Source organism: Pieris brassicae, chromosome Z, assembly GCF_905147105.1.
Source record: "Pieris brassicae chromosome Z, ilPieBrab1.1, whole genome shotgun sequence".
Classification (NCBI taxonomy): Eukaryota; Metazoa; Arthropoda; class Insecta; order Lepidoptera; family Pieridae; genus Pieris; species Pieris brassicae.
This window is the reverse complement of record NC_059680.1, coordinates 52,126-178,245: the sequence shown is the minus strand read 5'-3', so window position 1 is coordinate 178,245 and position 126,120 is coordinate 52,126. Positions and strand designations below refer to the sequence as shown.

The 126,120-nt window shown below is 38.1% G+C and overlaps 7 protein-coding genes across 17 annotated transcripts in view; 3 read left to right on the top strand and 4 right to left on the bottom strand.

Moving 5' to 3' along the window:
* LOC123718830 (protein ERGIC-53) overlaps positions 1–2,800 on the bottom strand; it is an 11,447-nt gene extending 8,647 nt beyond the window's left edge. Inside the window, exon 1 of the mRNA XM_045675742.1 lies at positions 2,547–2,800. Within this exon, the coding sequence (XP_045531698.1) occupies positions 2,547–2,712 (166 nt within the window). The 5' untranslated portion in view covers positions 2,713–2,800. The remainder of the gene's footprint in view (positions 1–2,546) is intronic.
* Positions 2,801–5,173: 2,373 nt separating this feature from the next.
* On the top strand, positions 5,174–22,793 carry LOC123718606. Of its 2 annotated transcripts, none has more exons than XM_045675261.1 (8): positions 5,174–5,420; positions 5,958–6,031; positions 6,498–6,703; positions 7,133–7,226; positions 9,089–9,153; positions 21,456–21,549; positions 21,633–21,751; positions 21,895–22,793. In XM_045675261.1, the coding sequence occupies exons 1-8, from the start codon at positions 5,305–5,307 to the stop codon at positions 22,042–22,044; spliced, it is 918 nt and encodes a 305-aa protein (XP_045531217.1). In that variant the 5' UTR covers positions 5,174–5,304; the 3' UTR covers positions 22,045–22,793. The 2 variants fall into 2 exon arrangements, with proteins under 2 accessions (XP_045531217.1, XP_045531216.1); XM_045675260.1 differs by having other exon boundaries at positions 21,450–21,549.
* Positions 22,794–30,245: 7,452 nt separating this feature from the next.
* On the bottom strand, positions 30,246–44,725 carry LOC123718438 (polypeptide N-acetylgalactosaminyltransferase 1-like). 3 transcript variants are annotated; one of them, XM_045674924.1, is made up of 21 exons: positions 44,342–44,725; positions 43,683–43,883; positions 43,261–43,420; positions 41,213–41,420; positions 39,288–39,379; positions 38,769–38,896; positions 38,589–38,684; positions 38,188–38,267; positions 37,494–37,630; positions 36,821–36,991; positions 36,379–36,454; positions 35,631–35,796; positions 35,123–35,177; positions 34,699–34,924; positions 33,934–34,014; positions 33,466–33,651; positions 33,102–33,142; positions 32,570–32,646; positions 31,797–32,158; positions 31,286–31,386; positions 30,246–31,144 (listed from the first exon to the last, which is right to left on the bottom strand). In XM_045674924.1, exons 1-21 carry the CDS (start codon positions 44,652–44,654, stop codon positions 31,036–31,038), a joined length of 3,066 nt encoding a protein of 1,021 aa, XP_045530880.1. In that variant the 5' UTR covers positions 44,655–44,725; the 3' UTR covers positions 30,246–31,035. The 3 variants fall into 3 exon arrangements, with proteins under 3 accessions (XP_045530880.1, XP_045530878.1, XP_045530881.1); XM_045674922.1 differs by lacking the exon at positions 41,213–41,420 and adding an exon at positions 42,196–42,409 and having other exon boundaries at positions 44,342–44,724; XM_045674925.1 differs by lacking the exons at positions 41,213–41,420; positions 43,683–43,883; positions 44,342–44,725 and having other exon boundaries at positions 43,261–43,393.
* Positions 44,726–47,115: 2,390 nt separating this feature from the next.
* Positions 47,116–57,156, bottom strand: LOC123718783 (vacuolar protein sorting-associated protein 53 homolog). Its single transcript, XM_045675570.1, has 12 exons — positions 56,929–57,156; positions 53,379–53,585; positions 52,793–53,011; positions 52,135–52,258; positions 51,839–51,957; positions 51,341–51,508; positions 50,957–51,080; positions 50,709–50,773; positions 50,346–50,477; positions 49,370–49,508; positions 48,945–49,086; positions 47,116–48,724 (listed from the first exon to the last, which is right to left on the bottom strand). Exons 1-12 carry the CDS (start codon positions 57,052–57,054, stop codon positions 47,935–47,937), a joined length of 2,355 nt encoding a protein of 784 aa, XP_045531526.1. The 5' UTR covers positions 57,055–57,156; the 3' UTR covers positions 47,116–47,934.
* Positions 57,157–57,773: 617 nt separating this feature from the next.
* On the top strand, positions 57,774–73,661 carry LOC123718720 (cilia- and flagella-associated protein 410). 6 transcript variants are annotated; one of them, XM_045675453.1, is made up of 16 exons: positions 57,776–57,961; positions 58,332–58,710; positions 59,424–59,527; positions 60,181–60,359; positions 66,801–66,866; positions 68,936–69,103; positions 69,799–69,871; positions 70,111–70,176; positions 70,468–70,563; positions 70,986–71,042; positions 71,200–71,280; positions 71,365–71,430; positions 71,820–71,899; positions 72,122–72,254; positions 72,336–72,418; positions 72,589–73,661. In XM_045675453.1, exons 4-16 carry the CDS (start codon positions 60,280–60,282, stop codon positions 72,620–72,622), a joined length of 1,083 nt encoding a protein of 360 aa, XP_045531409.1. In that variant the 5' UTR covers positions 57,776–57,961; positions 58,332–58,710; positions 59,424–59,527; positions 60,181–60,279; the 3' UTR covers positions 72,623–73,661. The 6 variants fall into 6 exon arrangements, with proteins under 6 accessions (XP_045531413.1, XP_045531414.1, XP_045531412.1 ...); XM_045675457.1 differs by lacking the exon at positions 70,468–70,563 and having other exon boundaries at positions 57,774–57,961; XM_045675456.1 differs by lacking the exon at positions 70,986–71,042 and having other exon boundaries at positions 57,775–57,961.
* An 897-nt stretch (positions 73,662–74,558) lies between these two features.
* Positions 74,559–87,417, top strand: LOC123718573. Of its 3 annotated transcripts, none has more exons than XR_006755036.1 (12): positions 74,559–74,640; positions 75,147–75,241; positions 75,666–75,875; positions 77,237–77,403; positions 80,172–80,263; positions 81,442–81,582; positions 82,388–82,482; positions 83,609–83,675; positions 83,914–84,036; positions 84,891–85,066; positions 86,433–86,529; positions 87,157–87,417. XR_006755036.1 is itself a non-coding variant. In XM_045675198.1 (9 exons), exons 2-9 carry the CDS (start codon positions 75,147–75,149, stop codon positions 84,040–84,042), a joined length of 996 nt encoding a protein of 331 aa, XP_045531154.1. In that variant the 5' UTR covers positions 74,559–74,640; the 3' UTR covers positions 84,043–84,053. The 3 variants fall into 3 exon arrangements, 1 of the variants encoding a protein (XP_045531154.1); XR_006755035.1 differs by having other exon boundaries at positions 84,888–85,066; XM_045675198.1 differs by lacking the exons at positions 84,891–85,066; positions 86,433–86,529; positions 87,157–87,417 and having other exon boundaries at positions 83,914–84,053.
* A 2,365-nt stretch (positions 87,418–89,782) lies between these two features.
* LOC123718518 (40S ribosomal protein S21) lies at positions 89,783–97,502 on the bottom strand. The gene is made up of 4 exons (XM_045675104.1): positions 97,398–97,502; positions 97,262–97,320; positions 90,942–91,133; positions 89,783–89,935 (listed from the first exon to the last, which is right to left on the bottom strand). Exons 2-4 carry the CDS (start codon positions 97,309–97,311, stop codon positions 89,926–89,928), a joined length of 252 nt encoding a protein of 83 aa, XP_045531060.1. The 5' UTR covers positions 97,312–97,320; positions 97,398–97,502; the 3' UTR covers positions 89,783–89,925.
* Between the last annotated feature and the right edge of the window lie 28,618 nt (positions 97,503–126,120).

Genomic DNA, 126,120 nt, shown 5'->3' with positions numbered 1-126,120 from the left:
ATGACAGAGTTTCGGCTAAAGGGTATTATTATTTTACTACAAATAATGGAATAAATTTTACAGTGATTGAAAGTTTATTTTAATCTTCCAGGACATTATCCCAATCATTTTACAGATTAATTAATAATATAATAAAATTTTACAAGAAATAACCAGAATTAATATGAACTGTTAAAACATGAAGATAATACAATTGTGTAGGGAACCTAAAACATATACTATGTGTAGGGAACCTAAAACATATAAAATAATTCTAACTCATAAGCACTTTCCTTATGACATAAGCGCAGCTGAAAGTTGTTCTTTATACCTAACACAACACAATTTTTTTTTCATCTACCCTCATATTTTCTTATAAGTTGTTAGGTTGTATACATCAAAAGTCTAAGCAACAAAATAATACAGCTTAGCTGGAATTTGCCTGTATAGTCAAAATCTATTATAACATTCTAGGGGGGGTCTACTAATATTTGGTCATAAAAACTGATAGTCATAACAGTCAATGATGTTGATATTAAGTACTTAATATAATAGAACCTTTGATTTTGTTCAATATAACCAGTATGTTGTTCTAAATGGTTTTGACCATATTTATGTCCATTGCTTTTAAGTTTTCCTTTACTATATAATTTTTTATTGATGTAATCCATGTCCTAATATAATTTGTCTCTGTGTGTATAATTTGTAACATGATATTTTCTTGTATTTGTTATGCATGAATATGGTTTTAGAAATCATAAATAAATATCTGTGATTTGTATAAAACCTTTTAGATTCACCTTTCTATTGTTTTTATATAGATTCTGTTATTTAAACATTTATTAATGCAACAAGAAACTTTGTTTTAAAATTTAAGTTTTATGGATGATCGACAGCAATACGTGGAATACGCTGGGTGTAGGTCAGATGCTTAGTTTACGAGATCAGGCGTGACACAAGTTAGTCATTTGCGACTGTTGAAATTTCTGATAATGCTGAAAACCTACCGAAAGTTGTCAAGAATGTAAAGTACTTGCTCTTCGCTGATGATCTCAAACTGTACATGCCCATAGAGAGTATATATAATTGTACACGGCTGCAGGATGACATTTATCTAGTGGTTAATAGGCGAGCAGGAGAAATAGATTAGAGTTTAATTTGGCGAAATGCAAAGTCATATCTTTCTCGAGGTCATGATTGCTCACTTGATACAATTATACCATTAGTGGTCTAAGGTTGGCTAGAGTCTCAGATGTCAAAGATCTGGGAGTATATTTCAATGCAAATTTTGCACAATTTGGTTCTGCACACCATGTAGATAAGACATGCAAAAAGGCTTACAGAAATGTGCAATTAAAATTTTATACAATGCGCTAGAGAGAAGTCACTCAGAGTAGAACACAATGATAGTCTAATGTTAGAGCGAGTACAAAATAAATTCACTTGTTGCCTTTACAATAGACTGTATGGAGTGTATCCGCTTATGTACCTGACCCAATTTTTTCTGGGTATGGTGGGTTAAGACCAGCTATGTATATGAAGAGAGTTAGTTGTGTCATTGTATTTATTTAAGATATTTAAGGGTCAGTTTTATAATCTGGATATAATAGAGAGACTAGGCCTACTGGTACCAAGTAGAAACCTGAGGCTTCCATCAAAAATGTTGGATGTACCACATGCACATTCCAACTTGGTTAGCAAAGTGTCACTCACGCGAGCAATACAAGTAATTCACAAAATTTCTATTGAGGGAGACCTATTTGTTTATACACTGGCTGAGTTTATGAGAGTTGCTTGCTATATTGTTAGTTATAAGATTTAGGCTATAAATATAGATATAAATATATTTTTTTTAATGCTTTTTATGTAGGATAATCAGTGTGGGCATTAGTTTGTCGTTCTTTCGAATTAGTTGTAACTGTTAAGGTAGAATAATTATGTGGAATAAATAAATTAAAAATCGGAAGATTCTCGAACACTAGTCATTTAATAAAAAAATTTCGACATCTGGTATAATTCCATACGGTACGGTACGTGGCGGTTCTGTTATTTTTCATGGCTTATTTAAAATCGATTAACTATATTAAAACTAGTTTGACATAAAAATTAAATGTTTTAATAATCCTTAAATCAACATGCCAGTAATTTCGATTCGGTCAATTATACATCATATCGTCGAGTGTTGTTGCAAAAAAATGTTTTAAGTATGCAGATATGAACTCAAAAATGAGCATCCGTTCAATGGCATTTTAAATAAGGGGTAATAACATTTTAATTCATAAAAACCTTTACAAAAAACTTGAAACAAAACTTATTTTTGCTGTCGTGGAACGTAAAACAAGATTTGACAAGCCACCTCTCTCTCGCACTTAAGCAAAATCAAATTGTGCTATCACTTTCTCGTTTGACACATATCACTGACGTGTAACAACACGGCGTTAATTACCCGAATATTGAAATAACTACTTTAAATAACGAATTATTCAATGTAAATTTATTTATATATTATCCAATTTCATGTAAAATGAGAAGGCCAATGGCCAAAATATGGAGAAAACAATACTTACTTCCGCCATACTCCCAAAACGGCACCGATCCGTCTTTTTGTGCTAAGTACGGTGGTTTGAAAGAATATTTGTATTCGAAACGTCTGTGTACTGTTTGCTGTGTACTTGTATTCACTAAGATGCACAAAATTGAACACACTAACAAATTTATACGGAAAGAAATCATTTTAAACGCGGAGCGCTGGACATGGGCTTACAACTTACAACCTAATATGTCACGTCAAGCCTATGTCAACTTAGAGTGTAGACAAATCACAAAGCAACATCACAATTTTATCACAATAGTTGCCACTATTAGTAGCTAAGACAATGAATGACATTGACACTTATAATTTTTATAACCAAAGTTTAGTAAAGTATCCTAGATAAGGAAAGGTGTGCACATAATAAAATATTTGCATTATTAATAGAAAGTAATTAACGATTGTTTTCATTTCTAAGCATAACAAAGCGTAGAAACAACGCTCATCTGGACATGAGAGTTTCACCCCTTTGTTGTTGACACCCTACGGGTCCCCCTTGCCCCCTACCATCTTCCATAGACAGTTTAATATGGGTTCATTTAAGCGGCAGTTAAATAGGCTTGTAGGCCACTAGGGAAGTGGGAGTGCCATGCTGTTGCCTGCTGGCTTCAGCCAAACGGGCAGGCACGACCGGGGCAGTACCACTGTCTTTCAGAAAACCGGCGTAAAGTGATGCAAAAGGTTTGACTTCTTGTACTCGCGTTTCGTGCGGTGAGAAAGATTCCCGGAGCCCATCCCCCCCAACCCTCTACAAGAAATATAAAGGTGCAGAAGAATCAGAATCTACCCAGGTACCACACGTACCACAGGTACCACACGCGCTTGCGGTGGAGAATCCCCCTCTGGGCGTCCACCACCGGGACACTCAGCACCCGGTGGTGGACGCACAGGCTGCCCTTCGTATTCTGGGGGGGGGGGGCAATTCTGCGCTCTTTAAAAAAAAAATATCGGTCTCGGGCCAAACGGAGCAATCTAACAAAGGCACCCCTATCCAAACTCGCCGTGGACTTCACAAATATTAGGGGGCTCAACTCCAAGATCCACGCTGTCCACTATCATTTAGAAACTGCGAAGCCGGCCTTGCTCTTTCTTACCGAGACTCAGATTTCCTCCCCGGCTGATACTTCTTACCTCTCCTACCCAGGGTACAAATTAGAACAATTATTTGTGCCGCGGGCTGGATTTTGCGTGTACATCAGAGAAGACAATTCAGCCTCTAGGTCCTTCAAACGGGAAATCGCTAAGGCAAAGTCAGAGCATATTGCCAGGTTTGGTGAGAAATTGGCCCGCCTTCCTTCGGGAACTCGAGCCTTCTGGTCTCAAACTCAACTTTGGATGATCAAGGGAAGGAACCACCGACATTATTGCGGTGTGATACTACAATGCCTGAAGTTACATTCCGGCAACGTGCTATCCGTAAACATTTATATTCCCTGGACATCCAAGTCGAGTGGGCCTGATGGCATCCTCCCAATTGTGCTGCGTACTTGTACTCATGAGTTGGCTCCGGTCCTAACGCGTCTTTTCCGGTACCTGTACTACCTCAACACTGTTCCGAAGTGCTGGAAGGCAGCTTTGATACATCGGATCCCTAAAAAAGGCGATCGCTCTGATCCGTCCAACTATCGCCCAATCGCAATAACCTCATTGTTCTCCAAAATAATGGAAACCATTATTAACGGCCTGCTCTTGAGGTATCTAGAGGGCAACCAGCTGATTAGCGATTCTCAGTACGGCTTTCGTCGTGGTCGCTCATCTGGCGACCTCCTTGTATACCTTACACATAGGTGGGCAGAGGCAATTGAGTCCAAGGGGGAGGCGCTGGCGGTAAGTTTGGACATAGCGAACCCTTCGATCGGGTGTGGCACAGAGCACTGCTCTCGAAGCTTCCAGCCTATGGGCTCCCCGAGAAATTATGCAACTGGATTTCCAGCTTTCTCACTGATCGGAGCATTAAAGTCGTCATACGGCCTCACATGGAATACTGTTCTCACCTCTGGGCAGGGGCTCCCCAGTACCAGCTCTTTCCACTTGACCGTATCCAACGAAGAGCGGTTCGAATCGTCGATGACCAATCCCTCTCCGAGCGGCTCGATCCTTTGGCATTGCGTAGAGATGTGGGGTCACTCTGCATCGTCTACCGCATTTACCATGGAGAGTGTCCAGAGGAGTTGTTCGGATTAATACCTGCAGCTGAGTTTCATCATCGGACGTCTTAATAGTCTATGCAATCATTAATTTCTTCAAATTGTCGCTCTTAAGCGACAGCTGATGATTTCATTCTGTTTCCTTGACAATACCTGTTAGGATATCTATCGCCATGGTGTCTCTTTTGCTCCATACAACTTTTGAAATTCAAATTTACCGAGATCTATTTTTTTAAACTCATTGACAACGTCAACATTAAATTTTGCTGTCTCAGTTTTATATTTAATCGTAATAATATGTCATAAATGATGAGTCTTTGATTATATTATAAAAGGTCTAGTTAGGCATAAAGTTAAAAGTATTGCCATATAATTAAAAAAAATTATTAACAGTACACACACAAGTTTTTAATACATCTGTAGTTCACACTCATTGCACAGAGTATAGTATAAAACTTTGATCACGAAATTTCGAAATTGAAACTACAAATGCAAAGGTACTTACTATTTGGAAAACTAAAATACCCTAAACTTAATTGTCTTCAAATTATTTACGTGGTAATTACCTAGTTGTTTTTTTTTGTGAAAATGACCTCAAAATCACTTGATTCAGCAAAATTGACTGCGTTATATAGTCTTGACTTTTACAAAAACAAGAAAAATTGGATATTATCTGACCAAAAGAGAGATAAAAGTAATAAAAAGTAAGTACACATTTGTAATACCCTATTTATCGACTAGACGAACTGAATGAAATCATCAAAATTATAAATTTCTATAGGACCATACTTCGATATTGATACTTGTTCCAGATAAAATCTAATTAAACCGTTTCTTTAGCCTTAACAATTTATTCCTATATATTATGACTTATTGAAAATGGGTATTCTTTGTTATAACCAACATTTTGTTGGATCAGTAGTATAAAGGTTTACTATTTATATTAATGTCCAAACAATACAGGATTATTTAATATAATACCTTCAAACTATAAATTCTAATATATCTCTTGTTAGAAACTATCACATTACAGTGTTTCATATATTGTATAATGCCCATTATCTTGTCTTGGCCTCAAATCTCTGTATCAGTTATGCGATATATTTTTTTCTAATAAGCAAGTCTTAAGGGTCTCCTTCTGTGAATATTTAATAGGTTGAAAAGACCTTAGAGATGAATGTCGCACACCTATGTCAACACTGCTTGTGAAAGATTTCATTACAACATGCAATAAATTTCAGAAACAAACTAAACATGACTTTTGATGTGGAACAAGGGAAGAATTTAAATGATGAATTTATTCCGACATTCACTGGTAAGTATCTACTTTTTACATTACACTAAATAATTCCAGAGTATTTAAAATTGGCAGAATTTTCAGTGTAGATTCTACCTCTGTGATGAGAGTTTCCAACACCACTCTTTAATTAAACTAATATAAAAAGGAATGATTTGATTGTTTACTAACCTAACCTAACTACAGGATTGATTTTAAAAATCATTTAACCATTAGAACCCTACTATGCGCACAACAGACCAATTATGAGTATAAGTGCGCAAAATGAGTCCACCAACCAGAACCCTAAACAAAAAGTTTTATAGAAGACTTGAATCTACAAAAATGTCCATGGGAGACTGTATCATTCAACATGGCCCTTGAAGAAAAAGCGTACCAAATCTTAGTGGGCCCTCTGACCATCTGAGTGTCCATGGGTCTTATCAGTTAGCATCAGGTGAGCCTCTCGGAAGCACAATTTAGTTTCACAATACAATATTTTTAGATTCGGAAAAGGCGTCTAAAACAGATTCATCTCTCCGAGCATCGAACCTGTCCCAACAATGGCTGGGGAATATCGATATTTGGCCCGCTGACACTCAGAATACGCTGCAGCCGTTGTTAATGCGGCAGAGGGACAACGATGATATGATAAGTGGTAGAAAAGGACAGAGTGATGCTAAATCAGTGTTTACACTGCAAGATTTGAAGGTAGGGATGCGGCCTATTTATTTAAAAAATAAATGTTTATTATATTGCAAAATTGGTTCGAAACCACTGGACAGATTTGAATAATTCTTTCACACTTAGCTCCCTACGTTATCCCTGATGAATATATGATATAATATAGTTTCAAAAACTTACGGATCTTTACTTAAACTCCAATAATGAAAATTAAAAAGAACCTTATAACGCATGCGCTGTGGAAACTTGGCAATAGAGCGATGTACTACAGTTTTAAAGAAGATTTCTTCAGAATTAACATTCGCTCGAACGAAGAAGAACATCGCGAGGAATCGTGCCGTGGACCCAACACGACGGCGCTTGCTTGCTACTTGCTTTTAAGACAAACGATGATGAAACAGATACCGAAATCTGATTTATTTCTATTTCATTTTAAAGAATTATAATAATTTTCAGGCCGATACAATGCCCGCAGCATACCAAAGTCCATGCGGAATCGAATACTGTGGTTTTGACCATGGGGATAACTTGGAGTTTCGCAGTCATAGGGGTACGTTTGTTTATGAACGAGCGAATGAACATATATCAACATTAATCGTTTACGCTAATTTTTTATGGGACAGAAGGTCAACGAGTAGGCGGGTCACTGAAATAAACCGCCGCCCATGGGCAGCGAAGAGACTAGTGTCTCTAGTCTGTGGCAAATTTATGGCACGTGGTCATAGACAATTCACTTAAATATATTAATTAATGAATTTACCATATTAATACTTTTTAACTAAATGAAATGGTTGAGGTAAAATTTCGTAGGTTTATTTTGTACTTAGTGTTTGAAAGGTTGCACCTCGACGTCTCTTCCAGTCTTGAAGGTAGTTTATGGGCACCGGCACAATTCGACTCAGGGAATAGGGGCCCTATTCGAGAAAAGAGCGTACCAGTTCTTATAACTCTCGCATTTGGGGCGTCAATGGTGGGGGCACCTATTCTATACTAAGAAGAAGACCAAAATGCCTTGAAAAATGTTCGCATCTATAGTTTAGTGGGGCTGCCAGTTCATATAGATCTTGGGCTCAGATTGCACCGTTTCTTTGGTGATCAGCCTTCTATGCCTGACACATGTCTAAGGCATGCCTTACGATGTTTTCCTTCATACGAGCGAATGTTAAAGGCTCCTAGGAAGTCCATGGACTAGGTCAACGCTGTTATAATGATTATTTTTTACTTAGACACATTTATATTTCATCGTTTTCAAATATCGTCTTCCTATTTTGCGTATAATACTAATAAATTGTGCTCAGTTTAACGTATTTGCATGCACTGAAAGTAGAAATGTGTTTCCAGAAATACAATGGACGAATGATGTACATGTACATGATGTTTCACGGAAAGGAAACTAGGTGGAACATTATTTCGTTAGGAAACAGATCCTAATCCCTTCCTTAACAACATTTAGACACGCTTTCTTAGTTTTAGAAGTGTGGCGATTACCGAAATCGGAGTTATGCGAGGATACAGTTAGACGCAGGCACTTCTTCCGCATTTAGTTCATTAGAATGAATCTCTTCTTTTGTTACACGGGAGTGATAAAGCATCCCTTTGCCCCAGGGACCGGATTTTGTTCAGATTTCGCTTAAATTTTGACCAAATGCTGACACGGCTCACGTGGCAAACAATTTTATGTTTGTGTGAATATTGCTGGAAATCCCACCACCTCTCTGATCCTAATCGGCCTCCGTGTGTTGCCTTAGTTCCCATGCTTATTTATATGTCCACTATTTGTGTTAGGGTACATCTGTAGCTAGATGGGCTTAGGGATCTGAAGGGTTGTTAAGTTAGTTTTGAAGTGATAACTTCTTATGGGTGGGTTAGCTTCGTCACATAACGCGATACGGCGCTTGTCTGTCTGCCTTCGCTCTCTCACCCTAACCCGCAGCGCTAGCCGTATTTCGGAAAACAGACAGACATTTACACATTTTAGACATTTACTGTTGACAGTGAGCATACAAACTATTACCGTTTTTGAAAGTGTTTATAACAGATATGATGAATGAAGATTAGGTTACTTCTGCCGGGTGCACACATTTTTTTTTTTATTTTAGATTTCAGTTTGGTAATTGTATGTTTATTTATTTTGAGCTGCCAGGAGAAGATCGCTAGTTAGCGTTAACGTTAACGTTAAGCGTGTTAAAAGAGTGCGGAGAGTTTCTTGCCAGTTCATCTTGCCCGCCCTACGCCCTTGACTTGCGAACTGATAGTAAAGAATTTAGAATCAGTTTAAAATCTTTTCTGACGTTCATAACTGTACTTATTTACCTATAAGAGTAAAGTTATTTTGAGTTTTAGGACCTGCTTTTATCTGTAATATATCCAAGTTTTAATTAATAATTAATTATTTTCATCTTTGTCTCACAGCTGACTCTGGACATGAGAGTGAGTTACCGACTGATGTGTTGGCTTATTATGAACAATGTTTTGAGGCGAGTAAAAATTATCAGCCAGCCATCGTTAGTAGTAGTAGGGATTCCCGGCGACTGCCTCACGTCAAAGTTCCCCAAAAACGTAAAAATCATGGTTGGCCAAACCTAAAAAAAAAAAAGTTTGTACTCTACCCCCACTAAACAGGCAGTGTGGAGTCGAACCCTTGCTAATTACTTACTAATCACCACCTTATCAGCTACCATACCACCATCGTTATCTACTTTCCTACATTCACTAACTCGATCTATGGCTCTAAAAGAAAAATAGAATAAACTATGTCTAACCTAACCTAACCTACGGGTTTAAGCAAACAATAATAAATATACCTAACCTACATTAACACCATTATCTATAATAAAATTAGATGTAAGGGTTACATATTTAAATAAAACATTTTTATTCCAGGTATTATGCTTTTATTTATATGTCCATTATATTTCTATACAAATTTACTAGCACCGTATCATTGTTCTCTTGAGTCACACGTAAAATTTCTAAGGAAGTCTTCTAATCTCATCCCCCTGAACTTGTAATATATGTATACCAAACAGTACTCTCCGCACACCGCCGATAGGTAATCCTGAACCGTAAGGCTATTGTTTCTCCACATGCAACAATTCCTCCTTAAAAATCCTTCTATTGCTTCAATAGGTTTACGTCCAAACGAATCAAAGTATTCCCCAACTCTTTCAACGTTTATATGAATAGCCAATGAGACCCCGGCTGTGAATCAGGGTCAAGATTGCATATGATAAGTGCTGGCACCTGAGCATACATCGGCAATCGATTTGAAGGATATACGTTGCTCTGGAGGCTGGGATGTATTCTACGAAGACTCATTTGCACTTCTAGCGTTCTAGCTTTGCACTTCTTCTTCTTCTTCTTGCTGTTCATACTTTAATACGCGTTTACTCCCCTACTCTTTCACTCTTTTACTGACTACATTTATTACTATCAATTCATATTTGTAGCAATGTATTTAAACACACATAATATGATCTCAACATATGTAATGAGTCTCTTTGTAAAAAAGTAATGAAGGTTAATAAAAACCATGTCATATTCGATTACATTATATTTTATTATTCTTAATATCATAATAATTACATAAGTGATTGCTTAACTACTATAATCCACACATACATTGCTGTTCTTATCTATTTCTATAATATTTGAAAACTCTGCGTAAACTACACAGTTAATTGTTTCAGTCAATGCGCTCTCGAATCTTACTTCCATTCTTACACTACCATGGCGTACAAGATTCCAATGCACATTAGAGTTAGCCGACAAGTCAGGTGTTAAATCAAAAGCTAGTAAACAGTACCCATTTGAATATTGCTCCCTCGATATTCCATTACCTTCGTTAAGAAAATGTATACCGGTGCCTGAGTACAGGGTGTGGTATGCGCTAGTAAATACATCGTTTGGAAATGATGGTTGTAACGCTTTTGAAGGTATCTGTTGACCATCTATATATAGGCTAAATGAGCAAATACCAAAATTTTCAAAGTTGAAAGTTTACCATAACTACCGTTGAATGCTGTATTATTCACAAAAACTATAATACATCTCTTAGGAACCTGTCCTAAAATATACTTCAAAAGTAATGAAGGTTAATAAAAACCTGATAAGGTTATTCGTTTATATTTTCATATTCGTAAATATATTTTATTGTTCTTAATATTATAATAATTATACGTATGTGTGGTTGCTAAACTCTTAGATACACACATTTCTGTTCTTATCTATTTCAAAAATATTTTAAAAATGCAATGACTATTAAGATTGCAAAGGGTATTTAGAGTGCCCTTTGTATTTATTATCCACATTTTACTGATAGGTATGGATATTTGTTCAAACATGCAGTCGAGTTGAATATCGTAACTAGATAATGATATCCATTACCAGTCTATATAACCCGATATTTGTTGAAAGATTTAGTATTGTGCTCTAAGTTCGACAAAAGTGAAGTGGTTGAAAGTTTAAAATAATAAACAACAATGGAGGTAAGTTATTTATATTTTTTAAATTTGGTTTCAGTAAATTCTTTAATAATTCCTATTTATTTTTTGAAACGCATTTTGATTTGTTTATGTTATATTTCAGTCTTCATACAACCTGAATGATGTGGAAAAATGTTTCAGACCATATAATCATCATTTAGTTTCTTAATGCTTCAGATTTTAATACCATATGTTTATATAATTAAGTAATGTTTCAGTTTTCCACTAGTATAAATACTATGTTACATTGTACAAAGTCAATCATTGTGCTTTTTGTTGAAGACCTTTGCGCATTAAGGTAAAGTGTGAGACAAAAAACAGTTGTGAAACGAATACATATATACAATGTCTCAAGAATGTGTTAGTGTCTTTTTTTTTTTGATGAAATGGATCATGAATTTGAAAGCTTATCCATTGATACAATTGAACTTTTTAACGTTTGTGATGAAATAGAAAGAAATGATTTAAATCACCCATTTTATGATCAAAGAATGATGGTGCTATGTGATGAATTCGATGGGAAACTGTGAGTATATTTAATAATCATATTATCTATATATTTTTTTTTGATTTCTCTATTCGCATTTCTAACAGTTAAATATATTAAAATTTGTATTCGATAGGGTTGATCAAATGGGTCGTGGAACCAAAAGGAAAGCAGTTGTTGATATTAACTCTGCTGACATCAAAAGAATAAAATCTGGATCGAACATGCATCTTTTACGGTCTTCACAAGAGCAATCAACATCGAATGAAGGTAATAATTTTAACATGAAATTTTGCTGTATTTGTAATAGAAATGTTTCCAAAAAATATTTCGCTAATCATCTAAGGAGCAATGCACATAAAAATAATGTAAATAAAATACAACATTCAATAAAACCCAATGTGAAGATAATTGAGACTGCGTTCGGTAATAGAATAATAACCTATAGAGTAACTTCAGAAAATCAAAATGATTTACAGTTTGAGACACCAGAGTTATTTCTTGCATCAGTCAAAGATACAATATTTACAATAATAAATAAATCTATAGAAGATCATACAATTTTAAAAATAAATTTCATTTTATATGGTGACTTTGTTCAGGAGACAAAAAACATTAACAACACTTTTGATTTCCAATCAATGAATTTTATTGTTTGTATTAGTGATGATTTAAATATATTTTATACAACTCTCACGAAATCTCGCATGACGCATGTTTTAAGTGGGCACTGTTATCTGCTTTATTTCCAATTCATAAGAAATCGGATAGAGTATCATCATACACCAAATTCAGTCATAAATTAAAGTTCGGTAATATTAAATTTCCAGTTAAATTAAACGATATACACAAAATTGAAAGTCTTAATAATATAAGCATTAATGTTTTTGGGTTAGAATATAATGAACAAAGAAAAAAACATTGTATTGTTGGGCCATTGTATTTTACAAAGAATAAAATGCAGACTCATATAAATTTACTATATTTGACACAGGGTAAAATCGGTCATTATTGTTATATAAAAAATATGTCACGATTAATAAGTAGTCAAGTTTCGAAATCCAAGGAAGCTATATATCTATGTGACTTTTGTTTACAATATTTTTCAACATCTGAACGTTTAAATAACCATCAAATAAATCATTGCAGACATATTTGTACACAAATACCAAGCTTAGATAAAAATAAAAGAAATTGGTGGGGTGATATTGTTTCTGAATGTAAATTAAGTTTTGATAAATTTCAACGTAAATTGATGTTACCTTTTGTTATATATGCGGATTTTGAGGCTTTTTTAAGTCCCTTAGCATCATGTTCAAACGATCCTTCAAAATCACATACAATAAATGTACAAAAACATAATGTGTATAGTTTTGGATACTACATTAAATGCTCTTACGATGATAAATTGTCTAAATATGTAACATATACTGGTGAAAACTGTGCTTTAAAATTTATGGAAACACTGAAAAATAATTTGACAACAATTGTTAAAAAAATTGGTTTCCAAAAAGTTGCTAATAAAATATCACCAATACAGCAAGATATACTTAGCAAATCTAATCATTGTTATATTTGTGATAAAATTTTGTGTAGGAATTCAATGATTTACTACGATTGGTTTACTGGGGAATTTGTTGGGGTCATACATAAAGTTTGTTCAGAAAAAATTAGAGTACCTTACGCTATACCAGTCTTCTTGCACAATTTAAGTCATTATGATGCACATTTTATCGTACATGCCTTAAACTTTGATGAAGGTCAGGTAGAAGTTCTCCCACAAAATAAAGAAAAATACATATCATTTTCAAAGGTTCTTAAAATCAATAACAGTAATGTAACTTTAAGTTTTGTGGATTCCCTAAAATTTTTACCCAGCAGCTTAGATACTTTAGCAAAAAATTTAACAAAGAATAATTTTAATGAATTATAAAAATGCTTTCCCAATTCAGAAGACTTTAAACGGCTGACTAAAAAGGTGTATTTCCATATGAATTCATTAAAGATTTTGATCATGAACTCATGAAATCATGAACAACGCTGTTTTTGGTAAGACTATGGAAAATATTGAGAAACGAGTTATCGTTAAACTGTTAACCCACTGGGAAAATAGGGGCAGAGTATTGGGAGCTGGGGATCTAATTGCTCAACCACATTTTCACAGTGTTTCAATATTTTCTGATAGTCTTGTTGCAATTCAATTAAACAAAATGAAATTAATTTATAATAAACCTATTTATCTCGGATTTTGTATATTAGATATATCTAAAACGCTGATGTATGATTTCCACTATAATTACATGAAAGAGAAATTTACTTCAAATCTGAAACTACTGTATACAGATACTGACAGTCTCATTTATCAAATATTTACTAGTAACTTTTATAATGATATAAAGCCAGACATTTGTACACATTTCGATACATCAGATTATGATCCAAACAATGTTTTTAATTTTCCTCAAGTAAATAAGAAAAAATTAGGTTATTTTAAAGTTGAAAATTGTGGTAAAATCTTTACAGAATTTGTGGGTTTGCGATCAAAAATGTATGCATTACAGGTAGATGATAAAATTATTACTAAGGCGAAGGGTGTTCACAAATGTGTCACTAAAAATTAACGTTGGATAATTATAAGTCGTGTTTGTTTAATAAAAACGTACAGCATTGTAAAATGTATCGGTTTAGATCATTAAAACATACAATTTTTACACAGGAAATAAATAAGGTGTGTTTATCTTTTAATGACACTAAGCGGTACATTTTACGAAACAAAATCGATACGTTACCTATAGGTCATTACCAAATCAATAGTATGTAATTAAGTTAATCATTATTGTAAATATAACAAATTGTAAATTTTTATGTAAAATAAATTTGTTTTGTACATGTATAATGTATAAACGTGTACATTAATATTGTGATATAACACTTACATTTTTTGTATATTTCATTTAAATAAATTGTTTTTAAAATATCATCTTAGTTTTATTCCTTTCCCTGAAGAAGACAGAAGTCAAAAAATAATGATTCATTTTATTCATCCCTTTGCTGCCATCGTAGCAGGACCTAGTGGGTGTGGAAAATCTAACTTTGTTGTAAATTTCATTAAGCATAAAAGTAGTATATGTAATGAGATTTTTTTAGAAATAACATGGTGTTATGATGAAATGCAGCCGCTATATAATATACCCGGAGTAAATTACCACCAAGGACTACCGGAATTGCATATGTTTGATGGTAAAAATCCACATTTGATTATAATAGATGACTTAATGAGGGAATCTGATGGTCGAGTTGTTGATATAATTACAAAAGGTAGTCACCATAGAAATTTGAGTGTTTTTTACATAACCCAAAACTTATTTCATCAAGGAAGAGGACAGCGCGACATTTCACTTAATTCAAGTTATATTATTTATTTTAAAAATCCCCGTGACAAAACACACATACGATTTCTAGCTAGACAAGTTTCACCGGAAGATACCAAGTTTATTGAAGATTCATATACCGATGCTACTAAAGAAGCTCATGGTTATTTAATGATTTGAAACAAAACACTGATGATGCTCGCCGCATAAAATCTAAAATATTTGAATCTAGTAATTTTTGTAGAATATATGTTCCTATGAAAAGGTATAAGTATCTTTGTAAACAGCCACTCTAAGTCAGTAATGAGCCATGTATCAACGAATAACAACGCATAAGGAATTGTTATCAGCTTTACATAAATTAAAACCCAAACATCGTAGGAAGTTATTGAAGTCTTGTAATAATCAAGAAATTAACTGTCTATGTGAATGTATTCACAATGTTTTACAAGGAAAAGTACCTTTAAAAGAGAATACAAAAACAACATTAAAAAAAGTTAAAAATCTCTTACGTAATCTGATCAGTAAAGGAAAAAGTTTTGAATACAGGAAAAATATATTAATACAAAAAGGAGGGTCCTTTCTTCCAATAATTTTGGGTACAATTCTAAGCACCCTTGTAAGTTGTTTTAATAAATCACAATGAACACAAAAAAAATGCTTCTTGTTGAGCAAGACTTTATTGAAAAACTGAAACATCACAATGAAAATAAAGCAACACCGCAAAGTAGATTGGATTTAGAAATGGAAAAAATTATATCAACTAAAGTGGATGATCGCGAAAAATGGGCGCTTTATCTACAAATTTTACAAAGATACTTACATTACTCCATGGAAGAACGTCAACCTCAAGAAATAACAATAACTAAAAAGGTAATAAATGATAATACTAACGAAAACCGTAACATCAATAATATAACTACTAGTGAAAATGAAAAAATGCTAAATGTTAAACAACCCCCAACGGGTGAAGACATCGCATATGGGTTACAACCAAAAGAAATATTAAAATTAATTCCTAAAACTTGTATGAGGAGGGGTGAATTATTGATGGATACAATAGTAAATAAAACAGATCAATTGCAATGGAATAAAATTGGAACAGTTTTCATTAGTGGACAAGAGATACCAGGGAGTAATATTATAGATTTAGTGAATGACATCGTACGACCCTCGAAGATCCGATCCAATCGGTTGGGAAATATTTGCCAAGTTTTTAAATGATATAAATACACCGCTAACATACATTGGTAATCTGAAAAGAATCAAATATATATCTGACCTTAATAGTAAAGATAAAACATTGATTCAAGAATCACCAACTGAGGTTTCTTCAACTCCAACACAATCTAAACACATCAACAAATTGAGAAACAAAAGTCATTGGGAGAAATGGACCCCGTATTAGAGTTACATCGCATCTATTATGATATATCACATCCAGCCGGTTACAGCAGTGTCAATAAGTTAACAAAGGCAATGAATGGAAAAATCTCAAAAAGTGATGTTTCGAAATGGTTGCAGTCTCAAGAAACATATACATTACATAAACCGGTTATAAAAAAAATCCCGCGTAATAAATATATGTTGTCAAATATAAATGAATTGTGGCAAGCTGATTTAAGTGATTTAAGAACTTACATACAATATAATGATGGATATAAATATATTTTGTGTGTTATTGACGCCTTTAGTAAGTATGCTTATGTTAGAGCCATGAAAAAGAAGGATTCATGCACAATAAAAACGTGTTTTACTAGCATCTTTGATGAAGCTAAAACTGTTCCTAGACATATTCAATCAGATAAGGGTACGGAATTTGTATCTAAGGATGTCCAAACTTATTTAAAACGTAAAAATATAAATTATTACACTACAAATAATCCAGATATAAAGGCAAGTATAGTAGAACGATTTCAGAGAACATTGAAAATGAAAATGTGGCGTGCGAAATGAAAATATTTTACAAGATTTGGTTAGTTCTTATAATCACAGTGTGCACTCTAGTATCAAGATGAGACCATGTGATGATAAAATGGAAAACATTATGGAAGTTTGGCGGAATTTATATTATGATGAAAAGACTTATATTTCAAGTTTAAACAAAGTACCTAAGTTTAACGTTGGTGACTATGTAAGAATTACAAAATACAAACATGTTTTTCAAAAAGGTTATGAAAGTAATTGGAGTAATGAAATTTTTATCATTACTTCGATTATAGATCGTTCCCTGTGGGTTGTATACACTTTAAACGATTTAGAAAATGAATCAATAACAGGAACTTTTTATGAGAAAGAACTACAAAGAATAACTTTTTCCCCCACTTCCGAATATAAAATTGATAAAATCATCAGATCACGTAAAAGCGATATTAGAAAGGAAGTATTAGTTAAATGGAAAGGATATCCTAACAAATTTAATTCTTGGGTCTTACTGTCGAATATTAAAAATCTACAATGAAGGAAAGTTTCTATTTAACTTTACTCAGCAATAGTTCCACACAATATTTCCCGGGAAATATGACATCAAATTTTTCTACAAAACTACCTAAAGCCATTACATTAGAAGGAGAATGGATAGTAGGTATAGTTGAGTTTCAATATCCCTCTACTATGTTCTCCGTGCAAGATCATGAAAATATAATATACATAAGTAAAAAAACTACCATCAATAACGAAGAGACCACACTAATGTATAAGAACCATATACCAGCCACCAACTATGATAATATACAAAATATTTTTATTGCTTTAAATTCGAAAGAGAAAGTTAGTTTTCGCCAGGACACCGTGTCAAAGTTTGTCTCTGTTGCAGTAAAGGATCCATCAATAATTTCACCATCTCTATGACCTAATTTGAGCTTTCAACTTGGATTTGAGCCAGATACCAATTTAGTAAATCATAATATCGGTAAACGCCCTGCTAATCTACATTTAGGGTTACCATCACAATTATTTGTGTATTGCGATATTATAGAATCACAAATTGTTGGTGATGTCATGACACCCCTATTGAGAATTATACCCTTAGATCCTGCTAAATACATATATGGTTCAAATAAAATGCATATATTTTCACCACCACATTATTTACCGGTAATGAGAAGAGAATTTGATGTTATTGAGATAGATATAAGAACAACCACGAGAAATGCGGTACCATTTCAATACGGTACATCGTGTGTGAAACTTCATTTTAAAATTTTCACCTCAAGAAACTTTTATATGTCCTTATGAACATTATTATTCGCAACAAGCTGGGTCTGGTATAAATGTAATCTACAAAGGAGCCTTACATCAACGTGGTCATGGTATCGGAAGTTTTCTTGGGGGGTTATTTCGAAGTGTGCTACCTTTACTCACTAGTGGTGCTAAGGTGATTGGAAAAGAAGCACTTAACAGCGGTATTGGGCTTTTGTCAGATGTTGTAGCTAGTCGTCCTATTAAAGAATCCATTAAAAATCTATTGAAAGAGGCTAGTTCTAACCTTAAACGCAGAGTTGATACCAAAATTGATAAACTTATGACTGGATCGGGTGTTAATAAGAGACGAAAATATTGTAATGAGCTCATTCGAGTTTCACCCCTCAAAGTGAAAGGCGGTTCAAAGAAAACAAGGAACAAAAATATTAATATTTCCAAGGATATATTTTCAAACTAATCATAATGTCATTTATTCATAATCATTCATGTGAGTGCGTTAAATCTGAATTGGATCTGTTTGCTCTTCCTTCCACACAAACAAGTATCGAATATGGACACTGGATACATTACAAACCAATTTCTTCATTAAGTGATGATGGACCCATCGAATTCCAAGTACCTGGTACAGGAGATGATTACATAGACCTTTCTCATACACTACTCCATCTCAAGGCTCAAATTAAAAATCAAGACGGTTCTGCAGTTAATGCAGCTAATGTAGTGGCACCAGTCAATAATTGGTTACATTCTTTATTTAACCAATTGGATGTTTACATAAACCAAAAACTTGTGTCACCCCCAAATAATACTTATGCATATCGTGCTTTCATAGAAACTCTATTAAATTATTCATCATCCGCCAAACAATCACATTTGACATGTGGTTTGTGGTACGAGGATACAGCTGGTAAAATGTATGAAACTAATGAGGCAAACAAGGGCTTTTACAAAAGACAACAACTTTCAAAGGATGGTAAGGATGTTGAAATGATTGGGCATTTACATGGGGATATATTCAATCAAGATAAATTCCTCATTAACGGGGTCGAATTATCTATAAAATTAGTTAGATCGAGAGAAACATTTAACCTCATGTCACAGAATGCAGATAATAAGTACAAAGTCTGTATAACAGATGCAACTTTAATAATACGCAGAGCAAAAATTAATCCATCAATACTAATAGCTCATCAAAAAGTTCTTTCCACTACTACGGCTAAATATCCTATAACAAGAGGTGAAGTGAAAGTCCTGACCATACCATCTGGTGTGCAGGGTAAAACACTGGACAATATATTTTTAGGACAGGTTCCTAAGAGATGTATTATAGGTTTTGTGAATAATACAGCATTCAACGGTAGTTATGGTAAAAATCCTTTCAACTTTGAAAATTTTGGTATTTGCTCATTTAGCCTATATATAGATGGTCAACAGATACCTTCAAAAGCGTTACAACCATCATTTCCAAACGATGTATTTACTAGCGCATACCACACCCTGTACTCAGGCACCGGTATACATTTTCTTAACGAAGGTAATGGAATATCGAGGGAGCAATATTCAAATGGGTACTGTTTACTAGCTTTTGATTTAACACCTGACTTGTCGGCTAACTCTAATGTGCATTGGAATCTTGTACGCCATGGTAGTGTAAGAATGGAAGTAAGATTCGAGAGCGCATTGACTGAAACAATTAACTGTGTAGTTTACGCAGAGTTTTCAAATATTATAGAAATAGATAAGAACAGCAATGTATGTGTGGATTATAGTAGTTAAGCAATCACTTATGTAATTATTATGATATTAAGAATAATAAAATATAATGTAATCGAATATGACATGGTTTTTATTAACCTTCATTACTTTTTTACAAAGAGACTCATTACATATGTTGAGATCATATTATGTGTGTTTAAATACATTGGTACAAATATGAATTGATAGTAATAAATGTAGTCAGTAAAAGAGTGAAAGAGTAGGGGAGTAAACGCGTCTTAAAGTATGAACAGCAAGAAGAAGAAGAAGAAGTGCAAAGCTAGAACGCTAGAAGTGCAAATGAGTCTTCGTAGAATACATCCCAGCCTCCAGAGCAACGTATATCAGGTGCCTGCACTTATCATATGCAATCTTGACCCTGATTCACAGCCGGGGTCTCATTGGCTATTCATATAAACGTTGAAAGAGTTGGGGAATACTTTGATTCGTTTGGACGTAAACCTATTGAAGCAATAGAAGGATTTTTAAGGAGGAATTGTTGCATGTGGAGAAACAATAGCCTTACGGTTCAGGATTACCTATCGGCGGTGTGCGGAGAGTACTGTTTGGTATACATATATTACAAGTTCAGGGGGATGAGATTAGAAGACTTCCTTAGAAATTTTACGTGTGACTCAAGAGAACAATGATACGGTGCTAGTAAATTTGTATAGAAATATATTGGACATATAAATAAAAGCATAATACCTGGAATAAAAATGTTTTATTTAAATATGTAACCCTTACATCTAATTTTATTATAGATAATGGTGTTAATGTAGGTTAGGTATATTTATTATTGTTTGCTTAAACCCGTAGGTTAGGTTAGGTTAGACATAGTTTATTCTATTTTTCTTTTAGAGCCATAGATCGAGTTAGTGAATGTAGGAAAGTAGATAACGATGGTGGTATGGTAGCTGATAAGGTGGTGATTAGTAAGTAATTAGCAAGGGTTCGACTCCACACTGCCTGTTTAGTGGGGGTAGAGTACAAACTTTTTTTTTTTTAGGTTTGGCCAACCATGATTTTTACGTTTTTGGGGAACTTTGACGTGAGGCAGTCGCCGGGAATCCCTACTACTATCGTTACACCCAGCAAATGAATTAAAAATGCTGTTTTCAAATTATTTCCATTTAAATGCAATTTAATTTTACGCAGCCTGATGTTTTAGTTTAGTCCTTTTTAGGTCTAGTCCAGGCTAACAACTCTGTTTCATGATCATTTCTCTTATAGACGAGTGCCTGACACTCGCCGTCTTTTCGGGTCTAAGGCACAATTCCTCACGATGTTTTCCTTTTCGAGGTATACGCGTTAAATGTGAATTAAAAGTCCATCGAGGCAATGCCGAGGATCGAACCTACGACCTCAGGGTAGAGAGTCGCACGCTGAGGCCACTCGGCCAACACTGCTTTAATGATGTAATTTATGAAGCGTGTATAACGGTCATCTAGTTCATGTATTGAATTGTTTAGGAACAGAAATTATCAGTTTCCATGGACAGCTACAGCGCTTTCTGCCGCGGGGCAGATCTCAACCCCCACTGCTCGGAGATGGACTTGATCCTAAATGACTGTGAGTATATGCATGGGAAAGTAAATCCAAATATCTGGCACATTATTTATTATGCTGGTTATAACCAAATCGGTATGTTTCAGCGATGAAAGATCCAGATACAAATAAGATTGCTCGTATGTCGTCCGTTGAACTGAACAACTCGATACAAAGGCACGCGAAAGCCCTGGCCTCGTTGCTGAGAGAAAATAACGAAAGACAGGTAAGTTTTATACCATCATGATGAAGAGGATGCTCAGCCACTAATATAATCCAGCCGAGCGAAGCCGGGACTGGTCGCTAGTAAATTGTGTTTATACAGTGCTCTGATGAATATAATATTTATTGTTTCATGAATTGAAACAGAAGTTACGCCAATCCGGCGCCAATGTGTCCAACGAAGACACGGATGTCACCCGTGACCAGGCAGAATTCGTGGCCGGGTCGTTCCGCAACAGAGACTACTGCGTCTACATCGAGTACGGTCGACCCGTGAGGTTTCCAACGTGCTCTTAAGTAGTTTCTTCGAAATTGTTTCTTTTTTAATATTCTTGGAAATTGTTTAACTTCCCCTTTTTTGCCAAATGTTATAATATTTCGTTTTGTCACCTAAAGGCGAGTTAATGTTGTCTCTGTCTTTCGTTTAAGATAAGCTAGAGACGGTGTTCTATTTGGTGTCGTCTCTTTCTCTAGTATAGAATAAAAATGGGCAATGAGTTTTAAATCGTTGTCTCTCTCTCTCATATCGGATAATAATACTTATTACTTCGGTATATTCAATTGGATTTCGATTTTATATCCGGAAACAAAGTCGATTTTTGCAATTTACTAATTTGTTAGTATAAACTTTGAGACTGATTATGTGAAGGTACGGTCAGCATAAATGCTTTAGTGTTTTTTCGATAATCATTCTTTCATTTCGACGTATGTTTTGTTGCTATTTGCGGACTGTACATAAATTAAATTAACATTACATTTTAATTTACGTGTAAGTAACACGTGATTTCTGAACGAGCAAACAAAGTACTTGGATAAACGACCTCCAAATCTATGCAGATTTATATGCCGACCGTACATTAAAAACAAGTCTGATTTTTTATTAGAATGGTCGAATTTAATTTTGTACAATTCTTAAAGTCTACTCTACGAAATTATACATTATTTTGCTGACGGCACATTGTAAACACGTTGCCACGTTAAGTGTCGAAATGTCAAGTTGATCTCTAGTTAGAATAAGTTTTGATTTTTATAAAGTTTATTTTGGATAGTGTTGTTTTATTTATAAAAAAGAGATTTATATCTCATTCAACAACCTTTCTTATTTAATATTAAATTTTGCTCGGTAATAAGCCAGTTTTTAACATAAAATCACACTAGTTCGTCTAAATACCAATAGATGGCGCTATACGTCAAAGATAATTTAGTTAAACGCGTTTGCGAAATACGTTGTGTTATAACTGTTGTGATCTTATTCATTATTACACAACACGCAAGGGCATACGGTAAGGGTTACCGTATTTCTCCCGAGTCAGCTGACGAGTACCGGGTGATCCAGCGTTACCTCTCGGACCTGGAGAAGGAGGACCGCCGGGTCTCCTGGTTTTCGTACTCCATACCAGCAGAGAAAGACCTGAAGGTGGCGATCCGGGGAATCCCGGTCACCACTGACCCCGAAGAACTGGCCCAGGCACTACGAGCCCTCGGGTATGAGCCCGACTACATACGCCCCATTCGTGCCAGGAAGGGCCGACCCGGGTGCATCTTCCTCGCCGTACTGCGGCGCACACCAGACATCACCCCTGCCATCTACGGCATAACCGAGCTGCTGTACATGACGGGGGTTACGATCGAAGCCTGGCGCGGGAAGCAGGGCCCCGCGCAGTGTCACCGCTGCCAGTCGTTCAGGCACTCGTCTGTTAACTGCCACCGTCGGATGGCGTGCGTTCGCTGCGCGGGAGAGCATCGCGCGGCAGACTGCACGCGGCCTAGGGACGTGCCGGCGACTTGCGCTAACTGCGGGGGCTCCCACCCCGCCTGTCACTCGTCTTGCCCGGTCCGTAGGGAGGAGGAACAAAACAGGCGTGCAGGCACATTTGCCAGAACCGCGCCGTCTCGCCCTTTGCGCGGGCGCATCAAGCAACAAGACTCTGTTCCGCAGGCGACTATGGCCGCGACGCCTGCGGTCGCGCCCCCGACGTCCGGCGTCGCTCCTAAAGGCGACGAGGACGTTTTTACCACTGTGCGACGTCGCACGAGACGTGGTGGCCGCAAACGTCGCGCTCCACCCTCGCTGGCCGCTCAGGAAGCAAGCCGCGCTGCCGCAATTCACGCTGTCACCACCGACGTCGCCACCCGCGCCGCCGGAGCCACTCATCCCAGTCAAGCCGCTCAGGCCACTCATGCTGCACAACCGACTGCACCAGCGCCTGAACGTGCCGCCACCGCACCACCACCACCCCGCACGGCACCGCCTCCGCGCTCACGCACCAGGTCCCGTGCGCGTTGGCTTCAAATGGAGGAGGCGCTGTCTGCTGTCGCCAACATTCTCCAGGCCATGCAAGCCGGGGAAAATCCAGCCCCGCTCTTCAGGAGAGCGGCATCGGCCTTCAAAGGCCCAACCCGAGGTCGCAGTCGCAGATAATGGGGGGCCTACGGCTCCTACATTGGAACGCGCGTGGCCTCGCTGGTAAGGCCAACTACCTAAAACACCTTCTCCACTCCCAGGATATCGACGTCGCCCTCGTGAGCGAGACGTTCCTCGCTGAAACAACAAGATTGCGCCTCCCGGGATACGAAGTATATCGCCAACATCATGTCGACTCCAGCGGCCGAGCCTACCGTGGCCTAGCAGTCATGGTGAGGCGCCGCATCCCGCATCGGCTGTTACCTGAGGTGGCTGTCACCGAATGTGCGGCCCTGGGTGTGGAGCTGCAGCTCGCAGGTCGGCCCACGGGCTTCTTCGCGGTCTACGCCCCGCCAAAGAACCGATACAATTCCGCCGATATCCGCGCGCTCCTCACCGCCGCCCATCCCTGCGTCATGGCCGGTGACTGGAATGCGAAGCACCCGGCATGGAATTCGCGCGTAGAAAACCCACGGGGTAGACGCCTGCTACACGATGCCGAGACGCTGGATTTTTCAGTGTCCGGCCCGGACATGCCGACGCACTACCCTGACCAGGCCAACCACCGAGAGGACACCTTGGATATCGTGGTACACCAGGGACTGACGTGCCAGATGACACAGGACGTGATCGTTGACGAGTTCCTGTCCGATCACCTCCCCGTGGTGGTCACCCTACTGGACGCCGCGCCAAAAATGGCGCCACGAACGCCGCCTCGTCGGAGGTGCATCGACTGGAGGGTCTTCGAGTGGGCCCTCGACGACGCACCACAGCCGCGCCCACCTGACACCCCAGCGTCCATAAACGAATCCGCTACCTCTTTCACTGTATTGTTACAGAGCGCACTCGCAGCTGCTACCACCGAGCGCCCTCTACCGACGACGTACACACAGCTGCCGCCTCGTTTGCTGGCGCTCATCCGCCGCAAACGCGCACTACGAAGACGCTGGCAACTGACCCGCTGTCCGCGCATGCGCGCAGAATTGCGCGCCGTAGCCGAACGGGTCAAAACCGCGCTCAACGATCACGCCACCGAGTCATGGGAGCGTGGCCTAGACGAGGCCTCCACAGATTGGGTACGCCTGCACCTCCTTTGCAGGCGCCTCAATTGTGCAGCCGACCCCATTCGCCCGTTACGACACCCAGACGGCACACTGCGCTACGACGCCGAGGGCCGCGCCGAGCTGTTCGCGGACCACCTACAACGGCAGTTCTCCCCTAATCCCGCGGAGGACCCAGCACGCGCATTAGAGGTCGAGACTGCCGTCGCTGAGCAGCTTGGCGCCCCTCCTCCGGCAGACGAAGAGGTGCTGTTCTTCTCGCCGAGCGCCGTAAAGAAACACGCAGCGAGGCTCAAGCTCAGGAAGGCTCCCGGCCCGGACGGTATCACCAACGCAGCTCTGCGTCACCTGCCCCATCGTGCGGTGGTGACGCTTATGCGTCTCTATAATGCGATCCTCCGGACCGCACACTTTCCCGATCCCTGGAAAGAGGCTCAAGTCATCATGTTGCCCAAGAAGGGCAAGAGCGTCTTCGACCCGGCTAGCTATCGCCCAATTTCGCTACTCGCCACGCAGTCCAAGCTGTTCGAGGCCATGCTGCTGCCGACAATCAGGCGGCACTTTACACCCCGGCCCGAACAGTTTGGATTCCGTAGTGAACACTCCACCACCCTCCAGCTGTCGAGAGTACTACACGATATCACCGCCGCCCTTAACAAAAAAGAGGTGGCGGCTGCGATATTCCTCGACATGGAGAAAGCCTTTGACCGGGTCTGGCACGCGGGACTAGTGTGCAGGCTCCTCGACTCTGACATACCGCGGCGCGTGGTGGCAATTATTCGCTCCTTCCTCCTCAACCGGCGTTTCCACGTCTCAGTCGAGGGGGCGAAATCGAGTTGTCGTCCGATCGCCGCGGGTGTCCCCCAGGGCAGTTGCTTGTCGCCGAGCTTGTACTCAATTTACACTAATGATGTTCCAGTAGCAGCGGGGTGTGCGGTGTCACTGTTTGCGGACGACACTGCCTACGTCGCAACGTCTCTCAACGCGCGCCACGCAGCCGTCAAACTGCAGAGGTCGCTGGACGCCCTTCCCGCGTGGCTGGCAGAGCGGCGCTTAACCGCCAATGCCGCCAAGACACAGGCCATAGTCTTCGGCTGGCGACAACTCCCGCCGCCACTCCATCTACAAGGGGTCGAGGTCCAGTGGCGCCCCAAAGCGACCTACCTAGGCGTTACACTGGATCGAGGCCTCACAATGCGGCATCATATCGCTGCAGCTACGGGCCGCGCAAAGGCGGCTGCCGCCAGATTGCGCCCCGTACTTCAGTCATCACTACCAATAAAGCGGAAACTGGCGCTGTACAAACTCTATGTTCGTCCTCACCTTACGTACGCGGCGCCCGCGTGGTATGCGCTTGCGGCCGAGACGCATCGACGTCGGTTGCGGGCCGTGCAGAGCACCACACTACGGCGTATCGTCGACGCGCCGCGCTACGTAAGGAACTCCACAATCCATCGAGACCTAAAACAGGAGAGCCTGGACAGCTTCATCAAAGCGCTGGCGAGGCGAGTGTTTGAGCGTGCGGACGCCTCCGGCTTCCAGCACCTCCAGCATCTCGCCCCGCATCACACCAGGCCACCCGACCACCGCCGAGCCTTCCCGCGCGAGTTAGTGCGCGCGGAGGATATTGATACCGCTTGAAGGTCCAGTTTTCGACCCGAGTACATCTTAAAACAAATGGGCTGGGAACCTCCTGCCGGCAAATCGGCGCGCTCAATGGACTTCGTCCGCAGGTCCCTCGCTGGGCTTCCCTCGGGTTTACCGGGGGTCTCACCCGGTGTGGTCTGACCGCGAGCCGGCGCGCGCCGCACCCCCCATTACCACCGCCGCGGGGGCTTCCCAGCCCCACTGACAAACATCTACACCAGCGAGTGCTGCGTGAGCGAGGACGCTCCGCAGCACCTACGAGACCTAGTGCCGCTCCAGGCCCAACACAAAGACCGCCCCGTCGTTGAGCGGGGCGCGAACAGATACCCCCCGCAAGCTCTTGGGCGTAACGGGGCTCCCGTTGCCACCCGCGGGTGCAAGCGCGGAAGAAAGCAAAGAAAACACAACACGCAACCAGTTAAACTTCAAGAACAAGTCTCAATGTGAGATCGAGTTTAGGATATTGGGCTGGCAGGCCGCCTCAACTTGGTAACCTCCCAGAGTCTAGGTTGATAAAGAGAGCCACACCATCACCGTAGGCAACTTTCCTTCTCGGCAATAGTAAATACATTTTCAGTTAATTATGTTAACTAGGAAGGACCCATAATACCGCCTTGCGGCACTCCATATTTCCAAGAATCCATGAATTATAATTTAGCCCCTTGGAGTTTGGATATTGGAAGTGGAGAGATGTTTCATGAAGCTTCGAGAGCAAAGAGCTTACAACTTAATTAATATTCTTACTAAGCAATCACTATTTGGGGTTCCATACTAGCAGACTGAATTAAAGACTAAGAAGAAAATTGAAGTTAAAATTTTACAACAATTTTCTTTAATGAGTAGTTATGGCTTAAATTTGAATGCAAAGTAGTGTGAATGATTTTAAATATTGAGGGTACGTTGGTAATAAAACTCTTGCGATATTATTCGATATTTTATTAAAAAAACTGAACATAACTCCTTCTTCCATGAACTAAATTAAACTATTTGTCCTTTCGACTATTTAAAATTGGGTGCTAAGTACGAATATTGATAGACATGTTATATTTTTTTTAATAAACAAAACAAGCCTCTTCACAAACTGAAGCAATTATATTACTATATCATACTTGTGATCATGCTTCATATAAAAAAATACTATAGTTGGCTTAAAATTGACTCAAAAAATAGCGATATTCCCGCTTCACGTACTTTAGTTAGTATCGGAGATTCTGTTTTTTTTCTATTGAAACTTCTTGATCTTTATTTTGGCAACTTGGATCTACTTCCACAAATCTTAGGAGTGCGCTCGCAACTTTGGCACTACCGCGATCCGCAACATCTACAGTCCAGGTACATCATACGGCCTTTTCTTTGCATCACATCACAAACATGAACAGCCAGGTTGTGAAACCACAATTGACGCAAGTAAAATCAAAAGCAATCATTAGTTTTGGTAATGGCATAGTTTGTTGTAAATCCATCGTAACGTACACAATATCACCATCTCGGGTAAGTTTTCTTCGGTCACCTTGCATAGCTTCAACAGCTGAATAATAATTTGACTTACATTCCTTATTTGGGTGTCCAGCATCGCACGTAGCGCACGTATCTCTCTTTGGGTATCCAAACGACAGGTTGAATTGTGTGATAAAAACTTGGTTATATGAAGTTATAATATGAAGTTTTCTTGCCACGGTATTTGTGTGATAGGTACTCATTATGACATATTCCAATATTTCATATTTCCATATTCAGCAGGCAAACTTGAAATATAGGACATATTGATATACTACGTTTAACAACGTCATCGTCTATTTGTGAGGACGATTCTGATGTCTACCTCTCTGTTCTGGTTTTGGAGCTGCAAGTCTTTCCTTGATTCCTTTTATAATGAGATCATTTTTTTGCGACCAATCTGATAAATGCCGGACAAACCTTACTTGCTTTTTTACGTAATACTTGTAGGAAGCAGATTTATGCATTCTAGCATTACAGCGTTGTTGATGTTCAGGGAATAATAGCAGTTTCAAATAGGATGCCGATCTTCAATGGAAAAGTTATTTGAGCATTTAAGCCTGCAATTCTCGTGACACAAAATCCCTTCCTTGATATATTTCTTCGGAACTATCTCTACTTTGTAAGATACATGCTCCACTCCTTTTGCTCTAGCTGCATAATTTTTCTTCCAAGATTGTTCATTCCTCGGCCAATTTTGGATTTATTTTGTTTTAGTGGAAATACCTTGCGCTTTTTGGCATAATCTTTTCCTCTAAATCCATGCATGCTGTTCACTAGTGGAGAGAATAATGGGGCTTTCCTGCCGGTCAACATATTTATCGTCAGGTTCATGCTCACTAACGCCACAAAAGCTAGTGCTATCGGGGCTTTCAGGAATGTAAATTTTATAACTACCGGAAGAGAAATCTTCCTTTCAATTCTGCAATGGAGATACATCCTCCAAGACTTTGTATATCTTTTTGTTTCGAAAAGTAAATCCAAAGTAATCTATATCTTCTTCTAGGGAATTCTCTATTACATCGGAGATTTCATAATTTACAGAGACAGGAACTTTCGCAAGACGGCCAATATAATTTGTGCCTTGACCGCTAGTGGACGGTTCAGCGATTACATTACATATTGTCAATTATGTATTTTAAGCAATATTTTACACTGTATCCAACAGACACAAATCGATATTAACAGAAAGCGCGCAAAACTGCAACAAACGAACGCAATCACAACATCTGACTTCTTGAGTGAATGAAGGTGTTATGTTTGCGACTTGACACCTTCATTCACGGAGAAAAAGGTTATGTTCGTACATATCACCTTCTTCAACGCACAAAAAGTAAAATTTTTGTTTTTATTCTTAAATTTGACATATCGCCTCCATCCACTCACGTCTTCAATTGTTTTATTTAAACAAAAGCCAATTAGCGGAACTATTCTCTCACACCCTCTTAAAAGTAAAGGTAGAGCGTAAGGTAAAGCGGAAAATGTCATCTTCATAAATTGTGTTATAGTTCTCTATACCTGAAACGTTGGCGAATGATGCAGATAATGCGTTTTCATTGTTGCCTAAATAAGCTTTGCAAGTTTACTCGTACTGTTAATGCTTACAGTATTATTTAAGACTATCGAATCTAAATGAAAAACGTTATTTTTCAAATTGAACTAAACATTGCACAGTAATCCCCTCTATAACGCGTTTGCCATCCCCTACATAACGCGGAGATTTATCGATATTTCTGTAGAAAATTTGTCAAGTCATGATTAGTTTTGCGTGGGCACCTGTTTCAATTGTGTTTTTATAATATTAAAGTAAACTTTTGATTTGTTAAACACATTTTTATTATGACAATAGGACCAACGATTGATATTATGTAAGGAAATAAAACAGCTACTTAACTGTCATAAAATATATTTAATATTGAATATAATTGACAATTTTAGTACAAGGCCATGTGGTGAGTAGACATGGACACAAATATAGATAGCAATACATTAGTTTTAATGGACGGAATTAATTTTGTTTGAATTAAACTATAAAATTGCATAATAATACAATTAGAATTTATTACAAAGAAAAAAGAATGCTGTCTCGCTCATAATGTCATAAGTGTAAGAGAGACATCAAATTCAAACTAATATATTTTGAGTCAATTCGACCAAATACCAACCACTAATTTTACAGAACCGACTGGATTTTGAATTCTTATAAGTTACAATCATATGAGTGTTTATAAATATAGTTTAATTATCACTTTTCTTTTACAAATATAACTTTCTGTGGTTTCACAAGTATTTTCATAGTCAAGTTAAAAGCACATACGTATTAAGAATAATCTTTAAAAAATACACTCCTAGCACACGTAATTAATTTAACGCCATAAATATATTTTTTACGTAATTTGCAATGAATACACTAAAATAGTGTTGAATATGAAAGTCGATAGAGGGCGCTACCATCAATAAAGTGATTAATGCAATTTAATGTTAAATAAATTCGCCTATCTACAAATCTACTTATTATGATAATTTTATATATATTTTAAGTACTACACAGTCTTACGAGCACCCTTAAGGCCGTATTTTATAATTCGAGTCAAGGACAGCAACAACCTTTCTTTACAAAGAAGAGACAACACGACTTATGTTTAATACAACAGACATTTTGGCGAAATACAAAACCGTTCACTCCTCTTGGCTGGAACTCTCGGAAGATGAGTCCAGCTGAGCAGTTCTTGTGGTTGGGGTGCGTTCCGTGGTTTTATTCGGCATTGTCAACTCGCCGAGAAGATTACTAAAAAAAATAACCAAACAAGATATAGTAGAGTCAACCCGAAAACTATTTGCCAGGATTCGAATAACTTAGTTAACCCTGTGATTCGATTTACGCCTCACCTCTAGAGACCTGGCAATTTCATTTTTTTGGTCTACTCACGCGACATCATCAGCGTCCAACTTCCAGTTGAAGAACTCATCACCGATGTTAAAAGTCAGATTCGATCTCATCACCACACGGACAGGACGACCGTCGCTCGACTGAAATAATACGATGTCATAAAATGTCCTCAGGCTAAACGGCTGGACCGACTTTGATCAAATTTGCTTGTGTTCAAGTGGTTTCGAGAATCGTTTATAAATACAACGTATCTCGGGTCACTAATGATTATGTAATACGTTACTTTGTTAAACATGACATATGCTACATAAGACTGCAACGCAACAGAGCAGGTGACTGGTCAGAAATAGACAAATGAAATCTTCACACAATATTTTTAATACATTTTATGTTAAATTGGGTTTAAATTCAGCAGAAATGTCTACCCTTGCTCCAATATAACAGGACAAAGGATCTGATGTCAAATGATACCATGGACCCTCCAAATACCAGAAGGCCTGAAATGTCATTCGATATATAGTATAAGTGCGTAACAGAACTTTTGAAATACCTGTTTTTGCGTCCCCTTGGCGAAATTCTCCTCACTGCGTAGTTTATCATCAATTTTAACCAAATCATCATCAGCACTCATCAACTTGTATCTTTTTCTGTCACCCTTGACATATGTCACATCTGTCAGACCGTCATCTGTCACTCCCGCGTCCAGCTTCATCTGCAAACTGTCATCTGTGACGTCCTTTAATTTTGACGTTTTGTCGGACGCTTTGCCTAAATCTGTGCCATACACATCAACGCTTTGGAAGTCTTTACGAATATCGTCCGTTGGTGATAGAACTGTGTCCAGTTTGTCTTCATCGGCTGCATCACTGCTCTCATCATAACGTTTATAAATATCATCCGGTTGTTCGGGATCTGGTAAATTAACATTTATGTTATCGATATCGCTGAACTTCGTAAAGGGTGGAGGTGGAGTAGACTGGATCTACTAGCTTTTTTGTCCACATACCTAATGTATGCAACATTAGGTATGTGGAGTTTTAGTGTTTTACAGTATTTTCTTTTAATTTGAACGTCACTTGATATCATATCATCAAATGCCTTGTTAAAATGTTAAAGATGCAATTTTGCCGAAGTTGATAAATATCCCTACAAAGCTCAATCAAAATTGACTAGATTATAAATAAAACTTAAATTTATAAAATCACCATGGGTACTGAAGAACTTAATGTATTAAGGATTTCTTCCAAATAGTGTATTCTGACTTCTAATTTCTAAATTCGCCATTGGGCGAAAAGATTCTTTCACGTTTTTAAAAAAAAGTACCTGAATGCGCGCGTGGCAACGTCATTGTCTCCTCTAACGGCGAGTCCTCAATCGATATTGGCTTTAACACATCGTTACTGCAAGATTAAATTAAACTTGATTTTATTATATCATAAGACCACAAGCTTAGTGTCAATCATAGACTATAAACGGCCAATATGATAATGTCGAAAAAAATCGATTGCCATAAGAACCTTGTCGATGAAGTCGATCGGTCGAATCCGATTCTATCAAACTAAAACCTCTTCGTAAATAAATAATGAATCTCTTGGAGTTATATTTCTGTTTTTTCAATAACAATCAAATACAATTAACATTGTTATACAGATAGACTGATTTGTCACAGGGACTGCGACGGATTAATATTAATAAATAAACTAAAATGGTTTTTTGTCTTGTTTTCACCACCCACAAATCCAAAGACTCAACCAAAATTTCCAGCCATGTAGGCGTTATTTTATATATATATATATATATATATATATATATATATATATATATATATATATATATGGATTCATAAAATACTTACTTAATCATCGGTAGTATTTTTTTGTGATGTTTACGTTTTCTCTGAAAAGAAAATTATCCAAATTTAGCGAATACGATATTTGTGTCAAAAGACACACACATGGTGTGTGCAAAACAAAACCATGCGGTGGGATTAGCATATTCCATTTGCACAAGGTCAACATCAAAGATCACACCTGAAATAGCTTAATAATGAAGCTTGGGGACAAACACACACTGTGCCCATTATAGAGATCATTTTTGGCCTAGTGGAGGGCGTACGTGTGTATGAACTCGGAAGATAGCCACAGACAAAACGCCATGGGACAAACCAGGCTGACATCTACTTGCCTTAAATAATGATCGTGGAAGTTGGGTAACGATACCTTAGGTTGGAGAGTGGGCTGCGGCGTGATCTCCACGAAATCCTCAATTATAATCTTCTTCTCGTTATCCTGGTTCAACCGGACCACGCCCGGTGCAGTCTTAGCCGGATGAACCGGTTTCTCGGGTATAATCGTTTTTATCACTTGAACATCCGATTTCACTTTCTTCGGCTGGACTTCTTTGTGCTGTAGAATATTATAAATTATATAGCTATCTCTCTCGTTTCAGACGAGATGAATAGACACAAACAAACTGCCCTCTATGTCACATGATGTGGCAAAGATCGATGGAAAGACGATAGGGATAATAAATGATACAGCTTTAGAAAGAACAACTGAGGCACAATAACAAGGAGGATAGACCAAGAAGGCAGCCGATACATGGCAGAGAGTTTACAAGTAAATACATTTGGAAGAAGCTACCTAAGAGAGTCTTATATTACAATTTTGTATCGAAACTTTTCTCACCGGTTTGTGTTTGTGTGTGTGTGTATGCGTGTGCAGTGGTGTCACTCGATGTTTCTCGAACACACGCCCATTGTTAATCACCTGTAAAAACATTTAAAATTATATAGTGTTGTCTGGGTCAAACCTAAGGTCGTGCGTTGTCAGCTCAGCTCGGGCTGTTTTGGCGAGCGTAGCTCTGCTGGGCTTTTGGCACAACTAGAGCAAGGGCGTCTCCTGAGACTGGGACCTCGGCTTGGGTAGTCGTGGATGATCAATCGCCTGAAGGGCGGGATGGAAGCTCACCGGAGTGAGCGAAGTACGAAGTCAATTTTGACTTTATTTGGTGCACGGGCGGCTTTTAATCTGTTGCTACGGTGATTGGATCATCCGGATCCGATAATACATGTAGCGGCCTCCTTGTCGGGAAGGAGTAATTACTCCTGGAATTCCACTACCAACGGGTTGGGATGGTTTTTAGCCTTGTCTAAGTGGGTTGTTGACGTCCAGATCATGCTGGAGAATGGAGATTAACGCTCCTCACGTAGAGGGGAGGGCCTGTAGCCAGTTAGCTCAGACAGGTGAATAGGTCGACCATCAATCATAGGGTGATACAGACTTGGTACCGTCTCAGCTTGAATCTGCGGGACGTCTGATTCCTTTCATCCAGGTGCATTAAGCTTAGATACTATCAAACCTAGTCCAAACTGTATTTAAACAATGGCGCGTTTTATTTAAGCTTTTAAGCAAGTGCTGCCATCTAGTATCGGAATCGAAACGAAAACTCACAGTAATATCCCTATCGTTAAGTGCGCTAACGATGTCCCTCACGAAGCTGTTATTCGGGTACAGGGTTCGATGCTTGCAATAAATATCCACCTCCAAATGCTCCTCGCTGTTGTTCGCTTTTCTCACCACTTTCAGTATAAACTTGTCCTTCTTCCTCTTCTTTTTGCTCTTTCTGTGTCGGCGTTGGTCCGTTTCGTTCACTGATAATAGAGATCGGGAGATGCGTCTGTGAAAATACCAGTGTTGCCAACTTTTAATTACGAATTTGTCTTAAATTTAGGTGATTTTTAAGCTTAATTTTTTTCTAAAAAGCGCTCAATTAAAACAGTGCAATATTCCAAGTATTTTTGATTTTCATTACTCAGCAAGTTATGAAGCATAGCGTTTCCAGATATATAGCCAAAAAAAAAATATATATATATACCTCTGTCCTCTCAACTTCTGCAATCTGAGTTCTTGTTCGCTCGGTTCACCTTTATCTGCAATTTTTTTTTTAATCAAATTACAAAGTCATTTTAATCTGTGACCGATGAAGCTATAAAGTTTGGATTTATTTATTTATTTATAGTGAAACTGGACAGTTTTTCTGTCCACCAGGACGTCGAACAGATTTAAATGATTAATCGCACACAACACACGTGTGTGTGCGATCCCAATTGCTTAAAGTGTAGGGTAGGGTGCGTACATATTTACTCTGTGAAGCGCCGTTACGCGTGTCTCGCGCACCCTTAATACTATTGCTTGTCATACGGTTATATTCAGTTACACACTCGCTGAATTCACAAGAATTGCATTATTTATAATTAGCTATAAAAAGGTTTAGGTTTTATGTTTTTATTATCACGAGATTAGATATTGATTTTATTTTAATATCCTTATTCTATTCTATTCTTATATTATTATTATATATAATAATTTAAAATTAAACTCACTGTCAAGTCTAAAGTCATTCTCCTCAGTATAGTCTATGGACCATTTCTGCTCCACACCCGGCGCACACTTGGCCGCCGTGACGTCACCGCCCGCTTCCCTCGGCGACGTGAGACATAGGCTAGTCTCAATGTGCTGAAGTTGTTTGGATGGCAGGTAGCGCCATCTCTGACAATTTTAATGAGGTTAATATTATATACCAATAATATGAAGATAAAATTTAAGAACTTGAGGTGTATCAACGTGACATGGAGAGTTTTGAAGGAAATCTTAAAAGCGCAATTTCCTCTTCACCTGAAGAATATGATCTTGGACACTTTGGACACAAACACAAAAATAAAAAACAAACTAATAGCATACAAGAAAGTAATGGAAATAAGTAAAAATAAGATGTCTTGCCATAAAACAGATATGGCAATGGACGAATGGACCACTGACGATGTCCATAAATATGTTGTATTCGTAAAACATACAATTATTTTTGAAGTTGGTGTTATATGATTGTTTTTTTTCTTTTACATTACTAGGGGCAAACAGGCTGAAGGCTCACCTGATGTTAAGTGACATCGCAGCCCATAGACACTCACGTTGCCAGAGAGCTGGCAAGTGTATTGTCGGCCTAAAAATAATGTAATCTAATAATCTTAAATAACTTTAATTGCAGCACCATATTCATGCAAATTAATCGCTGAGGCTTTTCAGGTGTCAGAAAAGATCATCTTGCCTATTGAATTCTAAAATGCAACTCACCTGTCCCCTCAATTTCCCGTGACAGGTGACCATGAGCACACGCCGACTGCTGCCTTCATTTTCCCCCGGAGCACGTCTTAAATCATAATTGAAATTTGAACATATTTTGGACGATGATAAAGAAACAGCCAAACAAGAGTTAGTTGGACTCGAGTTTGGAGAACCAGGGAGTTGAAGGCCTTTACCCTAACATGAATAAGTGATAATATTAAATACACACAATCTCACAGCGAAGTTGTGTTGGGTAAAGGTTTTACAAAGTTTATTAAAAAATATTGCGAGATATTAAGCTGAAAAATTCAGTTAATCATATAAATCAATAATTCGGGATAGTAATATTTAAAAAAAATGCTTTATTTACACGCATGTTACGTCATAGTGCGACGCCATCTTGTGTAACGATTGGACGGGTTTTTGAAATTATAGAAAGACCCGTTCTTACCTCATATATTGCAATTCAGCGCATCGTTCCTCGTCCCTAAGTTCTCCTTTCAGTGAAAGAGCAAAGTACTGAGTGGCTTCGAGGGTGTTATGGCAAGGGTAGGAGCCGAGAGGAGAGCCTTCGCCTTCGCGTTGAAGGCTGTCCAGGCAGAGACCGGACGGATTGCGGAACCTATAATAACTCTCGCTAGTCAAGATCCATTCATATATTTACGACCACAAGCTTCTTAGGAAATTAAGAATGATTTAAAAAGGAATTTAGTAATTATGTTTATGAGGAGCAGTGTCAATATTGGCTTCAGTGTCTCTCATCCCTAAGCTCGTAGAACCCTGGCTAAGCAACAAAGTACTTTTTAATGCGTTTAACACTTGCTCTTATGAAGGAAAATATCGTGAGGAAACTGGTCTTAGACCCAAAACATCGACGGCGTGTGTCAGTCACGCGAGGCTGAACTGAGACTGATTACTGATTTGAGATCCTTCAAGAAACGTAAACGAAAAGAAACTCCTAGCGCGTAAGTCCATCTTATCTATCCTTGTTATATAAAAAGCCTGATCGCCTACTTGCCGTACAGAGGCCCAGACCTAAAAGGTCTTTTTCTGTGAGAGAAGACCTAGGCCCGTTTCTTCGTGTAAAAAATATTTTAATGATATAAACACCATGCCCCATATACCTGCCGAATCCAAAAACATCTCTGACGGGCACAAATTTATCCTTATAAACATGCTGGAGGTACCACGCGAAGCTCTTGCATTTGAGCTTCTCCCGGAGAATCTTTCTATGTGTCACGTCACCGATTTTTGGGTTATTCTAAAAAGAAAAGGAGAAACTTTACGGCACAATATAAGAACGTCCAGCACCCCACAAGCATTGCTTTCGTCGTGGCCAGGTAGTCTCTTATGATTACAGGTACTACTCTTGCATAAGAAGTAGAGACAGAGAAAAAGACAGGTCTTGATACTTGAGATTTGTAAGGATAAAGTTTTTAAGAATGTTATAAAACGTGAAAGAGCCTACGCAAGCAAACTCGGACATGTCAATGTTAATGACATGATAATAGATAATATATCTATGTAGTATCTAGTATCTAGGTGTTTAATATCAGGTCATCCTCCAGCTATCCAGCAGATATTGCTTGGACGCCCTTGGACGCCGCAACGTCGGGGCTAGTGGGCGTTTTGCCGACCTTTAAAATGAATGAATAAAATCTCAGCATACATTACATTTTATTACATAAACACTCCCAACAAAATTACTTCTTGGCTTTCATATATGCGCGTGCGCATATACAGTGCGTTCGAACATATTACTGAATATTTGATTTCATGCAATTTTTCTATTTTTTATTATTGATTTTTATGTCTTACCCTCAAATCTGGTCGATGGAGATAAAATAATTCGGCATAATCATCCATCCACACATCGGCCATTCGGGCTGTATTTATTCCTGAAATATTTCAAAGTATTTACGCTCCTAGCCTCACTATTCCCATCCTTTTCCCACATATTTGCGAAAATGAAATGACAATAACGAGAACAATTATGTAAAAGACAACGTCTTTATTTTTAATAGCCAGGTGATCAGCATTTTTAGAACAGAGGTCAAACGGCCAGAGGCTCATCTGATGTTAAATACTGCCTAGAAAGAAGATACTAGGCCAACACTACTATGTGCAAAAATAAATGTCACTAAAAATTTATATTACTACTAACGTTTTAAATATGACGGTAGTGTGCAATAAACATTAAATTTTTTATATATAGTTACCGTGTGTGTCTGTGTGTGCAGGTAAGCCGTATGGATGGAACGATCGAAACACATGTCCGACCCGTGAACACGGAATTGTTTCCAGAGTACCACCACCTACGAAATTAAAAATCTGTTTAATGACATATAACGGAGGGTAGGACGACAGAACGACGTTTAAATACTGAAAAGTCTACTTACACTGCCAAATCCTGAAGGACATTTCCAGATTCTCCCCACCCCATCCAGCCATCTGCTCATCATACGCTCCCAATTCCCAATAATACTGACGATTTATCGCGAAAAGACCACCCGCCATTGTTGGAGACCTGGTATTTTCAATCACATATCTATAATTTCCAAAATTTGTTGCAGATTTTGATACTCTTTTATTATCTATGTTTACCACAAATATTGGCAATTTGCTCCTATCCCCGAGGTTGTAGTGTCTGGCTGTGGGTCAATGGAGTTTCGCATGCGCATTTAACACTCGTACCATGAATAATGACATCATGGGGAAGCCTTAGACGTTGTATCAGGCACAGTAGGCTGATCACTTACTTGCTTATTAAGAGAAAATCTTAGGCTGGACCTCCTAAGACCTAAAAGCTGACAAATATGTAGACCTTGGAAACCTTCGCTCGCGTGGCCCCTCGCCAAGTCGGAGTGCATTACCAGCCATAAATCCAAGATATCTCTTTAACCCCCCCAAAATCTTACCATGTTGGGGCAATGTCTGAACCGCGCCGCTTCTTCTCCCATTCGGGAACATCGATCCACGTGAAATGGCCCATAAATGTGAACCCTCCCACCTTGAACATTATCCATCCATTACCAACACAGAATTCAATAGATCTGTCAAACACAGCTAATTCAATATTATCAATATGTCGAGAGTTTAATGTTTTCGATATGTACGAAAGCGCTCGACCCTGGAGCAAGACTAAGGGTAAAATTCAGAAAGATTTTAACACGGACCAAGGCAAAAACTATAGACAAAATTGTCTTTAAATACAGATCATGTTTCCCTGATCTGTGTAGTCTACAGCATTGCGATAACATATCTGACACTGCAAGACTGACAGTTTCAGTAGTTATTTTCTTTATTTAAATCAGTTTATTTTATACAGAAAAAAAATTGTACAAGTTTCTGCATCTTGGCTTGTGGGGAAACTAAATTCAAATTCAAGAGGTAATGCTAGTTTTTCGACCAGCAAACACGACAGTGACGACGAACATTTTCCATGGGCGGTATCACTTGAGGTGAGCATCAGGTGAGCCTCCTGCTCGTTCACCCTCTGTTCTATAAAAAAAATTCAATTCGTGTGTCAAAACGGCAATTGTCAAAAGTGACCTTTGACTTACACCTATTTCGCGCAAACTACTTGGCACTACTTAAGTGCTATCCTTTCGATGGTTGGCGATCAACATGGCTACTTTAATTTTGGATGCCGCGCTTTTGAGCAATGAATTGATGTTTTTACCAAAGCATGTTCTTTAACCAAGGTTCTTCTTCTACCTGCCACATTACCACTTGGCACAGACTTGACTTGACTTGATTTCTGAATAAAATACGTGATGGACACATGCTCATTTCTGAATTTTACCCTTAGTCACGTCCGCAGTTGAAATCAACCGTCATCTTGACTATACCAAGTTATTAAACCAATGTAGATTTAAAACTATGTTAGTATTAGGTGGGCAGAAACGTCCGTAGGCTGAAACATAGATGGCGCTGCTAGTATTAATTTAATATAATTTTTGTTAGTTTGTTTGGATAAACGAAAAATGTCGTTGATTTAGATAGCCGAGACCCTAAAGACCAAAGGAACGTATTAGACATCTCCTAGGCGAATATTTGGATATGATCTGTCCAAAGTGGGTGCCGCGCTCACCAGGGTTTGAAGCTGTTCGAATTGTAATATATCCAAGCTATAATCGTTCAACCTATCGCTCTCGCAACAAATAACATCAAATTCCTGTCTACGAACTTTTCAGCCCACCTTACCAAACACCACATGCATTATTATTTACAGGAAAATCAGTAAAGCCACAGTACTACCGTCTCCTTCTGTCAAATTGTATTTACGCTATGATGGATAGAGAGGGTATAGGGATGAAGAAATTGCAGAAGACGTAATTGAATTGATGTTGGAAGTGTTCAAGTTTAACTATCTAGTCAACCGATACTGTTATTTTAATGGAAATAGAACAGCGATTATGAAATGATATGAATTCTCCTTTCGTTTGACATTTAATATCTGCTTTTGGCGCATGCTGTTATGAATAAGCAACCGCATTCCTAGTCCACTTTTAGGTAAACCCAAATGCTATTCAAGGCCAAATGTTCAATTAAATAATCCCAAACTTGCTATTTAGGATGAATTATGAATTTAAAAGGCTGAAGTTACTGATTTGAGGCCAAATGTTCGATTAAAAGACCAAATTGCCAGTTCTTCTTGCCCGCAGTACGCCCTTGACTTGCGAACTGGTAGTAAATGTAAATTTACAATCAATTTAACTTCTTTTCTGACGTTCATAACTGTACTTGTTTACCTATATGAGTTATATTCGATTAAAAGCATAAATGCCAAAATTTTAAGTTCCAAAATGCAATTGAAAGGCATGCAAGCTTTGCATATAACCTGGAACTGCTCAGCGGCCTCAAGTTGAAACGTCGTCTGATCTATGACATCAATCAACGGTGTCACGACCGCGTCACGTTTGTGCGAGATCCTTTGCAACAGTGGCCTCAACCAATCGGGAGCGGCCTCGCAGTGCGCGTCCAAAAATATTAAAACGTCGCCCCTGGCCTTTCGTGCGCCACGCATTCGTGCCCTCATGAGACCTTGCCTATGGACAACTCAATACCATGAGCCTAACGCTAAAATGCACGCTTCAAATAGCACGGAAGTCTATTTGGCTCTGGAGTCTGTTTAATGCAATCAAATCTTTTGTCTACGTACGAGCGTACCAATGCCCTTGCGAGCCTTCTGGCAATCGAATGTCCATGGGCGGCGGCAACGTCGTCTGAGCCTCCTGTCAACTTAATAATAAAACATTAAATATTACATTTTAAAAAACAACTTTGTCAACAGAGGTCTATAACTTCGAATGCGCTAATCAAAATGTTTACAAACAAACACTTGCTGTTATCAACATGAATCATCTGCTCATCAATCATATACTAATTAACGTAATATATCACACGTATATGTTCCTCATGCTGGTGACCAGCCTGTTGTAGTAAAACCAAATAAAGTAAAGGCAGGAATGTGCAAAGTGCCAACAAAATGTGCTGTACAACATGAAACTTAAGTGAACCGCTCAAGACGTACCGTATCGATTAGTACTCGATACGACTACGCACTTTATATACGCGTATCATATCGTAAACGTATTTGATATTTAAATATCATATCAAATAACAATGCGTTAATTGAATAATATATATGTATATTCAAATGTTTGTAAGTAAAAGTGTCGAAACTAAATTACGTGAGAGGTTTCTCGCTTAACCAGGTTTCATTTCGAATTCGATATGATACTTTAATATCTGAAACAAATAAGCGTATCAAACGTATTCGTATAGTACATTCGATAAACCCCAAAGTGCCCAAAACCTAACCTGAAACACAGCCGGATCTTGAACGCTGTAGTAAAACGTGTCCGCCTCTATCACATCTATGATGGGAACCACTACAGCATGAGGGGCATCCTTGACCCGTTGGAGTAAGGGCCTAAGCCAGTCGGTTTGTGTTTCACAATGCGCGTCCAAGAAGACCAACGTATCGCCTGTCGCATAACGAGCTCCCGCGAGACGCGCTCGTGTAAGGCCGACACTGTATGAAACGACTTCGTTAAAAGCGAGGGCAAGGCGAGGAAGGCCGTTCAAACTAAAGTGGCACTGAAGGATGAGGCACTGTCCCTCCAACCTAAAGTAAGAATCTTCGACCTGCATAACCACTGACTGGCTCAAAGGTACCAGTGATTAAAATGGATGGATGGAATGGATTACATGCTTAGTTGAAAATACTTCAATACCGCGTTTAAAGGTATGACGTCATCGTAGTGACGTAGCTGTGTTAAAATTCAAAACAGACATTTGCTTTCTACTCTATGAATGTTCTGACCCCACACTCAAAATCAACTTTATCATAAAACACTCAAATAATAAACTAATTTAGGTAAAACTTCAGACTACCCTCTTTAAAACTTGGAAAAAACTACAACTACCCTCATTTTCTTTACAATCTAGTCTAAATCCCATGATTTGATTTCTATTAAAACCACACAAAGTAACGTCATTTAATAACCTCAAAATCTTTCCCCGTCTCATACTCAAACGTTGATTGATGTATCATATCAATGATGGGCGTTAGAACGGCTGTGTGCTTGTCCTTAATCCTCTGAAGGAGCGGTCTAAGCCAGTCGGCGATTGCTTCGCAATGCGAATCAAGGAATATCATGACGTCACCAGTAGCTTTGCGACTACCCTCGAAACGAGCACGCGTAACTCCTACCCTACATTATTTTTATTTAAAATATCGACATATAAATTAAAATTATTATTAAAGTCTGGCTGAACATCTAAAATATAACACACAGTACTTTAGAACCCCTCTGAAAGATAAACCCAGTTACCTGTTTCATAAATATATTAAAAAAGCAATGAATATATGTAAAGACTCACCGATCAGGCAACCGTAATATCTTGATCAGGTCTGGTGGAATCCTTGTACGTATGTAATGACTAAGTTTACCTTTCAGTTCAGGTAATGTTGAGTTATCATCAACTAATATTATTTCTTTTAAATATACAAATGGTGATGATGGGTCTTGGCCGGGATACCCTGCAATTATTAAAGAAAGAAAACAACGTACATTTGTTTGCCCAGAAGTCTCAATCCTTGAGTTGAGCCTTGAAAGTTGTTCACCAATGAGTACTTTTCTCTGTGTGCAATTTTTTTTTCTATGGAGCAAACGGGCAGGATGCTCACCCATTAAGTGATACCAAGATAGTTCCGAAGACTCTTCCAGAGGTCACATTATAAAAAAATAATTTATAAACAAATAATTATCTTGAAATAACCTATGTCTTAATCAAAAACTCACCCATTGTCATTTTAGCCCCTGTATTCCTATCAACATAGTTCACCCTTCTATACCAGGGCTGGTTTCTTCTTGCACTGTTCACAACACTCCATATAGTTCTTACAACTACTGAATATGGCTCATTGTGAAAGATTATTATCACAGATGCTGATGGTAATTCGGCATCATATAGTACACGCTTACATGCAGGATTACGATGATCTAAAAATTCATAGTAAAAACTGAATGTTTATAACAAATAAAATGAAAATATATCATAATCGTTGAAAATACTTTAGTTGACTACTATGATATGCAATAATGTTTACACAGATAACCACTAACATAAACTAAACTGCTTTCATAATTATATGGTGAAAACTATACTTGTAATACAATAAGAGACAGATTTTTAAGTATTAAGTCAAGTGTGTCTTGTGCCATAGGACAGATTCTACTTCTATTTATCATGAATAAATTCAACAGCTAATACAGCGTTAAAGGTTCTTTCAATAGGAGCAGAAGATATTTTATAATAATATATTTTAAAACTGCTGATGGAAATATTAATATAGTAGACATATTATATATGGATTTCAAAAACAAAACCTACACATACTGATGTGAATAACAGAACTGTGCCGGCAAGCGGATATTGAATATATTATAACTGTTCTTACCCTCTAGAGAGCGATTGTACGGGATTCGATCGCTCAAATACACATTAATCGCCAGTTGCTTCTCAGATTGCTCTCCTAGTCGTTTCGCATCACCGAACAAATGTGCTGCAACACCACCTTCACCCAAATCAGGAATAATCCTGGTCTCATCTTCAAGAATCTGCTTTTCAAATTCATTTTGCTCTTCGGTCTGCGCTTTAACAGTTCTCTTACCACCACGATAATGTTCGAACAAACTTAATATTAAACAAACTAAAATTAAGAAGAAACCAACTTTTGCCACATAATAACACTTTCGCACCGGCAATTTCATATTTTGTAAATACGTGAACGACGCGTCCACTCACAACGCGTTGTGGATTTTGACAGTTGACACTGACATTTTTTTATTAATGACGTTTACTGTTTACAATTATTTTACGACCGGAAATCCATGTTAAAACAAACAAGCCATAAATGTTTTCTTTTTAATAACACACGACCTTAAGATTAAATTTAGCCAATAATAACCAACTATGCTTCATTAAATAGTGCATACATTACACAAGTTTTCCTTTATTAAACCAAACAATTAACTGATCGCTATACTTAAATTCCACCGAAGCAATTTTGATGACAATCTCGGTTAGTTTAAGATTATGGTTTTCGGTCGGGTTCAGTCAAATTAAAAATGCAAACCAACATTTAACTACTTAATTTAATTATATATACATATGATATTTTTTATTAGGACAAACACATGATACAAATTGACGTACATATAAAAAGCGGTGGCGTCCCTATAACATTTGGAAAACCAGCGAAATCAAGTAGATATACAATTAACAGTGTTAATACATACAACCATAAAATTAAAAAAGAAACTATAAAAATAATTAAACTATTTGAACCAAGAAATGTAATTATCGGTACTGTGTCTTAATTCTTCTCTTAACTGAAGCCATGAAATGATATGTCAAAACTCATTATGGTAGCGACATAACCTATTAATTAGAGAGTTCCTGCCAACGTTTATACGACAATATGGGATATGAAAACATGTTTGATTGTATAAAGTATAACCGACTCCCGACCCGAGGAATTTGTATGCATAAGCGTTCTAAAATTTCCGGGCAATCCGTTTGAATAAGCATCGCAAGTCGATATTTGCTCTACGAACGCTCAGAGAAGCCAAGTTATAAAATTGCACATTTATTATTTTTAAAGGATAAATGGCATAAAAACTTTCTTTGCATCCTCTCCAGCCTTGCTGAATGGGATAGATACATTGGACACCAGTTACAACTATTGAACTCCAATATCTTCTAACAAGGCTGGTAGAGATTGTAAAAGCGACACTGGGATCGGTAAGACCTGGTCTTCTGAAGAAGAGATCTGGAGATAAAACCAGAGAGCTTAGAGGATCTTTTTATAAAACTATCTAGGTGCGCCCTAAAACTTAGTGAACTATGCATAATAAGACCCAAATCTCTTATGCTTTGGCCCCTTATAGTGGATAATTTTATAATACGTTAATAGTGTAAAATTTTATGAAGCAACACTTTCCTTAATTTAAATTCATTCTGTTCAGCCCGAACTATATACTATCATTCTGTTTAGTTGCTCCTGCAGAAAACCAATGTGAATATCCTGTTCAATATGTTGGTATAATTTCAGATCATCAGCGTACATTTTAAAATGGCACTTTAAATTATTTGCTATGTCATACAAAAATTAAAAGGAATAAGGGCCCTAGGTGCGATCCTTGTGGTACACGCATATGTATAGGCTGACCATCAGACACATGCCCTCAGATCTTTACTAGTTGTGTCCTATTTTTAAGTACGAGTCACACCATCTAAACAATGCCATAAATGCCCTTGGAAAAGATCTTCTGCAATAAGAAGTCGTGGCAGATGAGGTTAAAAGCCTTTCAGAGGCCGGTGTATATTGCATGGATTTCTTGGCATGAAACCATGTTGCTCTGGGTGTATGTTCTGTTTAACATGCCAAAAAATTATCTGGTGAATAAGAGATTCAAAGACTTTTCGAGGTGCTGGTAATATTAAAACTGGTATTTAGTTTTGAACGAAGTTTCTATCTCCGCCCTTGTGAATGGGTGTTACTCGAGTAGCTGAGCTGGAGCCGTATGGAATACGGTAGGAAACACACCTTGACGCAGACTCGTTATAAATCATGCTCGCAATCAATCGACATATTATCGGGACATTTCTTTAGCACAGCATTAGGTATATTATCCAACCCTATACCTTTGTTTACGTCTAACTTCTAAATTCAGCGAGAACTTAAATAGAAATTGATTACTTTAACAAATAATTGCTATGAAATAAATACATCAAAAAAGATATTGATATACATAAAATTAAAAAATATGACAAACAGATGATTTTACTTAGTTTATGTTAATTATTCAACTGCACATTTCCACACGTGGCAATGTAGTTATTAATAATAATTGTTTGTTTATAATTCAAAAATAAAATAAATAAATCAGTGGGCCTCAGGTTTCTGCATCTGTATCATGATTGGTCAATCTAATAGGCAAGTGATCAGCAGATGATCGGCCTCCTGTGCCGAACTCATGTGGAATTTTTGGGTCTAAGGCAAGCCGGTTTCCTGACAATGTTTTCCTTCGCTGTTCGAGCAAATGTTAAATGCGCCATAGAAGGTCTATTAGTCCAACCAGGGTTCGAACCTACGATCTCAGATTTGAAAGTAGCACGATGAAGCCAACACTGCTCCAAGTTTACAATAAATAAAATAAAAGTCATGTATATCTCTAATTTTATTAATAATTTATTTCCAATATACATAAACAATTATTCTAATTAAGATTCTATACTTATACGATATGGACGATAATAACACAAACAAGCATCAAATATATTCCTGTTTTATAAAAATCAAGTAGCCTCAGCGATTCGCGCCTATTTGAACGTCTTTTGACGTGACAGCGAAGAATAAATCGATGAACGCCGGCTGCAAGCACGAAAAAGCATGACTCTATCTTACTTCCCCTCGATTGGCCTTATGTGCCCGAGGATTCACTCCTTCTTTGTATCCATACAAAATAGGGATAATTCAATTTTGTTTTACTATGACGTGGTCACGTTAAACTATCGTCCGTAAACCGACTTTACAGAAAACCATTGTATTTTCATTTGGTCCACGATCGATTAACTTCAATATTCTCTTCGGTGATTTAAATAACAATGTGAGGAAGGAACTAGATTTTGAATTCATATTTAACAAATAATAACAAAACAGATTATAGCAGCTTGAGAAGTCGAATGTTGAGCAAATTGATTAAAACTATTGGAATTAGTTGTAACGCTACTAAAGCTTATATATAGAAATGTTTTGGTGCGAAACTAATGGCGGCATTCTAGAAATGTCAAATACCATTCAATTTTGTCGAATTCACGATAATATACCATCTGTTTAAAGCAGATTATAATGCCTTAATAATGAATATTTTTGTAAGCTTCAGAAGCAATTGCATTGTTTGTATATTTGATAGTATTTATGCTTTTTGTTTGTAGATGATTGAAATCGCTCTTAAAGTTAACCGAAAACCACAAATATTAAATCATTCATTTGACAGTCTCACTACAACTCCTCGACGTCTCCTTAAAGAGAGCGTCCAAAGCGGTCAACTGGCTCTTACCCAATTTGGCTCCCTTCATATCGAGGACTTTATGAAACTCCACCAGCGTGCTATCTGGCAACAATTGCAGAAACTGCGCCACAAAACCCTCCAAATTATTATCCAACGGCGCCATGACCAACTTTAAAATCATCTCCGCTTTCGTCATCAGTTTGATGACGACTTTCGTGTACGTCGTCGGCGCTTGACGTTTGACATCCGAGCCGAGGGACGGCAGCTCCAAGAGCACCGTCTTCAACATATGCGTGTCGAGCAGCAGCTGCTCGGAGCCGACGGTGGAGATCGGCTTGCACTTGTAGATGTTTTGAATGAATTTAGGGATGAAAGAATTGGCGAATCTGATACAGAATTGGGTGAAATACTTCCGGGACGACGCGAGATTATCTCTCAAGATCGGTATCGAGTTCTTCAAATGCATAATCGCTTGAGTGATGTAGGAACTCTGGTCGCCGACCGTGTCGAAGTGGAGCCACGATATTTTGGTCATAGAGCACAGAGCCGGCTCGCAGGCCAGCTCCAGATCTTGGACTAGAATTTGAATGCAGGTGCTGATCATTTTGTGAAATAAATCTTGTTCGGGGCCCAAATCGATTTTATTGGACAGACTCGGGTGAATTTTTTCTTTCAACTTTTGCTCGAGATGAACAGTCGTCTCCAAGCAGTACTCGGACGTTGTTATTACACTCGTGATCTTCGAGATTTCCTGCTTTGTATATCTGTGGAGAGAAACGATTATGCTATGGCTATGGTATTTAACACTTCATATGAAGAACAACTGGCACAGGCGGCTGATCACCTACCTTATTAACAGAAACGGGAGTCGGAAGTCGGAATTAGGTTAATGCCAAATTCGACTGACAGTTAACAATCGTTGTCGATTCAACTTTCTTTCTTATTGTCTATGAGCTCCGTATTATAAATATTTTTGAAAATTACCTCACAACACTCTCGTCCTTGAGAAATGTGTGTATGTTCGTGACAATATTGTTGACTGTGTTGGAATTACTCCTCGGTAATGCGTTCTGAAGGACCGACCCCGCGTACTCGCGGAGATATTTCCCGAACACGGCCGACAGTTCTAGAAATATATTGGAACATAGACATTTAGGTGTATGTTCTGGGTACGACAAAGTTTTCGGGGTCTCCGGGAGCGGTTTACACAGGACACGGACTACGGTGTGGCTACAGCGATTTCAGCAGATAACAAAAAAATAGAGTTTTCGCAATAGTTAGATATTACTTTACTCTGCTAAACTTCACTGCAATTGGCCGATCTATTTTGAATAAATAATCAAATCGTTAAATAAAATTCACGACTCAAGCAAATTTCAATAACGTGCATGCCCCAAGCTTAGACTCACCTAACATCGGATCCCCCGTGGACAAAGTGGCGCATTGTGCGAGGCATTTCTTATAGAAGAGAAAGAGATCCGCGCAACTCGCCAACACCCCTCCCGACCCACTCCCCTCGCAGTCGCTGATCTCGATATTCTTAGCTTCCTAAGAGTATAAATATGGACTGAATTCAACTTCACACTGTTCGTATTACTATTACAGCAGAATTAACGTAAAGTTGATAATAAAATCAAATCAGTCATGAACAGGGGCCACACGGGCAGATTAAGGATTGGTACGCCCTTTGAAGGACCCTACGGCTAATTGGATCGGAAATACGTCAGTGGGCAGCTGGTTACACATTGTGGTGGTGCCCAAAACTGCCTTTAAATGCTCAGTTGTGGAACGATGTACGTCGAGGCGATGTTTAAATACCGTAATATAAACATGACTACTGCATTACCATAAAATTACCATTCCATAATATTACTGCGACGACAGCAGTATTACCATACGGCGTTTATTTATTTAAAGCCGTGCCAGTAATGTATGGCCTTGATTATGAGTGTGAATGGCGTGCACGAACATTATTAAATAAGGAAATCAATCGTTTATTTGCAAGGTGAGTCAGCCATATAAAACTGGCAAGGTGCCTTTATAGCGTGGGAGAGTAATTAGACCATACGTTTTGACAACAATTATATACATCTTAACTGTTGCATGCCTATTTTTATTTGACTGATTGTTCCGTTTATGTAGAAATAATCAATCTGAACTACTTTCTTTGAAAATAATCGATTCAAGGAAAAAAGAACATGAGTTTCGACGACATAAGTCATTCCTAAACTCAGATGGAAAATCCGAAACCTATTCAAATCCTAGGGGCCTGCATCAGTTTAATAATATTAACACAATATTGGTAATCAATATTACCGTCAAATTACTGTAATGACTCAGACATTACAATTTAATTACTGCTATTACATTACTAAAAATTATTACCTGAATAAACCGATCCATAAGCGACCGGAGATTATTATCAAGACTGCTTATGTACAGGGAAAGATGCTCTTCAAAGCATTTTCCGACCACACCCACCCACGGACTTTTGTGTGACGTCACATCTTCGATATTCTAAAATAGTCCACAAAACAATTTTATTTAATCAATTCCCGTTGTTATGTCTTTATTATTCAATATACAGAGAAATGAGAAAATGAACATCGCAAAGACAGCTGGCGTAAGCGTTAAGCGAACAGATATTTTACTGAAATCAGAAAAGCGCTGGAGAATCACAAGAGAGCTGAATTTTTCAGTGATAATAAACCAAAACAAGCGCCTTTTTAATAATTTTTAATGACTCACCTCAATGTAATCATCAAAGGAGATCTCTTCCAAATTTGCTTCGGCTTCTGGTCCCAACTCTGTGCCTAAAGTTACGGGAAAATAATCAGAACTCAACAAAAACATATTTACAAGAATACACAAGAAATGCAATGCAAATGCAAACTAGGAGGGTTTTATAAGGAGCGATGCACTTTAGCATGTGCGAATTTATCCTCGCTCATATATAAGAGGGAACGGCCTCACACGTCAACAACGCTTCAACTCACCAATAAATCGTTTATGAAGTAATAATTCGAAGTTGTGCGTCTGTTGTATCGCGTAAAGCAATAATTTGCAGTCGATTTCATTCCTACGGGACGACATTAGGGACGTTAGACTTTCCCGGGTTATCTAAAAAAAATGTAATAATTAATCAGACTGTAGCGAGCCGGTTCGCATGCCGGTCCTGCTCAAACATATATCGACCAAGAGGAGGATTCCATCGCATAGAACATTCCACGCCTAATGTGGTGGTGATTCATCATTTCATTCCTTCATTAACCACCAGATGGCGTTGTCCGTGTGTTAAATGCGATAGGAGAGCGACGTCTAGTCCTACAACAACAAATCCGCGAAATCGGCTGCGAGCGAAGCCCCTTTAGTTCACCTACCTTGCAAAAGTGATGAGCGATCCTCTCGCTGAGCCGCCAGGCCGCTGGGAATATAGCTCCCTTGGTCTGCTCGACGGCCAGCAGGTGCTTCTTGAGCCACGAGTAGCGCCTCGCTATTTGCGGTAACCAGGCGCATTCTTGTTCGGGGGAGAACAGGTGTTCGTACTCCTTAAACATAGATATAAGCATTTATGTACTGAAGAGTTTGAAGACAACTAGGAGGATCTCCGTTAATTAAGGACCTTTTTTATAGAACGGCGTGGAGGCTCATCTGATGGTTAGTGATACCGCTCATGGACACTCTAAATGCCAGAGGAAGGCAATTCTTCGTAGGCGTAAATATTTCTAATCCCATTTGACTCCCAAGAAGAGCAATTATTAAAAGTCTGACAACGCATTTGCGAGCCCTCTGACAATGAGTGCCCATGGGCGGTCATCACTTAACATCAGATGAGCCATTTGCCCGTTTATTACTTTTACAAAAAAGTCGGTACTCACCTGTAACTCCAGTCCTATAAACCATTTCAGCAGATCTTGCCTCACTTTAGACTCCAACACATCGACCACTCCACAGGCCTCGCTCAATGTCCGTTGGGAAATGGTGCTTTTACTACCACCTAAACATTTCAATTTCGATGTAATAGAATAACTAAAGTTGCCAGTAAGGGATCGCGTTCGTCGTTATGCATTTGGAGTCACGGAGTACGAGTCTTTTAAAAGTTTATCAATATAAAGCTAAGCTAAGGGATTTCACACATTATAGAGTCCATATACCCTACCAAAGGTGTACTCACCAGTGAAGGCCTGTTTAAAATCCGCCAATATTTGTTCAGCGAGATTCGCACGGATCGAGTGCACTTCTTCTCTTAGTGCGTTCAACTCGCGAATATCGCGATAATTCTCTAAATGTTGGAGCACCTGAGAAATAAAGCCACCAACACTTCAACAAAACCAAGTCTCGCAATGCTGTTCTTCTACCGTAACAACTGAGATCCACCTTCTCATCTGACCACCTCATAGTTACCGTATCAATATGAAGCACTAATAGTTATCTAAATAAAGCTGTCTGCTAGAAGTGCCTTAGAGTTTGATGATCGATGTCAGTCACGAAATTACAAATCTTTGACTAGTTATAATTCTTAAACAAACACAAATAATAGATCCTTCTCAGACGAGACAGTCCATTACTCAATTTCTTTGTTTAATAAGAAAAAGGACCGAAAATCTTAGTTATATAAAATGAGCCACCCACGTGCTTTAGGCTGATCACCTTCTTGCTTTTTAATCTAGGTTATCCCTGATGAAACTGCTGCGGAAATTTTGTCAATGGAGCAATACAGCTTAATGGAAGACATCAACATCTATATATGGCTGCAAAGCCTTAGGATTTTGCTGCAGGTGGAGCGTAGAGCGCAGCCATTTACAATTATGTAAAATAAATGAAATACATACCTCCATAATGGCCTGCAATGGCAAGACGAGTTCTTTATACTGTCGATTCTGAGCCAATGTCCTCAAAGACGCGGCTCCGCCAGCCAACATATGAAGATGGTTCAGCGCCGTGATGGCTGCCGTCAAATTCCACTTGGCACAATCCAATTGCTTTATTTCAGATGTGATCTCGCGGACCATACCTTCACTGCGTTCTGATTTCTTGTTTATATCCGCTACCTAAGAGTTAAACCAACTTTCATGGGTTGTCAAGGCATAACGTGTTCTTATGGGACAGCAGGACGCCCATGTATTAGGGAGCAAACTTTTAAGAATTTTTAAAAGCCTCTAAGTGGAATTGGTTCGGAAATACCTATCACCAGATGTAAACTAATCATCACCAACACCACCGAAAAACACAAAACATTATTTGGAGGATCAATGCGAACGGATAGTTCAGCAACTTCACAATAAACAAATAAAAATGAAACAGTCTTGCAGCCGACGGCAGTGGATGGTTCACATCCCTCGCAATATAGTCTGCCTGTCATTCTTACGAGGTAAAGGTGAAATTAAAACAAAACTAATTATCTCTGTTTATTAGTACCTGCAACGACAACTCCGAGATGCACTTCTGGGCTTCCAGCAGCGCCTGGTGGCCGACTTTCCTTTGATCGTGTTGGGCCTGTACCAGCCTCCGGATGTCATGTTGAACAGCTGCTAAACGGAATTCACATCTAGAGGCTGCCGCCTCAACCCCTGATAGTGATTGTTCCGTTGGAAACACACGATTGATGTAGGCTACTGCATCAAACTGAAAAATTGTACAAATATTAATTTTAGCGGAATGTTTCCAAAATCATAAGAATTATTATTATCAAAGAATCATCCAAACTCCTTCAGTAGTTATTAAGAGAAAGGTTAGAATCTGTAGCGTAGTTAATGCCGTTGCCATGACAATGCTCAAGAGCTGAATGATTTTAGATGATTTTCAAAGTTTGAATTAAATCCGTTAGGCTGTTGGTAAAAATAATATTTATTAGTTTTTACAACAATCACAATGTGTTTTGTCAAGATACAATGGATAGTTCCCATTGGCAATTTTTACAAGAGACCTTGCCGTTTAATGTTACGCTGTAGTTCGAAAAGAAGGGAAATATCTATCCAGTAGTCAAGTAGCAGAAGAACCCGTCCCTGTCCCGCCATACTTTTGCCATTTTTGATCTCTCAGTCGATTTGTCGCTGTGATCGAAATTGGTCATGTAATTTGACCACGCCCAGCCGATCCTTTATGTGCGAGTATTCATTATAAGTCTTACAAATAAAGAAGTTACGATAATAGTGGTAGTAGCTTAAAGAACCAATATGAACGAAATAAACTATAGTCAAAAAATATACTTCTTGTGCATAACAGAGCACTGACTATAAAAATGTGAAGTTTTGTTTAATGTTAGTAACCACGGGGTTGGTAGTGTGTTTTGCAGAGAAAATGCAATTCATGGTTGCTCATTAATCCTAATTAATAAACAACTTGAATGCAAAGAAAGAAAGGATATTATCAGCCTCTCTGTAGAACTAACTACATTCATTGTTGTAAGTCTATATTGTCTTCCATCAGTTGTCTATAACAATGTTAAACATGTATTAGCGGAGATATTGTGTAAATTAGTAAAGTGTAAAAAAGGGCTAATTGTGTGTGGGGACTTCAATGTCAATTTAGTTTGTTATTCTGATTTAAGTATACACATAATTAGTCTTATTCGTTCATACAATGTAATAAATCAATTTCATTCACCCACAAGAATAACAGCCAGCACTGCAACTTGTATAGATAAAATATATAGTGACATAGTTGAATGTTGAATTCCAATTAAGGCAACAAAAGACTTGTAAAAAGAAGAATATTTTGATAACTCCTATTACAAATGACCATTTGGGCAGATTTAGGGAAGCATTGGTGTGTAGGATGCCATTTCTGTGTGACAACTCATCTCCTAACAATTTATACAGTACTTTTTTGGATTGTTTATTGATGAATTCAAGAAAGTATTTACCCAAAATCTAAGTCACAATATTTAAGCTCAAAAATAAAGATGGATAAAGTAAAAACCACCTATAAAATTTCAGTTTAAACATATAACTTGTAATGATATCATTAAAACTTTTAAGCTTATTAATTTAAACAAAGTAAATATCGGGTATGTGAACAGTGATTTCAAATTCCGTTATTGACGTAATAAGCGGAATTGTCTGTAATTTGTGGAGTCTTTCCGGACCAAATGAAATTAAGTAAGATTACACCATTTTGCAAGGCAGGTAGTGAGTCTGATCTGTCAAACTTCAGACCTGTTTCAGTGCTCCCCAAGTTGAGCTAAGTTTTTGAAAAGATAATGCTAGACCAACTTACGTTAAATCAAAATACAACAGTTTACTGATAAAGACACGCTAAGATTGTGTAGCATGTAGCTCAGGGTTATGTTGTATGTACAAAAAAATACTTTCACCAGTATAATACCAACTTCAGTGTACGACCAACCAAGGCTCCAGAAGATAATCCACTCCTTATATGGAAATTGTATTCATTTTTACAACAAACTCCCAAGCAAAATTAGAGAATTGTCACTAAATAAATTCAAAGCCCTTGTTAATCATCAATAAAGCTTTTTATAAATTCGACGACTATTTAAATGATCCTAATCCTTGGGATTAATTTGCTCCAGTTCAAACAACTTGTATAACTCAAGTGATTAAAAAGAGTGGCGTAAAGTTTCTTGCCAGTTTGTCTTGCCCGCTCTACACCTTGACTTGCAAACTAGTACTAAAATAAATGTAAATTTACAATTACTTTAACCTCTTTTCTGGCGGTCTTAAGTGTACTTGTTTACCTATAATCTATATGAATAAAGTTATTTTGAGTTTGTGAAACAAATGTAAATTAATATTGGCTAACAACAAAACAAATTGTCCTAAACATCACTAAAAGGTAACCGTTAAAGTGAAGTGAAAAAAGGAGTAAAAGCCTTCTTGGAAACACCACAATGTTTCTTACTCAAATCTTAATTCTTACTAAAGCTTGAGACTGGGGTTGGTTTGTTGTTGTTGTTTCTTGTTTTCTCTACAAACGTTACTTACTGAAAATGTTAGAATCCATTTCTGAAAGCTGAAATATGATTTATGGCCGTTTCAGGTGAATCTCTAACCTATTAGAAAATCATTTTCAGGAGGCTGAAACATTTTTTCAGGCAGTTTCATAACATGAGTAGTCGAGTGTTACAGTTTTTAGGTGCAAATAGTGAAACAAGTGACAAAGTACTGTATGAAGTGCACATAATTTAAGTAACTAGTGACCATATTTTGTGAGTTGTAATTAGTGTATTTCTGTGCCTTTTAAGTGTAAACAAATTCCTCATTTAAAAATAAACTCTTGAAGGTGTTTTCTATGTGATCCTCTAGCTCATAGCAATATTGCATTTGTTCAGAAAATTACAATTAAACAAGGATTCTAGTAAAGGCAAAGAAATGGTAGCCGAATAGAGTATGTCACTGTTAACTCTAAGTTTGTTTCAGTTTTACATTCTGGCATTGGGTGGAGTTGGGCATGTCTTAACTTAATAATCATAAAAGCAAGAGACATTATTACAAGCCAGATGAAAATGTCATTTCATCAATTTTCAAACCTAATAAATATTAATATTGAAAAAAAACTACAAGAAACATCAATTTGAGAGAGCAGAACTGTAAGGAAAAATTTTATGTTTAACTACCAGTGTCTCTGAATACAAACATCAATGTAAGCTATGAATTTTGCCAAACGGGAGTAATAGTTCTGAATTTCATTCTTAGATAAGGGTACAGAAAAAGATTTCTGAGGAGTGAGGCCAAGACCAAATATTATAGAAGTAAATAGTATAGATTTATAATAATGTTAATATATCATTATTTAGCAAGTATTAACATATTTTCCATATGTATTTTTATTTACTTATTTGTATGGTGAAGGAAAGCATTCTGAGGAAATAGAAGGTACCAAGTAGGTACTGTATTCGTAAAATAACCCTATATAGAGTAATTTCTAATCGTATTACAATGAACTTGAAATTGTATTCAATAAATATACAAAAATAATACACAAAACATTTAAAATCATAAAAACTTACTTCGTCGCTATCAAAATGTTCACTGCCGCCCATTAATTCCTCAATTCTGCTCATCACTGAGGCGGGAAAGTTTAATTGAACCTCAGGGCCACTATCTTTTTCGTCCAACGATTCAATTGTATCCATATTATTTACTGTTAGCGCAATAGTTCATCGAAAACACCAAAATCCAATAATCATAAGAAAACAAAAACCGAAACTTTTAAGACAAAATACATGTCAGCACTCAGCGACAATCGACATGTCATTATAGTTTAAAAATTTGTCAGTTGCCAAGTATCAGTTATCGTTTGTTAGCTGTCAGTCAATGCCAATATTTATGTCTATATATTTACAAAATATGTATTAATTTTATTCCTTGTAACTTACGTAAAATAATCCACTTAAAATAAATAAACTGTTTTTCATTCCGGAGAATTCTGACGTGTTGCTACTAAGAAACCGAAAGAGACAAATTTGATCCAATTGAGGGCAATAAAAAAAAGAAATCCTACGTATTTTTTATGTTTTACCTACGAAAAGGTCAATCTAAATATTAACTTACTCAAATGACCTAATACAAAAATAACAAACATTTTTATATCACGAATTAACTCACTGCATTACATGCATGCTGAATTAGCATCACTGCCTACTAATTCCAGGTTTAGTTAACCTTTAAAAAAATTATATGTTATCTTAACTTGTGTGTTTTTTACTCTTTGTGTTTGTGGTAATGTCTCCACATTCATATACCACACTACCACCACACACCACACAATATATTCTCTAACAAAAGAATGTAGGTGAAGAATTAGGATGTTCCGACTCGCATTGAAATTGAAAAATGTGCCCGACCAAAAAGGTTTACAAACCTTGTCTCTAACATGTCAAAAAATTATAGCTGTCAGAATTCTACGGTATTAAAAATCAGAGTATAGTTTTTCCTGCGACGATTTATTTGAAGAAAGAAGATCAAAATATATTGTGACATTTATGCATTCGTTTTAGTCTATGCTTAAATTTAAGTATCTCATCCAAAATCAAATTTATTGTAAGTAGTACGTACGTAAGTACACGGAATATTATACTTCAAGTTAAGAGAATATGTCTTATTATGATATCATGTATTAGTCGGAAAACCCCTTGCAATATTTAAATATTTATTTTCCACATAATTATTATATCTTTACTGTTCGAGCTAATGCGATATAAGTACACAATAATAGCTATATGCATTATGACAACGTATTATTTTCGTAATATACTTTACTTTGTGAATGCAAACACAAAACACAACAACATTAAAATGTTGAAAACGTACAATATTCAACTGTTTGTTTTTACTTAAAGGAAAATCCTGTAATATATTGACAGTTTCATTAGTAACGATCACGTTTAATTTTTACTAAACTTTTTTTTAGGTTCCGAGGAATAATGTTAACTAATTTAAAATATTAGCTCTCCATAATCTTTGACAAAAATAGAAAATGGGAGTAAAAATTAAAAGTGAAAACACGTCAATTAGTTCCCGATGTATAGAAGTAAACTTGCGTTGCGCCTCGTAATCGATGCGTGTGACAGTGTGACGTCATCTCACAACACTCGGTCAACGCTTGCACTTTCAGCACAAAACTCTTACGTTTCATTAGAAATTTTAAAATGGAAATGATGTGTTGTACTAATACAACCGCCAATGCGCCGCGTAAATAGTTTTTTAACGTTCCAAAGGACGTAGAAATGCAAAAGAAATTGATAAAATCTATGAAGAGTGAAATCGCGGGATACCAATCGCGATAATAGGTAAATATATATATTTACCTTCGCGACTTCATTTATCACATCTTTTATGTTTATATTTTCCCTCTTTTGATGATAGCAGTTTATTTAAACGTTTTGGCACCATATATTTGTTCAACCAAAGTGTCATCTTTTGTTGTATATTGAGCAGCTTAGTTCATTTTTGAAGCTGTAATACGTCCGAAGCGCATCTCAAATCACAAATTTGAATCTGATTGAGCTATTGCATCATTTTTTACTTGAAGACAACTTCATGCCGTCATTTTGTTCTTACAAAATGTCATAAAACTTCAAAAATCACGGGAGGATGGGTGGAAGGATGGCGAGCGAAGTTGCGCGGCGGCGAGAGTGACGTTTCGATCGCGTGATTAGTAAATCAATTGACATTTGTGTCCCTACAACAAAAACTAGTGTCTTTGTATACATAAAATCATTACTTTCTTCTACTACTAACAAACTGATTTGGCATACCTATTCTTAATAATGATCGAATATTAAAGAAAAAATATTATTTTAGTCGGTAGTGCAGATGTTTACTGAAATTATAAAAAATCCTTAAGGACGAGCTCAAATGAACATTCTTAATCAGTATTAATTTTACTTTATCAAATATATTTTATATTTATCGATGATTTAAAAAGATTACCTAGTTTCGAATGTTATTCTAGTATATTGCATAAAAAATTGTAGGTTATAATAGTTCCATTTAATTCTAGCAAGAGAAGAAACCTGGCAGAGGGGCCAGATCAGAGGATTCTCCCCTAGATTTAGGGGTTTCTCAACCGAGTAAGGGGCAAAAGGGGGAGAAAGAATATTAGAGGTTTTTTTAAGGGTTATTAATTTCAAAAACACGCCAAATACAGTTTTTTTGCTATTGTATATCACGTTCCTGATTTTGGAACTAAATTGATGTACGAACACATCGTAAAAATAGGATCTGCGTGGTTAACCTTACTTAATTGTTTATTCGTTTAACCATAAGCCAAATAAAACTTGGACCTGTCAATCCATTTTCTATTACAGATACTTTGCATAATGCCTTTCATTTCCCAACAATCCCAACATGACCGCCGCTTTAAAGAATCGCGCCAGGGCCCATGACACCATCCGCTTGGTGAGGGAATCCTAGGAGATTTCTGGGCGAAGTCAAATTAGTTTAGGGATCCCTAGACGTACCCATACGTCGCCTAATCCATCTGGCAACACATCCATCTGGCATCTTGACTAAACCCCTAAACTAAACAGTAGAGTATGTAGAGAGTCTGAAAGATTGTATAAAATGTCTAAGTGCGACAATTTTTTATTTATTTCTTTAGTTGTTATTCCGAGGTTTGCATTATATAGAATAGACAAAACATTGACAACTTAAAATCTTAATTGTTAGTTAACATTTGTCAATTTTTACTGTCATAATTCATAATGTCAAATGATTCACATTTTCTAACTACTATTTGCTTTTTTATTTTTCCTCAGTTATTGTTCGCGTTTCTGGCGCGTTGTTTGTTCGTGGTACGATGAGCGGCCGCAGTTTTTCCGTCTAAATCAGTGATAGTGTGTTTTGTGCTGTGAAAAATGGCTCGATTAACGGAGGAAATGGTGATCGCTAGATCGAAACAATCGGATTTATCATCGATAAAAAAGCTAAACTGCTGGTAAGTACCTACTAACTACTAAGTACGGAACCCAGGGCTTGCGTGGTTCGTTCCGCTTGTGAACTCGCGTTCGTTCACCTTCTCAACCCTTAAATAAATCTAGAAATACGACTAAAGACAATAACACCATTTGTACAGCATGTTTTAGCAAACAATGGTATAACAGCTGATCGAAATTGCGTGATGTTCACCGTAATTAAATTATACCGTTATGAAATACACTTTATCTACCTACGTTTATATTTCTTTATCTTCTATCTACGTAGGTTGCATCTAAAATTACTAATTACATACTCACTGCATTTTCCTAGCAACCTATAATATTCTTTGCCTTATTAAGATGTTATAGAAAATTGGATAAAGACTATAAATTATATTTACAAATACAAATATTTCTAAATATAATATAATGTTTTACGATGATAAACACATTATTACATAAATATTTGTTGATATAATACTAATAAGTAAAGACAGTATCTTCGAAGAATCTTGGTTAGATACTTGTTCAGTCTTGCTGTTGAGAGCCCTTATTGGCTAGATAAAATTGTTGCTAACATTGTATATATGAGATTTAAAGCAAGTAGTGTGTTGAGCTCAACCCTTGGCTTTTAAAATATCTTAAAAATATTTGTTATTGCTATCTGATAGAGAACTTTCATCTCCTACAAATTTACCCTGATATAGACATACAGTTGTATTCAGTAAATTAGTTATGTAAATGTCTTTCTGTAGACATTAGAGTCTTGTTAGAATCTTGTATAAATTGAAAACCACACGATTCACTGTTCAAGGTTGACAATTGTCCTTATGACTATATTTAATTTGCAAAGAAATAAATAACTGTGTAATATTAGAATATATTATGTATTTCTCAGTATAGTAAAACTTGGAACTAAATTTAAATATATACTTATTTCAATCTAATCAATTTCTGGGACTTAAAATTGGACCTGTTTATTTCTTGCTTATATGATATAAAACATTACAACAAATTGTAATGTATTTGCAAATCATAGCTAGTCAAATATAATAGCCACTGGGTCTACCCATTAGAATGGAAAAGCAACGCTGACAGTGCTTTTGATGTGGTTGTGGTGGTACTACCCAAGGTGATATAGCTTACTTGATTCTCTGACTAGCAGAGTGCATTTTGTGTGGGAGATATATAAACCTCGGTATAAAATGATTGTTAGTTAGATGTATGGTCAATATTTATTAAGTCTAATGATGTATGGAAGTAAAACTAGGTTAATCTTATTTGCGATAATGACTACATGTATCAACAATTATTTTAATTATTTAGGCTTTTGCACTTAAAAGAGAAATTATACCATACATATAATTCAATAATTGTGGGCTTTATATGTCCGTGTAAGCAACTAGTTTCAGGAGAGTCATGTAAGAAAACAAAATGTCTAGGAATTGTTTACATGAGTTAAAATGGGCTTTTTTATCAATTTGACTTTATTCAATGTGGTCCACTCTTTCGGAATCAATGTATGCATATAAACTGCAAAATACAAGTAAATAGTAATTAAAATATTCCTAACCAGTTAACATATGTATGCAGGACTAAAGTGTGTACTAGATTTTACATCATGCAATGTTAGGCTAAGGTCGCTACTTTTGTCAATTTCTTCAAATAAAGAAACAGTCATATTTTTCCTGGATTAACAGGATTTTCTTAATTAAACTTAACTTATATAGAAGATATAATTTATTATGAATTATAATAATATATGCTGTTAAACCATATATCCTTATAATCTAATGACCTATGCACATGCTATATCAATTGTTTTTGGCACCCCTTATTAAATTTATGAAACATCTAACAGTATATAAACAAAAAGAGCTGTTACAAGGGATCTTTGAAGGTTAGTGAAATTATAAAGATTTCTGTATCTATTTCTTGATCATTTGTTTTTTTTTATAATACACAAGCAGGTGATCAGCCTTCTGTGCAAGACAAGTCGTCTTTCTGGTCTGTTTCCTTTGTCATTAGTGCGGGGTTTTACTCTAAGCTCAGGAGCATTGCATGCTGAAGCCCATAGGGTAACTCTTCAAATAGCTATCTATTATTTGGTCAGTCTTACTTTAACATGTCATATGAATCAATTGTAACTATTTGAAAGTGTTTCTTATGGTTTCCAGTACTAGAATAGTTTATTATAATCTTATCTAAATAGGTTTAACCACTGTGAGTTGGTAAAAATATTAAGCAGAGTTAATTTTGGTGGCAAGTGGAAGGATGTATAATAAATGAAACATTTTGTTTGAAGTTAGGTGTTAACAGCCTTTAACCATTGAAACCAAGGGCTTATAACATGAAATTATTTGTGGGAGTGGAGTTGCGATGCTAGACTAACAGAAAACTGTAATTTGACTTATTTATGGGTTCTTATAATCTAGTGGCATATCTGTTATCTATATAAAATATGTGTAGTCGACTTATTAGACATTATCGGAAACTAGAATGTTATATTACAATTCATGAATATATGAAAAACCAAAGGCTCATTTATTACTATCAAAATTGATGTTTTGCAATTAATTGGCTTCAAGTGTATGATAATTGCTGACATTAAGTTTGCGCTTCTAATTATTAACTAAAATATATATGTATATCTTAAGTAAGGTTAGGTTACATAACTCCAGCAAGAAATCTTTGATGTAAGTTATTTAGTTCCTCATTACTGAACCAAATAGGGTAAGATTTGATATGTAGACCTAGTTGTGACTTCCATATGCGAGAATAGTATGAACTTATGTGGGTACAACTTTTGCGTATAATTTCAATGTCGTTACCCACTCACTTCCCACATTGAAACAATGGCCTATACATTACAGATTTACTGTATAGATCATTGGTTAAACATTATATGGGCAAAATAATTCTAGTCCAGTGATAGAGGATTATGTAAAGATGAAAATTTCGGATCTCCATCATTGGGTAAGTTGTGGCTGCCCGACTCTTCTGCACAAACATTTCTTAACCATATTCTATCCTGCTCAATCGTGACTATTGAAATTCTTGTATTTCTAATTCTTTTGTATTGCATATTTTAGTTTTTTTTGTATTATTTTAGATTAAGGTTGGTGAATCTATAATATTTTTATTGGACTTGGTTATGCTCTATACTTATCATATTTCTGTTTTTAGATGTTTTCCTTACGGTTGCTTGTTAGCGATATATTATAAATTACTTTTCTATAAATTTAAAGTGTAATGTTAAATAATTGAGTTTCATAGAATAATATCACGCGGGATATTTACATAAACAAAACCATAGACAAGATAAATGAAAGTTAATGTCTTGCTTTTGAGTTAGAAAGTTATCTTGCTCATTATGCTAATTATATAAAAACTAATTCGTGGTAATACAAGTTTAAATTGTGTATTTTTGAAATAAAATAACAATTATTGTGATTTAATATTGATTTTTATTCCTGATACTTTTACACTCAAACACATTTATATTTCTATAATCACATTAATTCCTTGGTATCCGTGTAGGGAAAAGGCCTCCTCCAATTTCCGTAAAATTCTTTAATCTGGTCTATGCACCTTCTAAATTGATTTTTTTGCGTTTATTGTTTCTTGGGCACCAGTTTAGTACTTCCCCTCGCCACGTGCCCGGCCTATTTTCGCCATCTGCTACTTTACTTGTTCTTCTATTTGTTTTATTCTTAATATATAAATCTATATAAAGTAATTATTTTTCAAATTTATTTCTTGATGTCTGTGGAAGATTTTTATGGAGAGGAAAATGACGTGAAAACCAACCAAACATTTTTATTCCGGAAAAGCGAATTGTATAGGTGGCATATTGGTATTGGAGGGTATTTACTACAAAGGTGGAGTAAACAAAATCATATTAATGCGAAACGAAGTTCGAGGCGGAGGCAGTTGCTACTGGCTAGGTTTTTGTAGATATGTCTTTTTCCGTTATAACAACTGTAACTAACTGTAATACATGAAATTTCTCTATTGTCAATAGATTTGCGTAGCATATAGGACTCTTTATTGGTCTTTTCATTCGGGTTACACTATCGTAATTTCATACACTTAACTTTTTTGAAATACGTAGCCCATGTTCATCGTTCAGGGTGGGTTCAAATGGTGAGGGAATTCAAATCAGGTTTAGAGCCTATGCAACTCATCAAATCTTTCGTCTCTTGAAGTGCATTACCAAGACTTATACGTGATAATTATTCCTTTCATTATAATGATGAACTGCTGTATCGTGATGCGTGAAGCATGTGATGGTTACAGGTGACGAACAGTGTGTTGCCTTTCTTCCAGTAGATTAAGTGACATATGAATAAATTATATTTTGATTTTGACTGTGCTGGCTCCACTCCAACAGTCAGCTTGGCGCCGTTATATGGGTCGAGTAAGTGCTCCGAGAAATAGTCTGTTAATGTGTCGTTGACCAGTTATTTTAAGCGTGTATATATATGTATGTAAAGCAATTAGGAATATAATTAAAGAATTGAAAAAATAAAAAGTAAATAATCAGTGGCGCAACCTTTTTAGGTCCGAGCCTCACATTTCTGTATCTATTTCATAATTTATCAATCTATTGGGCAAGTGGGTGATCTGCCTCCTGTGCCCGACACACGCATATTTCCTACGAACGTCCACTATTCCACAGCAGGAGTTGTACGACCTCAGGGATGATAATGAGAGTCGCACGCTGAAGCCACTAAGCTAACACTGCGAAGAAACAAATAATAATAGCAATAGGAATATATATGTTAAGAGTATTTAATTTCTGGAACTTTTATGGATAAAACGAAGGGCTCGCGAGTGCTTCTAACAATCGATGCGCTCTTTGCTGATGGACTCTCGAATTGGTTCGGAATTACTCACCGAACATGGACACGCTAAATTCCAGAGGGCGTGCGGGTACCGGTTTTCTAAAAATGTATGCTCTCTTTGGAGGACCCAAAGTCGAATTGGTTTAGAAACACGCCAGTGGGCAGCTACTCCCATATGGTGGCGGTGCCCAAACGCTGCCTTTCACCGCTCAGTTGTGATTGCTACATTTGCTGAAATGAAAGGGACGTTTTATAATTGGTAAATGTCCCATGTAAGATCAGGTTAAATGTTTCTCCAACTGTTGCTGTATGTCGCAGGTCTCGCGAGCCCACTGGCATAGGTCACGGGTGGCATCACTTAACATCAGGTGAGCCTCCAGCCCGTTTTCCCTCTGTTCCATAAAAAAGACCAACACAGCTTCTTCTGCAATTATTATATTATACGACATTTGTCATACAGTCGGAGTCATGATTACGATGAGTCATTGTATATTGTTAAGGAGAACGGTGAAGGTCACGCACGCCTACGCCATTGTACTCTAGATGTAAAACGAACAAGTTAAAGTATAAGTTCGTTAATTCGTTCGTTCACACATCCACGGTCCCGTTATAAGACTTAATAACGAGTAAGTAAAATTGTAAGTGACGTAAGATACGTACGCGTATCAAGAGAATCATAAGAATCAAGTACGAGCTATGCTGCTCACATAACTGGACCGGATTTCCTTCAAAGTTAGCGAACGGCTTGTCGAATTGTCACTCTCCTATTTACTCGACGTCTCCCGCGCTCTAACTCCAGGGTAAGAGCGCTCCTTTTCTCATTCTACTGTCTCCTTCTGTAGCCTTTGGCTATATGAGCCGCAGCAGACTTGTTTAGTCGCGTTCCTTACTACTGGAAGTCTTGTTGTTATTGTTGCATATCTTCCTTCACTTCCCCTCTGGCAAGCCTGTGGTATATGGCCTGCTAGGACTAGCTAGGACTTTAACTAGGTCGATCTAGCGAGTCCAGCGTCCTCGGGGTTTCGTCTTCACTCTACTGGTCACAAGCTTCTCCAAGTAATCTGGACCACCATGCTATATGTCCAAAGAAGCTCAGGGGCCCTTGTTACCTCACTGAGGAAAGACGGGTGAAACTTGCAGTTGTCTGACAAATTTGTAATTTTAACTGTCCAGGGTTTACGTTACCAGCCTGATAACGCGTTAAATTGATCGCCTTCTAGTCGAAGTCGGTTAAAATCTTTCCAAAACACGAAACGAGTTATAAATAACTAGTATTAAACAATTGCTTATATGCCGATGAATCGCGTGACCGGCGCGTGCGCAACGAAATCAAAAGTTAATATTTAAATATAGATTATTCTTGTTTGTTTGCATTTTTGATCGATTTATGAAAAAAAATTGATAGCTTCCAGGTTTGATAGAAAATTATTTTTTTAGTGAGTACACAATAAAAAGAACATTTTCTCAAAAGGAGGCAAACGCAAACGGGCAGGAGGCTCATGTTGTGTGATGATGTTAAGTGATACTGCCGCCCATGGACACTCATATTGCCAGAAGGCTCGTAAGTGTGATACCAGCCTATTAAAATTTAAAGAGAAATATTTTGTTTTTCAGGGGAGCCGAACTCGGTGATGTCAGCGTGTTGAGAAAAATGCCCAATGTTGAAGTTCTAGCGTTCAGGTATGTATTAACTAGAGTTTTAGTCGATATGTTAACTTAACTACTTTGATAGTAAATATTTAATGATTATTTATCATATTCTTCTAGACTATAGTAATATGAATTGATAACATACAAAATCCTTCAACGTCCCTTGACGCATACTCTTTCTTCTCTTACTCTCAAATTGGGTTCACACTGTTGAAAGGAGAGTTTTGGTTTAGAAGTACAGTGTTAACTCTATAGAACTCTGTGCATTTTATGGTGTTTTAGAGTTGTCGTTAAATGGACAGAAGACTATCAGAAAATGAAATAGTTTATTTCAGACAAGTGTTAGTAGTTATGTACATAAAAAAAATCTTATATGACTGTTATTGGGTATAGTCCGTTATTTTTGTCTGACGTCTTTTGCTGTATTTTTTGGTTCTTTCATTCATATCTTGCGATATTCAGTCATCTTGGTGATTAAGGAATTATTTTCCCAATAATTTAGCTGCTACCAGAGCTTCCGGAAGCCGTTTTAAGCAGGCAGTTGTCTACTTCGATGTAGGTTTGAAGATTTGCCGTATTTGCCATGTTGAACTGTTGAATCCACTCGGTTAATGGAAAGTCGTCGTCGGTGTCAAACTCAGGTTCTGTTTTCACCTCATCACTCGTAGAATTGGTACAAAGTCCAGCAAGTCGAAAAGAGTGCTTTATAGTTGTGGGTGTCAACTTACTAACTAACTTCCCAGGCTTTAGATAAAAATTTACTGCATGCAGCATATTGACAGAAGTTTTACCCTTAGATTAGACCAGCTCTATCAATAATTTCCTGCTGTAGTGACCCTTGAGGGTTTTAATCACTCTCTGGTCCATTTGCTGTATTTGGGGCAAGAAACGCCAAATCTATGTTTTGAGAATATGTTAACGTATAGATAATTTCGATTGTTAGACTTTATCGTAGATATAGACGTCTTCTATACTGTAGTACATTGCTGTATTGTCAGGAATCTTAATTGGTCTCCTCCACATCTAGAAAATATTCCACAGCCTGTGTTCATCATAGCTGGGTTGGGAATGAATTTTTCAGTCCAGTAGTTTTGGAGCAATCAAATCTTTTCTCTATATAATATAAGTAGACATTCAAAATAAATACCAGCGAACGGAAACTTCAGCCCGGTCTAGACGGAAGGCTAGATATTCTATAGATGCACTAGACGTTCAATAACCTGGATTTACAGGCCTTCTCACCTCAATTGTGCTATAAGGAAGTGAGAGTATTATTTAAAAGACATGGCTTTGAAGGACTAAAATAACGTAATGTGTATTACATTAGTCAGTCACGTGACACAAAACCGTCATAGATTAGTCGAATCGAAATTAATTGCTTTCTTGGAGCTTAATTTTGTCGGATCGAATGAGATTGACTTTGAGAATGAGAATGACATTGATGAAAACTTGACAGTTGACTGGAGCGACGCTATCTTGTTTAGAAGCGTTTTGGCGGGTTCATGAAATTATTGTTTAATGTGATAACGATTTGTATAGGTTCTATAGTAATTATAATAAATGTATTTCCATACCTTAATCAAGTAGGTTGTTATTCACTTAGTCTTGGAAGTAAAGGCCTCCTCTTGAACTTTCCATTTGGATTTGTTCTTTTCATCCATTTCTCCCCAGGAACCTTTAGGATATCCTCGGCCCATCGCTATTGTTTTTGTCTTCCTACGTTTCTTTATCCCAGTGGGCCATCGTATCCCCGTACACCTTGCAAGTTTATTTATGCTGTGTCAGTTGTCAAAGTGACATAAGATTTCTATTAGGCAAAGTTTAAAATTCAAAACTGGATCGTCAATCGGTTATTGGCTAATGTTAATTCGCTGATTGTTCAATTATCGTAGACACGCTCCGATTGGCTTAGGCCTTGCGTCTCGGGAAATGCGCTATTATAGCGAGTGTTATGTAATATAGAGGAACAGAAGAGTGGAGCAGGTATTATTCTGGTGCCCAAGTTACGATAAATGCAAAAGAAAAGAACTGTAAAAGTATCGGCCTTTTTTTATTATTATGTAATAAATGAGTTTAAAATGAAATTCAAAAATTTTCAGCATAAACAAGATCCGTACGCTGGTTGATTTTGCGGGGTGTCGTCGCCTTCGTGAGCTGTACGTTAGGAAGAATGAGATCCGGGATTTAGCTGAGATCAGACATCTGAGACGTCTTCCTGATCTGACGAACCTCTGGCTGGATGAGAACCCTTGTACGAGACATTCTGAGTGAGTAGCTCTGTACTTATGTTGTCCTGGTGCTTTTTTATACTTGGTACGTTAACTGGATTTTTTTATGTTTTTGTTTATCTATGTTTTGATATATATACTATGTGTAATATGTGTGTGTTTTCCTAGGAATTTTTACCTATTACCCCCTGGTACTTGTAAAATCATAAACGAAATATTAGATTCATTTAGATTACCTTATATTTATTTATGAATAACTTATTATTTATTATCTATTATATAGAGCAGTGATATCTTAGTGGCTTCGGCGTTCGACTGTCGTCCCTGAAGTCGTAGGTTCGATTCTCGGCTGTGCATTAATGGATTTTCTATGTGCGCATATAAGATTCGCTCGAACGGTTAAGGAAAAATAGTGAGGAAATCGGCTTTTTTAGATCTAAAATGTCGTCATAAGCCAGACACAGAAGGCTGATCTCCCTGAGCCTGGTGAAATCTGAGCCCTAGACCTAAAGAGGATGTAGTGCCATTGATTTATTTATTTCTTGCTGGTCATAATTTGAATTGAACTTTGATTTCAAAACTAAATTCCTATATACTTATTAGACCCTAGTACCTGAGGCATTTAAATCGAGCTGTTGTGTTTTTTTTTCTTGTTCAAAATTGTACTGTATAATATATATATATATATATATATTGTTGTTATATATATACATAATTAAATCCGTCATTTTCAGGTACAGAATGACAGTACTTCGTAATCTTCCGAATCTGGAGAAGTTGGACAATGTTCCCGTTAGACCTGAAGAGGTATTATATTAAAAATTGATAATCAGAAAATTGAAATTACGAATGGTCCCTGTTTACCTTCAATGCTGGCTTTTTCTAATTTGAAGCCTCGTTATTTCCGCAGTCAGTTTCTTACGAACGCTGCCTTGACGATGGAGAATTCATTATATTTATTCACTAATGTCTCGAATGGTTCACGAGGAAGATTTGCGAGTTGCTCGTGAGAAGGCGCAGTTGCTTTTATATAAATTTGTCGGCAGGTCCAAGAGGCGATGAGACGCGGCATCCATATACCAGATTCTGATGACGAAGGGTATCCTCAGCAGGTAAGTCTCACTTGGACCCGAGTTTAAAAGTATGTGATATTGGAGGTTGGTTGACTGAAAAGTTAAATTCTGTGTGAAGTACGACTTAGTATAGCATTTGTGTTCATTAAAATCGGTTCGCTAATGACACATAGACACACCACATGATAAAGACGACAAGAAATAGACAATTGTAGAGAAACCACGGTTTTAGAGGCGTGCTGCATACATCTCCTTTTTCATATACGGGTCGGTCTCGGGGGTAGAACGTACGAAATGAGCTATTAGAAAATGTTTAGTTTAATATTTCAGCAGGAGCAATACGGTCAATACCGGACCGCGAGGTCGTGCGAGTCGAGCCCCGAGAGGGAGCCCGAGTATTATCAACCTCAGACCGCGAGGGAGCAGGTATTCAAACAACACGATAGCATGCTGCGCTTGAACTGTGGTTCATTTTAACTAACAATGTTTACGATCCTCCGCTTTGATCGGAGGAACGGTACATCTGTCTCCTTTAATTAGTGCGATGACGTCACACCTTAAAACCTAAGCCTGGCAAAACCAGATTAAGTAAAAGCCGTCACCGGGGAAGGCGTGGTCCCTCATGTCGCTCACTCTAGTGAGCTTCCGTCCCGCCCTTCAGTGGCCAGGATCAGATCCGCTCAGCCGCAGAGCTACGCTCACCAAACCCGAGCTGGGCTGTCGAGGACTGCGAGATTAAAATATCTGTTATCGGTGATTGGACGCCTGTCTCGCTTTTAATGTATGACGTATAGAGCACGAGCATAGGAGTGCGTGTGTTTATACTAATGTGTGTGTGTGTGTGTCAGGGAAGCGACGGTTCCGTCGAAGAAACATCCGAGCCGAGATCTCCGCTCGCGCCCACGGTCAGTATATACCATTCGAGTAATCGAATCCCATAATAGAAAAAATATAAACCGAAAACTAAACAATTAATATTCTGACGAGTATCGATACTCGATGATGCTGTAATGACGGGAGACGTTTCGTTTCGAAGTTTTTGTCACCGTTGATATTCCGTAGTGCCCGGCGTCACCGCGCCGTGTGGCGTCGCCCGAAGACGAGAGGTACGAGCACCCGGCGATGACCGCTTCTCATTACGAGGTATGTGCATAATAACCACACAGAATGGCTTTTCATTTCCCAATGTTTCGCGTTTCTTTCTCGAACAATGCTTTCCTTTTGCAGCCGAGAACTACGAGGTCTCCGGAGGCGGCGGCTCTGAGGCATTCGGTGTCGGCGCACAGCGTCAAGGTGCGTCATCGATTTGCATTTTCTATTAATTCCTTTCTAAATAAATTCTCGTTTGATGACATATTAGACAGCGATCAAGAGTGGACCACTGGTAATCTTGTCAACAGTTCTCCTAGGACGGGGTCTTAAACTCAATCCCCAGCTTAACTTTAGTTTTTCAATTTCCCAAGAGGCTCGTGCGATAAAATTTCTCTTTCATTAATCGACTTTAGAAACGAACGACAGGCTGAAGTACCAGATTCTGACGAAACAGTCGACTTCATCGAAAACTGTAACCGAACAGCAGACGGACGCTCCAGTCCGTTTGCGTCTGACGCTCGCGATGTTGAGCTGTACCAGCCATAAATAGAGCCCGAAGGCTCGCTGATTGTTTGTTCTAAATATTTCAGGACTACGCATACTCGTCGAGCAATGGCGAATGGAGACAGTACGGTGCGCCTGCGCAAGACTGTTGCGAGCGGAGTGATCGGTGAGTAATTTGTTTTCATTTTTATAAATAATATACTTAATCTTTTTGTCCAATTGCGCTCTGACTTTGCGGACGACCGTATTAATAACAATGTTCAATGACACATATTTTTATTTCATCCGAGGGATTTAAAAAAAACGACAGCGCACTCGCGATCCCTCTGGCAGTGAGTATTTACATTAAACCAGGGCGTTATTTTATGATTTTAACGTATGATTCCAGAAGCGATACGTACTCTGTCCGGGAATGGGAGAGGAGCGAAAGAGGCGAGAGGGGGGCCAATTCGGGGGGGAGGGAGTACCCCTCCGCGGTTATGGCCGAACGGAGGGGCTTCACTAGGCGACCCGTCGCCAGGGTGAGGTCCTTTTGTCTTGTGAATTATTAAAAGTATTAATATATATTATTAAAAAAATATTAATATAAATTGTGTTTCCAGAATTCGAATCTGCTGTCGGCCGTACTCTGTCTGGTGAAGGAGCTGGACTACCCGAGCTTAGAGGTCGCGGAAATGGCCGTCAGGTGGGCTTCTAAAGTTATTCGTCGCCGAATCATTATTTCTGAATATTCCGTTTAAACTATTAGTAGTATTGAAAAGTGGTAAAAGAAAATATCCCTATATATATATATATATATCCTTTGTAGAGATAGCTATCTCTTGGCGAATTGAGTAATAGCTTTTCAATTTCCAGATGTCGCATGGATGAGTTGGCGAACGGCCAGTGACACGAAGACATCCATTAATCTTACATTATATTGGAATCGGTACAAAGCGACGGCCATTTGGTGAATGTTTCGTGATCGCAAGTTGCTAATGCGCCGGAACCTCGTCGTACCAACTGCCTAACAGTACGTGGACTGCCGAGTTTCTCATTCTGAATAATCTTCATAGAGTGATTTTAATGATTATCAGACGTGACTAAGAGTCACGAGGACACGTGTGTTTTAATTGTATGGTAAAGCGCATTAGGATTTTGCGGAACGCAGACAAACAATTAACATCGACCTCTACAGAATGCCCCGATGCCCCAAACGTGGGGAATTAATGCAATTGTGATTTAATGTACATATAGCTTTTAAATTGCCGGTGGTTTTCGCGATTTGTTTTTAATTTGCAAGTTTTGAATCCGTTGCAACACATTATTCATACAAATATTGTACTTTGTTTACATAAGTTGAGATGTAAGAGTATTTATGTTTATTATTATATAGTTTTTTAATATTTTCTTATCGGTATCTAAGAAATGCAAAAAAATGATTTTTTTTAGAATGTTACATATTTTGTTAGACTTTTTAATCTGGCAAAAATGTAATGCAAAAACTATTTGTATTATGTTAAAATTTGACAGGTGACAGTTGACATCTATTAAAACGGGTTAGTATGTCATCTGAGCCCACAAAATTCCAATGATTCAGTCACTAGAAAAAACAAAATTAAAAAGAAATTAGTTGTCAACCGTCAATCGTTATGTCATTGAAAGAAAATTGTCAGCTGCAATATGCTTTCGAAGGATTTTTATATGTTATGCCATTACTGAGGCAGATGAATTAATTTGTACAATTACCTTTGTAGTGTAACCGTCCTCGTAATTTAGTTGAACTATACCCGTCTCGCTTTAATAATACACTTTAACGAGAGACGACATGATGTATGCTCGAGAATAGTTTTACTTTAGCCGCCCCACTCTAATAATGTGTGCAAGAGAGAGATGGATTGCAATGGCTTCCGCGCGTGCCTCTGTATTATGCTAGACCTGTAAAAAATCGTAAATACGAATGATCTGGTACTTTTAATTACTTCATTGATTTTTGGTAGGTGTCTGTGACCGCTTTAAACGTGAGCTTATGGTTGCCCCGTGGCCACAAATGACGTCATGGCCACAGACAGAAGTAGCGTGTAAAAAGGCCGTCGACGCGCGTGCCTTCTAACGACTCGTTAATCGGCTTATATGCACGAGCATCCCCTTCGTTTACTCCATACAAAAAAATATATCATCACATTAATATAAAAAATCACTAATGATTAATAATATATATATATATATATATATACATGTTATATGTTTTGGGACTCGGCTTCGAAACGCTTTATTTGTTTAAAGTATAGAATGGCCATTCTCACTTTGACAAGCTAAAATGTTACAATGTAAGTAATGTAGAACAAATTAAAGTGATATAACTTGCCCAAGATAATGTTTTCATTTCGCTATCAGCCCCCAAATCCAATAAATTAACCGAGGAGAGAGAGTAAGTATCGAAACTTGACACGAGGCGCGTAAGGTAAGTTTACATTTTTTTATCTGTGTTCTGTGCTGGGAGTCACCTTTCGACAAGCGTGAACAAAACGTTCACCCTAGGACCAACTTGCTAAATTGCTTTTTAAAACCCCTAAAGTTTGTTTTTCGACAATTAAACGTACATATTTTGTTGTATTAAATGGCTGTTATTAGCTTCTTGGTATGTGTTAGATTTTGACTCGTCATAGTTATAGTCGATGGATAGGAATCTAATTTATTGCGTTTGTACATACTCGTCAAATGTTCTGGGCTAATGGGCCGGGGACAGCGTACACACGAGTGTGTCAAATTCAAGGCTCTAATTACCTTTACACAATTAAAAAGTAAACCCTATGGCGTGACATTATTTGACAGATCACGTTTGACACCGAGAGCCGCTGACGCGGGAAGAAAAATGTTGGTTTAAAATCAGCGTTTTAGACCTGGTGGAATCTCTCCAGGTCTAGGGTAAGAAATGAAATAGCTTTGGAGATTTTTAAACTCCCGTCGAGTACATTTAGTTCTTCCAATCTAAAATTACAAATGTTTTTGTTTGATTTACGATGTTCAATAACATAAATTAGTATTGAATTTAATTACTAAGTAATAAAATTGTGTACACATACATTTACTTTTGTATACGACATGTTATTGAACATGTGGATAAATAAAGGCGTATTATTATTATATTAATTACGAAACGACACTTGTTTCTTTGCCTCTCTCCAACCCCGGCCACCCATCCCTGTATGTTACCGCTAAAACTTACTAAAGAGCAATTCGATAAATACAAAATGTAGTTAATTTGTAGGTCTTATACGTAATAAATAAAACTGCATAAGGAATTATTCCTGACTGATTCTGTATATTCATTATTTTTGTCATATTTATGACTCTGAGACATATATTGTCCGAACTATATGTACTGAATGTTCAAAATTTTATAATCCTGACTTTAATAAAAATAACTCTAGATGTCGTCGTCATCCGTGTCTGGTGGTGCTGTGGGAGACATAATCGACCTGGATCGTTACATGCGGGCCTCCGTCAGACCTTCACCTCCTCACAGGTATACTTTTAAGACATTTGGCAGGACACGCAAACAAATCAATCAAATAACGTGCAAAACTGTATCAAATAGGAATAGTAATGAAACTCTTAATAAGTTAAGAACTATGGGCTAGGAGCAAATCTAATAACCCCTAAAGCTTTTGTTGTACTCGGTCTGAGAGGTAATCATTTCTAATATGCGTCAAAAGTACATTAATCATCATCTTCTTTTTTTGGTCCATTCCTGGCCTCTGTATCGACCGGGAGACAACCTCCATGATGATGTCGTCAGTCCTCCTAGTCAGTGGACGGCTGCGCGGTATTTTGTTCTGATAAAAGAAGTAAATTATTGAATAAAGTACCATAATATACTTCTTACGCAGGAGTATTATTTAGTCCGCCCATGTCTCAGGGTAGGTGAAGCCAATCACACAAATTTCTAGAAACGAGCGTCTTGTCGTGGACGCTGGTGCTGTGGGCCGAAGGCCAATATCGTTGAGTTCGCTTCACTCTGATGAATCGGTTCATCCGCAAGGGGTCGATTCAAGGCCGAAGGGTTTCATTGAGCCCAGGCCCCAGCTGGCCACGCATAAGAGGTTTTCCCACGACTCTGGCGTGTCTGATGGCAGCCGCGTCAGACGGAAACGGAATAGGTAAGTACCAATAAACGTGATACATTAGATATTTCGGCATTGACTATTGACCAGCGTTTCCCAACGGCCTGAGTGCTATGGCCCTTGGCCCCTGTCGAGAATCCTTATGCCCCAAAGTAACTTAAATGATATTTATAGGTGAACGTCAGTAACCTAATGTACGGAGTGACTTTTGTATGTGGTTAATAGGTAATGCCAAAGATGGGACTTGGGACGCTTGTATACACTATATATTATATTAATTATACTGAAACAAATATGTATATATTAAATAATAATCACTACATATTTCTATGGCGTCGGTTATTTACCGTATTCACACAAGCACGACGTCATCAGGTGTTTATGAGTTGAGAATTAAATTATGAATTTAGGAAGAAATCACTAGGAAATTTTAAATCAAATTCCAAATAGTTTTAATAGAGATATTTTAATTTTCTGCACAGAGATTTTATATTAGGTTCCAATTGGTAAGCTTAAGTCTTTATATTTGGACTGTCTCCCTTAACAATCAAATTGCTCTCAAGTGGGGCGCAGGCTCCACATCGTACATACGTTTGGATAAAAAATATGTGAATGTTTTTTTACTTAAAAATTACGGTCTTAAAATTATAGAAAATATAGACATTTCATTTAATATTGACGTTCAAAAGTATAGTAGGCATTAACCGAAAATGAGGGTAGTTGATAAAATTTGGTACAAGTAATCGCCGTGTGCCTACCTTCATTATTCAAGAAAGAAAAAAATTATCACACGTAATAACAAAGGTTGTTTATTTAAAAATAAAGTGAACCAGCCCCGACATTAGGTTAGGACATCATTTATTCATATAGGTAACACAACGTACACTTATGAACGTCAAAAAAAGAAATATACATTAAATGCTTCTAATTTTACATTAACTGCCAGTTCTCAATTCGAAGGTGTAGAACGGAAGAGAAGTTAATCGCCAAGTTTTTTTGTTTTACACAACGTTTGTAAGGAGCTGCAACCATTTTACTATGTTCCACATGACTTCTTAAGTAATTAATAAGAATAAAATAAACGAAAAACAAAGATTTGTCTCAGATTGTCAAAATCCTCTATCAGCAGGAGGCACGTAATTTTGACTTAGTAAATTCTACATAACACTTACAATTTTATAATTTAATGTTGCACAAGAAGAATAGTTTTCGAGCAAAGGACAGGTTGAGATGAAGGTGGTTCAAGAGAGAGCCTATGAAGGAGAACAAGCGTTGGGCGAAAGTGCGTTCCTTAGTATGCTTGTAGAAATAAAAAAACTATATTTCTTCCAAATAAATGTATAAATTAAGTTTACTAGTATCATAAACAAAAAGAAACATCACTTTGAGTTTGACAGGCACCCGACAGATTGCAGTAGCAAATGCCATTCGCGTCAGTCGTCAATGAAGGAGTTTCGCGTGATATGCGAACAGACGTTGAAAGAGCAGAGGGAGCAAATCGCCAAGGTCACGGAGCTGTGTGAGAGATTGGCCGCGCCCAAGGGGAGTTCTTTGGAACCTAAAGGTTATCGGAATTGACGTGAAAGTCGTGTTAGTTACACTATTTATAACTGGAAAACGGCTGAACCGATTTGGCTGATAATTGTTGGGGAGGTAGCTCAGAACCAGGATACGGGCATAGACAAACAAAACATAACTAACAGCTAAACGTAAGGTTACCTATGGTTAAGTATGATTTTAAATTTGCCCGCCTTTCAAGAATTGGTACGCAACCCATTCCAGACTTTCTTGAAGGACTCTAAGTCAAATTATTTCAGAAATACTTCAGTGAGCAGCTGGTTCCATATAGCGGTGGTGCGCGGCAAGAACCGTCGAGGTGATTCGGATCGTGTTTTATATTCTGCCTTGATATCCGATGATGAAAATCAGCTGCAGGTATTCAGTCCGAACCACTCCTCTGAACACTCTCCATGGTAAATGCGGCAGAAGATACAGAGAGATCCCACATGTCTACGTAACACCAAGGGATCAAGCCGCTCGGAAAGTGACTGGTCGTCGATGATTAGAATCACTCTTCGTGAATATGGTCAAGTGGAAGGAGTTGGTACTAGGGAGTTCCCACCCAGAGGTGAGAATAGTACTTAATGTGGGGCTGAATTTGCGTTTTATTGAGTTGCAAGCAGCGGTGGCCTAGGGTGAAGTACCGTCACGCTTTGCTGAGCACAGCAAGCTTCTTAGAGGCTAACTTAGCTTTTCCTTCCAAATGACCGCGAAACTGAACGTTATTTGATATGTCAACGCCCAGTATTCCGGTGTTAGCTGAAGCTTTAAGGAGAGTGTCACCGAAGAGAGGAGTAGCGGGGTGATTTTTTCGCGGAAAACGCGCAACCTTATGTCTTCTTGGGGTTAAATTGGACTAGGTCTTGGGTCTACCCCAGTCTGAAACTCCACATAGCAGAGTTTCGACTTCAGACACAAGTTTGTTCCGGTACTCATCCTTGTGGGCATTCACGAATTTAAGATCGGAACATGCTCCGTCCATGACGACCTTGATGCTCCGATCAACGAGAAACCTGGAAATCCAGTTGCATAATTTATCGGGGAGCACTGTGCCAAACCCTATCGAAGGCTTTCGCTATTTCTGAAGTTACCGTCAGTGCCTTCCCCTTGGACTTAATTGCCTCCGCCCACCTAAGTGTAAGGTATACAAGGAGCGCACCATCTGAGCGACCACGACGAAAGCCGTACTGATATTCACTAATCAGTTCGTGGCATACCTCAACAGCTGGCCATTAATTATGAATTCCATATTTTGGAGAACAAGGTATTGGTCGATAGTTGGACAGATCAAAGCGATCGCCTTTTCAGGGATCGGATGTATCGAAGCGGTCTTCCAGTAATTCAGGACAGTCACGAGTGAGTACCAACGGAACCAACTCAGGAGCACAAGTACGCAGCACAGCCCGATCGACTTATTGATGCCCAAGGAAGGTAAAGCTTTGCGGATAGCATGTTGCTGGAATAGAACTTCAGGCATCGTAGTATAACACCGTAATAATGTCGGTTCCTTCCCTTGGTCATCCAAAGTGGCTTTCTCCTACACGGTATGGGCCAGCGAGTCATCCTCCCTGTGCAGAGGTGGAATGGAAGGCTGACAGAAATTTCCTTGGACAGCTTAGGCAAGAGCTCTCAATCTCTCGCCAAATCTGGCATTGTGCTCTGACTTTGCCGTAGCAATTTCCCGTTTAAAGGACCTGGAGGCTGGGTTGTATGCCTTTTTACGTTCACCGGTATCACAGGATATCGCTTTCAAGGATTCTCGCTTACGACGCAAGGCCGCCTTGCAAGAACGTTTAAACTAAGGCTGGGATCCACTCTCGACCGGCACTGCAGAGAATGGAACAAAAAGTTCCATATCCTGCAGGACCATCTGGGTGACAGAGTCATCGGGAATACTCGATAAAAAGCAAATGGGCCCCCAAGTCTGCCTACTTATAGTGCCACACGCGGCGACTGTACTCAAAGCGAGGCCGTAGAGGGCGCGTGAACGGCATAATGCTCCGGACCACACAATGATCATCAGAACCCAATGGCGGGTCCACAGAGACTTGGTAGTTCTCCGTATATGAAGTCAACAGAACGTCCAATAAAGAGGGTTTATGACCATCGACATCTGGTATTCGCGTAATCGCAGGGACCATTTGCGTCAAGTCGTAAGCTAAAGCAAAGTCGTGAAAGGATCTTCCCGTGTCATCTGTCGGCGTTTGAATGTGCTCGATGAGTCGTTTAGTTTCGTCATTTCTGCTATGGGATACAGGCACGCATAGAATTGCAGATGGTCATCGCAGTCTACGCGCAGCCAGAGGCTAGATAGGTCCCTTCCTTCAAGCGTCCCGAGGCGACGAGAACAGATATCCTCTCTTACGTCGACGCAAACTCCCGCCCGCGGCACAAATTAATGTTCCAATTTGTACCTATATCCAATGTGTATCTATGGTCGTTTTGGTCTCCAATTGAACAACAAGATTATTTACTCACAGTGGTTGCCTGGAAGAGATCGCTCGAAAGCAATAAGGCCGCCAGTTGCCCTCCTTTTGTTTTAATTATGTTCAATTTTTTAATTTTTTAAATATTGTAGTGTAACGAAGTGTAAATAAATAAAAGAAAATAAACAAGATTCACTAGACCTAGGGATTTAGCTTTGATCAAATTTGGTGTCAATTAACGGAAAGCGCATTGCTGGGAGAGATTATGAGAGTTGTCATACACGGGTAATTATTGTCACCGCCGTCGGAAACACTGTCCAGGGTTACTCATAAATAAATATTTCAGTAAAGAAACAATCGCTTCCAAGCAGCGACTCGAGTGAATTAAGTTCGTCCACAACTACGACCAGTAGACGCAAACACAAAGATAAGCATTTGGTAATAATACAAAAATCAGTGGCGCTACAACCTTATAAGGTCTGTCAATGAAGTAGCAAGGAGGCGATCAGCTTTCTTTTTTCGTTCTTTGCCTGACACTCGCCCTCGTGTTGAGTCTAAGGCATGGAAAATCCATTAATGCACTGCTGGAGCTTGACACTTAAGGATGAGTATCGCTCCCTGGAGTCACTAAGCTAATTGAGGAGGGGGCTGATCACTTACTAACCTATTAGTCTAACTAAATGATCACAGAACAGATACAGAAATCTGAGACCTTTAAAAAGTTGTAAAGCCATTGATATTTTTCATATTTTGATTTCCCCCTGGAACAAAGTCCTAACGTCTTTATTAAAAGCTTATTATTATTACTAAGATACTAAGAACATTATTTATACAATTTTTTTATTCGACGATATAAACATTGTTGTTATATATGTAATGAAAATACATTTCATTAATTTGAATTCGACGCACTTTGCGCTTTTTTAAGTTGTCTGTGGAGATAGGTAGGCGACGCATCGGAGTGACTCTCGATGGAATGGCGGATGACGACTTTCGGATCAATAATATATCTTACAAGTATTTAATGTAAATAGTTAAAACTAACTAAAAATGTACATTACAGTAATTTATTAAGATTGTTTCACTGTTCAAACATAATTACGGTCGACACAGTAACTGCACATTACGACGGTTCATTTCGACGAACGTCTAGAACGAAATGCTTCATCACTACTCTTTTCGCGGACGGAAGATTATGACGGTGGTGACACACAGATATATTGTTACCACTTTATTTGTTACTTAATGCAACAGGGATTACTTTTATGATTATTTGGTTTACCATCTAAACTAAAACTAGCTTTATGGTCGTTCGATCTGTTTCAGAAAGTAAAGTTAGGTTAACGAGTATTACTAACATTGTGCCCAAAACAATTTCTGTAGAATAAAGAAATCCACATGTTTTTATAATAAAATGCGAAAATTCTGAAGACAATTACAGTTATCACCGAAGGAAGTCATGAATGTAGTCATCAACAGTAATAGTACTTTACGACTTTGGTCCCCGGGGAAGTGCTTTGTTAAAACGTTTAAAAGACTCCGGATGAACATATATATATAATATAATAATTAGCTGCATACCTGTCAAAGGGTTAACCAAACGAAATGTTTCTCAGTCTGAATCGTGTAAAACCTACAAAATAATAATGACGAAATTGGACGAGTTGAGTCGCGTCTTCCGTCGGCCATTGCCACCTGCCTCTTCGGGTAGCGTATCTGTCTGCGACAAACTTGTCAATACGGAGTTGAGGAATCAGGTGAGTTTGGCAACTGTAGGACATCATTTTGAGTTTTAATAGAGGTTTTTCAACCTTTATGTATTATTTACGAGCTGAATGAATTTCGTGTTACAGATTAGCTAAAGTTATTATGAACACAAACAGAAATAAAAATGTTTCCATATTTAAGTAGCTTGATTTATTTTCCTTACACAAAATAAATTTTTAACACACGACTGTACAGTATTTACAATATTAACCTTAACAAATTTAAAAAGTTGTGTACCATTGATACTAGCATTTCCTCGTTGTATTGCGATATTTATTCGTTCAAGCGCCAAGTTAAATCTTAAATTGGCACTTGAACCCAAGACTCTCATATTTCTACCGAGTGCTTTGCGGCCGTGCCAGCCAATCCTTTTACATTACTTACGTTAGTTATGTAACCTAAATTGAGTGCCTAAATATTTTAGGGTATAATTAGAAGCGTAAACAATCATCATACACTTGAAGCCATTATTGAGCTATTTCGTTTCTACCACACTTATAAATTGTAGGTATTTTAACATTCTTATTTTCGATAATGTTCAACCATTTATATTTATGTCAATGTTTGACAACCCGTAAACATTTTGTATTGGATTTATTTCAATTATCCAATATTTTTATTTGTCTTCGGAAATACAACAAAATGAAAAGCGGCCCAGCCGTCCAGTTTTCGAACAAACCCAACTTCGTTTTATAAAAAAATCTAACAAAAGAGCGATGACGATTTGTAGAGTCTAATCCGGCTTCCCAAAACCAAGCGACTCCAAGAGTGAATAAACAATATATTTCCTCATAGACAGTGTTGAGATGTGAAGAGCGAAAGCTAGAAGTGACCCGGACCAACGAAGTGGACATCGCGCCAAGGCAACGACATAATGTTCTTGTGCACAGGTATGCTTAAGAGCGTACGAGGCCCGAGAAGGTCTTTTCTTGGGTTCTTTTATGTTCTGTTCTTCATTGGACAGTCGTTAGAAGTAACAGGGTTTGCTGTTCGTTTGGCTAGACTGGATCTCCAAGTGAAGTATTTCCGAACCAATTTGACTTAGGGTCCTTCAGGAAAAGACTCCTAGACCGATTCCTAAAATGCATTTGTGAGCCTTCTGGCATTTATTTATTTACACTTCATTACATTATATAAAAACATACAGGCGAGCCTACTGCCCGTTTGCCTAAAATTTTTATATTTATATAAAAAAAACACGAGAGAATGACTGAACCGATTTGGATAATGTTGATCTTAAAAGTGGAAATTCAAGGAAAGTAAGGAATATATACCTAATGTCATATTTTTTTTCCCCAATATATTTCGATGCTAGCTTCAAAATTGCTGGACCGTGCTGTGGATTCGTGCTTCAGATTATTTTTTTTTGGGTCTGGATTTAAAGGATACAACTATCTTAGCGTCTATATCTCCATCATATACATATATATATATATGAGGGAGATATAGACGCTAAGTATATATGTATATGTTAATAAAGAAATGCGCTGGCATAGTCGGATAAGTAGGTGATCAGGATTGTGCCTGTGAGCTTAAAAACCGGTCATCCTTCATATAAGCGATTGTTAAATGCAAATAGAAAGTAGGTGCACAGGCGGGGATTGAACCTGTGACCGATTATTGGTATTTTTTCCCAATCTTCCTTTATTTAATTCCATCGGCTACAGGCGCTCCTACGACCTGGAGCTCCCTACGATAGCCCAATGAATGAAGCCTTGTCGAAGTGGCGTGTGGACGCCACTTCGACAAGGCTAAACACTATCCCAACCCGTGGGTGTATTCTTTCACCCCTTCCCGACAAAAAAGGCGCGTAGGAGACTCCCACACGTCTCAACGTGTCCGGATGGTGCAATAACAATAGCTAAGGACAAATTAAAAGCCGCCTTCACCAGGGAAGGCGTGGACCTTTACTTCGGAGTTTGCTCACTCCTGTGAGCTTCCGAGTCTCGCAGGAAGTCAGTACCGATGCTGTTGTTAAAACTCAATATTAAGCCGAATATTTTTCTCATCCAATAGTCTTGTGGAGAGTGACCGCTCGTCCGTTTGTTCTGGGTCCGCCGTTGACTTAGAAGATCCAATACAGGTCAGTTCAATATATTCAATTCGACTAAAATGGCATTCAAAAGTCATAAATTATTGTTATTAAGTACATATATATCTTGGTCTTTGTACAGCTGTACGCCTGGAGTTTAGGTGTCCGGAGTATATTTAGTGTTTGTATTAGATCACTAATGGAAGGGATGTCCCAAAGATACAATTTCTGTTTTCGTTTTCAGTTCATGATAATAACGCAAACAACTCTATTATTAATTAAATTTCAGTTTTCACAAGCGAAACAGAGTGACGCAAGTGTGCGAGGGAGACGGAGGACGTCCCTCTGCTCGCTTTGTCGCTCGTACTGGCGCTCTTTGTGGCGATGTCTGCCGAGTTATATTAACGAAGATGTATGATTAAATTTATTAAAATATTTCTTTTTTTATTTCTGCACCAGTTCGAAGGTTGATATACAATTATATGTTTCAATAATAAGCCCCGAGTACCTCGTTTTAATATATATTCTTAACATGAAAGGCAGACAATTTGGCATTCGTAAGGATTAGGATAAAATTAGTTAGGGAATAATGAGAGGTTGATAATATAGTTACAAATAATATGCCTTAAAATATTTCACACAACGCACAAACACTAAGAAATTATAAAAGTGAGGGTGTAACTAATAAATTAAATTGGTGAAAATGCATCTAGCAGTAGCATAACCCAAGCGAAGATTTTGCTGTATGCTGTATATTATAATATTGTCGTCCAATGAGATTGTGATTTCCCCAGTGCATATATTTCTCCACAAAGTCTTTGGAAGGATAAGCTAGCTAGATTTAAACTAGATAGTTTTTGAGATATTCACCCAATTCTGGAGGAAACATGTATGACAATTGTCAATGTCTAAACAATTTTTAAAAAATTATCGATCAGAAATAATCATAATCGTTTATTTGCAAAGAGTGGTACATTAAAATTTATTAATAACATAGCCATGTAAATAACGTATTAATTATCATAATGTCATAGAAATCAGAACAGTTAATTATAATTGTTCTCTCCCATTAAACCTTCCTGTTAAAAATGTAATAATGTTCCTAATAAAATCATATCTATCGAAATATTGACATTCCAAACAACTCTTAAGATAGTTCTTCTTTATTATCTTAACTTAAGAACTTGACAGACGCTTATAATTTATTTTTATTCTATAATTTAAAAAAGTTTGCCCACGTCAAATACATGTATCACTTGACAGAAGACAGGCCGATGAGAAAAAGAAGATGAACATCTGACATGCACTGACAGAACAAAAGAAAATTTACAGTGAAACGATGGAGGAATAATAAAAAATTGAACCATTATGAAATACTTGAACACGAAAATATGAAGAAAATCCGATACGGAATATTTTGCCTTTTATATCTTCTCTTCCAGGTAAGCCTTCATTCTTAGATGTTCATTCTATAGGGAGTGACTGGGCCGGTAAATACTCTAAACTTCTTGTAAAAATTGTATTATTATATGACAATTGTGGCGCTCGTGGCCCCACTATAATAATTTAAGGATGCGCGAGTTGAAATTCTCTCATCATTCTTTACTTATTCTTCTTATACCGGCAACTTGCCGGACCAACGGACGTGTTATGCAGACGCTGCTGGATTTTACCGGCCACTGGATCTATCCGCCGTTGCACTCGAGCGAGCCTACAGCAAAGAGCACTATTGTTGTCCTCGGTTATCAGCACTAGGTCCCCAATATTAAGATTGGCAGCGTTCGTTCTCCATTTAGAGTGCGCTGCTGTGATTCCGCCAAATTTTTGCCATATTGTCCAAAAGTCTACTACTTCTTCTGGGATTAACTTTATTAAGCTAAAGATTGGATGTTAACTTGACTTGCCGGGTACCTTGCGCTAGTCTAAAAAGCACCTCGGCGGATGTGATACGAGTCCACTCTCGTTGTCCAAAAGTAATGCCTTAATTCCTCAAATCTCTGGTATCGTCTTAAGTGACGTATGATTTCACCAAGACCTCTAGAAGAGCCTGAAGTTCGTCCTCCGATAAGGAAGTTGCTTGCGTTTACAATTTTAGGCCAACCTCACAGCATGCACAGTGCCTTCAACAGGCTTGCTAAATAAATAAACACGTTTTTGACTGACGGAAGTCAGTGCTAGGTCTATATTTATATATTGGTTTCCGCGACTGATCTGCCGTCTCTGCCTGATATACGCCGTCAATTCTATGGTCTATGACATACGGGTTTCCCTTAGACGAGCGAATGTTAAGAGTACATTGGTGCTGGTGGACAACCCAGGTTCGGAGTAGGAACTAGACTAACACTGACAACCCAATCTTATACCGCATTTACCATGGATAGTGTTCAGAGGAGTTGTTCGGAATAATCCTAACCTGCAGCTGAGTTTCATCGACATCCCTACCACAACAGAACGTTTAGAGGCGTTTTTAGCCACCACCACTACCTGGAACTCCACTGAAATATTTCTGAACCAATTCGACTTAAGGCTCTGTAAATTTGTACCACATTTTAAAAGTCCGGCAACCCACTCGCGACTCCTCTGGCAATGTGAGTGTCCATGAACAGTATCACTAACCATGGTCATTAAAAAAAGAGCGTACCAATTATTCAAAGGCTGTCGAAGGAATTGCGGCTTAAGCAGAATTAAAGCTATGCAAAGGGATTTTTCATTGGGTCCAACTTACTATGAATATTATATTATGTAACATATTTTTGATTAAGAATTGCGAGCCTGTCAGACTACGGTCATTACAGAGTCTGGTTGCAGGTGGCGGCTGCAGTAGCCTGCAAGCGGAAATCATCCTGTCGTCCGCCTCGCTGTCCAGGCGGCTGTAAGCCGAAGTATTGGTGACCAGGTCCCAGAGGTATTACTTATAGCCCTAGGTATATATAATGAGCGCTGTCAAATGTGTGGGTTTCATAGTGATAAATGGTCTGATAGCTCCCGAAACTATATATTTTCTCCGGTGGTTCAGTGAAGCACCATCTCGGGTGTTTAATCGCGTCCAAATACCGTAACCATTTATGATTATTTATTGTAAGTATGGTGTGATGCCGTGCGCGAACGCTTAAAGCGAGAAAAGAAAAATCGAAGACAATAGATGAAACATTATGAATAAAAAATAATAACTTCTTATCATTTAACATAAGAAAAATATTCGTCACTATTTGGTATTGAATTTAACATGAACTTTGTGAAAATAAATCACAATTCGTCCGTAATATCAGGAATTTAATTTGTAATTTTTATAAATTGTCTAGGAGATATTAGTTTTAAAATAATAAAACCACTAAGCCAATACGATAATATTGAAAAATATATAATAAATACATAAGATACTCAATATAGCTACTGTGTACTTTGCGAACATATAGAGACGTTGATAGATGTTGGCCTTGGCACATATCCCCTAGATAGGAAACCGAGTGAAGAACACTTGGGTTGCTCAAGAAAGACCAAAAACATTGATTTAAAAAAATGAGTTCCACAGATGTGGGAGGTATTGAGCTGGGCAACGTGGTGTCTGATGCTGGTGATAGGCGTGGTGGATGGCTGCAAAAAGAAGACGATCTGCCGCCCACCACCGGGTGGCAGGCCTGGTTGTGGTGGCCGTTGACACATGATTACACTTACTTTAAACGAAACTAAATCATTTAATACTGAAATTATAATTATGAAAGTACAAGTTGACCCTTGAAGACGATAAAAAACGAAAAATGTTAGTTTAAATTTAATAAATTTGTTAACTGTGTATATTGTTTAATTTCACCATAAAATTAATAAAAATTAGGCTGAATATTTTGTTTAAGATTTTTCTCGTATTTACTAAGAAAGTAATGTTATAATTGTTATTTGAGCATTTACAAATTAAGAATCAAAACTTATTTCGTGGCTAATGCAAAGAAAATAAAAACTATATTTATCCTAATATAATATAATTACTTATTTGAATAAACGTTTAAATATTTTTAGATAATAATAATATATTAATATATTTATGAAGCACCTCTTTTTTTGTGTACTTAGATTATATTTTCTTAAAAAGGTTTTTACCTATTTACCAGTTGCCATCCGCTTGCATCTTCACTGAGAGGAATTCAAACTCAAAATAAATTTATTCATATAGGTAACCAAGTAAACTTATGAACGTCAACAGAGAAGGTATTAGCTCGGCGGCATCGTCTTAAATTAAAGACAAACTAAAATTAAACCACAAAAGTAAATATTATCTTGGGAGACGTGTACAACTTACGTTTTGTACCTACTTACTTATCGATACACCTCTACAAAGAATATTTTGGTGTATAAGTGAACCAAACATCATTGTCTTGGCGCCTGTGTGCACCGCGCACTTCGCTCACAGGGTTGGCGCGGCCCTGGTCATGAGTAGGTACTGTGTTGTAATAGTACACTGAATCCTACATGTTTAGGGTAACACTGAAAATGTTTAGAAGTGGCCAGTTGGAAACATTGCTAATGAAAACTTTTTTGTATTTCAATTTTAGAACTCTTTGGTTACCTAATGGAGTATATTGCATTCATTTGTTTTTGTGAATTGGCGGCAAATCTAAAACTCTTGTAGTCTAATTTAAAACACGTGAAAATGAATTTAACACGAGAAAATTTTCGGTCAATAATTTATTATGACTTTCGTTGTGGGCTTAATCAACAACAAGGCTATAATAGGCTGCGATTAGCATTTCTTAATGAAGCCCCATCTCATGCCACTATTTACAATTGGTTTAACGAGTTTAAGCGTGGACGTAGCCTTCTCAATGATGATTCGCCAAGGACTGGTGTCGCCAAATATTAGATAAGTTCAACGATGGTGACTCAAATGCTGTATTTGAAATCGTCAAAGGTGATGAAAGCCGGATATATCGAACCCGAAACCTAAAGACAAACAGGTCAGTGGGTGATAGTCAATTGTCTCGTCATACTTGCGTTTACTAAAGCAATGGTGAATCACCGAATAATGGTTTTCAAACTACGTCTATCTTAGTAAATTTACGTCATGATCCTGTGCCTACCCTAAACCAATCTTACAGAGAATTAAATAAATTAGTCCGAAATTAACAGAATTACACATATTAAGTGACGGCCCAACAACGCAGTAGCGAAACAAATCTATGTTCTTTTTAATTGTAAACGTCATAAACCAAAAATTCAATGATGTCAACAGTATTACATGGCGCTGAGAAAGGTTGCATCAAAAGTCTATGTGACAATTCGGTCAGACAGATTTACGGAATAGGAGATACAAATGTGCGAGATATTTAAGAAATGGTCGCCAAAAATAAAACGAATGCTTATGCTTATAAAGGGATTTCACCTTTTAAGATTCATCAACTTTCTTGGAATCGAAGCGAACCAAATATTTGACATTAAGGAGGCTTAGATGTCCGTCTTCTGCTACAAATGCAGTTTGTCCACATTTTGAAATTGGTCAGATAAAGGTTCCATTCGTTGATACGAAACTCAGCATCCCCCTTCACGTCCCTGTACGGGATCGAGGTAATTTTTCCCAAATTTCAATTGTTTACGCAGACGGCAGCGATGAAAACGACTTGATTGTTCCACCGGCTAAAAAAACATTTTTCAATCCCTTCGATAGCGAAGGTGACGAACTTATTCTAGCGTAATACAAGCATGCTATAAGCGACGTTCGTAACACGTTAAGTATAGTTTCGTCATATTTTGTTTATATGATCTCATTTTTCTCTTATTAATTTGTAGCCGAGCTGTTTGATTGACAGAAATCTTTAATTAAGAGTCGACCAAAAAAAAATCTCTTCTGTGGACACAAAATAAAATCGTTTTTAATGTGAAGTAGTATAATACAACCGGAATGTTGTGATTTTAAGAAATATATATTATTTTAGTCGTTTTATTTGGCCAACATATACGTTTGATCGTTTCTGTTTGATTTTGTGGTCTATTCTGTGGATAGTTGACTTTTACAATATCTAGTCATAAGCACGAATCGAGGCTTTTTGATCTCTGATAATTTTTTACCTTTTGTCTTAATATATACGATTTAAACAAAAAAAAATAACAAAAATTAAGAATTGGCTCACAGTGAAGCCGCGTTCGACGTGCACAGTGATGACCGAAATGGGCAATCGACGCATCCGGGCCAGACGGAATCGCGCGTCCCGCAAACGGAGCCATTCAGAGATATGAATAGTTCTTAGGATATCGAGTAAAACATATTTTTTGTTAGATTTTTTTATTTTTTCCTTAAATGACTCCCTCCGCATCAGTAGTTCCTGGAACAGAAAAAAAATGAGTGAAAAACAAATTCCACGTGCGTAATCTGTTTTGCGCCGAGACGCCCGTTAAAATCCCGGCCGATCCGACCGAGCGACTCCGCATCCGGACGGAGGCTCGAACCCCACGGAGGACGGTCGCGTTCGGCGGCGAGCCGAGACGAATGTTTTGCGCGATTTGTATCGGTCTCTCGCCTCTCTCTCTGTGTTTGTATTCGCCTGAGGATTACGAAATAGACAATTGTCGAAGCGAAACCCGCGAACTCGACGGACGAGTCGCCGACGTTCGTTCGAAGCGAGACCTCTCGATTTTCACGGACGTCTCGAGCCTCCGCCGGCCGGCGGCGGGCCGGGGGCGGGCGGTACTCCTCGACGTCGACGGGCCGAAGCCCTCCGGTAGTCTCGCAGAGACTGCTAGTTTTTACGAGTGATTTTTTATTTTTGTCGAAATCTGGCCGCCCGTCGAGGCCGGGAGGGAACGCGACGTCCGTCGGAGAGACGATCGCGGCGCGAGGGTCGATCTAAAACCGGCGGAGGGCGATCTCGTCGTCGGCCGCGGCCTTCGGCGCGCATTTTCAGGATTTCACGCGATCGAAACCGAAGCGAGGCGAAAACGAAACGACTCCGTCGCCGTCTATTATACGCTCGCTCTCGACCGAGAGCACCCGTCCCGAGCACCAATGACGGTGTGAACGAAATGCGGTCGCTTTCTACGTTGCGACGAGGCTATTTTTCTCATAAATCACTCAAACTGACCGAAATCATAGGGACCCACCGATAATACCAAGTAGATATTGCATTAGGAAAAATATGGAATATCAAAATTTGGTACACGGATTGCAACATATCTAGAGACACGAAAGCGAGACGGCGGTCGGTCGAGCGACACGCGTACACACAAATACAAATATAGACAGTTCTCCGGGTCTTCCGAAACGGTACGGATCGATCGAGCGCCGACCGCGCGCTTTCCGAGATCCCTTCGTCGAGCGCGTCGATCACTCACTTAACGAGAATGCCATCCTTCTTGGTGAGCCTCACGATGCAGTCGTCCGACTCCCCCATTCGCCTGATGGCCCCGCAGACCACGTACATCTTGGAGGTGTCGGCCGCCCTGCCCGTCGCCGGGTCCACGTCGGCGATCACGAGCTGCACCGAGGCGTGGTCCTTCGCGTGGATGAGACGGTTGCTGGCCGAGCTGAAAGCGAGAGGTTCAAAACTTAATTAAAAAGGCCCAAAGAGATCACATCCACCTACTCGACGTTTCGATGCGACGAGGCTCACCGCCGGAGACGAGAGCCCACGGGACCCCCTCCGCCGCTCTCTTCGACGGCACGCTCTCGGCGGACAAGGATACGTCGACAGAAGCACTCCTTTAAATCGGACGGAACCGAATCTCCGCGGAGACCGTCCCCCGCCACGGGCGACCAAGATATTCTTCTATGGAAACGATGTGGCGTATGGGGAACAATATTTCACGACATCTTTCAGTAGGTAAGTATACCATGAGCGTGCGTCTGTCCTATCAAAGAGGGTTAAGTTTCTATTTAGTTTTTTTGCCGTTTGCTAGTTTTAAATTTTTGTTCTGTTAGAATGGACGTTTAATATATTTGTGAAGTCGAGTTTCTTTGTACATTTCAATCACAACGCGTCCGTCGTTCGCAGGACTTATCATTAAATAAATACAAACAATGACGACCGTAGGTGCCGGTGAGCGCCTTCGGTGCCAAAAAATATTGTTAACATTAAATTAATTCATTATTTCTAACGATCCTCACCTCACTTTTGCAGCGAAAGCCTAAAGCTCAAATTAATAAATTGTGAAGTGACTTTATAATTTCTTGTTTTTTAGTAGTGTTCGTACATAATTACAGTTACAGATGTACGTGGTCTGCGGGGCCATCAGGCGAATGGGGGAGTCGGACGACTGCATCGTGAGGCTCACCAAGAAGGATGGCATTCTCGTTAATTAATATACATAATTACAATAATAGTATAAGTATTAAACGGCATTAAAACAATTTTAAAAAGTTTGGGCAGTTCACCGTTACAGTAATTTGGAACCGCTTGTAAATGTTCATCATTGTAGTTTCCGAAATGAATAATTATTTGTTTAAAAATAGTAGTAAAACAAATTATTTAACAATTGTAAAATGTTGGAACTGGTTTATAAGAAATTACTTAAAAATAATACACAGGTTAAAATTACAATTGATTCTTAGTTTAAAAATCATAAGCATTGGATTAACCGCAAGCACTCGCTATAGAAAGGTAATTGAGTTTATGCCAACTTCAGAAACCAGAAGTATCCAGAAGAACCAGTCAACGAACGGCTAGGCAGACACCCCATATTTCCCGATGGTAATGGTAATAGTTCTTAGATACCTCACTCACGTCTTTACTCAACGACATCAGATTCCGGGGAAGAGCCCACTTCTCAGATGGTGTCCTCAAAACTTGGTGCGAGGATACCTACACGCTGGGATGGCTTACCGGAGCATGTGATGTCATCAATAATCCGATACCGGACACCAAACTGGTGGTACGGCCTCAGTCAGACATTCCGAAGAAGGTGCCGTGCTTACTGCATGTTCCAGGGTTCACTGGTAGCACGGAAACTTTACGGAAACTGATCACCAGGCAAAACCGCCACCTAAACATCAGATCTTGGACCCTGACTCACGAACGTAGAACACAGGACCCGACAGGCGTATCTTTGTTCCTTCGTGTTCCGGAATATGAGATCTCAAAGATCAAGGCTCACGAACGTCGCATCTACTATCTGATGGGGAACATCTATATCCGAATTCTGGAAAAGGATGAACCCTCAGTGGTAGCTGCCGCCACAGTAACTACTGCCAGTACATCGGGGACGGGATCCTCGGGGCCAAAGCCGCCCTCGTCAACGACGGAGATAGCCGCGGTTGCCGAGGTAAACGTCCCCATGGAGACAGCTCAACAACCACCCTCACCGGTGCAACTAACCTCGGATGACGAGTTCTTTCAGGAGACAGGGGGGAGTGAATTCAGCGACAGCTGTTTGCGCTCCTCCCCCTAACCGGACTGACCTTATCCAGACCAACCTCCAGCACAGCCAAACAGCGTCGGCTTCACTACGCAGACTGCTGGAGACCAACCCGAAGACCATTGCCGCGATCCAGGAGCCGTGGATCAGGAATGGCAAGGTATGCGGCCTGGGTAACACCGGTGGTAAACTTTTGCTGGATACCTCAGTAAGTAACCCAAGAACCTGCATTATCATACCTAAACATGTACCAGCATACCTAATTAACGAACTGTGTTCAAGGGACCTTACAACCATTAGGTTACCTAGGGACGCACATCCAGACATCGTCCTGGCGTCCGCCTACCTACCGGGTGACGAGGACGTGCCCACTCCAGAACTCGGCCTTCTGGCTGACTACTGTGAGAGGGAGAAACTGGAGCTTATAATCGCAGCAGACTCCAACGCGCACCACACGCTATGGGGTAATGCAAATACCAACGCTCGAGGTGAGAATATGCTTAACTTCATTCTTAGCAATAATCTTATCTTAGCAAACAGCGGCTCTGAACCAACCTTTATCAACGCACGCTCGCAAACCATAATCGATCTAACAATGGTGACCTCTGGTCTGTCAGATCACATACAGGATTGGCATGTCTCCAGAGAGCTATCATGCTCAGATCACAGGTGGATCCGCTTTACAATCAAAGGGGAGCTACCTAAACCACAACCACGACGCATACCTCGGAGAACTGATTCAGTAAAATTTTACAATATAATCGACTCAGAGGTAAGCAAACTAACAATACCAACCACCATTGATGTACAAGACATAGACAAACATGTAAATAACCTAACGTCCCTACTCCAGACCAGCTTTGAACGGTCGTGTCCCCTTACCATGCCTAGGTGGGGGAGTAGACATAACTGGTGGTGCCCCGAACTGGAGAGACACCGAAAGAAGGTCAGGAAGCTGTTCAATAGAGCAGGAAATACCCGTTTACCTGCCGACTGGGACAAGTACACAATCGCGAGAAGACGATTCAAAAAACTTTTACGCTCTAGGAAGCAAGAGTGCTGGAGACACTTCTGCACCAGCATTGAAAGCAACAACCAGGCAACCAGAGTGAAATCATGCCTCTCTAGTGAGCCTTATCACTCAATTGGTTGTCTTAAAAAACCTGATAAATCATTTACAAAAACCGATGCAGAAACATGTGAACTACTGATGGAAACACACTTTCCAGGCTGCATAATTGCCAACGACCAAGCATGGCAACCCTACTCAGAAAGTGCCACCACCGACTCAGACTGGAATGTAGCTCACAAAATAATCACAAATGAAAAAGTAACATGGGCAATCAACTCCTTCCTACCATTCAAAGCGGCTGGCCTGGATGGCATCTTCCCAGGCCTACTAAGATGGAGTAGAAACCTTTTGGTGGACTATCTTGTCTCAATCTTCCGAGCATGTATAGCCCACCGCTACATACCCTTGAAATGGAGGGAAGTGAAAATAATATTCATCCCAAAACCAGGCAGAGAGGACTATACCCAGGCAAAATCCTTCAGACCCATAAGCCTCACATCTTTCCTGTTAAAAACAATGGAGAGGCTTGGAGATCTGGAAATACGTAGCCAGGTATCGCTATCCAAATTCCTGCACCCAAATCAGCATGCCTACAGCCCAGGCAAGTCAACGGATTCATCACTCCACAACGTTGTGTCTCGCATTGGCGACTCCCTGAAGTTAAAACAGTCAACCCTTGGTGCATTTATTGACATCGAAGGCGCTTTTGACAAAACAAACTTCACGAGCATTACCAGAGCACTCGTTACATGTGGAGTATCATCAACCCTGATAGAGTGGATAAACAACATGCTAAAACAACGAGCTATACAGTTCACTGTTAATTCCACGACACGGGGCATTGTCAGCAGAGGCTGCCCGCAAGGTGGTGTCTTATCGCCGCTACTGTGGAACCTTGTAGTTAACGAGCTCATCACAGAACTCAACGCTGGCAACCTCTACACAGTGGGTTATGCGGACGACATAGCTATCTTGATATCGGGAAGCTTTGAAAGTACCCTATGCGATCTCATGGGAAGGGCTTTCAAAGTAATTGAGAGATGGTGCATCAAGCACGAGCTATCTGTCAACCCATCAAAAACAGAGCTAATACTCTTTACAAACCGGAGGGTTCTGGGACCACACAGGCTTCCAAAACTCTTCAACACACAACTCAAACTCAAAAATGAAATAAAGTACCTGGGTGTGATTCTGGACAGTAAACTGCTCTGGAACAAACACCTAGAACACAAACTGAGCAAAGCAACGATCGCCTTCTATCAATGCAAAAAGATGCTAGGCGTGAAATGGGGCTTATCGCCTAAAATAACATTATGGCTATACACTGCCATAATCAGGCCAATGCTGGCCTATGGAGCCCTGGTTTGGTGGCCAAGATCTGAACTTCAAATGGCGATCACGAAACTGGGACGCTTCCAAAGGCTTGCCTTGTCCGCTGCTAGCGGTTGTATGAGAACAACTCCGACCGCAGCAATGGAGATAGCCCTGCAAATCTTACCTCTAGACCTACACATACAGCAGGAGGCGGCACTTGCGGCCATCAGGCTTATGGTATTGGACCTATGGGGAAAAAACCACTATAGTTCACACACAGTGATTCTCAACAGGGCAATAGAGTACCAACCTCTTATAGCTGCGCCATGTGACAGAATCACAAATCAATTAATATTCAACAAGAAATATCTTATACAACTGAGAGAAGAGGAGCAAGATCAGTCGCCCCTGAATGAGCTACGTATATACACTGATGGCTCAAAAACAGGGTGTGGCTCAGGCGCTGGTATTTTCTCCTTTGATCTCAACATCAACATACACCTACCTCTGGGCACACAAAGCACAATCTTCCAATGTGAATGTGTCGCTCTAACCGAAGCAGCCAGAGCCGTACAGCGGATGGGAGTCAACGACTTTCACATTAAGCTCATATCGGACAGTGCATCCGTGCTGATGGCGCTCGGTAACGAAAACACAAACAGCAAACTAATACTGGAGTGTCACGAGGCACTGGAGGCAATAGCTCTAACAAATAGAGTTACCTTACAGTGGATTAAGGGACACAGTGGCTCTCTCGGCAACGACGCAGCCGACGAGCTTGCGAGAAGAGGCTCTGGTATGATACCTGCTGGCCCGCATCCGCTTCTCCCCTTGCCCTTCTCGCTAGTTCGAACCTGGATTCGCCAGAGATCCACTGTACTCCAGAATCAACGATGGTCGCGAAGTGTAGATTGCAAACAGTCCAAAATAGCTCTGCCGGCTGTGAACCCGCAACTTACTAAGCGACTTCTAAACCTGAACAGAACCAATCTCAAAACAATCATAGGGACAATCACGGGCCATTGTCTCCTTAACAAACATCTTTTCGTCCTAGGCGCAACAGACAGCCCCTTGTGCAGAGGCTGTTTCAGCGCAGAGGAATCAGTCACCCACGTAGTCCTGGAATGCGAGGCTGTGGCTAATCAACGTACAAAAATCCTCGGAACAGTGAGGTCGCTCCGCGAAGCCTGTGAAGTGCCCGGGAGACTTCTGTGCTTCTGGAAGGAGTTGGGCTGGCTAAATTAGCCAGGGCTTCTACGCACAACGGACCGACTACGTGTCTAAGTGCGGAAACTGAGTCCACCTACCTACCACGTCTTTACTCCAATATCCACTCTACATGTTTTAATTACTAAATGAAATTTATAACCCACCATAAATTTTTCGAGGATGCAACTAGTTCCAGTTGGTTTTATTATGAAGTGAAGAATTCAACAAGATATGAGCCATCACCAGTTTCTTAAATAGCTTAAGGTTTAGAATTATTGTTGAATTAGTGTTGATCATTAAATTTTACGTATATTCCTTTTCTTTTGATCAAGTTAGTTTAAAACCATTAAGTTAACACTAACTTCTGAACATACAAAGTCCACCAAAATGTCGTTAAAAGAACAAAAATACTAGAATAATAGCACGAATTTGTGTGGAACTGTGATTTCTCATTTATATTTCGCGTTAGATTTAAAGTAATACAATGTTACCGAAGTGAGCACATGGAAAATCAGTTATCAAGCTGCCACACCGCTTGAATATATTTTTACAATTGTCATTGAAATTGCATCCACGAAATATATTGATAGATACAACACATGCATATTATAAAAGAAAGTAAACGAAATAGAAGTACAAGTTATATGTTGAAATACGGTTGTTAAAGTAAAACATTTTATATAACCTCAAAGATGAATGTACTAACCATTTCCTGGGACAGTACAGGTCAACGAATTCTCCGGCGTCGTTCTGCATTTTGATTATCTGAAATTAAAAAATAACAGTTTTAAAACACAATCACATTGCTTTCTAGTTTTATATTTTTTTAGAATTAAAATTACCAAAATAGCACGCTGCGCACTAGAATATCAAAACGAAAAGAATTTTAGTGATGTCAACTTTTGTTACTTGGCACTTGTTATTTGACAATTGGACTTTGACATTTTGAAACAAATCGATTTCCAAACTTCATCATTACAGACTACACCTATTGTCTATATTTAATAAACGAGTTAAACAGCTTTGATCACATATATCTACAGTAAAAATACAGTTTTTTACTATATGTTCCGTTTCCGACTAAAATCTCCTGCCTTTTGCTTTATCCTTTATTGTATTATAATGTATCTTATTTCATAATCAATAATAATATTAAGATGTAATATGTTTATGTACATATTTTTAACTAGCTTATTGATGTCTTTGTTTATGTTTTTTTAAACTGGCAATAAGTTAAAACTATTGCCATAATATTTAAAAAAATAGTTTTAAAATTAAATACCAGTTTGACGTTTCAATTCTCTATTCCCGTTGAAACATCGCATACATAAAACTTAAAACATTACATAACGCTGCCATAATGAGAGACATATAGAGCCGTATTGTCAGTTGTATGAAAATGCTCGGAATTAAATAAAAACAACAATTTTGTTTTCCCTTTGATGTATCCCCCCGTCGTTCAGAAATCAAATTGATAGATTAGTTTAAAATGAAAAGTAGTTAGAATTATTAGATATTACTAAATTTTTCATGAGGTAAAAAATAAATTTAATTTTAGCTAATTACAGTTGTTATTATTTTTGTATGTAGATTAATAAATTTAAGTTTTGCCACAGATACATTTCATTTATATATATGTGATAACTCAGACAAAGAATGCACCCTTCTATCTTTGTGGGTGACGATTACCGCTTATTCTTTGTAATAGAGACATTTCAACTTATGTGCTTTTTTTTTCTTTTGATCTTTTCTGATAGTGACACTTTACTGCTAAGCGGGCGAGAACTTTTCTCACTTTGATTAATTATAATTAATGATTCCGAGGAGAATACGACCTGAGTTAGGTCGTCGCAGTCAATCAAATGTGCGAGCTACCTAACGTGCTAAGCGCACTGATGACCAGAGAGAGAGAGATAGATCAAGAAAATAGTCGTATTGCTATGCAATTGCGTTCTTTAGTGAGTGACAATGAATTAGAAAGGCTTAGAATGCACTCCAAACACGACATAATGAGACGATTCCGCAGACGCAGTGCTGCTGTGATTCTGGAACAAGCTATATTCCATTATAGATCATAATGGAATGTAGCTTGTTCCGTTCCATCCATTCCATTGTTGGCAATAGATTATTGTACCGACAAATCGGTAACAATTGGGGAAATGACAATAATTAGTAAATATTGTAAGGCCTTAAAATACAGTGATAAATGTGCTGGATTATGTTGTGCTGGAGGTAAAGTAAAATTGCCACAATTGGTCCCACCACCTGGATTAGAAAAAAATTAAGCATATCATGGCCAACATTCGGAAATATAACAGCTGTTTCCAGATGCCATTATTCAATATACGAACATTGTTTTCCATTATCATATGCACGCTGCATGCTTCCCATCAAAACCGATTGATTCGTGGATAAAATACAGGTATATGCATGATGATGTCAAACAAGCTATTAACGTCAATTGGGGATGGCCGCGCTTAATCACCCCATGCAAGATGCTTTTAATCAAGAGTTACAACGTGAAAAATCGTAAGATCTCAATAATTTAAATTTTGTTGAATCGCTTCAAATAAATCTTGCACTATTGAACGAAGACGAACAGTATGTATTTGATACTCGTACGAAAGTAATAAATGATGGAAAGGAGTGGTTTACTTCTTGGATGCTCCTGGTGGTACAGGAAAAACCTTTTGATTACTTAAATTTTGTCAAAATTTCGCTCAAAAGAGAAATTTTTAGGCATTACAGCAACTTTGCTTGAAAGCGGTCGAACAGCCCATTCAGCTCTAAAATTGTCAGCGAATATGCAAAGCATCGGATCTCCAATCTGCAACATTTTTGCAGCAATGTAAAGTTACAGTGTGGGATGAATGAACGATAGCGCATTACAAATCTTTATAGGCTTTAGAAAAATGGTCTTGAAAATATCTACGGAACAACCAAAACGAATTTGGTGGAGCAATGATTTTATTATCAGGAGATTTTCGCCAAACATTGCACGTGGTTGCACTTTCAACGCAAGCTGATGAACTGAATACGTGTTTAAAGTCCTCCAACGTGAAAACAAGTCAAGGTATAACGCAATTACGCAGTATATTTAAGCAAGAATATGCGTGTCATGATGCAAAAAGTTAAAATGGCAAATTTCCTATAGATGTGCTGACTGGCTGCAGCTCAGGAAACTGAGAGTCTTCGGAAATGTTTTAAAAAGCGTTTCCAAATGTTGCTCAAAATTACATGATTGGTTGAGCGAACGACTGCCACTGACTGACTGCCAAAAACACTGATGTAAATGAATTAAATTTCCAAATTCAAGATGACTTCTGGCGAAATGAGGCCATATAAATCAGTTGATACGGTTACTAATGAATATGATGTCGTAAAATATCCACCGGAATTTTTAAACTTGATACTGATACTTGAACTTGAAACTTGATATTCCAGGATTGCCGTCTCAATATCTTCAATTAAAGGTTGCATTTGTAGTTATAATATTGCCAAAAACCAAACGCACATTTGTAACGGCACACGATTAGCGATAAAAAAAAATACTGAATAACTTAATAGAAGCAATCATGGGATCCTTGGCGGGAAATTGAAAAAGCGCGGTACTATTTTTTTCTAAAATAATACTTTAATTAAAATAAAGATTATTTCTTTGTAAATAACAGTATTAATAGACAAATTAAATATAAACATAGTGTATAAATAATAAAAATGGAAGGAAACGAGGGGGGCGGGCTTGACCCGCCCAACTCAAAAAAGAGACCACGACGGCGGCTCGAAGATCCCCAAAATGTTTCTGATGCTGGCGGCGGAGGCGGTGAGAAAGACTCGTATATCCCATATCTCAAGCCTAATTATAAAAAACTATATCCTGAAAATTCTATTAATATGGAATTTAAGGTTTTTATTGAAAACAAAAATATTCAGGACAGGCTGGGAAATAAAAGCCCAATATATAAACCACATATTTTCCGAAATTAAAGGCGTGGTGGCAATAAGGCGAATTAGCGCAAATAAAATTGTTGTCATATTTAAACAACATAATACAGCTAATAACTTGATACACAATATACATTTTCTTGAGAAACATGATATGAAAGCATACATTCCAGCAGCTCAAATTGAAAAAACTGGTATTATCAGATTTGTGCCTGCAAGTATATCAAATAAAGAACTATTTACGAAATTAACTTCTACAAATGAAATAATTGCAGTTAGGAGATTTATGAAAAAAATTGGCAATGAATTAGTCGGAACACAAACTGTTAGTATCACATTTTTGGCAAACTCTTTACCTGAGAGTGTCCAATATGATTTATTTTTTTACAGAGTGTTTGAATATATACCTCCTCTCCAACAATGTTTCAAATGTATGAAATTTAATCATTATGCTAAAATTTGTAATGGCAAACAGCGTTGCTCTATTTGTTCAGGTGAACATTCTTATAAAGACTGCAATAAACAAAATGAGATTTGCTGTGTAAATTGCAGTGGACCTCATTTAGCAATATCCAAAATGTGTCCAATAAAAATGAATAAAATCCTAGAAAAGAAAAATAAAATAACATATGCAAGCATTGCCAGCACAAAAGATAACAATGAGTTCCCTCCCCTTCCACCACGCTCCAACCCTGTAAATAAAAAAGTGATTAGTGTAAATAATGCACCCAAATATGTAAATAAATCTATAAATATTAAGCCTGTCTCACAGGCTGTAAGTATTAATGATATAAAATCACAAATAATTGCAAACAGTGATGTACTTATGGCCCTGGTACAAACACTGGTTCAAATAGGTAATAAGAATGATAATGAGCCTATAACTACAACATTTATTAACGATATACTTATTAAAAATTTGTCAATATAATGGATACACAACCATATACAACATCATCTCTACGTATTGCGCAATTTAATGTTCAAGGTGCAAATCATAAAAAACATCTTCTTACAAAATTCTTAAATGAAAATAATATTGATATTTGTTTACTAAATGAGACATGGTTAAAAGACCATCAATCTTTTTATATTTCCGGTTATAATTTCTATAATAAAAATTCAAAAAATCCTCGTAATGGTGTAGGAATATTAATTAAACCATATTTGAAACACAATGTTATAAATACTACTTTTTATGAAGATATTCAAACTATAGCCATAAGTATATACACAGAAAATACTACACTGTCTATTCTTTGTGTGTACTGTCCTCCGTCATGTAGAAGTATAAGAATGAATAGATTGCACAATATTATAAGAGAATTACCGAAGCCTCTTTTTGTAAGTGGTGATTTTAATGCACATCATATTGCTTTTGGATGTATGTCTACGAAAAGTCGAGGGAATAACTTATATAATATAATTGATGAATGTGATTTATGTATTTTGAATAATGGTAGCTTTACTACAGTAAATTATCCTACACGCAACCCCTCAGCAATAGATGTAAGCTTTGTTAGTCCATGTGTGGCTCCTCTTTGTGAATGGTCAGTACATGATGATGCTATGGGTAGTTATCATTATCCAACCATAACAAACATTACAATGTGCATTGAAAGATACACAATTAATAAACATGTTGACAGATTTTTATATGATAAAACAGATTGGACAAAGTATAGTGAATTGTCTGGTTTGGTCTTCCATGACATGATGGTTAGCGAAGAGAGTCCAATAAAATCTTATGATGAGTTTTGTAACCGGCTCAATAAACTCAAACTCATGGCAGTTCCTAGATTCACTAGGACTAACTTTAGGAGTAGACCACCAGCCCCTTGGTGGAACAGTATATGTGAACAAGCCGTAATACAATCTTACAAAGCCTTGAAATTGTATAGAAATGATTCAACAGAATATAATTACATCAACTATAAAAGATTAGATGCTTTAAAAAAACGCACTATAAAGGAGCAAAAAAGAATCAGTTGGAATGGTTTTTGCAATAGTTTCAATAGAACTACACCCATCAGTAAAATTTGGAATCTCATTAAAAAGTTTAAGGGTATCAGAATTGGTAATAAATCATATAGGGATGAATTTGTAGAGCCACTTTTAGATAAGTTATCAGATAGTAACAATTTACTTGACCCAAATTCATTAGACAATTATTTTAATATTAACAATGAAAATCCTCAATCTAAATTTTTATTGGATTCTTTTTCATGGTCTGAACTTTTAATGAGTATACAATCTAGAAGAAATACTAGTCCTGGTTTAGATGATTTTCCATATTTATTAATAAAACATCTATCTGAATCTGTACAAAAGCTATTTTTGAATGTTCTTAATAATCTATGGCATAAAAAACTCATACCAAGTTCATGGCAAACTCAATGTGTAATACCTATATTAAAACCAGATAAGTCACCTGAACAGATCAGTTCTTATCGTCCAATCTCGTTATCATCATGTATTGGAAAAATATTTGAAAATATGGTGAAATCTCGACTTGACTGGTATGCAGAATCCAATAATGTCATTCCACACATTCAATATGGATTTCGCAGAGGAAGAAGTTGTGTTGATAGCTTCATTTCTCTCATATCGGATCTGAAAAATGCAAAAAACAATAAATTACACACAGTTTGTGTATTTCTAGATGTGCAAGGTGCATTTGACAGTGTGGATCCTGGCATACTGGTGAAGGTACTCAGTAATTCTGGTATACCTGGACAATTATGTAAATGGATTTATGATTTCCTTAATAACAGAATACTATATGTTAGGCATAACAATATCTTATATGGACCTAGAACTGCATCAAAAGGTACTATACAAGGTGCCACATTATCACCCTTGTTGTATAATTTGTATACTTGTGAGATATGTAAATATGTTAATATTAAAAATGTAAATATACTTCAATTTGCAGATGATTTAGTGTTGTATAGTTCAGATGTAAATTTAACAGTAGCCATTGAAAATGTTAACACTGCCTTAAGACAGTTAAATAATTATTATCAACACACATTAAAATTGAAAATAAATGCTGGCAAAAGTAATTTAATGCTATTTGGAAAGGACACACCAGTAGTGGATGTTGTCTATAATGGTGATGTCATTCAAAGAGTCACCTCACACAAATTTTTAGGTATTATCATTGACCAGAAATTGTCATTTGAAGAACATATTAAATATGTATCTAGAAATGCATTAAATGGTGTTAACATTTTAAGATGTCTAGCAGGTGTTACATGGGGTGCAGATCCCAAAATACTTTCATTATTATATAAATCTATTGTAAGAAGTCATTTTGATTATAGTTCTTTAGCTTATTTAAATAGCAGTCATGTACATAAATTGGATATATTGCAGAACAGAGCTTTGAGGATCATATCAGGAGCAATGTGTTCGACTCCCATAAGGGCCATGGAAGTCGAAACAAATATTATGCCATTGATATTGAGACGACTTATGCTTGCAGAAAGATACTGCCTGAAACTATTATCATCAAATAATATCCAAATTATAAATATGATAATACCTCACCCAATCAATATAGATGGTCCACTCACTTCACCAAATGATCTCCTGAGAGGTACATCTCCAACTCTGTGCCAGATCTTCTTAGAAATACAATCTCATTATTCGAACATCAAAAAACTTTCACACTGGTCGTGTTACACTCATTCATACAGTTGTATCACTCATCCTATTACGATTTTATCCAATTTAATCGAAAATAATTCAGATTTACTGGCTTTTATAGAAGAAAATAACAAGTATTATACAATCTACACTGATGGCAGTAAAGGCAATGATTTTGTGAGAAGTGCGGTATATGATTCTCAAAAAGATGTTGCTCAAAGCTTTGCTCTCGATAAAAAGTGCTCCATATTTACAGCAGAGGCATATGCAGTTTTTGCCGCTTTAAAATCTATAATTTCTATAAATAATTGTAAATATTTTCTAATTTTGACAGACTCTTTGAGTCTTTTAAATAGCCTTAAGCATTCTAATATTAATAATTTTAAAACTAATTATATTATTTATTTAATTAAAGATACTGTCTTACGGTTGCATAAAAAAGATATAACTGTTGCTTTTATGTGGGTACCCTCACATAAAGGTATTACTGGTAACGAAAAAGCAGACAAAGCTGCATATGAAGGGATTAACACTCTTAATGTCAGAAATGTGGTACAGGTTCCTATGACTGATTATTATTATTATATCAATAACTCGATAAAAAATTTATGGACAGCATTATGGGAAGAAGATCAAAAATTGAAAGGAAAATGGTATGGTAGTATACAGGAAAATTTACATATAAGACCCTGGTATGATGAGTTGAATACTAGCTGTATCGTGAGTCGTGAGTTCGTTACCACAATCAACAGATTGCGCTTTGGGCATAACACTGCACCCGCGCACCTCGCTAAACTTAATATTATAACTAACAATATTTGCTCTTTCTGTAATAATAACGAGATCGCAGATATCAACCATATCTTTTTTAAATGCCAAAACCAAATATTCATTTTTAATAGACTAATATTGGCAAGTGAAATAATGGAAATTAGTGATCCCTCCCGCCGCCAGTTGTGTGATTTGCTCAAAAACAAAAAGTGTTATAGTGCATTATATAAATACATCAAAAATACCGTGGGGAAGATTTAAGAAAACAAGTGAAACGATAGAATAACATGTGAATTAGTGACCGTAAATAAGACTTGGCTTAAAGGTCTCGTTACCAGGCCATAAAATTATTAAAAAAAAAAAAAAAAAAAAGAAGCAATCATAACGAAAGGAAAGTATAAAGGAGAAGACGTTTTGATACCCCGCATCCAAATGATTCCGACTGACAAGTTTCGAGTTTAAACGATTACAGTTCCAGATTAAGTGTTTGTGGTATTAATCTAGAAAACCCATGTTTCTCGTATGGTCAATTGTATGTTGCCTGTTCCCGTGTTGGAAAACCATCTGCTCTGCCATGTGCGAGGTTAACAAACAAAGATATCGTGTACCACTAACGTGTAACTCTAATTTAGAATTAGTAAAAATTAATTATATATTTCATAAGTAGGTATAATATTAAGAAATCAGAAATTTTATATTCATTGTGATGTTTTAGTAACTATTAAAAGAATTTTAAGTAGAAGATTAAAATTTTTTTGACATCATTGACATTTGACATTGTAATTGTTGACCTGTCAACTTTATTTTTTCTTGTTCGATTCTTTAATTTTATATGTACCGATGTTACGATGTTCGCCGGGTCAGCTAGTGTGATATAAAACAGGTTAAACTCAAAAACTACTGCACTGAGTAAACTCATGCGGTTTTTACTTAATCTTGAAATGTTTCTTGATTCGGATTCGTTAAAACTGTAAATAAATAGCCACAGTTTAGGTATTTCGTCAAAAGACACCAAGCTGTTATAAGAAAAATGTTACTAATAGTTGCTGAATAGGCAAGTCTGATGTATACGGCTGTTATAACAAGTGTTTTGTTGGAAGACTTGTACAATGCCTAAACAACGCTGAGGCCTAGTTTAACGATTGTATAAGACAAAAATGGCGTCATTTGTTCTGATTTCGCGTTTGACAGCATTTTTTGACAGTTCAGTTCAAGAAAATATTTTAGGTAGTAGGTATTTGTGTTTGTTGAAATGGATTTGCCTTCAACAATCCGTGAACAGCAAGAAATATCTGCAGGGATTTAGAAGCGTGATAAGGACTATCGACTGCACAGACGCCCCAAGGCAATCAGGCTGGACAAGCTGCTAGAGATGCTTTAATTGAAACCTATTTCTAAGGCTGTTATTTACATACGTGCGGATAGTTAAGGACGTGAATTAAATTAAAAGTTATATACATTTATAACAGGGTTTTTTTAATGTAAATATTTAATTACTATTTTAAATGTTGCTCTAAAAATTTTGGTAGATGCTCCTGCCTAGCCCATTCGTGAACTGCCATCACGTTTTATTTTGGGAAATGCTATGTTCACTTTTTTTTTTTTTGGCATCTACTTAGCTTATTCACCACTGTTGTTTAAGCTCCACTAATGTCCGTTATCTTACGTTCAGCTTATTGAACCTGAAAGCATATTTTTTAATACCTTCATTATAAAGTAAATATTAATAATTACACAATGGTATGACGTTAAAGCGAGAATTTGTCGAAACCCCATTAGAAAGCAAATGAAGATTCCTGCTAGGACTCTGTCGCGTATTACAAAACTCGACCATATGCTGGATTAATTTCAATATACAGGACATCTAGAGACTGGGTCGATCAAGCCTTCTGTCGTGGTACGCAAATATTCTCTTTACCGATGACAAAATTTCACGATTGAAGAACACTACAATAAGCAAATTAATAAAGTTTATGCTCATCGTTCTAAAGAAGCTGCTCGAGTGGTCGGTATGGTACAACGTGGTCATCATCCTGCGTCAGTGAAGGTTTCGTATGGCGTGTCTTATCTAGGAGTCAAAACTAAATTTTTGTAAAATTTCAGTCAAAGTTTATCAAGATACAGTCTTGAATCATCTTGTGAAAACTCGCAGCAATACACTTTTTAAAATATACCGTGGACTTTCTAGCAGGATTCTGCACCTGGTCACAGGTCACGAGCTACCCAAGCCTGGCTTGAAACCAACGTTTTAACGACTTTATAAGAGCCGTAGACTGGCCCTGATTTAGCCCAAACCTCAACCCTTTAGACGTCAAATTTCAGTTAGTTTGAGAGGACATTGCCTGCTTTAAACGACAAGGTGACATTGAGTATCTTAAAGAATCTTTGGAGCAAGTAGTGGCGTAATTTCCCTTGGAAACAGTGCGTAAATACATGGATTGAATGTCAGGAGTATCTGTATAGTATATAGTGTTTGTATGAGCAAGCTGCACTAGATATATGCGAGGGTGAGTTGTAAGAACCTAACAACCCTGTGGACACCTAAGCCCTACAGATGTACCCTAACACATGTATTTTCAAGTAAGAGTTACCTGTTGTACTGTAGTTTTATAGCCTGAAGGCCTACCTTACAAATTATAAATTCTTTATACAGAGATAAAAATACAATATTTACAAAAATTTATTAAAAACATTACACCAGAGTGTAAAAAAAAACGGCTTAATGTAGAAATTTGCCAAAGCGCAACTGTCGATTTGTTTCTAAGACAACAGGCAAACAGCGATTGACATACCAGTCTGCAGCAACTGTCATTCCTTCTACAAGCACAACTGTCGCGAAATGACTTTTCCGACCAAAGAATGAGGCAATCATCTATTTACCTTATCTACTACCTTTCTTTACCTTAATTGGCCGACCCTCGAAGGGAAACACCCACTGAGCTGATTGTCTTTTGGTGTCGGGTTCGTAACAATATATCCAGCTTTCATCACCTTTGACGATGTCAAATACAGCATTTGAGCCAACGCCGTTGAACTAATCCATCCATCAACAAAAAAGACGCTGAACTTCTAACGATGTCAAGTTTGTAGCTCAACGACTTTGATTCCTTAAAGATTTCAGTGGTTGCACACAATTAAAGAAACTATTGTTAGCGGTAATAGATCTAGTTCTTAGGGTAGGAAATTAATTACTTCAATGATGACTTAATTAACTATAATTTACTCACTGATTTCACGTGAACTGTATAACTTCAAATTCGTACAAAGAAATATCCCGTGCGCATGTGTCACAACCTCTTTTATAATCACAACTTCCTTCCTCCGACTCGACCATCCCACTCCGGGGAGATTATTTACAGGGAATATATGTGTTAAAAAGGTCATATGTAATTTTACCATAAACACATACTTTTAATATAAAAATTATAACAGTCTTAACAAGCAAGCTAAATTTTCGACTTGACATAACATCGAAGTTTCAGATTTGTTACTGAAATTGAGATTTATTCTGTTTTATGCTGTGTCAAAACGCAATCCTTTGTAATATAATAAACCCAAAGTGAATTACAGTCAAATACGACCCCAAAAAAAGCCATGAACGACTAGGCTCTGCTGAATGTTAACATACTGCAGACTCCAATGCACCTGAAGTAAATCAAGTTTCTTTATCAGCAGTGTCAACTTTAAATGCTGGGAGCAACATGTATGTAAAATTAGACTTCGTTTACTAATTTCCCCTTAAAACCTAAACTTGCGAATGCTTGCTTCCTTTTTATTTTAAATCTCTAAGCAACACAAACAAAAAATAATAATAATAGTAATACCTCTTTTTGCAGCCTTACGGTGCCGTTGTCCTATAGGGTCATTTTAACAGGCTATCTTTATCACCTTTGCAACCCTTGCTCCCTTAAAACCACAAATACCATCAGCTTTCTAATAGTACCCTGTTGCAAGGTCCAGTGTAATGCCACACCCTTGACTTAAGTATTGTCCACTTCATTATCAATTCGCGGTAGGGGGCAAAGTGCACAGCCTAGGACACTGCACAAATTACCAGGCCTTCAGTTCTGGATATTTTTTTTTGTTTTACCGTTCCCAGTTTGATCTTCTTTGTGGATTCATATCTCGTATTCAAATTTCTCATCCACAAGGCCTAAAAATCTTTATCGAAGTTCACACTTACTACAGTCTAACCCAATGCAACAACCTAAATAGATTCTACCTTCATTTAGTTTAATAAACAATAAAATTAATAAAAATCAACAACTTGCACAAACTACTTAACCAATTTCTTTTTGAGACTGGATGGAACTAACGTTTAAGATACAGGCTAGGCCTAGTTTAAACGCTAGTGCTCATAGAAGCATATTATGTGTAAGGTTAACTCAACGTTTTGTTGCCAATTGTATATTTACAACCTTTAAAATGTATATTTTTTTGTCAAATAAAGTAATTGTAATATTAAAAAAAAGGAATCAGCCGTTTGCTGTATTTTCACGGCTTGCATTATTCACGCAATCGTCGTTCGCGTGCCTTACTTTTGTGGGTGAATGCTGGGACTGCGTAGTCCTGTCATGGTAGTGCCGTGAGGCAACGCCTGCGTTATTATTCGATCTACTGCGGCTTTTGTGGTAAGGTTAACTTACGACTGCCCTATAGTCTTGCTCCTACTGCATTGGGAAGCGAGCTGCTTTGGTCTCACCAATTCAAAATTCAAAAATTCAAAATTCTTTATTTGTTCAGATACATGTACAATACAATTCAGATAGAGGCCTCCCTAGTAAGTCAGAGACCTGTGACAGGGAAGCTTCGCTCTTCTTTAAATCAACCAACACAATTGGTTTAAAAAAAAAAGAAAAATAAATAAATAAAAATAAACAAATATATGAATATATTATGATGACTATGTAATGTGTTTGTGAAAGACGAAACAAATGTGTGCGCGTGTTGCATGAAAAGATGGATTAAGGGAAAAATTATATTAGATGATTTAACAATGCTTCTGTTTTGTTGTAGTTAAGTGTACCGAGCCAATGGTTTAAAGTTGTTTTACATTTATGGTATGTAAGATTATGAAAGCTAAGGGTTTTATTTAAACTATTATAGAGATAAGCTGAGCGATTGTTGTATTGATTACGTGCAAAGATTGTCTTGCAAATTGTGTAGCTTATTATATTATGTTGGGTCCTTTTTTGAGGTGTGTCTGTTTTATGTGGAGAGGTTGCGTGTCTCCTAAGGACACAACGGAGAATATAGAGCTGGCGTATGGTCAGTAGTTTGCAAGACTTGTACAACTCTTCAGTTGGAAAACTTTTATTTTTTAGTAACATTATTTTTATAATTGCTCTCTGAGCTCTTTCAAGTGCTAGAACTTTGGTTTTCGCACAACCACCCCACACTGTGATACAGTAGGTGATAACAGATTGAACTAATGCTTTATACACGGTATATATGATGTTTGGTTCCGCTACATGACGTAGATTGCAAAAAATCCAGCTTAACCTACGTATCCTTTTTATTACTGCATCAACATGGGCGTGCCAGTTTAGATTTTGGTCAATAATCACACCTAAGTATTTAATCTGTTTCACCCTAAGCAGCGTGTCACAGCCGCAGTCTTCACTACAATTGCAATTTAGTTTGTGTAATTTTATGTTAAGATTGGAGGGGGGTTGGCTCTTATCACGTATAGCAAAAGTTATGAAGTTAGTTTTAGATGGATTAATAGTTAGCTGACTGCTGGTTAAGTGCGCGTTAAGTTTGTGAAGATCCGCTTCAGCGTTTTTATAAGTTTCCTCCCATGTATCCCCATAAAAAGTTAGTGCCATGTCATCAGCATAACAAGTGATGATACCTTTATTGATTTTGGTATTGCACATTTCATTGACATATATCAAGAACAGCGTTGGCCCTAAAACCGAACCCTGAGGGACGCCGAAAGAAATCGGGTTTTCATTTACGTTACTAATTAAGTTACCTAGCTTAACTCTTTGAGTCCTATCTGTCAGATAGCTGGTCAAGAGGTTGAGAAAGACTCCTCTAATGCCAATATTATCCAGGCGCTTAATCAGAGTTGAAACACAAACAGTATCAAATGCCTTTTTGAGGTCGATAAATAGTGTAAGACACTTTTGTTTCCGGTCAAGGCGTTCAACTAGGTAATTTATAACGGCTAGGATAGCATCTTCAGTACTACAATTTGACCGAAAACCAAATTGTGTTGGTGAGAGGAGATTGTATTTATTAAGGTAGGATATTATTCTTGAGTTAATAGTTTTTTCTAGGATTTTGGATATAGCTGTTAAGATAGAGATTGGGCGGTAGTTATTGATGTCTTTTTTATCACCACTTTTGAAGATTGGATGGATAATTGAACTCTTAAGAATGGTAGGGAAGACACCGGTTTTATAGCATACATTGCATAATTGAGAGATAATAGGAGAAAGTAATGGTGATGCTAGTTTTAAGAAGCGGTTGGAAATATTATCTATTCCAGTTGCACTTTCTGATTTAAGGTTTTTTATTATAGCAGAGATTTCATTGGGTTCAGTGTCAATAATTCCTATTGATGTTAATTGCGTCTTATTGTTAGACTGGAAGTCGAAGTTTCTTGGGGTGGATGGTAGTTCTTTTGCTAATAGTTGACCTATGTTTGCAAAATAGTTATTTATATGAGCAAGTGATGCTTCTATGGTAGGCTTTATTTGCATAAGTTCTAAATTATTGTTTTTTGATTTGTGTAGATTACTTATTTCTTTAATTGCATTCCAGAGGGTTTTAGTATTATTGCTTGGTTTAGATAATAGGTCACGATAATACTTGCGCTTCAGATTTTTGATTAAATTGTTGCAGTAGTTACGATAACGTCTGTATGTTATCTGGAGTATGTCGTTACTAGAGTCTGCTTTGAGTTGGAATTGGAGTTTATTCCTGTGTCTTATGCATTTCAGAACACCGGGTGTAATCCAGGGCTTTAAACAACGCTTGGTTTTTGGGATAGTTTTTATTTTAGTGTTTGCCTCAAGAATCTGTGTAATGATATCAGTCAGTTTTTGCGTTAAATCATTGATATTATCGATTGTTAATAGATGAGAGAGGTCGGTTTGCGTCAGGGTGGATAGTGCACTTTCATAGTCGGTTATGGTATTATATTTACTAACTTCGGTCGAAGTCGTGTGTTTGGATATGTATAAGAACACAGCTGAGTGGTCAGTTATTGTAGTTTTTAAAACGGCTACTTTTGCTGAAAAACATTTAGGGTCAAGGTTAAGCATAGCATGATCTAGACAGTTTTTGTCTCTGGTTGGTAAGCGGTGTCCTGGAATCAGCCCTAATCCCGAGAGGTGTGTTAGATAGTCAGTACCGTCCAAGTCAGTAGATTCATCTAAAATGTTTATATTAATATCGCCTAGTATTATAATATTTTTAGTCAGGGAGTTATCTTCTAGGTATTTAGTCACTGATTCAGTAAATTTCTTTTTGTTGCTGTTTGTATGTGATCGGTAGATTCCGAGTATGGTTAGGTTTTGTATTTTGATAAGCATGCCAGAAGCTCCGTATAAGTCTAGTTCTTGCTCGGAGTGTTCAATGTTATTTTTGAGATAAATAACTACACCATCGTTTTGAGTTTGTTTTTTTGTTGTATGATGGGCCTGATAGCCTTTTTTGATAGGGAGGGGTTTATCGTGGTGAAGTCTACATTCTGTTAGAATAATTATATCCGGGTCTGTAGATAAATCAAGCAGCTCTAAGTTTAAATCTAAGTCATCCGAGTTCTTATAAACACTTCGTATATTTTGGGTTAGAATATAATATCCCTGTTTTCGGGTTGGAATGAAATTTTTGAGCTCTTCAGGTAAACAGAGAGTTGAGGAGAAATTAGATGTTTTGTCTAAATCTTGAAAGTACCTATCCATTTCTGAGTTTGGTAAGGCCCAGGGGGTTGTGAGTTGTATTTGAATATGGCTTTTTCCATAAGTGAGGAACCAGCAGGAAGCAAGGTAAGATGAAACAGGATAGGGTATGTATTAGGAATTGGAAATCATGTAATTTTACTTTGATGTGTTTATGCAATGGTAGGTATTGAGGCATTATTGTGAAAAAGTTAGCAGTTATGTGTAGATGTTCAAGACTATTTACATAGAGAGTATGAGAGGAGTGTACGTCAGCACATGAGTTGAGAGAGGTGAGTTGACAAGACAGTACATATGAGTTACATAAACTTAAGTAGAAAACATTAGAATTAGTTATAGTACCTGAAATGAGTACACAAGAAAGTGGGATACAAAATGGTACAAATAATGGTTGACACAGAATAAGTATCCCGATTAGTCAGTCTAAGTTCATTAGGTTTTGAATTTGGGCCTCATTTGTAATTTGTAGAATGGTAGAGGTATCGTCTTTTCGAAGATATACAAGTCCTATGGCCGTCCAACAGTACTTGTATTTCTTCACTCTCTTCACGTCTCGAGCTAGAAAGTAAAGCCTACTTGCCTTCTGCGTTAGTGATTCCGAGATGAAGATCGGTACATCGGGGTCTTTCTTAAGTCCGAGGTGTTTAGCACAGAGTTTGTTGGTTGGGCCAGTGTTAAACTTCTTAGCTGCATAGAGCAGTTTGTCTCTTGTAACCGTAGAGGTTAGTTCGATTACAATTGTTTTTGTAGAAGAGTTTCTCCTTGTTTTATATATATCCCTTATGTCCTCTTTGTTGATTTCAGATTTTATATTTTGCGCAAGGTTTGACATTAGTTTAATGAGGTCCTCTTTAGATTCTTTACCTTCCAGAGGTACATTTCTCATCTCAATAGTTGTCTTCTTTTGTTGTCTGGCGGTATCTTCTAATTTATGTTCTAATATCAAAATTTGTTCATCGCGTTTTTTTATCTCTATTTCGAATGACTCAATTTTTTTTTTAAATTCTAAATTTTGCTCTGCTAGGAAAGTAATTGACTTTTCTATATTTGAGTTGCTCAGATTAAGGGCAGAAATCATTGGGAATAGCTTGTCCATTTGCTTTTGATGTTTCTCTCCCCACGAGGTAATAATATTTTTCATTTCTTCCCTAAAGTCAGAAATTTCCTCACTGTGTGTTTTTGCAAACCTTTTACGTTTTTGCCTAGAAGTGACAAAGGTATGCTCTTCTTGTTCCTGTAAGTTAGGCTCTGACGTAGATTTTTCCAGGGAATTATTCATTGAGGTATTCATTGTGTGTTACCTTGATCTTTATACCAAGAGCGCAGAAATGGCAAGGAGATATGTCTTGTATTTAGTCACTTGTCGGGGGTGTGGCCTTGGTTGACACTCCTTCCTGCAACTTGCGTATGCGTTGGGGGCGGCAGCAAGTGGGCGGTGACTTAAAAGAATGGTGGCTACTCCTATGATGCACTGTTATCCTAGTACTTTCAACTATTTTATTTAGTAGAATTTTGAAACTTTTTCAATTTAATTAAACACGGGTTGGGTTTTATACACGACTACTCTAAGCGAGATCCAAACGGAAGAGGACCAATGAAATAACCATGAGTTTCGACTTCTATATGCCTCGTCTCTAAAACCATTTCGTAACTCAGGACTAAAACCCTGGATTGTTTTTGCGTCTAGTCATACTACTGGAAACAAACGTTACACATGAAATCATGAATCTGAATCTTAAAACGATTGGCATCGATTCTAACAAAGATATTTTCTATTTAAATCAAAATTAAAATTTATATTAATACATATATATATACTTGAAACAATACTGTATTATGTTTCAATGTAATTTTCGTATAACATAGTCCTAAAAATGGTGAAACTACTTACTTTTTAAAATACCTTATTAAACTCACCGTGAATTTTAAAAAATGGATAAATTTAAGTTAATTGATTATGGAAATACTTTCTCGGTTAAACTCTTCTTCCGCGCCTCCAAACTCTTATATACATTCTAGGGGTAGGGCAGACAAGACCACGTGGATAGTGGGGTGCTCCGATTCGGTTTTTGACAAACGATGACTGGACGCTATTAAACAAAAAGAATGGCCTTAAAACAAATTTAGTGATTCGCAAAAGGTATCGATACTTTCAAATACTTGACTATCTACAAAAAAAATTGGGCATTTAAATCGATGGACCATGTTGGAAAGTTTATCGTCGATACCCGAGTAGTATCGAAACTTTCAAAATTTTAGGAACCTTACACCAAGCGATTGACGTTTGACATCAATTATTTGTCAAATATATTTTGTAATTGCATGCATACCAATTTGTATGAAAAGTTTAAAAAAATATATCTCGTGAACCGTAAGTTTTCGCAACCTAAAACTTTGCAAAACGCTTTCTTTTAGTGAGTACTATCTACAAAAAAAATATGGGTATTTAAATCGACGGTCCATATTGGAAAGTTTATCTTCCTCCATAATATTAAAGTCTCTTAAGATTTTTTTATATTTGTAAAAAAAGGTATTATAATAATTAATATTAATTATTTCTGTTAAAACCTTTTATAATATTCGACTCATCTCAGAATTTGCAAATATGGTAAAAAATTTATAAAAATATAAAGAAATTCTGTAAACACCATATCATAATATTAAAATCACTGAGAACTTCTAAAAATGGTAAAATTATTAAAAGTAAATTGCTTATGTAAATACCATATTATATTAAGATTTTATACAATTTGTAAAAAAATATATTATAACCATTTATTTTTATTATTTTAGTAAAAAAAATAAACTATATAAAAATATTCAACTTGCCTTAGAACCTCTAAAAATGGTAAAATTGTTATTATAAAAAAAAATTAGAACCTTATAATATTAAAGTGACTTAGGACTTCTAAAAATAATAAAATGATTTTACATGTAATTAAGGTCAGTTTACAATAATGGTTAAAATGAATAATAAATTAAAATCAATTATTTCTGTAAAAAATAAACTATATAGAAATATATAACTCACCTAAGAAGCTCTAAAAATTGTGAAAATTATAAAAAAAATACGAATACTATAAGAAGACAAGATTTGATTGTTTGCTTTGAATAGGCCCCGAAATTGGATGGATTAACAGGATCAATTATACAAATTATTTTCTACCTTAGATTATTACCCTACGTTATCTCGGATGAACATGGACTAAAGAATATTTTTACAAATTGCTATGGCATTCAGTTCTCACCCAAGGCGTGACAAATACTATATATTAGTTTACAGTAACGCCTATATAACTAGCTAAATAAACGCTTCACTACCCTAATAACCTCTTATAAATAAAGATTATAAACATTTCTACATACTTATTTAATTTATTTCGACTTCATACAAACGGTAAGTATTATAAAAATATATAATGTGACAGCTCTTAAAAACAAAAATGAACGTAAAATGTTATTTGCCTTCTAGAGTGTTAAAAGGACATCGGACAATTCAAGATCATATCTACAATTAAACAAGAAATTATACTAGTATAGGAGGACTTCTTTTCTTTCTATACTATTATATAATTATAATTAACAAAAAGTATATATCAAAATAAAAATGCGTCTAACGTAGCCCGAGTAAATCTCAACAATGACTCAACTAATAAATGTGACGGTCTGCCGAGAAAAAATATATAATTATAATATTTGGGATCATCTTCATCAAAAATTATTAAATTTAAATTATGTATTTCGAACAACTTCAATTGACCTATTTACGGAAAACTGAAGTCATACAATTGATTTATGTATTAATTTAGACAATATTGCGATAAATAGCTAAAAGTTAAGTTCACTTTTTGCAATTTTGAATTAAATAAGAGATTTACATGCACAAAACGCTGTAAAACTTGTCTAATTACACTTAATTAACTCAAATGACGAACGATTTTGAATATTATAAAAAATAGTACCTACATCTTAAGGTTACAAAATGGGGGAAAAAATATATCGCATACCTCGTGGGCGTAAATCCTTACACCAAAGATATGATATACCGTATCAGTTTCCTTCGCTACATCCTGCTCTTCTGATTTGTTAGTGGTAGTTGATCTAGTTCTTAAGATTAAACACTTCAATGATGACTTAATGGATGAGTCAATTCGAAAACGACCGAACGAGAAAAATAACCATTGATCAAGCGCACTTGTAGCAAGATGTTGATGTATGTTTCATAAAAAAGTTTAGAATATAATTAAATAAATATTAGAAGCTAACATGTCTACAGATATTCGATTAATTAATTAGGTAAGAAGAAATGTAATAAAAACAATAAAACATTATTTACTAAATATCCATTATTTACCAAAGTCTCCTTGCTGTACTCTTCCATGATAAATGTAACCCGTTCTTCATAATATTTACCAGATTCTATTTAATATATATATACATTTTTAATGCCGTTTTTATATCAATATACTGTCCTGTGTAGTAATCAAGTACTTCTGTCATGTGAATTATGGACGTGTTTAGTTTTAATCTAGCATAATAGATGGCGCTAGATAGAAAATAAATTAAATCAAAACGCGATGTTGCTACAAAACAATCACGACATAAGAAAATTATGATTGTTATTTATTGTCTTCGACAGGTTAGGTTAGGTTAGGTTAGATCAGCACTATTTCTTTGTTTTTTATGTGGCTCCTCGCTTTGGTCAAGATATCGAAGAGGGCATCTTCCGTGCTTTTTCCCGGCATGTAGCCATACTGCCTCCTGCTCATCCTGGGGAGTAGGCTGTGTCTGATTCTGTTTATCATTACCTTTTCTAGTATCTTCCCCATGACTGGCAGGAGGCCTATTGGACGGTATGACTTGGCGGCCGCGTAGTCCTCCTTTCCTGGCTTCCTCAGTACCACTATCGTGCATTCCTTCCATAGATCAGGGAAGCATCCCACTTCGAGGCATTTATTGAAGATGGCCAGGGGAACCTCCGGGTTCGCCGTGATAGCTGCACAGCAGATATCGGCGGTGAGTCCGTCAGCCCCCGGGGCCTTCCTCGGGTTGAAGCTTCGAGCAGTGCCGATGAGCTCCGCCATTGTGATTGGCACTTCATCAGCACTACTTTCCCGCAGGCTGCTGGTCATTTCCTCGACTGTTTTTCTTGTTAATCGATGGATATCATTATCCATCTCATAATTGTCTGGCGGGAAGAATTTATGGGCCAGCAGCTGCACGGATTGTTCTGAATTCAATGAAATGCCCTTCTCTATCAGCGTGGTGTCCTCCCTGATCCCTTCCGCCTTCCTTATTATTTTATATATCCTGTCCCATAAGCTTTCCCCTTCTCGCTTCGTGCAAAGTTTTTTCCACCCTTCCTTCTGGGCCCTCTCGATCTCCTCTTCATATGTCTTTTTCGCCTCCAGGTAGGCGGTTATTACGCACTCTCCCCTCCTGGGAGCTGCGTATGAGATCCTTTTCTTTTTCCTTGTCATATCTTTCTTAAGGGCCTCTATTTCCTTGTTCCACCAGGGTGGTTCGAAGCGTTTCCTTTTTTGTTTATATTTGGGGATATGTTTTTCAGCGGCTTTTATAATTGATTTCATGTAGCTCATTACTAAGTTGTTGACCCCGGCTTTTGTGTTCTGTCCTTGAATGGTTTCTGTGCTCATGCCATGTCCCCTTACATTGTTCTTGAATTCCTCCCAGTCTGCTCTTTTCGTATTGTATTTGCGGGTCGTTTTTGGTAGTGTGTGCGTTTGGGGTTTTTGAAGGGCTGTAGTCACAAAAATTGTGTTGTGGTCTGAACTGGTAATCGAAGTATCAACCCACCATCTTGTTACCTTGCTGAGGAGAGCCGTTGTGCATACGGTGATATCGACTGCACTCGTGTATCTACGGCCCCCTCGTACGGTGTCGAAGGTGGGTGTGTTGCCACAATTTAGGATGCTCAGCCCTTCCTCATCAAGGAACCCTCGTAATTCCTTTCCTCGTGCGTCTTCGTTTCGGCTCCCCCACCACTCACTCCATGCGTTCACGTCCCCTCCAATTAGCACCATCTTGGTTTTTAGCTTTTTCGTGACGCTTCCTAGTTGTTCGAGGTATGGTTCGATGGGTTCATCGCCTTCAAAGTACACAGAAATTACCCCTATTTCCCACTGGTCCGTTCTCAGGACGGCAGCCACTATGTTTTCCGTGATTAGTGTTTTGTCTTGTATGACTTCGATGTGTTCGTCGAAAACAAGTATCGCCGCCTTCACCGGTTTCTTTTCTGTGGGTACGCACTGCACTACTCTGTACACAGGGCTTTCTGCCATCTGTTTACTGGCCCCTGTGTACGGTTCTTGGAGTAGTGCTATCTTTACGTTTCTACCGCCCGCTTCTTTTACAAACTCCTGGATTGCGATTCTCTTTTTTCTTAGGTTCGCTTGTGCCAGGAGAAAGCCGGTATTTTCATTTGTGCCCTCGGCTTTTTAGCAATACGCGTAGCTTTGCCTTGCCGCTTTGTCCCATCCCTGCCGGGTTGGACAGCTCTGGCTGAAGGCTCCGTGCTCCGCGTTTTTGCCTTTTGACATTTTGCAATTTACGCAGCTGGGAGGCTTCCCCTCCTTGTGCATCTGGCAATCAGCCCTCATGTGGGCTCCTCCGCAGTGACTGCACACCTCCGTCTCATTCTTACAGTGTCGACGGGTGTGTCCATATCCCAGACACATTGTACACTGGACCAGAGGGGATTGGTCCTCTACCCAGACCCTCTGCAGGTCCACGTGTATCCTGCCAGCTGTTGTCAGTGATTGCCATAATTTAGGCGTGACCTGCAGGACCACGTGGCTCTCCAGAGGGGTTCTAGCTTTCTTTCGATATTTTTCCGTGATTTCTAAGTCCCGTTCCTCCAGGTGCGCAGTCACGTTTTTATTCTGGTTTTTTATAGCCCGGGAGATATCCTCTATCGAGTTGCAGGACAGGAGATTTTTCACTCTTACTAAGGGTTTTTTGTTTTGTGTGTCTTTCACTGTCATTTGTTCCCCTAGTTTTTCTTTTAGTTTGTTCCTTTCTTCCTCCGTCCTGCAGCCCATTATCACCTTCCCATCTCTGGCTCTCCTTATGTTTTCCACCTGCCAGCCTTCGTCCTTTGCATTCAGCAGGTGCCGGATGTTTTGCATTGTTTCCTCTGCCGTGTCGGTCGCACTCTTTGGCGCCACAACGACAGAGTGCAGCGTTCGTCTTGGTTTTTGTCGTCCCGGGCCGTCTTTTCCGTGCTGATCCTGACCGAGATTTTCTTTGGTCGCTTCTGCATACGACTTCATTTTGCTTTCCAGTTTGTTTTGCCTTTCTATTTCCTTCTTTTCTTTTTGTTCGAACTCTTTTCTAATCTCGGACAGGATGCTTTCGTTGTTTTTCATTGCCAGATGCTCCATATCTATTCTCAGCTTTTCCAATTTTCTGTTTTCTGTTTCCATTTTCTCTATCTGTTTTTCTAGCCTGTCGTTTGCTTCTGATTTTTTGTCATTTTTATTTTTTGGTGTTCCTTTTATCGGAGGAGGTCGCGGTTTTCACTGTTGTGATGAGCGCCCCTCACCCGCTGATCTGATCTGATCTGATCTGATCTGATGACTGATCGGCGAAAAAACCGGGTTGGTAGAGTCGACTCTACTTTTTTCCAATTTTTAGATATTTATTTAGCGGAGCGAAGTCAGGCCTTCCGAGGGTCGAGAGTCCCGTGAAGATCGGGCAACCCGTTCCGAAGATATGCGATTTTTGGTTTTTCAAGATGGCGGACAAAATGGCCGCCGAAATGAAGAATTTATCGTAGTTTCGGTGTCCTTGCTCCGATCTCGACGCGGTTTTCTCCCTCGTATTGCCCTAAGAATTTTCTTTTTAGAGCAATTAATACGATTTTATAAAAAAGGGTGGGGATGGGTAATTCTATAAAACTTTTTAATAAAAGTGGGATTTCTTAAAATCTGCTGAATTGTTTGAGCCGACAATGCCCCGCAGTGATCTCTTATCCTAATATCTTATGCTACTTACAACTATTTTTGAGGACAACTCGAAAACGGCGAGAGGGGGGGGGGGTTGGGGGGTAACTCCCACCAGGGGGGGAGTTTTTTATGTATTTATATAGAATTTAATAATAGGAGCAAGGCTTGTATACGTATATACGTATACAAGTCTGCTATCAAAAATCCCGAAAAATGCACCGTTTTTGAGTTACGGGCTGTTAAAGTTTTACCGATTTTGAAAAATTTTGTAAATTTTCGGTATTTTTGCAAATTTTTGATTTTTGAATTTTAAAAACTTTTATAATATAAAGCTAAGCCCCGCAACCAAGACCAGTATATGGATATATATCCATATACTGGGGTGACGTTAAAAAACCCCTATCTCCTACCGTTCCCGAGTTATTCCCTGTTTTTTGTACTGAGTCTTCCCGTCGCCTTTTCTCCGGAACCGCTGAGTCGATTTTTGTTTTTGAAGCGTTGTTCGGTAGAACTCGACGAGAGCTTCTTTTTAGTGTGTCGCACGTTGATGATTTCCCTCGGGAACACCGACCACGTGCCACGTGGTTTTTAGGTTTTTCCCCTTTTTCTTTTTTGTTCCTGGTCGGAAAATTCCCCTCGACCCCTCGTTAAACGCGGCTTTTTGAGCTCTATCTATTAGTGATTTTTAATATTGGGGTCACCGCTTTAGTTTTAAAGTTATGGTATAAAACACTTTGTTTCTGTTAGGTTATGTTGGTTATTTCCCTTTAAAATTTTTTCCCCAAGTCCGATTTTTTCGTGCTATACGTCAATCTTCAAGACTTTTTAAAACACGTCGTTTGACATATAGCACCAGTGGGGGACGGCTCTATTTCACCGTCTGGTGGTCACGCCCCTTTTTTGTTTTTTAGAAATTTTTTTCCAAACCTTTAGGCCAAAAAATCCAAGTGAGGCATCAATCGAAGCGGCTTGCAGAAACACATATAACGGTGCACAAAAATTTATGGGTCACCGATCTGGTTTGCGCGTCGCACTCACTTTTGTCACCAATTTCTTTAAATTTTTAGGTTTTTTGCACTTTTTTTGTCACTTTTTTAAATTTTTTGTTACACAAACTTTATATATTTAGATTCACAAGACGCACAAAATGATGTATAACACAGTTTCATTCGAAACAAAAAACCTATTTTTAGGATTTTTAGACCCGGAGCACTACTGATTTCTGACTAACTCGGACGGCGGTTCAACTGCGACTGGTTAGGTTAGGTTAGGTTAGGTTAGGTTAGGTTAGGTTAGGTTAGGTTAGGTTAGGTTAGGTTAGGTTAGGTTAGGTTAGGTTAGGTTAGGTTAGGTTAGGTTAGGTTAGGTTAGGTTAGGTTAGGTTAGGTTAGGTTAGGTTAGGTTAGGTTAGGTTAGGTTAGGTTAGGTTAGGTTAGGTTAGGTTAGGTTAGGTTAGGTTAGGTTAGGTTAGGTTAGGTTAGGTTAGGTTAGGTTAGGTTAGGTTAGGTTAGGTTAGGTTAGGTTAGGTTAGGTTAGGTTAGGTTAGGTTAGGTTAGGTTAGGTTAGGTTAGGTTAGGTTAGGTTAGGTTAGGTTAGGTTAGGTTAGGTTAGGTTAGGTTAGGTTAGGTTAGGTTAGGTTAGGTTAGGTTAGGTTAGGTTAGGTTAGGTTAGGTTAGGTTAGGTTAGGTTAGGTTAGGTTAGGTTAGGTTAGGTTAGGTTAGGTTAGGTTAGGTTAGGTTAGGTTAGGTTAGGTTAGGTTAGGTTAGGTTAGGTTAGGTTAGGTTAGGTTAGGTTAGGTTAGGTTAGGTTAGGTTAGGTTAGGTTAGGTTAGGTTAGGTTAGGTTAGGTTAGGTTAGGTTAGGTTAGGTTAGGTTAGGTTAGGTTAGGTTAGGTTAGGTTAGGTTAGGTTAGGTTAGGTTAGGTTAGGTTAGGTTAGGTTAGGTTAGGTTAGGTTAGGTTAGGTTAGGTTAGGTTAGGTTAGGTTAGGTTAGGTTAGGTTAGGTTAGGTTAGGTTAGGTTAGGTTAGATTAGGTTAGGTTAGGTTAGGTTAGGTTAGGTTAGGTTAGGTTAGGTTAGGTTAGGTTAGGTTAGGTTAGGTTAGGTTAGGTTAGGTTAGGTTAGGTTAGGTTAGGTTAGGTTTTTTTTTTTTTTTTTTTTTTTTTTTTTTTTATCCTACTCAGCCTACTCCCCGGGCGAAGTTTATCCCCGGGCCGTGGAATGTCTAGCTAGATTAAAACACGTAGTAATTTATTTTATTTCCAAAAACTATTTTAGTTACATTTTTGTTCCTTATCTATTTTGTACATTGCATACTTATATTCATCAATTATTTATATCTTTACATTTTTACTTTTTTATATAGGTGACGTGTGACAACCGCACGCTGTATCTGGACACGACGCCGAGTGGTGCGGGCATTTCCTTTGATAATCGGTTATTATCCATGGGAAAGCCCCGTTCCCCGGACGTCGCCTTCCGTCACATGTGCTGGCGTGTTACAGTCCCTGTTCCGTCTGCGGACACTTTGTATAATTCTATCACAAAGCTCCTCAAGGTGTGTCCGTAAGTCGTCGCGGGACACGAACTGTGGGAGCTGGTTTTCTACTAATGAGATTCCAGTCTTCTCCCCCACCTCGTGCCTCGCGACCCCAAACATTGGGCAGCTAAGCAGACAGTGCAAGGACGTTTCCGGCGTGGTGTTGTCACACGGACATGACGGGTCTCGCTTTAAATTAAATCTGTTTAGATAACTAGCAAAGGGGCCGTGGCCCGTCATGATGTGCACTAGGTTTCTGTTTGGTCTTCTTTGTCTAACGAATTTGTATGCTAATTTTATGTCCGGTAGAAATATCCTGGTCACCAACCCCTGCTCACTTTCCGCGTACCTTTGCTGCCACTTTTTGATTGTGTCTGCGCGAATGATCCTTTTAATATAGGATGTCGGACATCTTGCATACTCTGGTTTGGCCTTCAGATGGTTTGCTGCGTTTCTGGCTAGGTCGTCCGCTCTTTCATTCCCGGCGAGACCACAGTGAGCTTTTATCCAGTAAAGTTTTACTTTCTTGTTGCTTTCGTTTGCTCTTCTGAGGTTGCGCCTTATCTCCACGATAAGAGGGTGCCATGAATTTCCGCTGACTACCGCCTGTAGCACCGATCTGGAATCCGAGTAGATTGCACAAGTTTTGTCGTTTCCTATTTGCACGTCCTTTGTAGCCACTACCAAAGCAAGCGCCTCCGCTTGGAAGACGGTGCAGTAGGACGATAGCTTTAGTTTTTTCGACTTTATTTCGGCCCCATTTTTCCAACAGGAAAAAGCGGCGCCGACATCTTTGTCACTCTTGCTGCCGTCCGTGAATATTTGCAGTTGTCCCTCAAAGCTCTTGGCCAGTTCGTCTTCATTTATGATTGATTCGAAGTTTAGTAGTGGCTCTTCGGCGGGGTGTTCCATCTTGCAGTATTCCTCTTTTCTTTCGACCTCTACGTCGTCCGGGAGGCCCTTCCAGTGGCCCCTTTTCGCCATGTATAGGGTGGCTACTTCTATTATCCGGAGGTCCAGTGGGAGGGTTCCGGAAAGCGCCAAAGCTGCATTAAGGGATACAGTTTTGTTTGCCTTGACTATCTTCTGGGTAAAGCCTCTTTGGACTGCGTTAAGTCTTTTGCGAACGCAGATTTTTTCGGCTGCCCTGGCCCATGCTGCTGCTGCGTATGTTATTATGGGCTCCACCACAGCTGTGTATATTGTGGCAACTATATCGGGATGTAGTCCCCAGGTTTGTTTAGCTGCCCTTGCCATCTGTTTATATAAATTGGCTGCCTTGATACAAATGTTTGACACATGTTCGCCGAAAGTGAGTTTCTCGTCTATAGTCAGGCCCAAGATTTTTATTTTGTTTGTAAGCCTGATGGCAACTCCTCCCACTGTCAGCCTTGGTGTGTCATATTTAAGCTTATTTGTAATAATCATTGCCTGGGTCTTGCTTGGTCCAAATTTTAATTTGTTATTTTCGCCCCATTTCCTGGCTAGTTCTAACGCTTTATTACCCTTTGTCTGGACTTCCTCTCCACTGTCACCCTCCACTATCACCAGCACGTCGTCAGCAAATGCCTGACAATATATATTGTTGTCGGACATTTGCTCCAGTATCGGGTCCAGTATGACGTTCCAGAGCAGGGGTCCGCTTATAGATCCTTGCACGCATCCCTTTGTGGTGAATCGTTCGACTTCTTCCCCAGCGTACCGAAGCTTAACTTTACGATCCTGGAGATAGTCGTCGTACACTTTTCTTAGATTAATGGGACATCTTTTTTCGGCAAGGCGCATGCGTATTTTGGGCCACCAGGCATTGTCGAAGGCGCCCTCTATGTCCAGCGAGATGATGAGTGTTATTTGTTTCCCTTTTAGGTTTTTGTGTACTCGATTCATGAGAGTATAGAGGGCGTCCTCGGTACTTCGCTGTGGGATGAAACCATACTGTCTCTTCGACAGCTTTGGCACAAGGTGCCACTTAAGTCTTTCGACCAGCATCTTTTCGTAGATCTTTCCCATTACAGGGAGGAGGCCAATGGGTCTGTAAGATTTTGGTTCTGTGTATTTGGTTTTACCGGGTTTCCGTAGAATCACCACTGTCGCCTCCTTCCACGGTCTCGGAAAAGATCCAGTCTCCAGGGCTTTGTTTAGTATTGCTCGGAAGATTTCGGGTTGGCTTGTGATGGCTCTTTGGCAAATATCTGCTGTGAGACCGTCCCCGCCCGGTGCCTTTTTAGGGTTGAAGCTGTTTACTGCTCTTTTTAATTCGAAGAGTGTAAACGGTGGGTCATGAATATCATTATTGCTCGACCCGTCGTTAACTCTCTCCGCGTCTGCTCGTAAACGTCTCTGTTCTTCTGTGTCCTCTCTTGGTTCGTCCGGGGGGTAGAATGTCTCGGCGAGAAGCGTGGCAGATTCTTTGGGGTCGTGGTGTTTGTCATTTACAACGAGAGGGATATCCTCTGCTCTTCTTGTTGTTTGGTTTAACACTCTGTAAATCCCCTGCCACATTCCCTCTCTTTCCTGCTTTGTACAGAATTTTCGCCAGCTCTCCGTCCTCGCTTCCATGGCCATTTTTTCATACTCCTCTTTTTCTTTTAGGTATTCTTGTACAACTTTGTCCCTACGAGCTTGTGCCGCGCATCTTATGCGTCTTTTCTTCGTTCTGACCATTTTCCTTCTTTTTTCCAGCTCCTCATTCCACCAAGGTAGTGTATTGGAGGATCTCTTCTTTATCTCTGGAACGGCTTCTTTTGTGGCTACGATCGCTGCTTCAGAGTATTTTGCTACC

Excerpts from the sequence above, each read along its gene's own strand:
- LOC123718518 (XM_045675104.1), bottom strand. The coding sequence starts at position 97,311 with ATGCAGAACGACGCCGGAGAATTCGTTGACCTGTACTGTCCCAGGAAA. Across the intron at positions 91,134-97,261 it reads CTGTACTGTCCCAGGAAATG|CTCGGCCAGCAACCGTCTCA; the intron begins GTTAGTACATTC and ends TCTCGCTTTCAG.
- LOC123718606 (XM_045675260.1), top strand. The coding sequence starts at position 5,305 with ATGACCTCAAAATCACTTGATTCAGCAAAATTGACTGCGTTATATAGT. Across the intron at positions 5,421-5,957 it reads AGAGATAAAAGTAATAAAAA|AAACAAACTAAACATGACTT; the intron begins GTAAGTACACAT and ends AATAAATTTCAG. Across the intron at positions 21,752-21,894 it reads GAGAAAATAACGAAAGACAG|AAGTTACGCCAATCCGGCGC; the intron begins GTAAGTTTTATA and ends GAATTGAAACAG.
- LOC123718720 (XM_045675455.1), top strand. The coding sequence starts at position 60,280 with ATGGCTCGATTAACGGAGGAAATGGTGATCGCTAGATCGAAACAATCG. Across the intron at positions 69,104-69,798 it reads CCTTGTACGAGACATTCTGA|GTACAGAATGACAGTACTTC; the intron begins GTGAGTAGCTCT and ends CGTCATTTTCAG. Across the intron at positions 72,419-72,588 it reads GTCGCGGAAATGGCCGTCAG|ATGTCGCATGGATGAGTTGG; the intron begins GTGGGCTTCTAA and ends TTCAATTTCCAG.
- LOC123718438 (XM_045674922.1), bottom strand. The coding sequence starts at position 44,654 with ATGAAATTGCCGGTGCGAAAGTGTTATTATGTGGCAAAAGTTGGTTTC. Across the intron at positions 39,380-42,195 it reads AAGATCCGGCTGTGTTTCAG|GTGGGAGGGTTCACATTTAT; the intron begins GTTAGGTTTTGG and ends ATAATGTTCAAG. Across the intron at positions 36,455-36,820 it reads GCTGAATTGCAATATATGAG|ACGTGCTCCGGGGGAAAATG; the intron begins GTAAGAACGGGT and ends TTATGATTTAAG.
- LOC123718783 (XM_045675570.1), bottom strand. The coding sequence starts at position 57,054 with ATGGATACAATTGAATCGTTGGACGAAAAAGATAGTGGCCCTGAGGTT. Across the intron at positions 51,081-51,340 it reads TCGCTCATCACTTTTGCAAG|ATAACCCGGGAAAGTCTAAC; the intron begins GTAGGTGAACTA and ends CATTTTTTTTAG. Across the intron at positions 49,509-50,345 it reads TTATGGATCGGTTTATTCAG|GAAGCTAAGAATATCGAGAT; the intron begins GTAATAATTTTT and ends TTATACTCTTAG.
- LOC123718573 (XM_045675198.1), top strand. The coding sequence starts at position 75,147 with ATGTCGTCGTCATCCGTGTCTGGTGGTGCTGTGGGAGACATAATCGAC. Across the intron at positions 75,876-77,236 it reads GTCAGACGGAAACGGAATAG|GCACCCGACAGATTGCAGTA; the intron begins GTAAGTACCAAT and ends TGAGTTTGACAG. Across the intron at positions 82,483-83,608 it reads CATAATGTTCTTGTGCACAG|TCTTGTGGAGAGTGACCGCT; the intron begins GTATGCTTAAGA and ends CTCATCCAATAG.